This window comes from Phyllobates terribilis, unplaced genomic scaffold, assembly GCF_046119375.1.
Source record: "Phyllobates terribilis strain yellow unplaced genomic scaffold, ASM4611937v1 Scaffold_14__1_contigs__length_39327217, whole genome shotgun sequence".
NCBI classification, from domain to species: domain Eukaryota; kingdom Metazoa; phylum Chordata; class Amphibia; order Anura; family Dendrobatidae; genus Phyllobates; species Phyllobates terribilis.
This window is the reverse complement of record NW_027362774.1, coordinates 36,211,249-36,353,752: the sequence shown is the minus strand read 5'-3', so window position 1 is coordinate 36,353,752 and position 142,504 is coordinate 36,211,249. Positions and strand designations below refer to the sequence as shown.

At 54.7% G+C, this 142,504-nt stretch overlaps 2 protein-coding genes across 6 annotated transcripts; one reads left to right on the top strand and one right to left on the bottom strand.

Annotated features, from left to right (window-relative positions):
* The first annotated feature begins 15,734 nt into the window (after positions 1 to 15,734).
* Positions 15,735 to 33,695, top strand: ZDHHC7 (zDHHC palmitoyltransferase 7). Of its 4 annotated transcripts, none has more exons than XM_073659913.1 (8): positions 15,735 to 15,889; positions 20,650 to 20,731; positions 24,286 to 24,609; positions 27,353 to 27,477; positions 27,882 to 27,978; positions 30,748 to 30,829; positions 31,428 to 31,558; positions 31,901 to 33,695. In XM_073659913.1, exons 3-8 carry the CDS (start codon positions 24,304 to 24,306, stop codon positions 32,072 to 32,074), a joined length of 915 nt encoding a protein of 304 aa, XP_073516014.1. In that variant the 5' UTR covers positions 15,735 to 15,889; positions 20,650 to 20,731; positions 24,286 to 24,303; the 3' UTR covers positions 32,075 to 33,695. The 4 variants fall into 4 exon arrangements, with proteins under 4 accessions (XP_073516014.1, XP_073516017.1, XP_073516015.1 ...); XM_073659916.1 differs by having other exon boundaries at positions 15,762 to 15,917; XM_073659914.1 differs by having other exon boundaries at positions 15,763 to 15,884; positions 20,648 to 20,731.
* Positions 33,696 to 38,565: 4,870 nt separating this feature from the next.
* On the bottom strand, positions 38,566 to 138,549 carry LOC141175914 (hepatocyte nuclear factor 4-beta-like). Of its 2 annotated transcripts, none has more exons than XM_073659911.1 (10): positions 138,266 to 138,549; positions 119,109 to 119,280; positions 109,014 to 109,108; positions 94,755 to 94,861; positions 50,694 to 50,843; positions 48,886 to 48,973; positions 41,842 to 41,994; positions 41,498 to 41,734; positions 39,185 to 39,289; positions 38,566 to 39,094 (listed from the first exon to the last, which is right to left on the bottom strand). In XM_073659911.1, the coding sequence occupies exons 1-10, from the start codon at positions 138,378 to 138,380 to the stop codon at positions 38,997 to 38,999; spliced, it is 1,320 nt and encodes a 439-aa protein (XP_073516012.1). In that variant the 5' UTR covers positions 138,381 to 138,549; the 3' UTR covers positions 38,566 to 38,996. The 2 variants fall into 2 exon arrangements, with proteins under 2 accessions (XP_073516012.1, XP_073516013.1); XM_073659912.1 differs by lacking the exon at positions 138,266 to 138,549 and adding an exon at positions 123,595 to 123,661.
* Positions 138,550 to 142,504: the final 3,955 nt, after the last annotated feature.

The following is a 142,504-nucleotide window of genomic DNA, read 5'->3' as shown; positions in this document are numbered from 1 at the left end:
TCTCCTGTAGAGTGTAAGCTCTTATAGTCAGTGGGGTCCTCTTTCTCCTGCAGAGTGTAAGCTCTTATGGTCAGAGGGGTCCTCTCTCTCCTGTAGAGTGTAAGCTCTTATGGTCTGTGGGGTCCTCTCTCTCTCCTGTAGAGTGTAAGCTCTTATGGACAGTGGGGTCCTCTCTCTCTCCTGTAGAGTGTAAGCTCTTATGGTCTGTGGGGTCCTCTCTCTCTCTCCTGTAGAGTGTAAGCTCTTATCCTCAGCGGGGTCCTCTCCCTTCTGTAGAGTGTAAGCTCTTATGGTCAGTGGGGTCCTCTCTCTCTCCTGTAGAGTGTAAGCTCTTATGGTAAGTGGGGTCCTCTCTCTTCTGTAGAGTGTAAGCTCTTATGGTCAGTGGGGTACTCTCTCTCTCTCCTGTAGAGTGTAAGCTCTTATGGTCAGTGGGGTCCTCTCTCCCCTGTAGAGTGTAAGCTCTTATGGTCAGAGGGGTCCTCTCTCTCTCCTGTAGAGGGTAAGCTGTTATGGTCAGCGGAGTCCTCTCTCTCTCCGGTAGAGTGTAAGCTCTCATGGTCAGTGGGGTCCTCTCTCTCCTGTAGAGTGTAAGGTCTTATGGTCAGAGGGGTCCTCTCTCTCTCTCCTGTAGAGTGTAAGCTCTTATGGTCAGTGGGGTCCTCTCTCTCTCCTGTAGAGGGTAAGCTCTTATGGTCAGCGGGGTCCTCTCTCTCTCTCCGGTAGAGTGTAAGCACTTATGGTCAGTGGGGTACTCTCTCTCTCCTGTAGAGTGTAAGCTCTTATGGTCAGTGGGGTCCTCTCTCTCCTGTAGAGTGTAAGCTCTTATGGTCAGTGGGGTCCTCTCTCTCTCTCCTGTAGACGGTAAGCTCTTATGGTCAGCGGGGTCCTCTCTTTCTCTCCAGTAGAGAGTAAGCTCTTATGGTCAGTGGGGTCCTCTCTCTCTCCTGTAGAGTGTAAGCTCTTATGGTCAGTGGGGTCCTATCTCTCCTGTAGAGTGTAAGCTCTTATGGTCAGTGGGGTCCTCTCTCTCTCCTGTAGAGTGTAAGCTCTTATGGTCAGTGGGGTCCTAGCTCTCCTGTAGAGTGTAAGCTCTTATGGTCAGTGGGGTCCTCTCTCTATCCTGTAGAGTGTAAGCTCTTATGATCAGTGGGGTCCTCTCTCTCCTGTAGAGTGTAAGCTCTTATCGTCAGAGGGGTCCTCTCTCCTGCAGAGGGTAAGCTCTTATGGTCAGTGGGGTCCTCTTTCTCTCCTGTAGAGTGTCAGCTCTTATGGTCAGTGAGGATCTCTCTGTCTCCGGTAGAGTGTAAGCTCTTATGGTCAGTGGGGTCCTCTCTCTTACTCCTGTAGAGTGTAAGCTCTTATGGTCAGTGGGGTCCTCTCTCTCTCCTGTAGAGTGTAAGCTCTTATGGTCAGAGGGTTCCTCTCTCTCTCTCCTGTAGAGTGTAAGCTCTTATGGTCAGTGGGGTCCTCTCTCTCTCCTGTAGAGGGTAAGCTCTTATGGTCAGTGTGGTCCTCTCTCTCTCCTGTAGAGGGTAAGCTCTTATGGTCAGCGGAGTCCTCTCTCTCTCCGGTAGAGTGTAAGCTCTTATGGTCAGTGGGGTACTCTCTCTCTCCTGTAGAGTGTAAGCTCTTATGGTCAGTGGGGTCCTCTCTCTCCTGTAGAGTGTAAGCTCTTATGGTCAGTGGGGTCCTCTCTCTCTCCTGTAGACGGTAAACTCTTATGGTCAGCGGGGTCCTCTCTCTCTCTCCAGTAGAGGGTAAGCTCTTATGGTCAGTGGGGTCCTCTCTCTCTCCTGTAGAGTGTAAGCTCTTATGGTCAGAGGGGTCCTCTCTCTCTCCTGTAGAGTGTAAGCTCTTATGGTCAGAGGGCTCCTCCCTCTCTCCTTTAGAGTGTAAGCTCTTATGGTCAGTGGGGTCCTCTCTCTCCTGTAGAGTGTAAGCTCTTATGGTCAGTGGGGTCCTCTCTCTCCTGTAGAGTGTAAGCTCTTATAGTCAGAGGGGTCCTCTCTCTCTCCTGTAGAATGTAAGCTCTTATGGTCAGCAGGGTCCTCTCTCTCTCTCCTGTAGAGTGTAAGCTCTTATGGTCAGAGGGGTCCTCTCTCTCTCCTGTAGAATGTAAGCTCTTATGGTCAGTGGGGTCCTCTTTCTCTTCTGTAGAGTGTAAGCTCTTATGGTCAGAGGGGTCCTCTCGCTCTCCTGTAGAGTGTAAGCTCTTATAGTCAGTGGGGTCCTCTTTCTCCTGTAGAGTGTAAGCTCTTATGGTCAGAGGGGTCCTCTCTCTCCTGTAGAGTGTAAGCTCTTATGGTCTGTGGGGTCCTCTCTCTCTCTCCTGTAGAGTGTAAGCTCTTATGTACAGTGGGGTCCTCTCTCTCTCCTGTAGAGTGTAAGCTCTTATGGTCTGTGGGGTCCTCTCTCTCTCTCCTGTAGAGTGTAAGCTCTTATCCTCAGTGGGGTCCTCTCCCTTCTGTAGAGTGTAAGCTCTTATGGTCAGTGGAGTCCTCTCTCTCTCCTGTAGAGTGTAAGCTCTTATGGTAAGTGGGGTCCTCTCTCTTCTGTAGAGTGTAAGCTCTTATGGTCAGTGGGGTACTCTCTCTCTCTCCTGTAGAGTGTAAGCTCTTATGGTCAGTGGGGTCCTCTCACACCTGTAGAGTGTAAGCTCTTATGATCAGTGGGGTCCTCTCTCTCTCCTGTAGAGGGTAAGCTCTTATGGTCAGCGGGGTCCTCTCTCTCTCTCCGGTAGAGTGTAAGCTTTTATGGTCAGTGGTGTCCTCTCTCTCCGGTAAAGTGTAAGCTCTTATGGTCAGTGGGGTCCTCTTTCTCCTGTAGAGTGTAAGCTCTTATGGTCAGAGTGGTCCTCTCGCTCCTGTAGACTGTAAGCTCTTATGGTCAGTGGGGTCCTCTCTCTCCTGTAGAGTGTAAGCTCTTATGGTCAGTGGGGTCATCTCTCTCTCTCCTGTAGAGTGTAAGCTCTTATGGTCAGTGGGGTCCTCTTTCTCTCTCCTGTAGAGTGTAAGCTCTTATGGTCAGTGGGGTCCTCTTCCTCTCCCGTAGAGTGTAAGCTCTTATGGTCAGTGGCGTCCTCTCTCTCCGGTAGAGTGTAAGCTCTTATGGTCAGTGGGGTCCTCTCTCTCTCCTGTAGAGGGTAAGCTCTTATGGTCAGCGGGGTCCTCTCTCTCTCTCCGGTAGAGTGTAAGCTCTTATGGTCAGTGGGGTACTCTCTCTCTCCTGTAGAGGGTAAGCTCTTATGGTCAGTGGGGTCCTCTCTCTCCTGTAGAGTGTAAGCTCTTATGGTCAGTGGGGTCCTCTCTCTCTCCTGTAGACGGTAAGCTCTTATGGTCAGCGGGGTCCTCTCTCTCTCTCCAGTAGAGTGTAAGCTCTTATGGTCAGTGGGGTCCTCTATCTCTCCTGTAGAGTGTAAGCTCTTATGGTCAGTGGGGTCCTCTCTCTCCGGTAGAGTGTAAGCTCTTATGGTCAGAGGGGTCCTCTCTCTCTCCTGTAGAGTGTAAGCTCTTATGGTCAGAGGGCTCCTCCCTCTCTCCTGTAGAGTGTAAGCTCTTATGGTCAGTGGGGTCCTCTCTCTCCTGTAGAGTGTAAGCTCTTATGGTCAGTGGGGTCCTCTCTCTCCTGTAGAGTGTAAGCTCTTATAGTCAGAGGGGTCCTCTCTCTCTCCTGTAGAATGTAAGCTCTTATGGTCAGCAGGGTCCTCTCTCTCTCTCCTGTAGAGTGTAAGCTCTTATGGTCAGAGGGGTCCTCTCTCTCTCCTGTAGAATGTAAGCTCTTATGGTCAGTGGGGTCCTCTATCTCTCCTGTAGAGTGTAAGCTCTTATGGTCAGAGGGGTCCTCTCTCTCTCCTGTAGAGTGTAAGCTCTTATAGTCAGTGGGGTCCTCTTTCTACTGTACAGTGTAAGCTCTTATGGTCAGAGGGGTCCTCTCTCTCCTGTAGAGTGTAAGCTCTTATGGTCTGTGGGGTCCTCTCTCTCTCTCCTGTAGAGTGTAAGCTCTTATGGACAGTGGGGTCCTCTCTCTCTCCTGTAGAGTGTAAGCTCTTATGGTCTGTGGGGTCCTCTCTCTCTCTCCTGTAGAGTGTAAGCTCTTATCCTCAGTGGGGTCCTCTCCCTTCTGTAGAGTGTAAGCTCTTATGGTCAGTGGGGTCCTCTCTCTCTCCTGTAGAGTGTAAGCTCTTATGGTAAGTGGGGTCCTCTCTCTTATGTAGAGTGTAAGCTCTTATGGTCAGTGGGGTACTCTCTCTCTCTCCTGTAGAGTGTAAGCTCTTATGGTCAGTGGGGTCCTCTCACCCCTGTAGAGTGTAAGCTCTTATGATCAGTGGGGTCCTCTCTCTCTCCTGTAGAGGGTAAGCTCTTATGGTCAGCGGGGTCCTCTCTCTCTCTCCGGTAGAGTGTAAGCTCTTATGGTCAGTGGGGTCCTCTTTCTCCTGTAGAGTGTAAGCTCTTATGGTCAGAGTGGTCCTCTCGCTCTTGTAGAGTGTAAGCTCTTATGGTCAGTGGGGTCCTCTCTCTCCTGTAGAGTGTAAGCTCTTATGGTCAGTGGGGTCATCTCTCTCTCTCCTGTAGAGTGTAAGCTCTTATGGTCAGTGGGGTCCTCTTTCTCTCTCCCGTAGAGTGTAAGCTCTTATGGTCAGTGGCGTCCTCTCTCTCCGGTAGAGTGTAAGCTCTTATGGTCAGAGGGGTTCTCTCTCTCTCCTGTAGAGTGTAAGCTCTTATGGTCAGAGGGCTCCTCTCTCTCTCCTGTAGAGTGTAAGCTCTTATGGTCAGTGGGGTCCTCTCTCTCCTGTAGAGTGTAAGCTCTTATGGTCAGTGGGGTCCTCTCTCTCCTGTAGAGTGTAAGCTCTTATGGTCAGAGGGGTCCTCTCTCTCTCCTGTAGAATGTAAGCTCTTATGGTCAGCGGGGTCCTCTCTCTCTCCTGTAGAGTGTAAGCTCTTATGATCAGTGGGGTCCTCTCTCTCTCCTGTTGAGTGTAAGCTCTTATATTCAGTGGGGTCCTCTTTCTCTCCTGTAGAGTGTAAGCTCTTATGGTCAGAGGGGTCCTCTCTCTCTCCTGTAGAATGTAAGCTCTTATGGTCAGCGGGGTCCTCTCTCTCTCTTCTGTAGAGTGTAAGCTCTTATGGTCAGCGGGGTCCTCTCTCTCTCCTGTAGAGTGTAAGCTCTTATGATCAGTGGGGTCCTCTCTCTCTCCTGTTGAGTGTAAGCTCTTATGGTCAGTGGGGTCCTCTTTCTCTCCTGTAGAGTGTAGGCTCTTATGGTCAGTGGGGTCCTCTATCTCTCCTGTAGAGTGTAAGCTCTTATGGTCAGAGGGGTCCTCTCTCTCTCCTGTAGTGTGTAAGCTCTTATAGTCAGTGGGGTCCTCTCTCTCTCCTGTAGAGTGTAAGCTCTTATGGTCAGAGGGGTCCTCTCACTCCTGTAGAGTGTAAGCTCTTATGATCAGTGGGGTCCTCTCTCTCTCTCCTGTAGAGTGTAAGCTCTTATGGTCTGTGGGGTCCTCTCTCTCTTTCCTGTAGAGTGTAAGCTCTTATCTTCAGTGGGGTCCTCTTTCTCCTGTAGAATGTAAGCTCTTATGGTCAGTGGGGTACTCTCTCTCTCCTGTAGAGTGTAAGCTCTTATGGTCAGTGGGGTCCTCTATCTCCTGTAGAGTGTAAGCTCTTATGGTCAGTGGGGTCCTCTCTCTCTCCTGTAGACGGTAAGCTCTTATGGTCAGCGGGGTCCTCTCTCTCTCTCCAGTAGAGTGTAAGCTCTTATGGTCAGCGGGGTCCTCTCTCTCTCTCCTGTAGAGTGTAAGCTCTTATGGTCAGAGGGGTCCTCTATCTCTCCTGTAGAGTTTAAGCTCTTATGGTCAGAGGGGTCCTCTCTCTCTCCTGTAGAGTGTAAGCTCTTATGGTCAGAGGGGTCCTCTCCCTCTCCTGTAGAGTGTAAGCTCTTATGGTCAGAGGGGTCCTCTCCCTCTCCTGTAGAGTGTAAGCTCTTATGGTCAGCGGGGTCCTCTCTCTCTCTCCTGTAGAGTGTAAGCTCTTATGGTCAGAGGGGTCCTCTCTCTCTCCTGTAGAATGTAAGCTCTTATGGTTAGAGGGGTCCTCTATCTCTCCTGTAGAGTGTAAGCTCTTATGGTCAGAGGGGTCCTCTCTCTCTCCTGTAGAATGTAAGCTCTTATGGTCAGTGGGGTCCTCTATCTCTCCTGTAGAGTGTAAGCTCTTATGGTCAGAGGGGTCCTCTCTCTCTCCTGTAGAGTGTAAGCTCTTATAGTCAGTGGGGTCCTCTCTCTCTCCTGTAGAGTGTAAGCTCTTATGGTCAGAGGGGTCCTCTCACGCCTGTAGAGTGTAAGCTCTTATGGTCAGTGGGGTCCTCTCTCTCTCTCTCCTGTAGAGTGTAAGCTCTTATGGTCTGTGCTGTCCTCTGTCTCTCTCCTGTAGAGTGTAAGCTCTTATCGTCAGTGGGGTCCGCTCTCTCTCCTGTAGAGTGTAAGCTCATATGGTCAGTGGGGTCCTCTCTCTCTCCTGTAGAATGTAAGCTCTTATGGTCAGTGGGGTCCTCTCCCTTCTGTAGAGTGTAAGCTCTTATGGTCAGTGGGGTCCTCTCTCTCTCCTGTAGAGTGTAAGCTCTTATGGTCAGAGGGGTCCTCTCTCTCTCTCCTGTAGAGTGTAAGCTATTATGGTCAGTGGGGTCCTTTTTCTCCTGTAGAGCGTAAGCTCTTATGGTCAGTGGGGTCCTCTCGCTCCTGAAGAGTGTAAGCTCTTATGGTCAGTGGGGTCCTTTTTCTCCTGTAGAGCGTAAGCTCTTATGGTCTGTGGGGTCCTCTCTCTCTCTCCTGTAGAGTGTAAGCTCTTATCCTCAGTGGGGTCCTCTCCCTTCTGTAGATTGTAAGCTCTTATGGTCAGTGGGGTCCTCTCTCTCTCCTGTAGAGTGTAAGCTCTTATGGTAAGTGGGGTCCTCTCTCTTATGTAGAGTGTAAGCTCTTATGGTCAGTGGGGTACTCTCTCTCTCTCCTGTAGAGTGTAAGCTCTTATGGTCAGTGGGGTCCTCTCACCCCTGTAGAGTGTAAGCTCTTATGATCAGTGGGGTCCTCTCTCTCCTGTATTGGGTAAGCTCTTATGGTCAGCGGGGTCCTCTCTCTCTCTCCGGTAGAGTGTAAGCTCTTATGGTCAGTGGGGTCCTCTTTCTCCTGTAGAGTGTAAGCTCTTATGGTCAGAGTGGTCCTCTCGCTCTTGTAGAGTGTAAGCTCTTATGGTCAGTGGGGTCCTCTCTCTCCTGTAGAGTGTAAGCTCTTATGGTCAGTGGGGTCATCTCTCTCTCTCCTGTAGAGTGTAAGCTCTTATGGTCAGTGGGGTCCTCTTTCTCTCTCCCGTAGAGTGTAAGCTCTTATGGTCAGTGGCGTCCTCTCTCTCCGGTAGAGTGTAAGCTCTTATGGTCAGAGGGGTTCTCTCTCTCTCCTGTAGAGTGTAAGCTCTTATGGTCAGAGGGCTCCTCTCTCTCTCCTGTAGAGTGTAAGCTCTTATGGTCAGTGGGGTCCTCTCTCTCCTGTAGAGTGTAAGCTCTTATGGTCAGTGGGGTCCTCTCTCTCCTGTAGAGTGTAAGCTCTTATGGTCAGAGGGGTCCTCTCTCTCTCCTGTAGAATGTAAGCTCTTATGGTCAGCGGGGTCCTCTCTCTCTCTTCTGTAGAGTGTAAGCTCTTATGGTCAGCGGGGTCCTCTCTCTCTCCTGTAGAGTGTAAGCTCTTATGATCAGTGGGGTCCTCTCTCTCTCCTGTTGAGTGTAAGCTCTTATGGTCAGTGGGGTCCTCTTTCTCTCCTGTAGAGTGTAAGCTCTTATGATCAGTGGGGTCCTCTCTCTCTCCTGTAGAATGTAAGCTCTTATGGTCAGCGGGGTCCTCTCTCTCTCTTCTGTAGAGTGTAAGCTCTTATGGTCAGCGGGGTCCTCTCTCTCTCCTGTAGAGTGTAAGCTCTTATGATCAGTGGGGTCCTCTCTCTCTCCTGTTGAGTGTAAGCTCTTATGGTCAGTGGGGTCCTCTTTCTCTCCTGTAGAGTGTAGGCTCTTATGGTCAGTGGGGTCCTCTATCTCTCCTGTAGAGTGTAAGCTCTTATGGTCAGAGGGGTCCTCTCTCTCTCCTGTAGTGTGTAAGCTCTTATAGTCAGTGGGGTCCTCTCCCTCTCCTGTAGAGTGTAAGCTCTTATGGTCAGTGGGGTCCTCTCACTCCTGTAGAGTGTAAGCTCTTATGATCAGTGGGGTCCTCTCTCTCTCCTGTAGAGTGTAAGCTCTTATCTTCAGTGTGGTCCTCTTTCTCCTGTAGAGTGTAAGCTCTTATGGTCAGAGGGGTCCTCTATCTCTCCTGTAGAGTGTAAGCTCTTATGGTCAGAGGGGTCCTCTCTCTCTCCTGTAGAGTGTAAGCTCTTATGGTCAGAGGGGTCCTCTCCCTCTCCTGTAGAGTGTAAGCTCTTATGGTCAGAGGGGTCTTCTCTCTCTCTCTCTCTCCTGTAGAGTGTAAGCTCTTATGGTCAGAGGGGTCCTCTCCCTCTCCTGTAGAATGTAAGCTTTTATGGTCAGAGGGGTCCTCTCTCTCTCCTGTAGAATGTAAGCTCTTGTGGTCAGCGGGGTCTACTTCTAGTTGCACACGATATTGTGGCCGTTCTAATTCACTCCATGATTGACAATTTATTCAAAATTGCAGACAGGAAATATTTTTTACAAAATATCAAAACAGATGAAAAAAGGTTGTATGTGATATCTGTGCAACACAAAAATTGTTATAAAGATGTTACCAGACTTCACTGTGCCTGTAATGACGAGAATTACAATAATTGGTCATCTTTGTTTACCGCCTACCTGTCCTCTCCACAGTGCTGCACCGCCCTGCATCTCCTCCTCATCTCTACCACCTACCCATCCTCTCCACAGTGCTGCACCATCCTACATCTCCTCATCTATCTACCACCCTACCCTTCCTCTCCACAGTGCTGCCCCGCCCTACATCTCCTCCTCTTCTCTGTCTATCACCTACCTGTCCTCTCCACAGTGCTGCACCTCCCTACATCTCCTCTTCTCTGTCTATCACCTACCTGTCCACTCCATAGTGCTGCACTGCCCTACATCTCCTCCTCAACTTTGCCTACCACCCTACCCATCCCCTCCACAGTGCCACACCACCCTACATCTCCTCATCTATCTACCACCCTACCCATCCTCTCCACAGTGCTGCACCGCCCTACATCTCCTCATCTCTGTCTACCATCTACCAGTCCTTTCCACAGTGCTGCACCGTCCAACATCTCCCCCTCACCTCTGACTACCCCACTTCCCATCCTCTCCACAGTGCTGCACCACCCTACATCTGTCTACCATCCTCCCCGTCCTCTCCATAGTGCTGCACTGCCCTATATCTCCTTCTCATCAGTCTACCACCTACCCGTCCTCTCCACAGTGCTGAACTGCCCTATATCTCCTCCTCATCTCTGTCTACCACCTACCTGTCCTCTCCACAGTGCAGCACTGCCCTACATCTCCTCCTCATCTCTGTCTACCACCTACCTGTCCTCTCCACAGTGCAGCACTGCCCTACATCTCCTCCTCATCTCTATCTACCGCTTACCCGTCCTCTCCACAGTGCTGAACTGCCCTACATCTCCTCCTCATCTGTCTACCACCTACCTGTCCTCTCCACAGTGCTGCACAGCTCTCCATCTCCTCATCTCTGTGTATTACCTACCAGTCCTCTCCACAGTGCTGCACCACCCTACATCTCCTCCTCATCTCTACCACCTACCCGGCCTCTCCACAGTGCTGCACCGCCCTACATCTCCTCCTCATCTCTGTCTACCACCTACCCGACATGTCCACAGTGCTGCACTGCCCTACATCTCCTCTTCATCTCTACCCCCTACCCGTCCTCTCCACAGTGCTGCACCACCCTACATCTCATCCTCCTCTCTGTCTAGCACCTACCCATCCTCCCCACTGTACTGCAGCACTGCCCTACATCTCCTCCTCATCTGTCTACCACCTACCCGTCTTCTCCACAGTGCTGCACCATACTACATCTCCTCCTCATCTGTCTACCACCTACCCGTCCTCTCCACAGTGCCGCACTGCCCTACATCGTCTCCTCATCACTACCATCTACCTGTACATCTGTCTACCATCCTACCCATCCTCTCCATAGTGCTGCACTGCTCTACATCTCCTTCTCATCTGTCTACCACCTGCCAGTCCTCTACACAGTGCTGCACCACCGTGCACCTCCTTTTCATCTCTGTCTACCACCTACCCGTCCTCTCCAAAGTGCTGAACCGCCCCACAACTTCTCCTCATCTCTGTCCATCACACTACCTGTCCTCTCCACAGTGCTGCACTGCCCTACATTTCCTCATCTCTGCCTACCACCTACTGTCCTCTCCACAGTGCTGCACTGCCCTACATCTCCTCATCTTTTTCTACCTTCTACCCGTCCTTTCCACAGTGCTGCACCGTCCAACATATCCCCCTCACCTCTGACTACAACACTCCCCATCCTCTCCACAGTGCTGCACCGCCCTACAGCTGTCTACCATCCTCCACGTCCTCTCCATAGTGCTGCACTGCCCTATATCTCCTTCTCATCTGTCTACCACGTACCCGTCCTCTCCACAGTGCTGAACTGCCCTACATCTCCTCCTCATCTCTGTCTACCACCTACCTGTCCTCTCCACAGTGCTGCACTGCCCTACATCTCCTCCTCATCTCTGTCTACCACTTACCCGTCCTATCCACAGTGCTGCACTGCCCTCCATCTCCTCATCTCTGTGTATTACATACTAGTCCTCTCCACAGTGCTGCACCACCCTACATCTCCTCCTCATCTCTACCACCTACTCATCTTCTCCACAGTGCTGCACCGCCCTACATCTCCTCCTCAGCTCTATCTACCACCTACCCGACCTGTCCACAGTGCTGCACCGCCCTACATCTTCTCCTCATCTCTACCACATACCCGTCCTCTCCACAGTGCTGCACCACCCTACATCTCCTCCGCATCTCGGTTTACCACCTACCTGTCCTCTCCAAAGTGGTGCACTGTCCTACATCTCCTCCTTATCTCTGTCTACCACCTACCTGTCCTCTCTACAGTGCTGAACTGCCCTACATCTCCTCCTCATCTCTACCCCCTACCAGTGCTCTCCACAGTGCTGCACCGCCCTACATCTCCTCCTCATCTCTACTACCTACCCGTCCTCTCCACAGTGCCGCACCGCCCTACATCTCCTCCTCATCTGTCTACCACCTACCCGACCTGTCCACAGTGCAGCACCGCCCTACATCTCCTCCTGATCTCTACCACATACCCGTCCCCTCCACAGTGCTGCACCACCCACATGTCCTCATCTCTGTTTACCACCAACCTGTCCACTCCAAAGTGCTGCACTGCCCTACATCTCCTCATCTCTGTCTACCACCATATTCGTCCTCTCCACAGTGCTGCACTGCCCTACATCTCCTCCTCATCTCTACTACCTACCCGTCCTCTCCACAGTGCTGCACCATACTACATCTCCTCCTCATCTGTCTACTACCTACCCATCCTCTCCACAGTGCTGCACTGCCCTACATCTCCTCCTCATCTGTCTACCACCTACCCATCCTCTCCACAGTGCTGACTGCCCTACATCTCCTCCTCATCTGTCTACCACCTACCTGTCCTCTCCACAGTGCTGCACTGCCCTACATCTCCTCCTCATCTCAGTCTACCATCTACCCGTCCTCTCCACAGTGCTACACTGTCCTAACTCTCCTCTTCATCTCAGTCTACCACCTACCCGTCCTCTCCACAGTGCTACACTGTCCTACCTCTCCTCTTCATCTCTGTCTACCACCTACCCGTCCTCTCCACAGTGCTGCACTGCCCTACCTCTCCTCATCTCTATCTACCACCTATCCGTCCTCTCCACAGTGCTACACTGTCCTAACTCTCCTCTTCATCTCTGTCTACCACCTACCTGTCCTCTCCACAGTGCTGCACTGCCCTACATCTCCTCCTCATCTCTGTCTACCACCTACCCATCCTCTCCACAGTGCTGCACTGCCCTACATCTCCTCTTCATCTCTGTCTACCACCTACCCGTCTTCTCCACAGTGCTGCCCCACCCTACATCTCCTCCTCAACTCTATCTACCACCTATCCGACCTGTCCACAGTGCTGCACCGCCCTACATCTTCTCCTCATCTCTACCACATACCCGTCCTCTCCACAGTGCTGCACCACCCTACATCTCCTCCTCATCTCGGTTTACCACCTACCTGTCCTCTCCAAAGTGGTGCACTGTCCTACATCTCCTCCTTATCTCTGTCTACCACCTACCTGTCCTCTCTACAGTGCTGAACTGCCCTACATCTCCTCCTCATCTCTACCCCCTACCAGTCCTCTCCACAGTGCTGCACCGCCCTACATCTCCTCCTCATCTCTACCACCTACCCGACCTGTCCACAGTGCTGCACTGCCATACATCTCCTCATCTCTGTGTATTACCTACCTGTCCTCTCCACAATGCTGCACCACCCTACATCTCCTCATCTCTACCACCTACCCATCCTCTGCACAGTGCTGCACCACCCTACATCTCCTCCTCATCTCTACCACATACCCGTCCCCTCCACAGTGCTGCACCACCCACATGTCCTCATCTCTGTCTACCACCTACCTGTCCTCTCCACAGAGCTTCACCACCCTACATCTCCTCATCTCTGTTTACCACCTACCTGTCCTCTCCACAGTGCTGCACTGCCCTACATCTCCTCCTCATCTCTACCACCTACCCGTCCTCTCCACAGTGCTACACCATACTACATCTCCTCCTCATCTCTGTCTACTACCTACCCATCCTCTCCACAGTGCTGCACTGCCCTACATCTCCTCCTCATCTGTCTACCACCTACCCGTCCTCTCCACAGTGCTGACTGCCCTACATCTCCTCCTCATCTGTCTACCACCTACCTGTCCACTCCACAGTGCTGCACTGCCCTACATCTCCTCCTCATCTCTGTCTACCACCTACCCGTCCTCTCCACAGTGCTACACTGTCCTACCTCTCCTCTTCATCTCTGTCTACCACCTACCCGTCCTCTCCACAGTGCTGCACCACCCTACATCTCCTCTTCATCTCTGTCTACTACCTACCTGTCCTCTCCACAGTGCTACACTGTCCTACCTCTCCTCTTCATCTCTGTCTACCACCTACCCGTCCTCTCCACAGTGCTGCACCGCCCTACATCTCATCTCTGTCTACCACCTACCCATCCTCTCCACAGTGCTGCACCGCCCTACATCTCTTCCTTATCTGTTTACCACCTACCCGTCCTCTCCACAATGCTGCACTACCCTACATCTTCTCCTCATCTCTGTCTACCACCTACCCATCCTCTCCACAGTGCTGCACCGCCCTACATCTCATCTCTGTCTACCACCTACCCATCCTCTCCACAGTGCTGCACCGCCCTACATCTCTTCCTTATCTGTCTACCACCTACCCGTCCTCTCCACAATGCTGCACTACCCTACATCTTCTCCTCATCTGTCTACCACCTACCCATCCTCTCCACAGTGCTGCACTACCCTACATCTTCTCCTCATCTCTGTCTACCACCTACCCATCCTCTCCACAGTGCTGCACTACCCTACATCTTCTCCTCATCTCTGTCTACCACCTACCCATCCTCTCCACAGTGCTGCACTACCCTACATCTTCTCATCTCTGTCTACCACCTACCCGTCCTCTCCACAGTGCTGCACCGCCCTACATCTCATCTCTGTCTACCACCTACCCATCCTCTCCACAGTGCTGCACCGCCCTACATCTCTTCCTTATCTGTTTACCACCTACCCGTCCTCTCCACAATGCTGCACTGCCCTACATCTTCTCCTCATCTCTGTCTACCACCTACCCATCCTCTCCACAGTGCTGCACCGCCCTACATCTCATCTCTGTCTACCACCTACCCATCCTCTCCACAGTGCTGCACCGCCCTACATCTCTTCCTTATCTGTCTACCACCTACCCGTCCTCTCCACAATGCTGCACTACCCTACATCTTCTCATCTGTCTACCACCTACCCATCCTCTCCACAGTGCTGCACTACCCTACATCTTCTCCTCATCTCTGTCTACCACCTACCCATCCTCTCCACAGTGCTGCACTACCCTACATCTTCTCCTCATCTCTGTCTACCACCTACCCATCCTCTCCACAGTGCTGCACTACCCTACATCTTCTCCTCATCTCTGTCTACCACCTACCCGTCCTCTCCACAATGCTGCACTACCCTACATCTTCTCCTCATCTCTGTCTACCACCTACCCATCCTCTGCACAGTGCTGCACTACCCTACATCTCCTCCTCATCTGTCTCCCACCTACCCATCCTCTCCACAGTGCTGCACTACCCTACATCTTCTCCTCATCTCTGTCTACCACCTACCCATCCTCTCCACAGTGCTGCACTACCCTACATCTCCTCCTCATCTCTGTCTACCACCTACCCGTCCTCTCCACAGTGCTGCACTACCCTACATCTCCTCCTCATCTCTGTCTACCACCTACCCATCCTCTCCACAGTGCTGCACTACCCTACATCTTCTCCTCATCTCTGTCTACCACCTACCCGTCCTCTCCACAATGCTGCACTACCCTACATCTTCTCCTCATCTCTACCACCTACCCATCCTCTCCACAGTGCTGCACTACCCTACATCTTCTCCTCATCTCTGTCTACCACCTACCCATCCTCTGCACAGTGCTGCACCGCCCTACATCTCATCTCTGTCTACCACCTACCCATCCTCTCCACAGTGCTGCACCGCCCTACATCTTCTCCTCATCTCTGTCTACCACCTACCCGTCCTCTCCACAGTGCTGCACCGCCCTACATCTCCTCCTCATCTCTGTCTACCACCTACCCATCCTCTCCACAATGCTGCACTACCCTACATCTTCTCCTCATCTGTCTACCACCTACCCATCCTCTCCACAGTGCTGCACCGCCCTACATCTTCTCCTCATCTCTGTCTACCACCTACCCGTCCTCTCCACAGTGCTGCACCGCCCTACATCTTCTCCTCATCTCTGTCTACCACCTACCTGTCCTCTCCACAGTGCTGCACCGCCCTACATCTTTTATGAAGGCCTATCTCATGCTGTGTTGTGACTTCTTTCCTTTTTCCGCCATGTTCCCATGCACTCAGTGTCCCCGCACTCCCTGCGCTCTGGTACTTTCCTCTCTGTACACACCCTGGTGACGGCTCTTGCAGGTTTACATGTCGGAGCGGTTTCTGTGGATGTTTTGGTCTGTGCAGACGGGATCAGGCTGATATGTGATGGTTGCCCGGGGGCAGCTGTGGCAGGGGAGTCCGGCTGTCCTGGTAGATGATCTGAGGGTCTTCTGTGTAATTAGTCACTGGTAATAAAGCATGGTGCAGGTTACTTCTTTTCCTGAGGGTTATTGTGGCCTTTTGAGTTTATTCCCCCAGGTTTATCACCGTGTGCCACCGTAGTTGACTATAAACAGTAGCCATGTCTGTGTCCTGTGGTGATGGATAGAGGATCCTGCACCGTTCTGCCTCATACACTGTAATCATTACTTGTATGAAGTGGAGGAGAAACAACTTGCCACAACCAAGATGGCGGCCACATTCCCGCTCTTCCCTCTAGCAGTATGGCGTTACGTGTGAACTCTTCACCTTACGGAACGTGACATTACGCATGCGTTCTGGACGCTCTCCGAAATTTACCGAAATCCTCTTCAGCGTCTCCGGAAAGAGCCGATCCCACCGATCCCGGAAGTAGCAGCTGGGTCCTGTCAGAGGGAGACGGAGGGGCTGTGGCGGCCGAGGGACAATGGAGGAGAGCGGCGGCGGCAGGTGAGGAGGATGAGGAGAGCTTCGGCAGGTGAGGAGGGGGAGAGCGGTGGCAGGTGAGGAGGAGGATGAGGAGAGCTTCGGCAGGTGAGGAGGGGGAGAGCGGCGGCGGCGGCGGCAGGTGAGGAGGAGGAGAGCGGCGGCAGGTGAGGAGGAGGAGAGCGGCGGCAGGTGAGGAGGAGGAGAGCGGTGGCAGGTGAGGAGGAGGATGAGGAGAGCTTCGGCAGGTGAGGAGGGGGAGAGCGGCGGCAGGTGAGGAGGGGGAGAGCGGCGGCAGGTGAGGAGGAGGAGAGCGGCGGCAGGTGAGGAGGAGGAGAGCGGCGGCAGGTGAGAAGGAGGAGAGCGGCGGCAGGTGAGAAGGAGTAGGTGAGCGGCGGCAGGTGAGGAGGCGGATGAGGAGGGCGGTGGCAGGTGAGGAGGAGGGGGGAGAGCGGCGGCGACAGGTGAGGGTGAGGAGGAGGGGGAGAGCGGCGGTGGCAGGTGAGGAGGAGGGGGGAGAGCGGCGGTGACAGGTGAGGGTGAGGAGGAGGGGGAGAGCGGCGGTAGGAGAGCGAGAGCGGCGGCAGGTGAGGAAGGTGAGGAGGGGGAGACCGGCGGCGGCGGCAGGTGAGGAAGAGGAGAGCGGCGGCAGGTGAGAAGGAGTAGGTGAGCGGCGGCGGCAGGTGAGGAGGAGGAGTAGGTGAGCGGCGGCAGGTGAGGAGGCGGAAGAGGAGAGCGGCGGCAGGTGAGAAGGAGTAGGTGAGCGGCGGCGGCAGGTGAGGAGGAGGAGTAGGTGAGCGGCGGCAGGTGAGGAGGCGGAAGAGGAGAGCGGCGGCAGGTGAGAAGGAGTAGGTGAGCGGCGGCGGCAGGTGAGGAGGCGGAAGAGGAGAGCGGCGGCAGGTGAGAAGGAGTAGGTGAGCGGCGGCGGCAGGTGAGGAGGCGGATGAGGAGAGCGGTGGCAGGTGAGGAGGAGGTGGAAGAGGAGAGCGGCGGCAGGTGAGAAGGAGTAGGTGAGCGGCGGCAGCAGGTGAGGAGGCGGATGAGGAGTAGGTGAGGAGGTGGATGAGGAGGGCGGCGACAGGTGAGGGTGAGGAGGAGGGGGAGAGCAGCGGCAGGTGAGGAGGAGGAGAGCGGCGGCATTACCTGAGCAATGGGAGGGTGACAGCGCCGAGACCAGGAGATTATTGAGGAGGGGCACCGTGTATACCAACCCCAGGGGAGTGAGGGGCCAAGAGGCGCTGCAGCGTCTGACAGGTGCCAATGTTATGTCAGAGATACATACTTGAGAGCGGCCAGTGCAGACAGTGCGGCAATGTGATGGGACCTGCGTCCTCTTATCTGTACAGGAGAGTGAGCGGCAGAGTATGCAGGTGTGAACGAGGGCTGACGGAGGAGTCCGGCCCCCGCTGCGTGCACAGGACCGAGCACTGGACGTACCGGCATAGAGGCCGCCGTTATATGAGCGCGGTCTGCTCAGCGGTTACACCCGTATTTCCGGAGCACTCGGCGGCCAGATCTTGTCTGTATTTTCCTTCATGGCCGAATATTTGAGACGGACACAGATTTTGGTTTTCCCATTTTCCCCTTTCAGTGTTTTGTCTCTTTAGTCGCTGTTTCTATGGTTACTGATGACAATTATAAACATTCCGCACGTTGTTACGTTTTGTCAAACTGTACTATTCGGCCGCCCCTAAACAGCGCTCACAAGCGGAGCTGGCTGCAGAGGCCCCGACATACATGAAGACTTATTGTAAACCAGCTATGGTTACTGATGGTGCTGTGCAACCCTGGATGGAGTAGCGGATGGCTGGTGGACGGCCACCATGTCCCAACAAGGCTGCGAGGGTGGGGGCCGATCTCCTCAGATCAGCAGCTCTGGGGGCGATTCTGACATTCTGCACAGAAATCCTAGGAGAAACTGTCTAAACACTCACAAGGTTAATGGAGGAGAAATCCCAGAAGCTCCGATGTTACCTGGACCGCGGCCTGTTCGGAGGTTTCTGATGGAAAAGCTTCTGATCTCAGTGAATGTGACGTCTTAATGCCGCAGATCCCATAAATCACTGATCTCCGATCTTTACAACCTATAAGATGTTCGGACTCTTGTTCTGCAGAAGAATTTGCTGCATTTTGAGTTTTTTTTTTTTTTTTTTTTTAAGTTTTGAAATAAATCCTGATATCATTGGGAGATTTGTCCAATAAATGTGATTTATCCTGTAACGGGCGATGATCGGACATTATACGACTCCTCTGCATCCAGGAAAATCAGAGGACAATCACAGTTATCTACAACCCCTGGCAAAAATTATGGAATCACCGGGCTCGGAGGATGTTCATTCAGTTGTTTAATGTTGTTGAATAAAAAGCAGATGACAGACATGGCACAAAACTAAAGTCATTTCAAATGGCAACTTTAGGGCTTTAAGAAATACTAAAAGAAATCAAAATTAAAAATGTGGTACTCAGTAAGGGTAATTTATTTCAGACCAAGCAGAGGGAAAAAATTATGGAATCACTCAATTCTGAGGAAAAAATTCTGGAAACATGAAAAACAAACACACAAAAGAAGACTCCGATACATCACTAGTATTTTGTTGCACCACCTCTGGCTTTAATAACAGCTTGCAGTCTCTGAGGCATGGACTTAATGAGTGACAAACAGCACTCTTCATCAATCTGGCTCATACTTTCTCTGATTGCTGTTGCCAGATCAGCTTTGCAGGTTGGAGCTTTGTCATGGACCATTTTTTTCAACTTCCACCAAAGATTTTCAATTGGATTGATATCCGGACTATTTGCAGGCCATGACATTGACCTTGTGTCTTCTTTCAAGGAATGTTTTCACAGTTTTTGCTCTATGGCAGGATGCATTATCATCTTGAGAAATGATGTCATCATCCCCAAACATCCTTTCAATTGGTGGGATAAGAAAACTGTCCAAAATATCAATGTAAACTTGGGCATTTATTGAGGATGTAATGACAGCCGTCTCCCCAGTGCCTTTACCTGACATGCAGCCCCATATCATCAATGACTGTGGAGATTTGCATGTTCTCTTCATGCCGTCATCTTTATAAATCTCATTGGAACGGCACCAAACAAAAGTTCCCGCATCATCACCTTGCCCAATGCAGATTCGCGATTCATTACTGAATATGACTTTCATCCAGTCATCCACAGTCCACGATTGCTTTTCCTTAGCCCATTGTCACCTTGTTTTTTTCTGTTTAGGGGTTAATGATGGCTTATGTTTAGCTTTTCTGTATGTAAATCCCATTTCCTTTAGGCAGTTTCTTACAGTTCGGTCACAGACATTGACTCCAGTTTCCTCCTATTCGTTCCTCATTTGTTTTGTTGTGCATTTCCTGTTTTGGAGACATATTGCTTTAAGTTTCCGGTCTTGACTCTTTGATGTCTTCCTTGGTCTACCAGTATGTTTGCCTTTAACAACCTTCCCATGTTGTTTGTATTTGGTCCAGATTTTAGACACAGCTGACTGTGAACAACCAACATCTTTTGCAACATTGCGTGATGATTTACCTTCTTTTAAGAGTTTGATAATCCTCTCCTTTGTTTCCATTGACATCTCTCGTGTTGGAGCCATGATTCATGTCAGTCCACTTGGTGCAACAGCTCTCAAGGTGTGATCACTCCTTTTTAGATGCAGATCTAATTTGATGCAGGTGTTCGTTTTGGAAATGAAAATTTACAGGGTGATTCCATAATTTTTTCCTCAGAATTGAGTGATTCCATAATGTTTCCCTCTGCTTGGTCTGAAAAAAAATTACCCTTACTGAGTACCACATTTTTTATCTTGATTTCTTTTAGTATTTCTTAAAGCCATAAAGTTGCCATTTGAAATGACTTTAGTTTTGTGCCATGTCTGTGATTTGCTTTTTTTCAACAACATTAAACAACTGAATGAACATCCTCCGAGCCCGGTGATTCCATAATTTTTGCCAGGTGTTGTAGTAGTTTGGAACGCGGCGTTGGATTGTCCATACGAAAGAGGATGATGACTTGGGACTTGTATTTTGGTGGTGTTTCACATATTAGGGGTTGTAGCCCTTTAAATGATTTATTATAAGGCGGCAGTGCCAGAGGGGCCGCTCCTCGCTGACCCAGATGTGACGCAAGCACACAGGATGCTGCTCTGGATCCTCCACAGGTGACAGGTCGCTTGTCAATGGCAATCAGTGGCCTAAAGCAGAGTCCGGGAGAGCTGCGTAATGTGCACAGGGCTGTAGAAAAGATACTGCAGTAATAGAAGGGTTAATATATCAATGACCACAATACAAAGTGACTGAAGAAATGAGAAATGTAAATCCCATCGGCATCTGGCGGCCGCCCGCGGCCTCTCATGCCAGGGATGGCGCAGGTTGTCGTGACTCGGGGGACACCTTGTAATTCCCACTAGTGCGGCTCCCGGGCCATTGAATCCAGTCTCGACGCTGGAGCCTGACTACCTGCAGAGACCTGTCCCCCCGGTTCTTCTCACCCCGGGTGAACCGGCCCGGTTACATTCTGCAGAACCCGTCTGACGGCCGGTGACTCAGTGATTTCCTGAGCATTCCTATAATTAATCAGGACTCTGGTCTATAAATGTCGGATTATTTATACGTGTGAGGTCAGGGGACGCGTCCATGCAGTCCTGGCTCTGGCACTGCAGGCTTCAGGTGTGCTGCCATCGCTCGGGGATTACTGGGGTCCACCGCGCTCACCCACTGCACTGCCGCCCCCCTCCGGGAACCTCCTCACTTCTGTGTCTTTCTCTCTCTTTGCAGAACCCTCCAGACATGATCACACGTCGATCGCGGGGTCAGGAGCCGCATCCGATGTCTGCGTAGCGATTACCCGAGCCGTGAGGTGAGTCGCCGGATCTGTCACCACCATAGACATGAAGACTTTCTATAAAATCATAGAATCCTAGAATGTTCTCGTTGGAGGGACCTCCTGGGTCCTAGTGTCCATCCCCCCGGCTCAATGCAGGAGTCACTAGACCATCTCAGACAGATGTCTGTCCAGCCTCTGAAGACGTCCATTGAAGGAGACCTCACCACCTCTCGTGGCCGCCTGTTCCTCTCATTGATCTCCTCACTGTCATACAGTGTCTTCTAATATCTAATCTGTGTCTCATCCCATTCAGTTTCTTCCATTGCTTCTCGTCTTTCTTTGTGTAATAGAGAATAAAGATGATCCTTCTACAATGTGACAGCCCTTGACATATTTGTAGACAGCTATTAAGTCTCCTCTCAGTCTTCTCTTTTGCAGCTAAACATTCCCAGATCCTCTAACCGTTCCTGGTAGGACATAGTTTGCAGACCGGTCATCATCCTGGTCGCTCTTCTCTGAACTTGCTCCAGTTTTTTATGTCTTTTTTTAAAATGTGGCGTCCAGATCTGGACACAGTATCCAGATGAGGTCTGACCAAGGAGGAGTAGAGGAGGATAATTACTTCATGTGATCTAGACTCTATGCTTCTCCTAATACCTCCCAGAACTGGACACAGTATCCAGATGAGATCTGACCAAAGAGGAGTAGAGGAGATAATGACTTCACGTGATCTAGACTCGATGCTTCTCCTAATACCTCCCAGAACTGGACACAGTATCCAGATGAGGTCTGACCAAGGAGGAGTAGAGGGGGATAATTACTTCACGTGATCTAGACTCTGTGCTTCTCCTAATACCTCCCAGAACTGGACACAGTATCCAGATGAGGTCTAACCAAGGAGGAGTAGAGGGGATAATGACTTCACGTGATCTAGACTCTATGCTTCTCCGAATACCTCCCAGAACTGGGCACAGTATCCAGATGAGGTCTGACCAAGGAGGAGTAGAGGGGGATAATGACTTCACGTGATCTAGACTCTATGCTTCTCCTAATACCTCCCAGAACTGGACACAGTATCCAGATGAGGTCTGACCAAAGAGGAGTAGAGGGGATAATTACTTCACGTGATCTAGACTCTATGCTTCTCTTAATACCTCCCAGAACTGGACACAGTATCCAGATGAGGTCTGACCAAAGAGGAGTAGAGGGGATAATGACTTCACATGATCTAGACTCTATGCTTCTCCTAATACCTCCCAGAACTGGACACAGTATCCAGATGAGGTCTGACCAAGGAGGAGTAGAGGGGATAATGACTTCACGTGATCTAGACTTGATGCTTCTCTTCATACATCCCAGAACTGTGTTTGGCTTTTTGCTGCTGCATCACACTGTTGACTCCTGTACAGTCTGTGATCTATTACTATACCCAAGTCTTTTTCACACTTGCTGTTGCTTTGTTCTATTCCTCCCATTCTATAGATGTGATTATCTTTTTTCTTGCCCAGATGTAGTATCTTGCATTTCTCCCTATTTAATACCGTTCCATTAGTTGCTGCCCATTGGTCCAAGCTGATCTAGATCCTTCTGAATCCTTTCTCTGTCTTCTCTAGTATTAGCTATCCCTCCTCGCTTTGCATCGTCCCCACATGTGATTAGTTTACCTTCAGTTCCCTTATCTAGATCATTTATAAAAATGTAGAACAACACTGGGGCCAGGACAGAGCCTTGTGGTCCCCTCTGGAAACACTTTTCCAATTAGATGTGCCACCATTTACCACTTTTTGAGTACGATCACTGAGCCAGTTATGAATCCACCTAACCGTAGCCTTGTCAACCCCATTCAATAAGGATAGTATGAGATAATATATCAGATGCTTTGCTGAAGTCGAGATATACTATATCTACCGCATTTCCCTGATCCACCCAGTCAGTGATTCCATCATAGAAGGAAATTAGATGAGTCTAGTATGACTTGTTTGCTACAAACCCTTATTGGCTCTGGTTAATTACTGTATTATTATCCAAGTACGTACATACATGATGTTTAATAATCTTTCCTGGTATGGAAGTAAGGACTTCTTATAAAATGCTCCAGGATGGTGTCACAGCTGAGGCTTTCTCACAATGTATCCAGTCTAGATTCTCCTGATAGTTTCTTACATTGTATCAAGATTGTCTGCACTGGAAACATAGTAACGAACCCTCAGCAGAATGCGAGCTGGTCTGGATACGTGCAGGCATTGACAGCAAGCAGAGGTCTGGAGAAGTAGAAAAAATAACACCTGCCATCTATTAGAAAGTATCAGCAATACGCTGGCTATTAGGGGCACAGACTTCTAGAATTGGGGTCCTCGGCCCACCCTAAGGCCTCTTTCACATGTCCGGATATTTCCGGTACTGGAAAAAACAGTATCGGAGATATCAGTGTCTGATTGTATGATACTTGTGGCAACCATGCGCTGCATCAGAATCACACGTACCAGCGCCTGGGAATCAGCGGTACGGTTAGCTCTGTTCCCAGGCACCAGGTGCTGAAGGAATCTCTCATCATTGTCCCCTGCTTGCGCTGTGATCCTTTGCCAGCAGGGGACAATGATGAGCGTAGTATTCTGCTCCCGCTGTGTCCAAAACTTGTAAAAATAAGAATAAAATGTAAAAAATCCTTATACTCACCTGTCCTAAGTGTCTGCTGCTGTAATCCGTCTGACTGCTCACGCTGAGGAGCCAGGGAGAATGACTTGCTCCAGAGAGCGGCCCCGGAGCTGCGCTCAGTGAGTGACAAGACTTCTCAGTGAGCTCAGCATAGAGCAAGGGCCTGCTCGCTGCAGCAAGTCATTCTCCTTGGCGTGAGCAGTCAGATGGATTACAGCGGGTGACACATAAAACAGGCGAGTATAAGGATTTTTCTTTATTTTGCTGTTATTTTTACAGGTTTTGGACACAACCGGAGCAGAATACTACTCTCAACATTGTCCCCTGCTGCTGCCGATCACAGCTTCGGCAGGGGACAATGATGACAGATGGCTGCAGCACTTGGGAACAGCGCTAACTGTACCGCTCATTCCCCGATGTCATTAGTGTGCATGTGTGCGCGACGTTTTTCTAGCCCATGCGGCGTGCAAAAAAGAACATATCGGTGTGTTTTGCCCACGGACACAAGGTCTGTGGAAACTCGCTGACATGTGCACAGACCTGGGTCTACGTGTGTCAGTGTCTCCAGTACGTGTGGGAACGGACACCACACGTACCGGAAACACCGACGTCTGAAAGAGCCCTAAGGCTGGAGCTGAAGAGGTGAGTCCGTCACCCTCCAATGGCTGGTAACATGGAGTAATGTATTGTATGACCTGCCCTGAAATCTATTGCTCCCTGTTATCAGCCAGTTTGCAGAGCAGCTCCCTGCCCCCTCTTACTACTCTTTATCTCACCTTACAAGGTTGTCGGTCGCTGACTTTAGGGTCATTGCCCCCTCCATTCCTCTGCACACGCGGACCTTGGAGCCTGTAAAGTCTCTGCTCCGCGGTGCAGCGCTGCGCTCCGGCTGTCTCTGCGCGTCATGTGACCTGTTGTCTCTTCTTCCTCAGGACACGTTTCTGTCAGACATGCAGGCGTCGGCGCATCGCTTCCGAGACGTGGAGCACCATCCTCTGCTGAGTGACAGCGATGGCTACAACCCCTCCCCCGCGGAGGCCGAGCTGGCGGACCGGCTGTGGTTCATACGGGACGGCTGCGGCATGGTCTGCGCCGTCATCACATGGATGCTGGTCTTCTATGCGGACTTTGTGGTCACTTTTGTTATGCTGCTCCCCTCCAGAGACTTTTGGTATTCAGTCATTAATGGGACCATGTTCAACTGCTTAGCGGTGCTGGCGCTGACCTCCCACCTGAGAACAATGCTGACCGACCCGGTAAGTGCCAGCGCCACCGCCGCCTGAGCTACCGCATAGTGTACGTAAGAAATCCGGGGCTTACAGCGCAATTATACACCCAACATGTCCAGACACCGCCATCCGGGTCACACGAAGAAGAAAAGTCACAATGTAAACTACTACCCAGGACAAGAACACAACTGATGTAATACTGCCCCCTGTGTACAAGAATATAACTACTATAATACTGCTCCTATGTACAAGAATATAACTACTATAATACTGCCCCCTATGTACAAGAATAGAACTACTATAATACTGCCCCTATGTACAAGAATATAACTACTATAATACTGCCCCCTATGTACAAGAATATAACTACTATAATACTGCTCCTATGTACAAGAATATAACTACTATAATACTGCTCCTATGTACAAGAATATAACTCCTATAATACTGCCCTCTATGTACAAGAATATAACTACTATAATACTGCTCCCTATGTACAAGAATATAACTACTATAATACTGCTCCCTATGTACAAGAATATAACTACTATAATACTGCCCCCTATGTACAAGAATAGAACTACTATAATACTGCCCCCTATGTACAAGAATAGAACTACTATAATACTGCCCCCTATGTACAAGAATAGAACGACTATAATACTGCCCCCTATGTACAAGAATAGAACGACTATAATACTGCCCCCTATGTACAAGAATAGAACGACTATAATACTGCCCCCTATGTACAAGAATAGAACGACTATAATACTGCCCCCTATGTACAAGAATAGAACGACTATAATACTGCCCCCTATGTACAAGAATAGAACGACTATAATACTGCCCCCTATGTACAAGAATAGAACGACTATAATACTGCCCCCTATGTACAAGAATAGAACCACTATAATACTGCCCCCTATGTACAAGAATAGAACCACTATAATACTGCCCCCTATGTACAAGAATAGAACTACTATAATACTGCCCCCTATGTACAAGAATAGAACGACTATAATACTGCCCCCTATGTACAAGAATAGAACGACTATAATACTGCCCCCTATGTACAAGAATAGAACGACTATAATACTGCCCCCTATGTACAAGAATAGAACTACTATAATACTGCCCCCTATGTACAAGAATAGAACTACTATAATACTGCCCCCTATGTACAAGAATAGAACTACTATAATACTGCCCCCTATGTACAAGAATAGAACTACTATAATACTGCCCCTATGTACAAGAATAGAACTACTATAATACTGCCCCTATGTACAAGAATAGAACTACTATAATACTGCCCCTATGTACAAGAATAGAACTACTATAATACTGCCCCTATGTACAAGAATAGAACTACTATAATACTGCCCCCTATGTACAAGAATAGAACTACTATAATACTGCCCCCTATGTACAGGAATATAACTACTATAATACTGCCCCCTATGTACAAGAATATAACTACTATAATACTGCCCCCTATGTACAAGAATATAACTACTATAATACTGCCCCCTATGTACAGGAATATAACTACTATAATACTGCCCCCTATGTACAGGAATATAACTACTATAATACTGCCCCCTATGTACAGGAATATAACTACTATAATACTGCCCCCTATGTACAGGAATATAACTACTATAATACTGCCCCCTATGTACAAGAATATAACTACTATAATACTGCCCCCTATGTACAAGAATAGAACTACTATAATACTGCCCCCTATGTACAAGAATAGAACTACTATAATACTGCCCCCTATGTACAAGAATAGAACTACTATAATACTGCCCCCTATGTACAAGAATAGAACTACTATAATACTGCCCCCTATGTACAAGAATAGAACTACTATAATACTGCCCCCTATGTACAAGAATAGAACTACTATAATACTGCCCCCTATGTACAAGAATAGAACTACTATAATACTGCCCCCTATGTACAAGAATAGAACTACTATAATACTGCCCCCTATGTACAAGAATAGAACTACTATAATACTGCCCCCTATGTACAAGAATAGAACTACTATAATACTGCCCCCTATGTACAAGAATAGAACTACTATAATACTGCCCCCTATGTACAAGAATAGAACTACTATAATACTGCTCCTATGTACAAGAATATAACCGCTATAATACTGCCCCCCTATGTACAAGAATATAACCACTATAATACTGCTTCTATGTACAAGAATATAACTGCTATAATACTGCTCCTATGTACAAGAATATAACTACTATAATACTGCTCCCCATGTACAAGAATATAACTACTATAATACAGCCCCTATGTACAAGAATATAACTACTATAATACTGCTCCCCATGTACAAGAATATAACTACTATATCATTATTTGCTTTCCTTGTTTTCTGTTCTGTGTTCTGCACGGAGAACTCGTCTACTGTGTTGCGGTGGAGTTGATATCCAAAATGTTCAACGGTCCAGTGGGGCTGTTTTTTTTTCAGTACTGTGTGGGCTCATTGTGAGGTGTTTTCGATTTCTGGTGGTCGACGTTCTCTGTGTCTGGTGGGCTCGTTGTGCGGCATCCTCGGTGTCTGGTGGGCTTGTTCTTTCTCTTGGTTTCGGCGGGCTCGTTGGCCCATGGATTCGGTGTCGGGTGGGCTCGTTCTCTGTCCGGTGGTTTCGGGATCGGGTGGGCTCGTTCTCTGTCCGGTGGTTTCGGTGTGTCCACTCTCCGCTGATCAGTTGCTTTTGTTTTTTCTGGTTGACATCAGGGTGCGGTGCCCAAAGGAAACGCCACAAAGGAATACATGGAGAGTTTACAGCTGAAGCCCGGAGAGGTCATATACAAGTGTCCGAAGTGCTGCAGCATCAAACCTGAACGCGCCCACCACTGCAGGTAAGCCTGGAAAGTGCGTCCTCCAGTCACATCCAAAGCTGCATTCACAGCTCTCTGACTTTCTAGCTGGGAATTGTCAGCACGTAATCATTCATCCTGCAGCTCAATCACAGTCCATGTTTTGTTGTGAAATGATGCAGCTCTGGAGGTGTCTGGAGGATAAGACACGATGTAACAGCAGAATAGTGAGTGCAGCTCTGGAGGATGAGACTCAAGTCTTTACTGTATTACTTTGTGTCATGTGTAGAGTGCAGCGTTGTGGGATTGTGACTACTCCTTGTGGAAGGCATGGTTTTCCTGCTGGGGGTAGTAGTACACCGTTTTGTGAGATGACACACTTTATACCTTATTCGGGGCTGTGAGCGGTGCGGACCCTCTTACCTCTTGTTTCTCTGTCCTGTCAGTATCTGTAAGCGATGTATCCGGAAGATGGACCACCACTGCCCGTGGGTCAATAACTGCGTCGGGGAGAAGAACCAGAGATTCTTTGTGCTCTTCACAGTGAGTCCAAGATCAGCGTCTGTGTAACCCAGGGAGAGTGTCAGCTCCTGGGGTCAGGGATGATGGGAGTAGTGATACATTGTGTGATAGGAGATTACATTCTGGGAGTCAGGGATGATGGGAGTAGTGATACATTGTGTGATAGGAGATTAGATTGTGAGCTCCGGGGTCAGGGATGATGGGAGTAGTGATACATTGTGTGATAGGAGATTAGATTGTGAGCTCCAGGGTCAGGGATGATGGGAGTAGTGATACATTGTGTGATAGGAGATTAGATTGTGAGCTCTGGGGTCAGGGATGATGGGAGTAGTGATACATTGTGTGATAGTAGATTAGATTTTGAGCTCTGGGGTCAGGGATGATGGGAGTAGTGATACATTGTGTGATAGGAGATTAGATTGTGAGCTCTGGGGTCAGGGATGATGGGAGTAGTGATACATTGTGTGATAGGAGATTAGATTGTGAGCTCCGGGGTCAGGGATGATGGAAGTAGTGATACATTGTGTGATAGAAGATTAGATTGTGAGCTCTGGGGTCAGGGATGATGGGAGTAGTGATACATTGTGTGCTCGGAGATTAGATTGTGAGCTCTGGGGTCAGGGATGATGGGAGTAGTGATACATTGTGTGATAGGAGATTAGATTGTGAGCTCTGGGGTCAGGGATGATGGGAGTAGTGATACATTGTGTGATAGGAGATTAGATTATGAGCTCTGGGGTCAGGGATGATGGGAGTAGTGATACATTGTGTGATAGGAGATTAGATTGTGAGCTCTGGGGTCAGGGATGATGGGAGTAGTGATACATTGTGTGATAGGAGATTAGATTGTGAGCTCCGGGGTCAGGGATGATGGAAGTAGTGATACATTGTGTGATAGGAGATTAGATTGTGAGCTCTGGGGTCAGGGATGATGGGAGTAGTGATACATTGTGTGCTAGGAGATTAGATTGTGAGCTCTGGGGTCAGGGATGATGGTAGTAGTGATACATTGTGTGATAGGAGATTAGAATGTGAGCTCCGGGGTCAGGGATGATGGGAGTAGTGATACATTGTGTGATAGGAGATTAGATTGTGAGCTCTGGGGTCAGGGATGATGGGAGTAGTGATACACTGTGTGATAGGAGATTAGATTGTGAGCTCTGGGGTCAGGGATGAAGGGAGTAGTGATACATTGTGTGATAGGAGATTAGATTGTGAGCTCCGGGGTCAGGGATGATGGGAGTAGTGATACATTGTGTGATAGGAGATTAGATTCTGGGGGTCAGGGATGATGGGAGTAGTGATACATTGTGTGATAGGAGATTAGATTGTGAGCTCTGGGGTCAGGGATGATGGGAGTAGTGATACATTGTGTGATAGGAGATTAGATTATGAGCTCTGGGGTCAGGGATGATGGGAGTAGTGATACATTGTGTGATAGGAGATTAGATTGTGAGCTCTGGGGTCAGGGATGATGGGAGTAGTGATACATTGTGTGATAGGAGATTAGATTGTGAGCTCTGGGGTCAGGGATGATGGGAGTAGTGATACATTGTGTGATAGGAGATTAGATTGTGAGCTCCGGGGTCAGGGATGATGGAAGTAGTGATACATTGTGTGATAGGAGATTAGATTGTGAGCTCTGGGGTCAGGGATGATGGGAGTAGTGATACATTGTGTGATAGGAGATTAGATTGTGAGCTCTGGGGTCAGGGATGATGGGAGTAGTGATACATTGTGTGATAGGAGATTAGATTGTGAGCTCCAGGGTCAGGGATGATGGGAGTAGTGATACATTGTGTGATAGGAGATTAGATTGTGAGCTCTGGGGTCAGGGATGATGGGAGTAGTGATACATTGTGTGATAGGAGATTAGAATGTGAGCTCCGGGGTCAGGGATGATGGGAGTAGTGATACATTGTGTGATAGGAGATTAGATTGTGAGCTCTGTGGTCAGGGATGATGGGAGTAGTGATACACTGTGTGATAGGAGATTAGATTGTGAGCTCTGGGGTCAGGGATGATGGGAGTAGTGATATATTGTGTGATAGGAGATTAGATTGTGAGCTCTGGGGTCAGGGATGATGGGAGTAGTGATACATTGTGTGATAGGAGATTAGATTGTGAGCTCTGTGGTCAGGGATGATGGGAGTAGTGATACACTGTGTGATAGGAGATTAGATTGTGAGCTCTGGGGTCAGGGATGATGGGAGTAGTGATACACTGTGTGATAGGAGATTAGATTGTGAGCTCTGTGGTCAGGGATGATGGGAGTAGTGATACACTGTGTGATAGGAGATTAGATTGTGAGCTCCGGGGTCAGGGATGAAGGGAGTAGTGATACATTGTGTGATAGGAGATTAGATTGTGAGCTCCGGGGTCAGGGATGATGGGAGTAGTGATACATTGTGTGATAGGAGATTAGATTCTGGGGGTCAGGGATGATGGGAGTAGTGATACATTGTGTGATAGGAGATTAGATTCTGGGGGTCAGGGCTACAGTAATATTGTAATGAGTACCCCATGCACTTGGTCACTTTATACCCCGTGTCCGGCGGAGGGTGGTGTCAGGGGATGTTGTAGGGGATGGAGTTAGATCCGCGGGGAAAGCTGTGGGGGGATGGAGTGAGGTCAGTGTTAGATCCTGAGGGGTATAGAGGAATGGAGTGAGGTTGGCTGTGGATTCTGCTGGGGATAGTGGGATGCAGCGCGGTCAGCGGGGGATGCTACGGGAGGATGCAGCGCGGTCGGCGGGGGGTATTGGTTCATGGTTGGCTCTTCTCTCCGCAGATGTACATCGCTCTCATCTCCCTCCACTCTCTCGTCCTCTGCGGCTTCCAGCTCTTCACCTGTGTCCGGGGGCAGTGGACAGGTGAGACCCCCGACCTCCCCTTGTTTCTCCCTTCAGCCTCGGTGTTCGCTCCTCACCACATATAAGATCTCTGATTTACATGAAGCCTTAGAGGGAACCTGAGATCAGGATTTACCCCCAGGAGGGGCATCTACTCCTGCACAGGGGGGTGTCGGTCGCACCGCTCTGGCTGTGCCCCCCGCGCTGCAGCAATGATTGACAGCGTCTCGGAGGAGCCAATGCCCGTCACCAGGGTCCATTACACACACAATTAGGGATCATTAAAGGTAAAGCGCCTCCAATACCTACTGGGGGTAAATGCTGCTGTCAGGTTCCTTTTATAAATGCACTTAATCTATTTTTTTTTTCCTTCTTTTGCTTTCACTGACACATTGTAACGATCCTGATTTCTGCAGCTCCTGAGGCTAAAACCTGCTCTGACTCCGTGTATATTGGGGGGGGGCCCTTGTATCTCTCCAGTTGCTTCCCAGGCCCCCGTGTATATTGGGGGACCCCTTGTATCTCACCGATGCTCTCCAGGCCCCCTTGTATATTGGGGGGGCCAGGCCACAGTTTCCTCCTGGCTGTGAGTAACCCTGCGCCGTTTCTTGCCCCGCAGACTGCAGCTCATTCTCGCCCCCGGTCACCGTCATCCTCATGATCTTCCTCTGCCTGGAGGGCCTCCTCTTCCTCACCTTCACCGCTGTCATGTTCGGGACCCAGATCCACTCGATATGCAACGATGAGACGGTACGTGACCCCCCACCCCACTGTCCCCCAACCCGCCCTCTTGCTCTGTGTCCCCACCCCCAATACAGAGGGCCGGTCAGGAGCCTGGGAAAGCTGGATGACGGCCAGTATCCCCCACAGCTCCCATATCTGGTGTCACCCGGCTTTCCCAGGCTCCTGCATGTCTGTGGTGTGTAGGGACAGGGAGTGTGTCCGGGCAGGGTTACTCTCTGGGGAGGTCACGGGACGACCTTTAGTGACCCTGTTCCGGCTCACAGCAGAGGTGGTCTCCCAGCTTTCCCGGAGTCATGAATGGCTAAGTGTTGTCGGTAACTATGTTGCTCGTTTCTTTCTTGCTGGCAGGAAATCGAGCGGCTGAAGAGCGAGAAGCCAACGTGGGAGCGGCGGCTGCGCTGGGACGGGATGAGGTCCGTGTTCGGGGGGCAGCCATCTTTCCTGTGGATTAACCCCTTTGCCGGTCTCCACGCCAGACGTTTCCTGAGAGCACGGAAAGGCGGCACCGAGTTCTCAGTCTGAATTGTCCCTGATTCTCCCGCAATCATGGAGTTTGTATTTATGGGACGGCGCAGGAATCGTCTGCACAAAACCCAATCAATGACCAAAAAGACAAATCCGCAGCGACTTCGGCCATTGTTGGTTTTATTAACGAAGACACTTTAGTGCTATAAACGGCGTCTCCCGCTGCGTGCGGAGCTGCGGGGGCGGCACAGGGGTCTTTTATTCTGCTACAGGGTCCGGATTCTTGTGGTCTGTTTTTGTTTTTTTTTAGTTCTTGTCTAAAGATTTTTTATGGATGAGATTTGTGTAGAAGGTTTTATCTCTGGATAACGGGAGCCGAGGGTCCGCGGGGAAGCAGTCAGCATGCAGGGCCTGCTCCACGTGTGCATGGCGGCCGCCGGAGGTTCGGGCCTCGCTCCACAGTCACCTCGGCTCATGCATTCCTCTCTCCGTCCTCCCCCGGGTGGAGTCCAGTCATTCAGGCAGCGTCATCATATTAACGGTCACATCCAGAGCTGCATTCACAATTCTGCTTTATCAGCTCTTCTACTCCAGTCACACTCAAAGCTGCAGTCACAACACAGCTAGCCGACAGTCCTCTGAAGTGTCAGCTTTATGATGGGACACTACAACTCCCATCATGCAGCGCCCTAGCTTAATTTCCCAGGCAGTAGTAATACAGGTACCACAATGCAGTGGAGCAGGTTCTGCACAGACACCGAACAAGCGGAGGGTGACGTCCTGCTCCCATGGAGGCTGCAACCGGTCAGACATGCCCAGTGTGAGGGAGAGCGGCCAGGTAGAGAGCGCCCCCCTCAGTCAGGCAGGAAGCCCCTCTAAATTGTTCATCTGCATCAGTCTGAGTGCTAATAGGAGGCCAGCAGAGCTGTGAATGCAGCTCTGGATGTGACTGGAGTACAATGCACAGTGTTACGTGATGTGTAATAGGGGGGCTGGACGAGCAGTACTGGGGGCTTCGTGCACAGTAAAGGGACAGGATTAGTAGTGTGGGCGCTGCCCCTGCAGTGCAGTACGGGGGCTGGCTGTGCATTGCTGTATTGGGGCCAGTACGGGGGGCTAGCTATGCTGTGCAGTATGGGGGGGCCTGGCTGTGCAGTACAGGATGCTGGTTGTGCAGTACGGTGGGGCTAGCTATGCTGTGCAGTAGAGGGGCCTGGCTGTGCACTACTGTATTGGAGCCAGTACGGGGGGGCTAGCTATGCTGTGCAGTAGAGGAGCCTGGCTGTGCATTGCTGTATTGGAGCCAGTACGGGGGGCTAGCTATGCTGTGCAGTAGAAGGGCCTGACTGTGCATTGCTGTATGGGGGGGGGCCTGGCTGTGCAGTACGGGGTGCGGCTGTATAGCACTGGTTTGCTGAGGTCTAAGCTGTGGCCCGGGTAGTCAATGACTCGGATGAGCGGCCTTGAGCAGAGCAGTCACCGCTTCTCCTGCTTCCGTGGTCATGTAAGACACTAAGGTCCCGGCACGAACAAATCCTCGGGCGCCGGCTGCCGTCATTCCCCCATCATTGTAAATCCGTCATCCCGGGATCGCCGTTCTGACGTATGGAGCTGTGGATGATGGGAGTTCTCTTATGCACTGATTTGTGAAATAAAGTATTGAACTCGTTTCCCTGTAGATGGCGCTCTCTCCGTGGTGAAGGTGGTGGCTGCAGACGGGCGGGGGAGTTAGTTTAGTGTTCTCTCTGCAGCCGTCGTCTTGGATTTATCCCGTCCCGGCCTCCCGTCCAGCAATTACCTCAGAAATGTCTCCAGGTGAAGTTCCATCTCTAGATGAGAATTTCTCTGACTTTACCACAGACTTTAATACAGGAAAGTCTTAAAGTGTAACCAAACTCTGAAAAAGTTATAAAACTTCTGAGAGTTTTCGTGTGTTGCAGTCAGTGTTCACACAGTGGAGCGTCACCTGCTGGAATCACTGATCAAAGACACTAAAGGGTATGAAAAGTTTTTTAGAAGTTTATTTGCCCCTTTAAACTTTTAAAGAGCTACAACTACCTGATATTCCCAGGTGCCCGATCCTTCCAGCTTCAGTTGCCTGTGTCGGCAGCGACCAGAGCAGCGTGTGACGGGCCGTCTGCTCACAGCTATACGAAAGCCAGCCCCCTTCTGTCTATACCTCCGCCATACTAGATGAGGGGGCTTTGCTATTAAAGTGAGCAGTCAGCCCCCTTCTGTCTATACATTGGTGATGATGGAGTAGGGAGCCAGCTCCCTTCTGTTTATACATTGGCTGTGATTTTAAGAGGGGGTTGTCTTAGCCAGCCCCCTTCTGATCACTGCCGGCTGGAGACGTTTCCTCTATGCCTCCTCTTGGGCTGGAGATCGGCCGTCTGTGATAAGTGATGTCTTATATATTGTAAGGATTGGGGGGGGGGCAGGACGACCCTTTAATAATAGGAAATGTTTTCATCTATATCCAAAACTGAAAACTCCAGACCCAATGCTTTTCACAGCTAAGGGTTTGTTGCAATGTATCAGTCCAGGAATGGAGGACTGGAATGTTCACATACACTGACAGCAAGCGGAGATCTGGAGTCTTTTATTCTACTTATTAATGTGACATTTAGGAATCGGACACAAGAGCTTGCACTCTAATAGACCTCCTCCTAAGGATCTGCTGCCCGGACCACTACTCCCATCCTCCTCCTAATCAGGGTGTAGTGCGTGCTGGGACGGTCGGTCCCATGTGTCGGCGCGGGATTATCGGCATTAAGAGATTTAACGCCTGGAAGGTTTTAGTCGTCTTCGTCCTCCACAAGTTCATCTGCAGGGAAAGGGTTAACCCTCCCGGTGCCGGAGCCGCCCCGCGTACTGACAGCTGCTGCAGAACCCAAAGAGCCCAACTACAGGGCAGAGGAAACCCTCCAATACTCTGCTTCGTGTCAGAGACCCCCAAAGCACGAGATGCCCCCTCACAGCTGAGGGTTTGTTGCAATTTATTTAATGTATACAATCATAGCACTGAGGACGGGATGGCAGCTGACATGTACCGGAGCGGAGTACGGTGAGGAGAACCTCATGTATAACACCACCAAAGGTAAGGAAGTGACCGGCGGTATCTCATCTCTGCTGGTTAGATACATCCTAGTGCACAGCGTATCTAACTTCTGTCCGTCATCCCTCCAGGTCTAATAATGTGGAGACACCAAGAGAGAGAGACGTCTGCACCGGTGAGTGATACATCCCGATACCAAGTGTATCCAACCAGTATCATAGCGCTTATACCTGTAGGGGGCAGTATTATAGTAGTTATATTCTTATACATAGGGAGCAGTGTTATAGCAGTTATATTCTTGTACATAGGGGCAGTATTATAGTAGTTATATTCTTGTACATAGGGGGCAGTATTATAGTAGTTATATTCTTGTACATAGGAGCAGTATTATAGTAGTTATATTCTTGTACATAGGAGCAGTATTATAGTAGTTATATTCTTGTACATAGGGAGCAGTATTATAGTAGTTATATTCTTGTACATAGGGGGCAGTATTATAGTAGTTATATTCTTGTACATAGGAGCAGTATTATAGTAGTTATATTCTTGTACATAGGGGGCAGTATTATAGTAGTTATATTCTTGTACATAGGAGCAGTATTATAGTAGTTATATTCTTATACATAGGGAGCAGTGTTATAGCAGTTATATTCTTGTACATAGGGGCAGTATTATAGTAGTTATATTCTTGTACATAGGGGGCAGTATTATAGTAGTTATATTCTTGTACATAGGAGCAGTATTATAGTAGTTATATTCTTGTACATAGGAGCAGTATTATAGTAGTTATATTCTTGTACATAGGGAGCAGTATTATAGTAGTTATATTCTTGTACATAGGGAGCAGTATTATAGTAGTTATATTCTTGTACATAGGAGCAGTATTATAGTAGTTATATTCTTATACATAGGGAGCAGTATTATAGTAGTTATATTCTTGTACATAGGAGCAGTATTATAGTAGTTATATTCTTGTACATAGGGAGCAGTATTATAGTAGTTATATTCTTGTACATAGGGAGCAGTATTATAGTAGTTATATTCTTGTACATAGCAGGCAGTATTATAGTAGTTATATTCTTGTACATAGGAGCAGTATTATAGTAGTTATACTCTTGTACATAGGAGCAGTATTATAGTAGTTATATTCTTGTACATAGGGGCAGTATTATAGTAGTTATATTCTTGTACATAGGGGCAGTATTATAGTAGTTATATTCTTGTACATAGGGGCAGTATTATAGTAGTTATATTCTTGTACATAGGAGCAGTATTATAGTAGTTATATTCTTGTACATAGGGGCAGTATTATAGTAGTTATACTCTTGTACATAGGAGCAGTATTATAGTAGTTATATTCTTGTACATAGGAGCAGTATTATAGTAGTTATATTCTTGTACATAGGGGCAGTATTATAGTAGTTATATTCTTGTACATAGGAGCAGTATTATAGTAGTTATATTCTTGTACATAGGGGCAGTATTATAGTAGTTATATTCTTGTACATAGGGGGCAGTATTATAGTAGTTATATTCTTGTACATAGCAGGCAGTATTATAGTAGTTATATTCTTGTACATAGGAGCAGTATTATAGTAGTTATATTCTTGTACATAGGAGCAGTATTATAGTAGTTATATTCTTGTACATAGGAGCAGTATTATAGTAGTTATATTCTTGTACATAGGGGCAGTATTATAGTAGTTATATTCTTGTACATAGGGGCAGTATTATAGTAGTTATATTCTTGTACATAGGAGCAGTATTATAGTAGTTATATTCTTGTACATAGGGGCAGTATTATAGTAGTTATATTCTTGTACATAGGGGGCAGTATTATAGTAGTTATATTCTTGTACATAGGGGCAGTATTATAGTAGTTATATTCTTGTACATAGGGGACAGTATTATAGTAGTTATATTCTTGTACATAGGAGCAGTATTATAGTAGTTATATTCTTGTACATAGGAGCAGTATTATAGTAGTTATATTCTTGTACATAGGAGCAGTATTATAGTAGTTATACTCTTGTACATAGGAGCAGTATTATAGTACTTATATTCTTGTACATAGGGGCTGTATTATAGTAGTTATATTCTTGTACATAGGAAGCAGTATTATAGTAGTTATATTCTTGTACATAGGAGCAGTATTATAGTAGTTATACTCTTGTACATAGGAGCAGTATTATAGTAGTTATATTCTTGTACATAGGGGCAGTATTATAGTAGTTATATTCTTGGACATAGGGGGCAGTATTATAGTAGTTATATTCTTGGACATAGGGGGCAGTATTATAGTAGTTATATTCTTGTACATAGGAGCAGTATTATAGCAGTTATATTCTTGTACATAGGAGCAGTATTATAGTAGTTATATTCTTGTACATAGGGGGCAGTATTATAGTAGTTATATTCTTGTACATAGGGGGCAGTATTATAGTAGTTATATTCTTGTACATAGGGGGCCAGTATTATAGTAGTTATATTCTTGTACATAGGAGCAGTATTATAGTAGTTATATTCTTGTACATAGGGGGCAGTATTATAGTAGTTATATTCTTGTACATAGGAGCAGTATTATAGTAGTTATATTCTTGTACATAGGGGGCAGTATTATAGTAGTTATATTCTTGTACATAGGAGCAGTATTATAGTAGTTATATTCTTGTACATAGGAGCAGTATTATAGTAGTTATATTCTTGTACATAGGAGCAGTATTATAGTAGTTATATTCTTGTATATAGGAGCAGTATTATAGGAGTTATATTCTTGTACATAGGGGGTAGTATTATAGTAGTTATATTCTTGTATATAGGAGCAGTATTATAGGAGTTATATTCTTGTACATAGGAGCAGTATTATAGTAGTTATATTCTTGTATATAGGAGCAGTATTATAGTAGTTATATTCTTGTACATAGGGGGCAGTATTATAGTAGTTATTTTCTTGTACATAGGGACAGTATTATAGTAGTTATATTCTTGTACATAGGGGACAGTATTATAGTAGTTATATTCTTGTACATAGGGGGCAGTATTATAGTAGTTATATTCTTGTACATAGGGGCAGTATTATAGTAGTTATATTCTTGTACATAGGAGCAGTATTATAGTAGTTATATTCTTGTACATAGGAAGCAGTATTATAGTAGTTATATTCTTGTACATAGGGGGCTGTATTATAGTAGTTATATTCTTGTACATAGGGGGCAGTATTATAGTAGTTATATTCTTGTACATAGGGGCAGTATTATAGTAGTTATATTCTTGTACATAGGGGGTAGTATTATAGTAGATATATTCTTGTACATAGGGGCAGTATTATAGTAGATATATTGTACATAGGGGCAGTATTATAGTAGTTATATTCTTGTACATAGGGGCAGTATTATAGTAGTTATATTCTTGTATCTAGGAGCAGTATTATAGCAGTTATATTCCTGTACCTAGGGGGCAGTATTATAATGGTTATAGAGTCGAGCATTCATTTCTTTCTGTGAATGTATTTAATGCAGACAGACTTGTATGTTGCAGGTTTATTCCTCGGGGTGTCGGTATTTAGTCATCAGTGCGTTTCTGCGGTCGTTCACGTGTTTCCGTCGTTCTTCTGTGATGTTTGGGCGGTTTGTCCTGATGTCAGTACTTTGCTTTTCTTCAGGTTGTGGATTATCGGGTCCAGTGCTCGTTGCAGACGGTGAGTAATGAAATCCGCCATCGCGCCGGCTCCAATCAGGAATGTGGTGATTTTCCGGTGGGATCGTGGTGATTTTCCGGTGGGATCGGGCCGATTCCAGTGTATTCACAGTTCACATTTCGGATGCGACTCCCATCATCCTCCGTTACGACTTTCAGGTCACTCTTCCTTTCCATAGAACATAGATTAACCCATTCCCTCCCTGGATATGACTGCTCCACATCCTATAAGATCTCTTTCTTGGCGATGACGGTGCGGTGCAGGACTGGAATGGCGCCCCTGGTGGTGGTGGATGGAGATGGCAGTGACGGATCAGAAGATTCTGTGGAGGAATAAAACAGGATATTATAAAGGGGAGGACTGAATCGCAGTGTGCGTCAGATATATGTGGGACTGCCATGTACAGACTCACCTGAGGGCAGGTCCTGGGGGCCAAGGGTGTGAGCGGGCAGGAGCTCCAGGCTGAGACTCGAGGGGGCTGCGTGCAGGTAATGATGGCCGCCATCTGCCCCCGACCCTGTAACAGAAATTCAGGAGTTATACCCACAGGACAGCAGATGGCGAGGCCTGACCCCCTGTGGTGACACCACATAACCAGCAGGTGGCGCAGGTGCGTCCCTATAAAGGAGGGAGTATAATATAATCCACAGCGGACGGAGCAGCCACCTCCTGCACCGGACGCCACAACTGCAACACTAACCGGAGGCCATATGGACACTTGTATGTACTTAACGGGAAGGTTCACCTGGATTATTATTATTATAGCATGTCAGGGAGATATTGAGGAATATTGAAAGTCTGTCATAGATATTGACCATTTCTCCCTCATTCCCCAGCACAAAGCCCCAATTAACACAGCCATGAGTAAGCGCTTACACAAACAAATGCCAGCCAAGAGGTGCCACCAAGCTACCTAGAATGCCAGCATCTTGTCCCTGAAAGACACAGGGGCAATTAGTGGATTGCATTAATAACTGTTGGAGCTTGCTTCCCGCGCTTCAAAGAAGAAATCTGTAGACATGCCGACTCCGATATGAAATATTGTGAGTTCTATACATCCGGCAATAACAGGACCTATATTTTTAGGGGCAGAATCAGCCCAGGAATGCATTCATAGTTCTCCATGGCTTTAAGCAGAATCAGGGAGCTGTAGCATAAACACCCCAGAATAGCAGACTGCAGATATGCGATGTGTGGTCTCTAAATGAAGGTAAAATCATAACGGAAAAAATGGCGTAGTTTGCAAGCTTCTGCGATTAACGATCGATGAGTTATTGCAGAAGTTAGCGTTTTTAATAAAAATGTGCAGGCTGGAGACCGGCCCACATGATGTCACCACAAGGGATGTGTGGCCAGATCCCCCCTTAGGTATAAGAGAACCCATGGAGAATAGAGGCGCACTCATTGCCAGGGGGGGTATAAGGATTATAAGCAGCGGGTCGTGTTAGATAGCGCTCAAATCGACTGGGGAAGCCCCTCTTCCACCTATATTGAATCGTTTGAGCGATCGCATAGTGTAAGTTATCTTCTTTTATCCTGTTTATTTTATGTAACTGCTTATGTATTGTAATGTCTCCTTTGTAACATCCTTGTATATATTTTTCCTAAACACTGCCTCCCTTTTGGATTAAATATGAAATTTAATAGTTCTGTTTCTTTTGTTCTGTAATCGTTCCCTCCCCCGCCGCCATATATGCTACCAAAACGCAGGCGTCCTGCCAGGCCTGTATTATATTTCAAATCTGGATGGTGGTAACAGAGAATAATAAGAATCGGGCTATCGTGAAGCTGACAGTGACCATACGGGGGGTGTACACATATTCCACGCTTTGGAATCTGGAGGTGTAACGCCATATGCTCACTGGTCGCTTGCTTTCTAAGGAGTGAGTGGTCTGGATCGTGTGCTTGCTATTCCGGACGAAATACTGACCGCGTTTCGGCAACTGTGAGATATTGCGTGATCTCCCCGGTGTCGTCCCTGTGGTGATCCCTGACATAGCAGTATATCAGATAAAATTTAACTTTTATTTCTAGATTTTTAAAATACTAAAGTGCAAGTGCTCAAAGAAACGCAAAACTTATAAACACAGAAAGAGTGACCCACTCCCTCTAATTTTTATATAGCGCCAACATATTCTGCAGCGCTTTATATGTAGCTTAATGCGTTAACGTGCCCATATGTTGCCAAGTGGCTGTAAACAAAAAGTTGCATAATTATCCAACTGTTCTACCAGGGCAAATGATGAGACCTGGCAAAAGATGCCCGTAGGTAATCCCTAAATTATTCAGAGCCTATGGGACTTAGTAACCGGTTCGGGATAGATTTATGATGCTCTCAAAAGTGGAGACGAAATAAAATTGGCAAGAATAAATATTACCAAATGCAGCTTATAGTGTAGTTGGGGACCTTCCCTTACGTCCCCTGTCATGGTATAATTTATCTACTCAAGATTAGACCCGTTCAGCAGGTGGATAGGGATATTGCCCACACACTTTGCCAGATCCTGATGGTGTACTGATGGTGGTTCTGGTTTCTGGTAATGTATTCCTGTACTGATGTTCGTTTTGGTTATGTATTCATGTTCTGAATAGGCACCAGCCCTTATATTACTGATAATGCAATGTATACCAGATACGGGTCAGTAAGAGCTGGGCGCTGCCTGCAGTTGTTACAATGTATCACCCCAGTATTGTGTGGTGTCAGGAGCCCCCAGTGAGTCGTTACCTCCCAGTAACATTTCCTGCAGCAGGCTGTCGATCCGCGCCATCCCAAACAACTTGGCGAATTGCACCTGCTCGATCATCTGCCAGGTGATGCTCTGCAGCGGGGGCAGGAGCAGGAGGAGGTCACTGAAGCGCCCCCTGGAGTCGTACTGCCGGTCGTTGATGTAATCCTCTAGGTTCACCTGCACCTGGAACCGCATGTTCTTCACTTTACTGGAGTCGCTGAGCCCCTTACAGTCTATGGAGAGACGAGGCAGCCATCAGAGACACGAGCAGCGGATTCTGTTCCTGCAGGTCATGTGACCTTTGCACAGGTTTGGCCCCTCCCCTATTCGGGTCACTTACCGGGATCAAAAAATATAATGGCCTTCAGGCAGGCGTACTCGTTATCATCGATCTGGATCTCCCGCAGAGGCTTCACCAGCTCGTCCAGGATCCTCACCGCCACGCGGGCGATTTCCAGCTCGGGACACTGCATGGGAATAATGAAGTCGTTACCTGCAGGGAGCAAGAGAAAGGCGAAGAATCATGGAGGAGCGGGTCACAGGACACCATTACACCCGTCATACATGGAGAAACTGGGAGGAACAGGAAAAGCAGCAATACAGGAAGAGGAAAAACTGCAGGGAAAAGAGGAAACAGGAGTTTATAAAGCTCCGCAATAAAGGAACAGAAAAAGCCGTGCAGGAAGCTGCAGCGGCGCAGGAGCAGGAAAATCTGTGCAGCGGTGAAGGAAACATGAAAAGCTAGGTAGGAAAGAAAGCCGAGGTGTAGGAAAAAGATGAGCTGTGCAGGAAAAGCAGCTTTGCAGGAGGAGGAAATGCTGTGCAGGAAAAGCAGCTTTGCAGGAGGAGGAAATGCTGTGCAGGAAAAGCAGCTTTGCAGGAGGAGGAAATGCTGTGCAGGAAAAGCAGCAGTGCAGGAGGAGGAAATGCTGTGCAGGAAAAGCAGCTTTGCAGGAGGGGGAAATGCTGTTCAGGAAAAGCTGCATTGCAGGAGGAGGAAATGCTGAGCAGGGATAGGAAATGCTGTTTAGGAAAAGCAATTTTGCAGCAGGAGGAAATGTTGTGCAGTAAAAGCAGCATTGCAGGAGGAGGAAATGCTGTGCAGGGATAGGAAATGCTGTTTAGGAAAAGCAGCTTTGCAGGAGGAGGAAATGCTGTGCAGAAAAAGCAGCAATGCAGGAGGAGGAAATGCTGTGCAGGAAAAGCAGCTTTGCAGGAGGAGGAAATGCTGTGCAGGAGGAGGAAATGCTGTGCAGGAAAAGAAGCATTGCAGGAGGAGGAAATGCTGTGCAGGAAAAGCAGCAGTGCAGGAGAAGGAAATGCTGTGCAGGAAAAGCAGCTTTGCAGGAGGAGGAAATGCTGTGCAGGAAAAGCAGCTTTGCAGGAGGAGGAAATGCTGTGCAGAAAAAGCAGCATTGCAGGAGGAGGAAATGTTGTGCAGGAAAAGAAGCATTGCAGGAGGAGGAAATGCTGTGCAGGAAAAGCAGCAGAGGAAATGCTGTGCAGGAAAAGCAGCAGTGCAGCAGGAGGAAATGCTGTGCAGGAAAAGCAGCAGTGCAGCAGGAGGAAATGCTGTGCAGGAAAAGCAGCAGTGCAGGAGGAGGAAATGCTGTGCAGGAAAAGCAGCTTTGCAGGAGGAGGAAATGCTGTGCAGGAAAAGCAGCTTTGCAGGAGGAGGAAATGCTGTGCAGGAATAAGAAATGCTGTGCAGGAAAAGCAGCTTTGCAGGAGGGGGAAATGCTGTTCAGGAAAAGCAGCAGTGCAGCAGGAGGAAATGCTGTGCAGGGATAGGAAATGCTGTTTAGGTAAAGCAGCTTTCAGGAGGAGGAAATGCTGTGCAGAAAAAGCAGCATTGCAGGAGGAGGAAATGCTGTGCAGGAAAAGCAGCAGTGCAGGAGGAGGAAATGTGCAGGAAAAGCAGCAGTGCAGGAGGAGGAAATGTACAGGAAAAGAAGCAGTGCAGGAGGAGGAAATGTGCAGGAAAAGCAGCAGTGCAGGAGGAGGAAATGCTCTGCAGGAATAGGAAATGCTCTGCAGGAATAGGAAATGCTCTGCAGGAAAAGCAGTATTGCAGGAGGGGGAAATGCTGTGCAGGAAAAGCAGCATTGCAGCAGGAGGAAATGCTGTGTAGGGATAGGATATGCTGTGCAGGAAAAGCAGCATTGCAGGAGGAGGAAATGTACATGAAAAGAAGCATTGCAGGAGGAGGAAATGCTGTGCAGGAAAAGCAGCATTGCAGCAGGAGGAAGAAATGCTGTGCAGGGATAGGATATGCTGTGCAGGAAAAGCAGCATTGCAGGAGGAGGAAATGTACATGAAAAGAAGCATTGCAGGAGGAGGAAATGCTGTGCAGGAAAAGCAGCAGTGCGGGAGGAGGAAATGCTGTGCAGTAAAAGCAGCTTTGCAGGAGGAGGAAATGCTGTGCAGGAAAAGCAGCTTTGCAGGAGGAGGAAATGCTGTGCAGGAAAAGCAGCAGTGCAGGAGGAGGAAATGCTGTGTAGGAAAAGCAGCAGTGCAGGAGTAGGAAATGCTGTGCAGGAAAAGAAGCTTTGCAGGAGGAGGAAATGCTGTGCAGGAAAAGCAGCAGTGCAGCAGGAGGAAATGCTGTGCAGTAAAAGCAGCATTGCAGGAGGAGGAAATGCTGTGCAGGGATAGGAAATGCTGTTTAGGTAAAGCAGCGTTGCAGGAGGAGGAAATGCTGTGCAGAAAAAGCAGCATTGCAGGAGGAGGAAATGCTGTGCAGGAAAAGCAGCAGTGCAGGAGGAGGAAATGCTGTGCAGGAAAAGCAGCAGTGCAGGAGGAGGAAATGTGCAGGAAAAGCAGCAGTGCAGGAGGAGGAAATGTGCAGGAAAAGAAGCAGTGCAGGAGGAGGAAATGTGCAGGAAAAGCAGCAGTGCAGGAGGAGGAAATGCTATGCAGGAATAGGAAATGCTGTGCAGGAAAAGCAGCATTGCAGGAGGGGGAAATGCTGTTCAGGAAAAGCAGCATTGCAGCAGGAGGAAATGCTGTGCAGGAAAAGGAGCTTTGCAGGAGGAGGAAATGCTGTGCAGGAAAAGCAGCTTTGCAGGAGGAGGAAATGCTGTGCAGGAAAAGCAGCATTGCAGGAGGAGGAAATGCTGTGCAGGAAAAGCAGCATTGCAGGAGGAGGAAATGCTGTGTAGGAAAAGCAGCATTGCAGGAGGAGGAAATGCTGTGCAGGAAAAGCAGCAGTGCAGGAGGAGGAAATGCTGTGCAGGAAAAGCAGCTTTGCATGAGGAGGAAATGCTGTGCAGGAAAAGCAGCTTTGCAGGAATAGGAAATGCTGTGCAGGAATAGGAAATGCTGTGCAGGAAAAGCAGCATTGCAGGAGGGGGAAATGCTGTTCAGGAAAAGCAGCAGTGCAGCAGGAGGAAATGCTGTGCAGGAAAAGCAGCATTGCGGGAGGAAGAAATGCTGTGCAGGGATAGGAAATGCTGTTTAGTAAAAGCAGCTTTGCAGGAGGAGGAAATGCTGTGCAGGAATAGAAAATGCTGTGCAGGAAAAGCAGCATTGCAGGAGGAGGAAATGTGCAGGAAAAGCAGCTTTGCAGGAGGAGGAAATGCTGTGCAGGAAAAGCAGCTTTGCAGGAGGAGGAAATGCTGTGCAGGAAAAGCAGCTTTGCAGGAGGAGGAAATGCTGTGCAGGAAAAGCAGCTTTGCAGGAGGAGGAAATGCTGTGCAGGAGGAGGAAATGCTGTGCAGGAAAAGCAGCTTTGCAGGAGGAGGAAATGCTGTGTAGGAAAAGCAGCAGTGCAGGAGGAGGAAACGCTGTGCAGGAAAAGCAGCAGTGCAGGAGGAGGAAATGCTGTGCAGGAAAAGCAGCAGTGCAGCAGGAGGATATGCTGTGCAGTAAAAGCAGCATTGCAGGAGTAGGAAATGCTGTGCAGGAAAAGAAGCTTTGCAGGAGGAGGAAATGCTGTGCATGGATAGGAAATGCTGTGCAGCAAAAGCAGCATTGCAGGAGGAGGAAATGCTGTGCAGGAAAAGCAGCAGTGCAGGAGGAGGAAATGCTGTGCAGGAAAAGCAGCAGTGCAGCAGGAGGAAATGCTGTGCAGTAAAAGCAGCATTGCAGGAGGAGGAAATGCTGTGCAGGGATAGGAAATGCTGTTTAGGTAAAGCAGCTTTGCAGGAGGAGGAAATGCTGTGCAGAAAAAGCAGCATTGCAGGAGGAGGAAATGCTGTGCAGGAAAAGCAGCAGTGCAGGAGGAGGAAATGTGCAGGAAAAGCAGCAGTGCAGGAGGAGGAAATGTGCAGGAAAAGAAGCAGTGCAGGAGGAGGAAATGTGCAGGAAAAGCAGCAGTGCAGGAATAGGAAATGCTGTGCAGGAATAGGAAATGCTGTGCAGGAAAAGCAGCATTGCAGGAGGGGGAAATGCTGTTCAGGAAAAGCAGCATTGCAGCAGGAGGAAATGCTGTGCAGGAAAAGGAGCTTTACAGGAGGAGGAAATGCTGTGCAGGAAAAGCAGCTTTGCAGGAGGAGGAAATGCTGTGCAGGAAAAGCAGCATTGCAGGAGGAGGAAATGCTGTGTAGGAAAAGCAGCTTTGCAGGAGGAGGAAATGCTGTGTAGGAAAAGCAGCAGTGCAGCAGGAGGAAATGCTGTGCAGGAAAAGAAGCATTGCAGGAGGAGGAAATGCTGTGCAGGAAAAGCAGCTTTGCAGGAGGAGGAAATGCTGTGCAGGAAAAGCAGCTTTGCAGGAGGAGGAAATGCTGTGCAGGAAAAGCAGCTTTGCAGGAGGAGGAAATGCTGTGCAGGAAAAGCAGCATTGCAGGAGGAGGAAATGCTGTGTAGGAAAAGCAGCAGTGCAGCAGGAGGAAATGCTGTGCAGGAAAAGAAGCATTGCAGGAGGAGGAAATGCTGTGCAGGAAAAGCAGCAGTGCAGGAGGAGGAAATGCTGTGCAGGAAAAGCAGCTTTGCATGAGGAGGAAATGCTGTGCAGGAAAAGCAGCTTTGCAGGAATAGGAAATGCTGTGCAGGAATAGGAAATGCTGTGCAGGAAAAGCAGCATTGCAGGAGGGGGAAATGCTGTTCAGGAAAAGCAGCAGTGCAGGAGGAGGAAATGCTGTGCAGGAAAAGCAGCTTTGCATGAGGAGGAAATGCTGTGCAGGAAAAGCAGCTTTGCATGAGGAGGAAATGCTGTGCAGGAAAAGCAGCTTTGCAGGAATAGGAAATGCTGTGCAGGAATAGGAAATGCTGTGCAGGAATAGGAAATGCTGTGCAGGAAAAGCAGCATTGCAGGAGGAAGAAATGCTGTGCAGGGATAGGAAATGCTGTTTAGGAAAAGCAGCTTTGCAGGAGGAGGAAATGCTGTGCAGGAATAGAAAATGCTGTGCAGGAAAAGCAGCATTGCAGGAGGAGGAAATGTGCAGGAAAAGCAGCAGTGCAGGAGGAGGAAATGTGCAGGAAAAGCAGCAGTGCAGGAGGAGGAAATGCTGTGCAGGAAAAGCAGCTTTGCAGGAGGAGGAAATGCTGTGCAGGAAAAGCAGCTTTGCAGGAGGAGGAAATGCTGTGCAGGAAAAGCAGCAGTGCAGGAGTAGGAAATGCTTTGCAGGAGGAGGAAATGCTGTGCATGGATAGGAAATGCTGTGCAGCAAAAGCAGCTTTGCAGGAGGAGGAAATGCTGTGCAGGAAAAGCAGCAGTGCAGGAGGAGGAGGAAATGCTGTGTAGGAAAAGCAGCTTTGCAGGAGGAGGAAATGCTGTGTAGGAAAAGCAGCAGTGCAGCAGGAGGAAATGCTGTGCAGGAAAAGAAGCATTGCAGGAGGAGGAAATGCTGTGCAGGAAAAGCAGCTTTGCAGGAGGAGGAAATGCTGTGCAGGAAAAGCAGCTTTGCAGGAGGAGGAAATGCTGTGCAGGAAAAGCAGCATTGCAGGAGGAGGAAATGCTGTGCAGGAAAAGAAGCATTGCAGGAGGAGGAAATGCTGTGCAGGAAAAGCAGCAGTGCAGGAGGAGGAAATGCTGTGCAGGAAAAGCAGCTTTGCATGAGGAGGAAATGCTGTGCAGGAAAAGCAGCAGTGCAGCAGGAGGAAATGCTGTGCAGGAAAAGAAGCATTGCAGGAGGAGGAAATGCTGTGCAGGAAAAGCAGCAGTGCAGGAGGAGGAAATGCTGTGCAGGAAAAGCAGCTTTGCATGAGGAGGAAATGCTGTGCAGGAAAAGCAGCTTTGCAGGAATAGGAAATGCTGTGCAGGAATAGGAAATGCTGTGCAGGAATAGGAAATGCTGTGCAGGAAAAGCAGCATTGCAGGAGGGGGAAATGCTGTTCAGGAAAAGCAGCAGTGCAGGAGGAGGAAATGCTGTGCAGGAAAAGCAGCTTTGCATGAGGAGGAAATGCTGTGCAGGAAAAGCAGCAGTGCAGGAGGAGGAAATGATGTGCAGGAGGAGGAAATGCTGTGCAGGAAAAGCAGCTTTGCAGGAATAGGAAATGCTGTGCAGGAATAGGAAATGCTGTGCAGGAAAAGCAGCATTGCAGGAGGGGGAAATGCTGTTCAGGAAAAGCAGCAGTGCAGCAGGAGGAAATGCTGTGCAGGAAAAGCAGCATTGCAGGAGGAAGAAATGCTGTGCAGGGATAGGAAATGCTGTTTAGGAAAAGCAGCTTTGCAGGAGGAGGAAATGCTGTGCAGGAATAGAAAATGCTGTGCAGGAAAAGCAGCATTGCAGGAGGAGGAAATGTGCAGGAAAAGCAGCAGTGCAGGAGGAGGAAATGCTGTGCAGGAAAAGCAGCTTTGCAGGAGGAGGAAATGCTGTGCAGGAAAAGCAGCTTTGCAGGAGGAGGAAATGCTGTGCAGGAAAAGCAGCAGTGCAGGAGTAGGAAATGCTGTGCAGGAAAAGAAGCTTTGCAGGAGGAGGAAATGCTGTGCAGGAAAAGCAGCAGTGCAGGAGGAGGAGGAAATGCTGTGCAGTGAAGGGCAGCGGTGAATCAGCTTTAAAGGTGTTGCAGGAAAAAGCAGTGTTAAAAAAAAACTCAGTTAAAGTGGTGCAGAAAAAGGAAAGAGTGATGCTGATAAAGCAGCAGAAAAAATCTGCAATAAAGGAACCAGAAAAGCTGTGCAGAAAAAAAGAGCAGCGGTGCAGGAACAGTAAAGAAAGAAAAAGCAGGAAAAATTATTCCCAAAAAAGTAGCGGTGCAGGAAAGCTGGATCGGGGTGATTTTTTTATGTTGGGGGGTGCCTCATGTTTTGGGCTTTGACCCCCGACTTTCCATGAACCCTAAAAACCCTTTTTCAATGGCCCAAAATAGTGTAAGCTTTCTCGCACTTTTTTTTTTTCATTATTTTTGCCCTTTGGAAACAGTTCTTAGCATTAGAATCGTGGCGTCGGCAGCGGAGCAGCTGCAGATCTGTCATTCAGAGGAGCTGGGACCTGAGACTCACCCAGAAGCAGGAAATCTTTGTAGGGGAGCGAGCGCTTGGCAACACCCAGCAGGAGATGAGCGCCAGCGTGTGCCCGCAACAGCGCCACCTGGGGGGAGACAGCAGAAGGGGCAGGTGAGAATTCACCGCACAGTGTGATGTCATCAGTACCATGCTGCACAAATCGCTTTATTTTATCGGTTGATGATCTTCACCATTTTAGCTGCCAGTTAATTCCTTGGGCACCAGAAGGTGTCAGTTCAGCACCATTCATGGGCATGTAAAAGTTTGGGCGCCCCTGGTCAAAATTACTATTATTGTGAACAGTTAAGCAAGTTGGAGATGAAATGACCTAAAAGGCCTAAAGTTAAAGATGACACATTTCCTTTGTTTTATGGGCGAAATAATTATATATAGTCATTTATTTTCATCTAAAAAAGTCACAAAAAGCAAAATGGGCCGATGCAAAAGTTTGGGCACCCTTGGAGATTTGTGTGCTCAGATAACTTTGACCAAGGCTTCAGACATTAATTAGCCTGTTAGGGTTATGGCTTGGTCACTATCATCGTTAGGAAAGACCGGTGATGCCAATTTCCAGCTTTATAAAACCCAGCCTCCTCTAACCTTGTGCCAAAACCAGCAGCCATGGGGTCTGCCGAGCACTGACAATGGTGGAGGCCACAAAGCAGGAGAAGCCATAAGAAGATAGCAAAGAAGTCGCCCTTTCCTCAGTTCAAAATGTAATTAAGGAATGGCAGTTACCAGGAACAGTGGAGGTCAAGATAAGGTCTGGAAGACCAAGCAAAATGTCAGTGTGAGCTGCTCGTAGGATTGCTAGATAGGTAAATCAGAACCCTCGCTTGACTGCAAAAGACCTTCAGAAAGATGTAGCAGACTCTGGAGTTGTGGTACATTGTTCTCCTGTTCAGAGACACCGGCACAAATATGTCCTTCATGGAAGAGTCATCAGACGAAAACCTCTCCTGCATCCTCACCATAAAATTCAGCGTCAGAAGTAGCAAAAGAACATCGAAACAAGCCTGATGCATCCTGGAAACAAGTCCTGTGGACCGATGAGGTAAAATAGAACTATTTGGCCACAATGATCACAGTTATGTGTGGAGAAAAAGGGCACAGAATTTCAGGAAAAGAACATCCCGCCAACCATTAAGCATGGGGGAGGATCAATCATGCTTTGGGGTTCTGTTGCAGCCAATAGCACGGGGAACATTTTACGGGTAGAGGGAAGAATGGATTCAATGAAATTTCAACAAATTCTTGATGCAAACATAACACCATCTGTAAAAAAGCTGAAGGTGAAAAGAGGATTCTACGAATGGATAATGATCCTAAACACTCGTCACAATCCACAATAGATGACCTCAAAAGGAGCAAGCTGAAGGTTTTACAATGGCCCCCACAGTCCCCTGATCTGAACATCATTGAAAATCTCTGACCTCAAAATAGCAGACGATGCAAGACGCCCCAGGAATCTCCCAGAACTGGAGGAATTCTCCAAGGAAGAACGGAGGAAAATCCCTCAAACAAGAAGTGAAAGACTCTTATCCGGCTACAAAAAGCATTTACAAGCTGTGATACCTGCAAAAGGGGGCGCTACTAGGTACTGACCATGCAGGGGGCACAAACTTCTGCATCGGCCCATTTTCCTTATTGTTATTTTTAAAATGTAAAATATAAAAAAATATATATACTTTTTTTTTGCCTAAAACACAAAGGACTTCATGCCACTGTATTGATGCCCGACGTCCTGTGGGCACAGAGCCCCATCTACAGGACGCTCGGTGATGGCCGCTGTCAGTCCGTGTTACCTGGTCGTCCAGGGGGAGCTCGCAGAACGCAGGGATGTACTTGGCCCACTCGACCAGCAGGAGGAGCTGCTGCTTCATGGATTCGCACACGTCGCTGATGGTGGCGATTTTCTTCATGGAGATGTCGCTCATGGGACTGAGGCAGGAGAGCTGGAGACGGGAGGGCGGCAGAGCCGACAGAGGGTGAGAGGCTCAGCAAATCCACTACATCTAATCAGCCCCTTAAAATGGCGAAAAACTGCAAAACCATCAAGTGAGACCAGCCCCGAACCACAAGGAGCGAAAACCAGATATACACTTGTACTGCTACCAGGTGAGCCATCCCTCAGGGACCACCAGGTGGCGCTACCTGCAGTGCAGCTCCTCGTCCTGAGCCTGATATATACTTATACTACTGCCCATACTGGCACCTGCCCGGTGAGCCATCCCTCGGGGACCACCAGGGGGCGCTACCTGCGGTGCAGCTCCTCGCCCGAAGCCTGATATATATTTATATTACTGCCCCGCTAGCACCTGCCCGGTGAGCCATCCCTCGGGGACCACCAGGGGGCGCTACCTACAGTGCAGCTCCTCGCCTGGGGCCTGATATATGTTATACTACTGCCCTGCTAGCACTTGCCCGGTGAGCCATCCCTCTGGGACCACCAGGTGGCGCTACCTGCGGTGCTGCTCCTCGCCCGGAGCCTGATATATACTTATACTACTGCCCCGCTAGCACCTGCCCAGTGAGCCATCTCTCGGGGACCACCAGGTGGCGCTACCTGCGGTGCCGCTTCTCTCCCGGAGCCTGATATATACTTATACTATTGCCCCGCTAGCACCTGCCCGGTGAACCATCCCTCGGGGACCACCAGGTGGCGCTACCTGCGGTGCAGCTCCTCGCCCGGAGCCTGATATATACTTATACTACTGCCCCGCTAGCACCTGCCCGGTGAGCCATCCCTCGGGGACCACCAGGGGGCGCTACCTGCGGTGCAGCTCCTCGCCCGAAGCCTGATATATATTTATACTACTGCCCCGCTAGCACCTGCCCGGTGAGCCATCCCTCAGGGACCACCAGGTTGCGCTACTGGCGGTGCAGCTTCTCGCCCGGAGCCTGATATATACATATACTACTGCCCTGCTAGCACCTGCCCGGTTAGCCATCTCTCGGGGACCACCAGGTGGCGCTACCTGTGATGCAGCTCCTCGCCCGGAGCCTGATATATACTTATACTACTGACCTGCTAGCAACTGCCCGGTGAGCCATCCCTCGGGGACCACCAGGTGGCGCTACCTGCGGTGCAGCGCCTCGCCCGGAGCCTGATATATACTTATACTACTGCCCCGCTAGCACCTGCCCGGTGAGCCATCCCTCGGGGACCACCAGGTGGCGCTACCTGCGGTGCAGCTCCTCGCCCGAAGCCTGATATATATTTATACTACTGCCCTGCTAGCACCTGCCCGGTGAGCCATCCCTCGGGGACCACCAGGTGGCGCTACCTGCGGTGCAGCTCCTCGCCCGAAGCCTGATATATATTTATACTACTGCCCCGCTAGCACCTGCCCGGTGAGCCATCCCTCAGGGACCACCAGGTGGCGCTACCTGCGGTGCAGCTCCTCGCCCGAAGCCTGATATATATTTATACTACTGCCCCGCTAGCACCTGCCCGGTGAGCCATCCCTCGGGGACCACCAGGGGGCGCTACCTGCGGCGCAGCTCCTCGCCCGGGGCCTGATATATACTTATACTACTGCCCTGCTAGCACTTGCCCGGTGAGCCATCCCTCTGGGACCACCAGGTTGCGCTACCTGCGGTGCAGCTCCTCACCCGGATCCTGATATATACATATACTACTGCCCCGCTAGCACCTGCCCGGTGAGCCATCTCTCGGGGACCACCAGGTGGCGCTACCTGCGATGCAGCTCCTCACCCGGATCCTGATATATACTTATACTACTGCCCTGCTAGCAACTGCCCGGTGAGCCATCCCTCGGGGACCACCAGGTGGCGCTACCTGCGGTGCAGCTCCTCGCCCGGAGCCTAATATATACTTATACTACTGCCCCGTGAGCCATCCCTCTGGGACCACCAGGTGGCGCTACCTGCGGTGCTGCTCCTCGCCTGGGGCCTGATATATACTTATACTACTGCCCCGCTAGCACCTGCCCGGTGAGCCATCCCTCGGGGACCACCAGGTGGCGCTGTGCTACTCCTCGCCCGGGGCCTGATATATACTTATACTACTGCCCCGCTAGCACCTGCCCAGTGAGCCATCCCTCGGGGACCACCAGCTGGCGCTACCTGCGGTGCAGCTCCTCGCCCGGAGCCTGATATATACTTATACTACTGCCCCGCTAGCACCTGCCCGGTGAGCCATCCCTCGGGGACCACCAGGTGGCGCTACCTGCGGTGCAGCTCCTCGCCTGGAGCCTGATATATACTTATACTACTGCCCCGCTAGCACCTGCCCAGTGAGCCATCCCTCGGGGACCACCAGGTGGCGCTACCTGCGGTGCAGCTCCTCGCCCGGAGCCTGATATATACTTATACTACTGCCCCGCTAGCACCTGCCCAGTGAGCCATCCCTCGGGGACCACCAGATGGCGCTACCTGCGGTGCAGCTCCTCGCCCAGAGCCTGATATATACTTATACTACTGCCCCGCTAGCACCTGCCCGGTGAACCAACCCTCGGGAGCCACCAGGGGGCGCTACCTGCGGTGCTGCTTCTCGCCCGGAGCCTGATATATACTTATACTACTGCCCCGCTATCACCTGCCCGGTGAGCCATCCCTCTGGGACCACCAGGTGGCGCTACCTGTGGTGCTGCTCCTCGCCTGGGGCCTGATATATACTTATACTACTTCCCCGCTAGCACCTGCCTGGTGACCCATCCCTCAGGGACCACCAGGTGGCGCTACCTGCGGTGCCGCTTCTCGCCCGGAGCCTGATATATACTTATACTACTGCCCCGCTAGCACCTGCCCGGTGAGCCATCCCTCGGGGACCACCAGGTGGCGCTACCTGCGGTGCAGCTCTTCGCCCGGGGCCTGATATATACTTATACTACTGCCCCGCTAGCACCTGCCCGGTGAGCCATCCCTCGGGGACCACCAGGTGGCGCTACCTGCATTGCAGCTCCTCGCCCTGAGCCTGATATATACTTATACTACTGCCCCGCTAGCACCTGCCCGGTGAGCCATCCCTCTGGGACCACCAGGTGGCGCTACCTGCATTGCAGCTCCTCGCCCTGAGCCTGATATATACTTATACTACTGCCCCGCTAACACCTGCCCGGTGAGCCATCCCTCGGGAACCACCAGGTGGCGCTGTGCTGCTCCTCGCCCGGGGCCTGATATATACTTATATTACTGCCCCGCTAGCACCTGCCCGGTGAGCCATCTCTCGGGAACCACCAGGTGGCGCTGTGCTGCTCCTCGCCCGGGGCCTGATATATACTTATATTACTGCCCCGCTAGCACCTGCCCGGTGAGCCATCCCTCTGGGACCACCAGGTGGCGCTACCTGCGGCGCTGCTCCTCGCCCGGGGCCTGATATATACTTATACTACTGCCCACACTGGCACCTGCCCGGTGAGCCATCCCTCGGGAACCACCAGGAGGCGCTACCTGCGGTGCAGCTTCTCGCCCGGAGCCTGATATATACTTATACTACTGCCCCGCTAGCACCTGCCCGGTGAGCCATCTCTCGGGGGCCACCAGGGGGCGCTACCTGCGGTGCAACTTCTCGCCCGGGGCCTGATATGTTATACTACTGCCCACACTGGCACCTGCCCGGTGAGCCATCCCTCTGGGACCACCAGGTGGCGCTACCTGAGGTGCAGCTCCTCGCCCGGAGCCTGATATATACTTATACTACTGCCCCGCTAGCACCTGCCCGGTGAGCCATCCCTCGGGAACCACCAGGTGGCGCTACCTGTGCTGCAGCTCCTCGCCCGGAGCCTGATATATACTTATACTACTGCCCACACTGGCACCTGCCCGGTGAGCCATCCCTCTGGGACCACCAGGTGCGCTACCTGCGGTGCAGCTCCTCGCCCGGCGCCTGATATATACTTATACTACTGCCCTGGTGAGCCATCTCTCGGGGACCACCAGGTGGCGCTGTGCAGCTCCTTGCCCGGGGCCTGATATATACTTATACTACTGCCCCGCTAGCACCTGCCCGGTAAGCCATCTCTCTGGGACCACCAGGTGGCGCTACCTGCGGTGCAGCGCCTCGCCCGGGGCCTGATATATACTTATACTACTGCCCATACTGGCACCTGCCCGGTGAGCCATCCCTCGGGGACCACCAGGTGGCGCTACCTGCGGTGCAGCTCCTCGCCCGGAGCCTAATATATAATTATACTACTGCCCCGCTAGCACCTGCCCGGTGAACCATCCCTCTGGGACCACCAGGTGGCGCTACCTGCGGTGCAGCTCCTCGCCCGGAGCCTAATATACTTATACTACTGCCCCGCTAGCAGCTGCCCGGTGAGCCATCCCTCGAGGACCACCAGGTGGCGCTACCTGCGGTGCTGCTCCTCGCCCGGAGCCTGATATATACTTATACTACTGCCCCGCTAGCACCTGCCCGGTGAGCCATCTCTCGGGGACCACCTGGTGGCGCTGTGCTGCTCTTTGCCCGGGGCCTGATATATACTTATACTACTGCCCCGCTAGCACGTGCCCGGTGAGCCATCTCTCTGGGACCACTAGGTGGCGCTACCTGCGGTGCTGCTCCTCGCCCGGGGCTTGATATATACTTATACTACTGCCCACACTGGCACCTGCCCGGTGAGCCATCCCTCGGGGACCACCAGGTGGCGCTACCTGCGGTGCTGCTCCTCGCCCGGAGCCTGATATATACTTATACTACTGCCCCGCTAGCACCTGCCCGGTGAGCCATCCCTCGGGAACCACCAGGTGGCGCTACCTGCGGTGCTTCTCCTCGCCCGGGGCCTGATATATACTTATGCTACTGCCCCGCTAGCACCTGCCCGGTGAGCCATCCCTCGGGGACCACCAGGTGGCGCTACCTGCGGTGCAGCTTCTCTCCCGGGGCCTGATATATACTTATACTACTGCCCCGCTAGCACCTGCCTGGTGAGCCATCCCTCGGGGACCACCAGGTGGCGCTACCTGTGGTGCAGCTTCTCTCCCGGGGCCATATATATGCTTATACTACTGCCCCGCTAGCACCTGCCCAGTGTGCCATCCCTCGGGGACCACCAGGTGGCGCTACCTGCGGTGCTGCTCCTCGCCCGGAGCCTGATATATACTTATACTACTGCCCCGCTAGCACCTGCCCAGTGAGCCATCCCTCGGGGACCACCAGGTGGCGCTACCTGCGGTGCAGCTCCTCGCCCGGAGCCTGATATATACTTATACTACTGCCCCGCTAGCACCTGCCCGGTGAGCCATCTCTCTGGGACCACCAGGTGGCGCTACCTGCGGTGCAGCTCCTCGCCAGGAGCCTGATATATACTTATACTACTGCCCCGCTAGCACCTGACCGGTGAGCCATCCCTCTGGGACCACCAGGTGGCGCTACCTGCGGTACAGCTCCTCGCCCGGGGCCTGATATATGTTATACTACTGCCCCGCTAGCACTTGCCCGGTGAGCCATCCCTCTGGGACCACCAGGTGGCGCTACCTGCGGTGCAGCTCCTCGCCCGGAGCCTGATATATACTTATACTACTGCCCCGCTAGCACCTGCCCGGTGAGCCATCTCTCGGGGACCACCAGGTGGCGCTGTGCTGCTCCTTGCCCGGGGCCTGATATATACTTATACTACTGCCCCGCTAGCACCTGCCCGGTGAGCCATCCCTCGGAAACCACCAGGTGGCGCTACCTGCGGTGCTGCTCCTAGCCTGGGGCCTGATATATACTTATACTACTGCCCCGCTAGCACCTGCCCGGTGAGCCATCCCTCGGGGACCACCAGGTGGCGCTACCTGCGGTGCAGCTTCTCTCCCGGGGCCATATATATGCTTATACTACTGCCCCGCTAGCACCTGCCCAGTGTGCCATCCCTCGGGGACCACCAGGTGGCGCTACCTGCGGTGCTGCTCCTCGCCCGGAGCCTAATATATACTTATACTACTGCCCCGCTTGCACCTGCCCAGTGAGCCATCCCTCGGGGGCCACAAGGTGGCGCTACCTGCGGTGCTGCTCCTCGCCCGGAGCCTGATATATACTTATACTACTGCCCCGCTAGCACCTGCCCGGTGAGCCATCTCTCGGGGGCCACCAGGGGGCGCTACCTGCGGTGCAACTTCTCGCCCGGGGCCTGATATGTTATACTACTGCCCACACTGGCACCTGCCCGGTGAGCCATCCCTCTGGGACCACCAGGTGGCGCTACATGAGGTGCAGCTCCTCGCCCGGAGCCTGATATATACTTATACTACTGCCCCGCTAGCACCTGCCCGGTGAGCCATCCCTCGGGAACCACCAGGTGGCGCTACCTGTGCTGCAGCTCCTCGCCCGGAGCCTGATATATACTTATACTACTGCCCACACTGGCACCTGCCCGGTGAGCCATCCCTCTGGGACCACCAGGTGGCGCTACCTGCGGTGCAGCTCCTCGCCCGGCGCCTGATATATACTTATACTACTGCCCTGGTGAGCCATCTCTCGGGGACCACCAGGTGGCGCTGTGCAGCTCCTTGCCCGGGGCCTGATATATACTTATACTACTGCCCCGCTAGCACCTGCCCGGTAAGCCATCTCTCTGGGACCACCAGGTGGCGCTACCTGCGGTGCTGCTCCTCGCCCGGGGCCTGATATATACTTATACTACTGCCCATACTGGCACCTGCCCGGTGAGCCATCCCTCGGGGACCACCAGGTTGCGCTACCTGCGGTGCAGCTCCTCGCCCGGAGCCTAATATACTTATACTACTGCCCCGCTAGCAGCTGCCCGGTGAGCCATCCCTCGGGGACCACCAGGTGGCGCTACCTGCGGTGCTGCTCCTCGCCCGGAGCCTGATATATACTTATACTACTGCCCCGCTAGCACCTGCCCGGTGAGCCATCTCTCGGGGACCACCTGGTGGCGCTGTGCTGCTCTTTGCCCGGGGCCTGATATATACTTATACTACTGCCCCGCTAGCACGTGCCCGGTGAGCCATCTCTCTGGGACCACTAGGTGGCGCTACCTGCGGTGCTGCTCCTCGCCCGGGGCTTGATATATACTTATACTACTGCCCCGCTAGCACCTGCCCGGTGAGCCATCCCTCGGGGACCGCCAGGTGGCGCTACCTGCGGTGCTGCTCCTCGCCCGGAGCCTGATATATACTTATACTACTGCCCCGCTAGCACCTGCCCGGTGAGCCATCCCTCGGGAACCACCAGGTGGTGCTACCTGCGGTGCTTCTCCTCGCCCGGGGCCTGATATATACTTATGCTACTGCCCCGCTAGCACCTGCCCGGTGAGCCATCCCTCGGGGACCACCAGGTGGCGCTACCTGCGGTGCAGCTTCTCTCCCGGGGCCTGATATATACTTATACTACTGCCCCGCTAGCACCTGCCTGGTGAGCCATCCCTCGGGGACCACCAGGTGGCGCTACCTGTGGTGCAGCTTCTCTCCCGGGGCCATATATATGCTTATACTACTGCCCCGCTAGCACCTGCCCAGTGTGCCATCCCTCGGGGACCACCAGGTGGCGCTACCTGCGGTGCTGCTCCTCGCCCGGAGCCTGATATATACTTATACTACTGCCCCGCTAGCACCTGCCCAGTGAGCCATCCCTCGGGGACCACCAGGTGGCGCTACCTGCGGTGCAGCTCCTCGCCCGGAGCCTGATATATACTTATACTACTGCCCCGCTAGCACCTGCCCGGTGAGCCATCTCTCTGGGACCACCAGGTGGCGCTACCTGCGGTGCAGCTTCTCGCCAGGAGCCTGATATATACTTATACTACTGCCCCGCTAGCACCTGACCGGTGAGCCATCCCTCTGGGACCACCAGGTGGCGCTACCTGCGGTACAGCTCCTCGCCCGGGGCCTGATATATGTTATACTACTGCCCCGCTAGCACTTGCCCGGTGAGCCATCCCTCTGGGACCACCAGGTGGCGCTACCTGCGGTGCAGCTCCTCGCCCGGAGCCTGATATATACTTATACTACTGCCCCGCTAGCACCTGCCCGGTGAGCCATCTCTCGGGGACCACCAGGTGGCGCTGTGCTGCTCCTTGCCCGGGGCCTGATATATACTTATACTACTGCCCCGCTAGCACCTGCCCGGTGAGCCATCCCTCGGAAACCACCAGGTGGCGCTACCTGCGGTGCTGCTCCTAGCCTGGGGCCTGATATATACTTATACTACTGCCCCGCTAGCACCTGCCCGGTGAGCCATCCCTCGGGGACCACCAGGTGGCGCTACCTGCGGTGCAGCTTCTCTCCCGGGGCCATATATATGCTTATACTACTGCCCCGCTAGCACCTGCCCAGTGTGCCATCCCTCGGGGACCACCAGGTGGCGCTACCTGCGGTGCTGCTCCTCGCCCGGAGCCTAATATATACTTATACTACTGCCCCGCTTGCACCTGCCCAGTGAGCCATCCCTCGGGGGCCACAAGGTGGCGCTACCTGTGGTGCTGCTCCTCGCCCGGAGCCTGATATATACTTATACTACTGTCCCGCTAGCACCTGCCCGGTGAGCCATCCCTCGGGGACCACCAGGTGGCGCTACCTGCGGTGCAGCTCCTCGCCCGGGGCCTGATATATACTTATACTACTGCCCCGCTAGCACCTGTCCGGTGAGCCATCCCTCTGGGACCACCAGGTGGCGCTACCTGCGGTGCAGCTTCTCTCCCGGGGCCATATATATGCTTATACTACTGCCCCGCTAGCACCTGCCCGGTGAGCCATCCCTCGGGGGCCACCAGGGGACGCTACCTGCGGTGCAGCTTCTCGCCCGGAGCCTGATATATACTTATACTACTGCCCCGCTAGCACCTGCCCAGTGAGCCATCCCTCGGGGACCACCAGGTGACGCTACCTGCGGTGCAGCTCCTCGCCCGGGCCTGATATATGTTATACTACTGCCCTGCTAGCACTTGCCCGGTGAGCCATCCCTCTGGGACCACCAGGTGGCGCTACCTGTGGTGCAGCTCCTCGCCCGGAGCCTGATATATACTTATACTATTGCCCCGATAGCACCTGCCCGGTGAGCCATCCCTCGGGGACCACCAGGTTGCGCTACCTGCGGTGCAGCTCCTCGCCCGGGGCCTGATATATACTTATACTACTGCCCACACTGGCACCTGCCCGGTGAGCCATCCCTCGGAAACCACCAGGTGGCGCTACCTGCGGTGCAGCTTCTCTCTCGGGGCCTGATATATACTTATACTACTGCCCCGCTAGCACCTGCCCGGTGAGCCATCTCTCTAGGACCACCAGGTGGCGCTATCTGCGGTGCAGCTCCTCGCCCGGAGCCTGATATATACTTATACTACTGCCCCGCTAGCACTTGCCCGGTGAGCCATCCCTCTGGGACCACCAGGTGGCGCTACCTGCGGTGCAGCTCCTCGCCCGGAGCCTGATATATACTTATACTACTGCCCCGCTAGCACCTGCCCAGTGAGCCATCTCTCGGGGACCACCAGGTGGCGCTACCTGCGGTGCCGCTTCTCGCCCGGGGCCTGATATATACTTATACTACTGCCCCGCTAGCACCTGCCCGGTGAGCCATCTCTCTGGGACCACCAGGTGGCGCTACCTGCGGTGAAGCTTCTCGCCCGGAGCCTGATATATACTTATAATACTGCCCTGCTAGCACCTGCCCGGTGAGCCATCCCTCGGGGACCACCAGGTGGCGCTACCTGCGGTGCAGCTCCTCGCCCGGGGCCTGATATGTTATACTACTGCCCCGCTAGCACCTGCCCAGTGAGCCATCCCTCTGGGACCACCAGGTGGCGCTACCTGCGGTGCAGCTCCTCGCCCGGAGCCTGATATATACTTATACTACTGCCCCGCTAGCACTTGCCCGGTGAGCCATCCCTCTGGGACCACCAGGTGGCGCTACCTGCGGTGCAGCTTCTCGCCCGGAGCCTGATATATACTTATACTACTGCCCTGCTAGCACCTGCCCGGTGAGCCATCCCTCGGGGACCACCAGGTGGCGCTACCTGCGGTGCAGCTCCTCGCCCGGGGCCTGATATGTTATACTACTGCCCCGCTAGCACCTGCCCAGTGAGCCATCCCTCTGGGACCACCAGGTGGCGCTACCTGCGGTGCAGCTCCTCGCCCGGGGCCTGATATATACTTATACTACTGCCCCGCTAGCACCTGCCCGGTGAGCCATCCCTCGGGGACCACCAGGGGGCGCTACCTGCGGTGCAGCTCCTCGCCCGGAGCCTGATATATACTTATACTACTGCCCCGCGAGCACCTGCCCGGTGAGCCATCCCTCGGGGACCACCAGGTGGCGCTACCTGCGGTGCTGCTCCTCGCCCAGGGCCTGATATATACTTATACTACTGCCCCGCTAGCACCTGCCCGGTGAGCCATCTCTCTAGGATCACCAGGTGGCGCTACCTGCGGTGCTGCTCCTCGCCCGGAGCCTGATATATACTTATACTACTGCCCCGCTAGCACTTGCCCGGTGAGCCATCCCTCTGGGACCACCAGGTGGCGCTACCTGCGGTGCAGCTCCTCGCCCGGGGCCTGATAAATACTTATACTCCTGCGCCGCTCGCACCTGCCCGGTGAACCATCTCTCGGGGACCAACAGGTGGCGCTACCTGCGGTGCTGCTCCTTGCCCGGGGCCTGATATATACTTATACTACTGCCCCGCTAGCACCTGCCCGGTGAGCCATCCCTCGGGAACCACCAGGTGGCGCTACCTGCGGTGCAGCTCCTCGCCCGGAGCCTGATATATACTTATACTACTGCCCTGCTAGCACCTGCCCGGTGAGCCATCTCTCGGGGACCACCAGGTGGCGCTGTGCAGCTCCTTGCCCGGGGCCTGATATATACTTATACTACTGCCCCGCTAGCACCTGCCCGGTAAGCCATCTCTCTGGGACCACCAGGTGGCGCTACCTGCGGTGCTGCTCCTCGCCCGGGGCCTGATATATACTTATACTACTGCCCATACTGGCACCTGCCCGGTGAGCCATCCCTCGGGGACCACCAGGTGGCGCTACCTGCGGTGCAGCTCCTCGCCCGGAGCCTGATATATAATTATACTACTGCCCCGCTAGCACCTGCCCGGTGAACCATCCCTCTGGGACCACCAGGTGGCGCTACCTGCGGTGCAGCTCCTCGCCCGGAGCCTAATATATACTTATACTACTGCCCCGCTAGCAGCTGCCCGGTGAGCCATCCCTCGGGGACCACCAGGTGGCGCTACCTGCGGTGCTGCTCCTCGCCCGGAGCCTGATATATACTTATACTACTGCCCCGCTAGCACCTGCCCGGTGAGCCATCTCTCGGGGACCACCTGGTGGCGCTGTGCTGCTCTTTGCCCGGGGCCTGATATATACTTATACTACTGCCCCGCTAGCACGTGCCCGGTGAGCCATCTCTCTGGGACCACTAGGTGGCGCTACCTGCGGTGCTGCTCCTCGCCCGGGGATTGATATATACTTATACTACTGCCCACACTGGCACCTGCCCGGTGAGCCATCCCTCGGGGACCACCAGGTGGCGCTACCTGCGGTGCTGCTCCTCGCCCGGAGCCTGATATATACTTATACTACTGCCCCGCTAGCATCTGCCCGGTGAGTCATCTCTCGGGGACCACCAGGTGGCGCTGTGCTACTCCTTGCCCGGGTCCTGATATATACTTATACTACTGCCCCGCTAGCACCTGCCCGGTGAGCCATCCCTCGGGAACCACCAGGTGGCGCTACCTGCGGTGCTGCTCCTCGCCCGGGGCCTGATATATACTTATGCTACTGCCCCGCTAGCACCTGCCCGGTGAGCCATCCCTCGGGGACCACCAGTTGGCGCTACCTGCGGTGCAGCTTCTCTCCCGGGTCCTGATATATACTTATACTACTGCCCCGCTAGCACCTGCCCGGTGAGCCATCCCTCGGGAACCACCAGGTGGCGCTACCTGCGGTGCTGCTCCTCGCTCGGGGCCTGATATATACTTATGCTACTGCCCCGCTAGCACCTGCCCGGTGAGCCATCCCTCGGGGACCACCAGGTGGCGCTACCTGTGGTGCAGCTTCTCTCCCGGGGCCATATATATGCTTATACTACTGCCCCGCTAGCACCTGCCCAGTGTGCCATCCCTCGGGGACCACCAGGTGGCGCTACCTGCGGTGCTGCTCCTTGCCCGGAGCCTGATATATACTTATACTACTGCCCCGCTAGCACCTGACCGGTGAGCCATCCCTCTGGGACCACCAGGTGGCGCTACATGCGGTACAGCTCCTCGCCCGGGGCCTGATATATGTTATACTACTGCCCCGCTAGCACTTGCCCGGTGAGCCATCCCTCTGGGACCACCAGGTGGCGCTACCTGCGGTGCAGCTCCTCGCCCGGAGCCTGATATATACTTATACTACTGCCCCGCTAGCACCTGCCCGGTGAACCATCCCTCTGGGACCACCAGGTGGCGCTACCTGCGGTGCAGCTCCTCGCCCGGAGCCTAATATATACTTATACTACTGCCCCGCTAGCAGCTGCCCGGTGAGCCATCCCTCGGGGACCACCAGGTGGCGCTACCTGCGGTGCTGCTCCTCGCCCGGAGCCTGATATATACTTATACTACTGCCCCGCTAGCACCTGCCCGGTGAGCCATCTCTCGGGGACCACCTGGTGGCGCTGTGCTGCTCTTTGCCCGGGGCCTGATATATACTTATACTACTGCCCCGCTAGCACGTGCCCGGTGAGCCATCTCTCTGGGACCACTAGGTGGCGCTACCTGCGGTGCTGCTCCTCGCCCGGGGATTGATATATACTTATACTACTGCCCACACTGGCACCTGCCCGGTGAGCCATCCCTCGGGGACCACCAGGTGGCGCTACCTGCGGTGCTGCTCCTCGCCCGGAGCCTGATATATACTTATACTACTGCCCCGCTAGCACCTGCCCGGTGAGCCATCTCTCGGGGACCACCAGGTGGCGCTGTGCTACTCCTTGCCCGGGTCCTGATATATACTTATACTACTGCCCCGCTAGCACCTGCCCGGTGAGCCATCCCTCGGGAACCACCAGGTGGCGCTACCTGCGGTGCTGCTCCTCGCCCGGGGCCTGATATATACTTATGCTACTGCCCCGCTAGCACCTGCCCGGTGAGCCATCCCTCGGGGACCACCAGGTGGCGCTACCTGCGGTGCAGCTTCTCTCCCGGGGCCTGATATATACTTATACTACTGCCCCGCTAGCACCTGCCTGGTGAGCCATCCCTCGGGGACCACCAGGTGGCGCTACCTGTGGTGCAGCTTCTCTCCCGGGGCCATATATATGCTTATACTACTGCCCCGCTAGCACCTGCCCAGTGTGCCATCCCTCGGGGACCACCAGGTGGCGCTACCTGCGGTGCTGCTCCTTGGCCGGAGCCTGATATATACTTATACTACTGCCCCGCTAGCACCTGCCCAGTGAGCCATCCCTCGGGGACCACCAGGTGGCGCTACCTGCGGTGCAGCTCCTCGCCCGGAGCCTGATATATACTTATACTACTGCCCCGCTAGCACCTGCCCGGTGAGCCATCCCTCTGGGACCACCAGGTTGCGCTACCTGCGGTGCAGCTTCTCGCCAGGAGCCTGATATATACTTATACTACTGCCCCGCTAGCACTTGCCCGGTGAGCCATCCCTCTGGGACCACCAGGTGGCGCTACCTACGGTGCAGCTCCTCGCCCGGAGCCTGATATATACTTATACTACTGCCCCGCTAGCACTTGCCCGGTGAGCCATCCCTCTGGGACCACCAGGTGGCGCTACCTACGGTGCAGCTCCTCGCCCGGGGCCTGATATATACTTATACTACTGCCCCGCTAGCACCTGCCCGGTGAGCCATCCCTCGGAAACCACCAGGTGGCGCTACCTGCGGTGCTGCTCCTAGCCTGGGGCCTGATATATACTTATACTACTGCCCCGCTAGCACCTGCCCGGTGAGCCATCCCTCGGAAACCACCAGGTGGCGCTACCTGCGGTGCTGCTCCTAGCCTGGGGCCTGATATATACTTATACTACTGCCCCGCTAGCACCTGCCCGGTGAGCCATCCCTCGGAAACCACCAGGTGGCGCTACATGCGGTGCTGCTCCTAGCCTGGGGCCTGATATATACTTATACTACTGCCCCGCTAGCACCTGCCCAGTGTGCCATCCCTCGGGGACCACCAGGTGGCGCTACCTGCGGTGCTGCTCCTCGCCCGGAGCCTGATATATACTTATACTACTGCCCCGCTAGCACCTGCCCAGTGAGCCATCCCTCGGGGACCACCAGGTGGCGCTACCTGCGGTGCAGCTCCTCGCCCGGAGCCTGATATATACTTATACTACTGCCCCGCTAGCACCTGCCCGGTGAGCCATCCCTCGGAAACCACCAGGTGGGGCTACCTGCGGTGCTGCTTCTCTCTTGGGGCCTGATATATACTTATACTACTGCCCCGCTAGCACCTGCCCGGTGAGCCATCTCTCTGGGACCACCAGGTGGCGCTACCTGCGGTGCAGCTTCTCGCCAGGAGCCTGATATATACTTATACTACTGCCCCGCTAGCACCTGCCCGGTGAGCCATCCCTCGGAAACCACCAGGTGGCGCTACCTGCGGTGCTGCTCCTCGCCCGGAGCCTGATATATACTTATACTACTGCCCCGCTAGCACCTGCCCAGTGAGCCATCCCTCGGGGACCACCAGGTGGCGCTACCTGCGGTGCAGCTCCTCGCCCGGAGCCTGATATATACTTATACTACTGCCCCGCTAGCACCTGCCCGGTGAGCCATCCCTCGGGGACCACCAGGTGGCGCTACCTGCGGTGCAGCTCCTCGCCCGGAGCCTGATATATACTTATACTACTGCCCCGCTAGCACCTGCCCGGTGAGCCATCCCTCGGGGACCACCAGGTGGCGCTGTGCTGCTCCTTGCCCGGGGCCTGATATATACTTATACTACTGCCCCGCTAGCACCTGCCCGGTGAGCCATCCCTCGGAAACCACCAGGTGGCGCTACCAGCGGTGCTGCTCCTAGCCTGGGGCCTGATATATACTTATACTACTGCCCCGCTAGCACCTGCCCGGTGAGCCATCCCTCGGGGACCACCAGGTGGCGCTACCTGCGGTGCAGCTTCTCTCCCGGGGCCTGATATATACTTATACTACTGCCCCGCTAGCACCTGCCTGGTGAGCCATCCCTCGGGGACCACCAGGTGGCGCTACCTGCGGTGCAGCTTCTCTCCCGGGGCCATATATATGCTTATACTACTGCCCCGCTAGCACCTGCCCAGTGTGCCATCCCTCGGGGACCACCAGGTGGCGCTACCTGCGGTGCAGCTCCTCGCCCGGAGCCTAATATATACTTATACTACTGTCCCGCTAGCACCTGCCCGGTGAGCCATCCCTCGGGGACCACCAGGTGGCGCTACCTGCGGTGCAGCTCCTCGCCCGGGGCCTGGTATATGTTATACTACTGCCCCGCTAGCACTTGCCCGGTGAGCCATCCCTCTGGGACCACCAGGTGGCGCTACCTGCGGTGCAGCTTCTCTCTCGGGGCCTGATATATACTTATACTACTGCCCCGCTAGCACCTGTCCGGTGAGCCATCCCTCTGGGACCACCAGGTGGCGCTACCTGCGGTGCAGCTTCTCTCCCGGGGCCATATATATGCTTATACTACTGCCCCGCTAGCACCTGCCCGGTGAGCCATCCCTCGGGGGCCACCAGGGGACGCTACCTGCGGTGCAGCTCCTCGCCCGGAGCCTGATATATACTTATACTACTGCCCCGCTAGCACCTGCCCAGTGAGCCATCCCTCGGGGACCACCAGGTGGCGCTACCTGCGGTGCAGCTCCTCGCCCGGGGCCTGATATATACTTATACTATTGCCCCGATAGCACCTGCCCGGTGAGCCATCTCTCTGGGAGCACCAGGTGGCGCTACCTGCGGTGCTGCTCCTCGCCTTGGGCCTGATATATACTTATACTACTGCCCACACTGGCACCTGCCCGGTGAGCCATCCCTCGGAAACCACCAGGTGGCGCTACCTGCGGTGCAGCTTCTCTCTCGGGGCCTGATATATACTTATACTACTGCCCCGCTAGCACCTGCCCGGTGAGCCATCTCTCTAGGACCACCAGGTGGCGCTATCTGCGGTGCAGCTCCTCGCCCGGAGCCTGATATATACTTATACTACTGCCCCGCTAGCACTTGCCCGGTGAGCTATCCCTCTGGGACCACCAGGTGGCGCTACCTGCGGTGCAGCTCCTCGCCCGGAGCCTGATATATACTTATACTACTGCCACGCTAGCACCTGCCTGGTGAGCCATCCCTCGGGGACCACCAGGTGGCGCTACCTGCGGTGCTGCTCCTCGCCCGGGGCCTGATATATACTTATACTACTGCCCCGCTAGCACCTGCCCGGTGAGCCATCCCTCGGGGACCACCAGGTGGCGCTACCTGCGGTGCAACTTCTCGCCCGGGGCCTGATATATACTTATACTACTGCCCCGCTAGCACCTGCCTGGTGAGCCATCCCTCGGGGACCACCAGGTGGCGCTACCTGCAGTGCAGCTCCTCGCCCTGAGCCTGATATATACTTATACTACTGCCCCGCTAGCACCTGCCCGGTGAGCCATCCCTCGGGGACCACCAGGGGGCGCTACCTGCAGTGCAGCTCCTCGCCCTGAGCCTGATATATACTTATACTACTGCCCCGCTAGCACCTGCCCGGTGAGCCATCCCTCGGGAACCACCAGGTGGCGCTGTGCTGCTCCTCGCCCGGGGCCTGATATATACTTATACTACTGCCCCGCTAGCACCTGCCCGGTGAGCCATCCCTCTGGGACCACCAGGTGGCGCTACCTGCGGTGCTGCTCCTCGCCCGGGGCCTGATATATACTTATACTACTGCCCCGCTAGCACCTGCCCGGTGAGCCATCCCTCGGGAACCACCAGGTGGCGCTGTGCTGCTCCTCGCCCGGGGCCTGATATATACTTATACTACTGCCCCGCTAGCACCTGCCCGGTGAGCCATCTCTCTGGGACCACCAGGTGGCGCTCCCTGCGGTGCTGCTCCTCGCCCGGGGCCTGATATATACTTATACTACTGCCCACACTGGCACCTGCCCGGTGAGCCATCCCTCGGGAATCACCAGGTGGCGCTACCTGCGGTGCAGCTTCTCGCCCGGAGCCTGATATATACTTATACTACTGCCCCGCTAGCACCTGCCCGGTGAGCCATCCCTCGGGGACCACTAGGTGGCGCTACCTGCGGTGCAGCTTCTCGCCCGGAGCCTGATATATACTTATACTACTGCCCCGCTAGCACCTGCCCGGTGAGCCATCTCTCTGGGACCACCAGGTGGCGCTCCCTGCGGTGCAGCTCCTCGCCCGGAGCCTGATATATACTTATACTACTGCCCCGCTAGCACCTGCCCGGTGAGCCATCTCTCTGGGACCACCAGGTGGCGCTACCTGCGGTGCAGCTTCTCTCCCGGAGCCTGATATATACTTATACTACTGCCCCGCTAGCACCTGCCCGGTGAGCCATCTCTCTGGGACCACCAGGTGGCGCTACCTGCGGTGCAGCGTCTCGCCCGGAGCCTGATATATACTTATACTACTGCCCCGCTAGCACCTGCCCGGTGAGCCATCTCTCTGGGACCACCAGGTGGCGCTACCTGCGGTGCAGCGTCTCGCCCGGAGCCTGATATATACTTATACTACTGTCCCGCTAGCACCTGACCGGTGAGCCATCCCTCGGAGACCACCAGGTGGCGCTACCTGCTGTGCTGCTCCTCGCCCGGGGCCTGATATATACTTATGCTATTGCACCGCTGTCACCTGCCCGGTGAGCCATCCCTCGGGGACCACCAGGTGGCGCTACCTGCGGTGCAGCTTCTCGCCCGGGGCCTGATATATACTTATACTACAGCCCCGCTAGCACCTGCCCAGTGAGCCATCCCTCTGGGACCACCAGGTGGCGCTACCTGCGGTGCAGCTTCTCGCCCGGAGCCTGATATATACTTATACTACTGCCCCGCTAGCACCTGCCCGGTGAGCCATCCCTCGGGGGCCACCAGGGGGCGCTACCTGCGGTGCAGCTTCTCTCCTGGGGCCTGATATATACTTATACTACTGCCCCGCTAGCACCTGCCCGGTGAGCCATCCCTCGGGGGCCACCAGGGGGCGCTACCTGCGGTGCAGCTTCTCTCCTAGGGCCTGATATATACTTATACTACTGCCCCGCTAGCACCTGCCCGGTGAGCCATCCCTCTGGGACCACCAGGTGGCGCTACCTGCGGTGCAGCTTCTCGCCCGGAGCCTGATATATACTTATACTACTGCCCCGCTAGCACCTGCCCGGTGAGCCATCCCTCAGGGACCACCAGATGGCGCTACCTGCGGTGGAGCTCCTCGCCCAGGGCCTGATATATACTTGTACTACTGCCCCGCTAGCACCTGCCCGGTGAGCCATCCCTCGGGGACCACCAGGTGGCGCTACCTGTGATGCAGCTCCTCGCCCGGAGCCTGATATATACTTATACTACTGCCCTGCTAGCACCTGCCCGATGAGCTATCCCTCTGGGACCACCAGGTGGCGCTACCTGTGATGCAGCTCCTCGCCCGGAGCCTGATATATACTTATACTACTGCCCCGCTAGCACCTGCCCGGTGAGCCATCCCTCAGGGACCACCAGATGGCGCTACCTGCGGTGCTGCTCCTCGCCCAGGGCCTGATATATACTTGTACTACTGCCCCGCTAGCACCTGCCCGGTGAGCCATCCCTCGGGGACCACCATGTGGCGCTACCTGCGGTGCTGCTCCTCGCCCAGGGCCTGATATATACTTATACAATTGCCCTGCTAGCACCTGCCCGATGAGCTATCCCTCTGGGACAACCAGGTGGCGCTACATGCGGTGCTGCTCCTCGCCCATGGGCCTGATATATACTTATACTACTGCCCCGCTAGCACCTGCCCGGTGAGCCATCCCTCGGGGACCACCAGGTGGCGCTACCTGCGGTGCAGCTTCTCGCCCGGAGCCTGATATATACTTATACTACTGCCCCGCTAGCACCTGCCCGGTGAGCCATCCCTCGGGGACCACCAGATGGCGCTACCTGCGGTGCAGCTTCTCGCCCGGAGCCTGATATATACTTGTACTACTGCCCCGCTAGCACCTGCCCGGTGAGCCATCCCTCGGGGACCACCAGGTGGCGCTACCTGCGGTGCAGCTCCTCGCCTGGGGCCTGATATATACTTATACTACTGCCCCGCTAGCACCTGCCCGGTGAGCCATCCCTCGGGGACCACCAGGTGGCGCTACCAGCAGTGCTGCTCCTCGCCCGGGACCTGATATATACTTGTACTATTGCCCCGCTAGCACCTGCCCTGTGAGCCATCCCTCTGGGACCACCAGGTGGCGCTACCTGCAGTGCAGCTCCTCGCCCGGAGCCTGATATATACTTATACTACTGCCCCGCTAGTACTTGCCCGGTGAGCCATCCCTCTGGGACCACCAGGTGGCGCTACCTGCGGTGCAGCTTCTCGCCCGGAGCCTGATATATACTTATACTACTGCCCCGCTAGCACCTGCCCGGTGAGCCATCCCTCGGGGACCACTAGGTGGCGCTACCTGCGGTGCAGCTTCTCGCCCGGAGCCTGATATATACTTATACTACTGCCCCGCTAGCACCTGCCCGGTGAGCCATCCCTCGGGGACCACCAGGTGGCGCTACCTGCGGTGCAGCTTCTCTCCCGGAGCCTGATATATACTTATACTACTGCCACGCTAGCACCTGCCCGGTGAGCCATCCCTCGGGGACCACCAGGTGGCGCTACCTGTGGTGCTGCTCCTCGCCCGGGGCCTGATATATACTTATACTACTGCCCCGCTAGCACCTGCCCGGTGAGCCATCCCTCTGGGACCACCAGGTGGCGCTACCTGCGGTGCTGCTCCTCACTTAGGGCCTGATATATACTTATACTACTGCCCCGCTAGCACCTGCCCTGTGAGCCATCCCTCAGGGACCACCAGGTGGCGCTACCTACAGTGCAGCTCCTCGCCCGGAGCCTGATATATACTTATACTACTGCCCCGCTAGCACCTGCCCTGTGAGCCATCCCTCAGGGACCACCAGGTGGCGCTGCCTGCGGTGCAGCTACTCGCCCGGAGCATCATATATACTTATACTACTGCCCGGTGAGCCATCCCTCTGGGACCACCAGGTGGCGCTACCCGCGGTGCAGCTCCTCGCCCGGAGCCTGATATATACTTATACTACTGCCCCGCTAGCACCTGCCTGGTGAGCCATCCCTCGGGGACCACCAGGTGGCGCTACCCGCGGTGCAGCTTCTCGCCCGGAGCCTGATATATACTTATACTACTGCCCCGCTAGCACCTGCCCGGTGAGCCATCCCTCAGGAACCACCAGGTGGCGCTACCTGTGGTGCAGCTCCTCACCCGGAGCCTGATATATACTTATACTACTGCCCCGCTAGCACCTGCCCGGTGAGCCATCCCTCTGGGACCACCAGGTGGCGCTACCTGCGGTGCTGCTCCTCGCCCAGGGCCTGATATATACTTATACTACTGCCCCGCTAGCACCTGCCCGGTGAGCCATCCCTCAGGAACCACCAGGTGGCGCTACCTGTGGTGCAGCTCCTCACCCGGAGCCTGATATATACTTATACTACTGCCCCGCTAGCACCTGCCCGGTGAGCCATCCCTCGGGGACCACCAGGTGGCGCTACCTGCGGTGCCGCTTCTCGCCCAGGGCCTGATATATACTTATACTACTGCCCCGCTAGCACCTGCCTGGTGAGCCATCCCTCGGGGACCACCAGGTGGCGCTACCTGCGGTGCAGATCCTCGCCCGGAGCCTGATATATACTTATACTACTGCCCAGATAGCACCTGCCCGGTGAGCCATCCCTCGGGGACCACCAGGTGGCGCTACCTGCGGTGCAGCTCCTCGCCCGAGGCCTGATATATACTTATACTACTGCCCGGTTAGCCATCCCTCTGGGACCACCAGGTGGCGCTACCTGCGGTGCCGCTTCTCGCTCGGGGCCTGGTATATATTTATACTACTGCCCCGCTAGCTCCTGCCCGGTGAGCCATCCCTCGGGGACCACCAGGTGGCGCTACCTGCGGTGCTGCTCCTCGCCCAGGGCCTGATATATACATATACTACTGCCCCGCTAGCACTTGCCCGGTGAGTCATCCCTCGGGGACCACCAGGTGGCGCTACCTGCGGTGCAGCTCCTCGCCCGGGGCCTGATATATACTTATACTACTGCCCCGCTAGCACCTGCCCGGTGAGCCATCCCTCGGGGACCACCAGATGGCGCTACCTGCGGTGCAGCTCCTCGCCCGGAGCCTGATATATACTTATACTACTGCCCCGTTAGCACCTGCCCGGTGAGCCATCCCTCGGGGACCACCACGTGGCGCTACCTGCGGTGCTGCTTCTCGCCCGAGGCCTGATATATACTTATACTACTGCCCCGCTAGCACCTGCCCGGTGAGCCATCCCTCGGGAACCACCAGGTGGCGCTACCTGCAGTGCAGCTCCTCGCCCGGAGCCTGATATATACTTATACTACTGCCCCGCTAGCACCTGCCCGGTGAGCCATCCCTCGGGGACCACCAGGAGGCGCTACCTGCGGTGCTGCTCCTCGCCCGGGGCCTGATATATACTTATACTACTGCCCCGCTAGCACCTGCCCGGTGAGCCATCCCTCGGGGACCACCAGGTGGCGCTACCTGCAGTGCAGCTCCTCGCCCGGAGCCTGATATATACTTATACTACTGCCCCGCTAGCACCTGCCCGATGAGCCATCCCTGAGGGACCACCAGGTGGCGCTACCCGCGGTGCAGCTCCTCGCCCGGAGCCTGATATATACTTATACTACTGCCCCGCTAGCACTTGCCCGGTGAGCCATCCCTGAGGGACCACCAGGTGGCGCTACCCGCGGTGCAGCTCCTCGCCCGGAGCCTGATATATACTTATACTACTGCCCCGCTAGCACCTGCCCTGTGAGCCATCCCTCGGGGACCACCAGGTGGCGCTACCTGCGGTGCCGCTTCTCGCCCAGGGCCTGATATATACTTATACTACTGCCCCGCTAGCACCTGCCTGGTGAGCCATCCCTCGGGGACCACCAGGTGGCGCTACCTGCGGTGCAGCTCCTCGCCCGGAGCCTGATATATACTTATACTACTGCTCCGCTAGCACCTGCCCGGTGAGCCATCCCTCAGGAACCACCAGGTGGCGCTACCTGTGGTGCAGCTCCTCGCCCGGAGCCTGATATATACTTATACTACTGCCCCGCTAGCACCTGCCCGGTGAGCCATCCCTCTGGGACCACTAGGTGGCGCTACCTGCGGTGCTGCTCCTTGCCCAGGGCCTGATATATACTTATACTACTGCCCCGCTAGCACCTGCCCGGTGAGCCATCCCTCTGGGACCACCAGGTGGCGCTACCTGCGGTGCAGCTCCTCGCCCGGAGCCTGATATATACTTATACTACTGCCCCACTAGCACCTGCCCGGTGAGCCATCCCTCGGGGACCACCAGGGGGCGCTACCTGCGGTGCAGCTCCTCGCCCGGAGCCTGATATATACTTATACTACTACCCCGCTAGCACCTGCCCGGTGAGCCATCCCTCGGGGACCACCAGGTGGCGCTACCTGCGGTGCAGCTCCTCGCTCGGGGCCTGATATATACTTATACTACTGCCCCGCTAGCACCTGCCCGGTGAGCCATCCCTCGGGAACCACCAGGTGGCGCTACCTGTGGTGCAGCTCCTCGCCCGGAGCCTGATATATACTTATACTACTGCCCCGCTAGCACCTGCCCGGTTAGCCATTTCTCTGGGACCACCAGATGGCGCTACCTGCGGTGCTGCTTCTCGCTCGGGGCCTGATATATACTTATACCACTGCCCCGCTAGCACTTGCCCGGTGAGCCATCCCTCGGGGACCACCAGGTGGCGCTACCTGCGGTGCAGCTCCTCGCCCGAGGCCTGATATATACTTATACTACTGCCCCGCTAGCACCTGCCCGGTGAGCCATCCCTCGGGAACCACCAGGTGGCGCTACCTGCGGTGCAGCTTCTCGCCCGGAGCCTGATATATACTTATACTACTGCCCCGCTAGCACCTGCCCGGTGAGCCATCCCTCGGGGACCACTAGGTGGCGCTACCTGCGGTGCAGCTTCTCGCCCGGAGCCTGATATATACTTATACTACTGCCCCGCTAGCACCTGCCCGGTGAGCCATCCCTCGGGGACCACCAGGTGGCGCTACCTGCGGTGCAGCTTCTCTCCCGGAGCCTGATATATACTTATACTACTGCCACGCTAGCACCTGCCCGGTGAGCCATCCCTCGGGGACCACCAGGTGGCGCTACCTGTGGTGCTGCTCCTCGCCCGGGGCCTGATATATACTTATACTACTGCCCCGCTAGCACCTGCCCGGTGAGCCATCCCTCTGGGACCACCAGGTGGCGCTACCTGCGGTGCTGCTCCTCACTTAGGGCCTGATATATACTTATACTACTGCCCCGCTAGCACCTGCCCTGTGAGCCATCCCTCAGGGACCACCAGGTGGCGCTACCTACAGTGCAGCTCCTCGCCCGGAGCCTGATATATACTTATACTACTGCCCCGCTAGCACCTGCCCTGTGAGCCATCCCTCGGGAACCACCAGGTGGCGCTGCCTGCGGTGCAGCTACTCGCCCGGAGCATCATATATACTTATACTACTGCCCGGTGAGCCATCCCTCTGGGACCACCAGGTGGCGCTACCCGCGGTGCAGCTCCTCGCCCGGAGCCTGATATATACTTATACTACTGCCCCGCTAGCACCTGCCTGGTGAGCCATCCCTCGGGGACCACCAGGTGGCGCTACCCGCGGTGCAGCTTCTCGCCCGGAGCCTGATATATACTTATACTACTGCCCCGCTAGCACCTGCCCGGTGAGCCATCCCTCAGGAACCACCAGGTGGCGCTACCTGTGGTGCAGCTCCTCACCCGGAGCCTGATATATACTTATACTACTGCCCCGCTAGCACCTGCCCGGTGAGCCATCCCTCTGGGACCACCAGGTGGCGCTACCTGCGGTGCTGCTCCTCGCCCAGGGCCTGATATATACTTATACTACTGCCCCGCTAGCACCTGCCCGGTGAGCCATCCCTCGGGGACCACCAGGTGGCGCTACCTGCGGTGCCGCTTCTCGCCCAGGGCCTGATATATACTTATACTACTGCCCCGCTAGCACCTGCCTGGTGAGCCATCCCTCGGGGACCACCAGGTGGCGCTACCTGCGGTGCAGATCCTCGCCCGGAGCCTGATATATACTTATACTACTGCCCGGTTAGCCATCCCTCTGGGACCACCAGGTGGCGCTACCTGCGGTGCCGCTTCTCGCTCGGGGCCTGGTATATATTTATACTACTGCCCCGCTAGCTCCTTCCCGGTGAGCCATCCCTCGGGGACCACCAGGTGGCGCTACCTGCGGTGCTGCTCCTCGCCCAGGGCCTGATATATACATATACTACTGCCCCGCTAGCACTTGCCCGGTGAGTCATCCCTCGGGGACCACCAGGTGGCGCTACCTGCGGTGCAGCTCCTCGCCCGGGGCCTGATATATACTTATACTACTGCCCCGCTAGCACCTGCCCGGTGAGCCATCCCTCGGGGACCACCAGATGGCGCTACCTGCGGTGCAGCTCCTCGCCCGGAGCCTGATATATACTTATACTACTGCCCCGCTAGCACCTGCCCGGTGAGCCATCCCTCGGGGACCACCAGGAGGCGCTACCTGCGGTGCTGCTCCTCGCCCGGGGCCTGATATATACTTATACTACTGCCCCGCTAGCACCTGCCCGGTGAGCCATCCCTCGGGGACCACCAGGTGGCGCTACCTGCAGTGCAGCTCCTCGCCCGGAGCCTGATATATACTTATACTACTGCCCCGCTAGCACCTGCCCGATGAGCCATCCCTGAGGGACCACCAGGTGGCGCTACCCGCGGTGCAGCTCCTCGCCCGGAGCCTGATATATACTTATACTACTGCCCCGCTAGCACCTGCCTGGTGAGCCATCCCTCGGGGACCACCAGGGGGCGCTACCTGCGGTGCAGCTCCTCGCCCGGAGCCTGATATATACTTATACTACTGCTCCGCTAGCACCTGCCTGGTGAGCCATCCCTCAGGAACCACCAGGTGGCGCTACCTGTGGTGCAGCTCCTCGCCCGGAGCCTGATATATACTTATACTACTGCCCCGCTAGCACCTGCCCGGTGAGCCATCCCTCTGGGACCACTAGGTGGCGCTACCTGCGGTGCTGCTCCTTGCCCAGGGCCTGATATATACTTATACTACTGCCCCGCTAGCACCTGCCCGGTGAGCCATCCCTCTGGGACCACCAGGTGGCGCTACCTGCGGTGCAGCTCCTCGCCCGGAGCCTGATATATACTTATACTACTGCCCCACTAGCACCTGCCCGGTGAGCCATCCCTCGGGGACCACCAGGGGGCGCTACCTGCGGTGCAGCTCCTCGCCCGGAGCCTGATATATACTTATACTACTACCCCGCTAGCACCTGCCCGGTGAGCCATCCCTCGGGGACCACCAGGTGGCGCTACCTGCGGTGCAGCTCCTCGCTCGGGGCCTGATATATACTTATACTACTGCCCCGCTAGCACCTGCCCGGTGAGCCATCCCTCGGGAACCACCAGGTGGCGCTACCTGTGGTGCAGCTCCTCGCCCGGAGCCTGATATATACTTATACTACTGCCCCGCTAGCACCTGCCCGGTTAGCCATTTCTCTGGGACCACCAGATGGCGCTACCTGCGGTGCTGCTTCTCGCTCGGGGCCTGATATATACTTATACCACTGCCCCGCTAGCACTTGCCCGGTGAGCCATCCCTCGGGGACCACCAGGTGGCGCTACCTGCGGTGCAGCTCCTCGCCCGAGGCCTGATATATACTTATACTACTGCCCCGCTAGCACCTGCCCGGTGAGCCATCCCTCGGGAACCACCAGGTGGCGCTACCTGCGGTGCAGCTCCTCTCCCGAGGCCTGATATATACTTATACTACTGCCCCGCTAGCACTTGCCCGGTGAGCCATCCCTCTGGGACCACCAGGTGGCGCTACCTGCGGTGCAGCTCCTCGCCCGGAGCCTGATATATACTTATACTACTGCCCCGTTAGCACCTGCCCGGTGAGCCATCCCTCGGGGGCCACCAGGGGGCGCTACCTGCGGTGCAGCTTCTCGCCCGGAGCCTGATATATACTTATACTACTGCCCCGCTAGCACCTGCCCGGTGAGCCATCCCTCGGGGACCACCAGGAGGCGCTACCTGCGGTGCAGCTCCTCGCCCGGAGCCTGATAAATACTTATACTACTGCCCCGCTAGCACCTGCCCGGTGAGCCATCCCTCGGGGACCACCAGGTGGCGCTACCTGCAGTGCCGCTTCTCGCCCGGAGCCTGATATATACTTATACTACTGCCCCGCTAGCACTTGCCCGGTGAGCCATCCCTCGGGGACCACCAGGTGGCGCTACCTGCGGTGCAGCTTCTCTCCCGGGGCCATATATATGCTTATACTACTGCCCCGCTAGTACTTGCCCGGTGAGCTATCCCTCGGGGACCACCAGGTGGCGCTACCTGCGGTGCAGCTCCTCGCCCGGAGCCTGATATATACTTATACTACTGCCCCGCTAGCACTTGCCCGGTGAGCCATCCCTCGGGGACCACCAGTTGGAGCTACCTGCGGTGCTGCTTCTCGCCCGGAGCCTGATATATACTTATACTACTGCCCCGCTAGCACCTGCCCGGTGACCCATCCCTCGGGGACCACTAGGTGGCGCTACCTGCGGTGCAGCTTCTCGCCCGGAGCCTGATATATACTTATACTACTGCCCCGCTAGCACCTGCCCGGTGAGCCATCCCTCGGGGACCACCAGGTGGCGCTACCTGCGGTGCAGCTTCTCTCCCGGAGCCTGATATATACTTATACTACTGCCACGCTAGCACCTGCCCGGTGAGCCATCCCTCGGGGACCACCAGGTGGCGCTACCTGTGGTGCTGCTCCTCGCCCGGGGTCTGATATATACTTATACTACTGCCCCGCTAGCACCTGCCCGGTGAGCCATCCCTCTGGGACCACCAGGTGGCGCTACCTGCGGTGCTGCTCCTCACTTAGGGCCTGATATATACTTATACTACTGCCCCGCTAGCACCTGCCCTGTGAGCCATCCCTCAGGGACCACCAGGTGGCGCTACCTACAGTGCAGCTCCTCGCCCGGAGCCTGATATATACTTATACTACTGCCCCGCTAGCACCTGCCCTGTGAGCCATCCCTCTGGGACCACCAGGTGGCGCTGCCTGCGGTGCAGCTACTCGCCCGGAGCATCATATATACTTATACTACTGCCCGGTGAGCCATCTCTCGGGGACCACCAGGTGGCGCTACCTGCAGTGCCGCTTCTCGCCCGGAGCCTGATATATACTTATACTACTGCCCCGCTAGCACCTGCCCGATGAGCCATCCCTCTGGGACCACCAGGTGGCGCTACCCGCGGTGCAGCTCCTAGCCCGGAGCCTGATATATACTTATACTACTGCCCCGCTAGCACCTGCCCGGTGAGCCATCCCTCAGGAACCACCAGGTGGCGCTACCTGTGGTGCAGCTCCTCGCCCGGAGCCTGATATATACTTATACTACTGCCCCGCTAGCACCTGCCCGGTGAGCCATCCCTCTGGGACCACCAGGTGGCGCTACCTGCGGTGCTGCTCCTCGCCCAGGGCCTGATATATACTTATACTACTGCCCCGCTAGCACCTGCCCGATGAGCCATCCCTCGGGGACCACCAGGTGGCGCTACCTGCGGTGCCGCTTCTCGCCCAGGGCCTGATATATACTTATACTACTGCCCCGCTAGCACCTGCCTGGTGAGCCATCCCTCGGGGACCACCAGGTGGCGCTACCTGCGGTGCAGATCCTCGCCCGGAGCCTGATATATACTTATACTACTGCCCCGCTAGCACCTGCCCGGTGAGCCATCCCTCGGGGACCACCAGGTGGCGCTACCTGCGGTGCAGCTCCTCGCCCGAGGCCTGATATATACTTATACTACTGCCCCGCTAGCACCTGCCCGGTGAGCCATCACTCGGGACCACCAGGTGGCGCTACCTGCGGTGCTGCTCCTCGCCCAGGGCCTGATATATACATATACTACTGCCCCGCTAGCACTTGCCCGGTGAGTCATCCCTCGGGGACCACCAGGTGGCGCTACCTGCGGTGCAGCTCCTCGCCCGGGGCCTGATATATACTTATACTACTGCCCCGCTAGCACCTGCCCGGTGAGCCATCCCTCGGGGACCACCAGATGGCGCTACCTGCGGTGCAGCTCCTCGCCCGGAGCCTGATATATACTTATACTACTGCCCCGTTAGCACCTGCCCGGTGAGCCATCCCTCGGGGACCACCACGTGGCGCTACCTGCGGTGCTGCTTCTCGCCCGAGGCCTGATATATACTTATACTACTGCCCCGCTAGCACCTGCCCGGTGAGCCATCCCTCGGGAACCACCAGGTGGCGCTACCTGCGGTGCAGCTCCTCGCCCGGAGCCTGATATATACTTATACTACTGCCCCGCTAGCACCTGCCCGGTGAGCCATCCCTCGGGGACCACCAGGAGGCGCTACCTGCGGTGCTGCTCCTCGCCCGGGGCCTGATATATACTTATACTACTGCCCCGCTAGCACCTGCCCGGTGAGCCATCCCTCGGGGACCACCAGGTGGCGCTACCTGCAGTGCAGCTCCTCGCCCGGAGCCTGATATATACTTATACTACTGCCCCGCTAGCACCTGCCCGATGAGCCATCCCTGAGGGACCACCAGGTGGCGCTACCCGCGGTGCAGCTCCTCGACCGGAGCCTGATATATACTTATACTACTGCCCCGCTAGCACCTGCCCTGTGAGCCATCCCTCGGGGACCACCAGGTGGCGCTACCTGCGGTGCCGCTTCTCGCCCAGGGCCTGATATATACTTATACTACTGCCCCGCTAGCACCTGCCTGGTGAGCCATCCCTCGGGGACCACCAGGTGGCGCTACCTGCGGTGCAGCTCCTCGCCCGGAGCCTGATATATACTTATACTACTGCCCCGCTAGCACCTGCCCGGTGAGCCATCCCTCAGGAACCACCAGGTGGCGCTACCTGCGGTGCTGCTCCTTGCCCAGGGCCTGATATATACTTATACTACTGCCCCGCTAGCACCTGCCCGGTGAGCCATCCCTCGGGGACCACCAGGTGGCGCTACCTGCAGTGCAGCTTCTCTCCTGGGGCCTGATATATACTTATACTACTGCCCCGCTGTCACCTGCCCGGTGAGCCATCCCTCTGGGACCACCAGGTGGCGCTACCTGCGGTGCTGCTCCTCGCCCGGGGCCTGATATATACTTATACTACTGCCCCGCTAGCACCTGCCCGGTGAGCCATCCCTCGGGGACCACCAGGTGGCGCTACCTGCAGTGCAGCTTCTCTCCTGGGGCCTGATATATACTTATACTACTGCCCCGCTGTCACCTGCCCGGTGAGCCATCCCTCTGGGACCACCAGGTGGCGCTACCTGCGGTGCTGCTCCTCGCCCGGGGCCTGATATATACTTATACTACTGCCCCGCTGTCACCTGCCTGGTGAGCCATCCCTCGGGGACCACCAGGTGGCGCTACCTGTGGTGCAGCTCCTCGCCCGGAGCCTGATATATACTTATACTACTGCCCCGCTAGCACCTGACCAGTGAGCCATCCCTCGGGGACCACCATGTGGCGCTACCTGCGGTGCAGCTCCTCGCCCGGAGCCTGATATATACTTATACTACTGCCCCGCTAGCACCTGACCAGTGAGCCATCCCTCGGGGACCACCATGTGGCGCTACCTGCGGTGCAGCTCCTCGCCCGGAGCCTGATATATACTTATACTACTGCCCCGCTAGCACCTGACCAGTGAGCCATCCCTCGGGGACCACCATGTGGCGCTACCTGCGGTGCAGCTCCTCGCCCGAGGCCTGATATATACTTATACTACTGCCCCGCTAGCACCTGACCAGTGAGCCATCCCTCGGGGACCACCAGGTGGCGATACCTGCGGTGCAGCTCCTCGCCCGGAGCCTGATATATACTTATACTACTGCCCCGTTAGCAGCTGCCCGGTGAGCCATCCCTCGGGGACCACCAGGTGGCGCTACCTGCGGTGCAGCTCCTCGCCCGAGGCCTGATATATACTTATACTACTGCCCCGCTAGCACCTGCCCGGTGAGCCATCCCTCGGGAACCACCAGGTGGCGCTACCTGCGGTGCAGCTCCTCGCCCGGAGCCTGATATATACTTATACTACTGCCCCGTTAGCACCTGCCCGGTGAGCCATCCCTCGGGGACCACCAGGTGGCGCTACCTGCGGTGCAGCTCCTCTCCCGAGGCCTGATATATACTTATACTACTGCCCCGCTAGCACTTGCCCGGTGAGCCATCCCTCGGGGACCACCAGGTGGAGCTACTTGCAGTGCAGCTCCTCGCCCGAGGCCTGATATATACTTATACTACTGCCCCGCTAGCACCTGCCCGGTGAGCCATCCCTCGGGGACCACCAGATGGCTCTACCTGCGGTGCAGCTCCTCGCCCGGAGCCTGATATATACTTATACTACTGCCCCGTTAGCACCTGCCCGGTGAGCCATCCCTCGGGGGCCACCAGGGGGCGCTACCTGCGGTGCAGCTTCTCGCCCGGAGCCTGATATATACTTATACTACTGCCCCGCTAGCACCTGCCCGGTGAGCCATCCCTCGGGGACCACCAGGAGGCGCTACCTGCGGTGCAGCTCCTCGCCCGGAGCCTGATAAATACTTATACTACTGCCCCGCTAGCACCTGCCCGGTGAGCCATCCCTCGGGGACCACCAGATGGCGCTACCTGCGGTGCAGCTCCTCGCCCGGAGCCTGATATATACTTATACTACTGCCCCGCTAGCACCTGCCCGGTGAGCCATCCCTCGGGGACCACCAGGAGGCGCTACCTGCGGTGCTGCTCCTCGCCCGGGGCCTGATATATACTTATACTACTGCCCCGCTAGCACCTGCCCGGTGAGCCATCCCTCGGGGACCACCAGGTGGCGCTACCTGCAGTGCAGCTCCTCGCCCGGAGCCTGATATATACTTATACTACTGCCCCGCTAGCACCTGCCCGATGAGCCATCCCTGAGGGACCACCAGGTGGCGCTACCCGCGGTGCAGCTCCTCGCCCGGAGCCTGATATATACTTATACTACTGCCCCGCTAGCACCTGCCTGGTGAGCCATCCCTCGGGGACCACCAGGGGGCGCTACCTGCGGTGCAGCTCCTCGCCCGGAGCCTGATATATACTTATACTACTGCTCCGCTAGCACCTGCCTGGTGAGCCATCCCTCAGGAACCACCAGGTGGCGCTACCTGTGGTGCAGCTCCTCGCCCGGAGCCTGATATATACTTATACTACTGCCCCGCTAGCACCTGCCCGGTGAGCCATCCCTCTGGGACCACTAGGTGGCGCTACCTGCGGTGCTGCTCCTTGCCCAGGGCCTGATATATACTTATACTACTGCCCCGCTAGCACCTGCCCGGTGAGCCATCCCTCTGGGACCACCAGGTGGCGCTACCTGCGGTGCAGCTCCTCGCCCGGAGCCTGATATATACTTATACTACTGCCCCACTAGCACCTGCCCGGTGAGCCATCCCTCGGGGACCACCAGGGGGCGCTACCTGCGGTGCAGCTCCTCGCCCGGAGCCTGATATATACTTATACTACTACCCCGCTAGCACCTGCCCGGTGAGCCATCCCTCGGGGACCACCAGGTGGCGCTACCTGCGGTGCAGCTCCTCGCTCGGGGCCTGATATATACTTATACTACTGCCCCGCTAGCACCTGCCCGGTGAGCCATCCCTCGGGAACCACCAGGTGGCGCTACCTGTGGTGCAGCTCCTCGCCCGGAGCCTGATATATACTTATACTACTGCCCCGCTAGCACCTGCCCGGTTAGCCATTTCTCTGGGACCACCAGATGGCGCTACCTGCGGTGCTGCTTCTCGCTCGGGGCCTGATATATACTTATACCACTGCCCCGCTAGCACTTGCCCGGTGAGCCATCCCTCGGGGACCACCAGGTGGCGCTACCTGCGGTGCAGCTCCTCGCCCGAGGCCTGATATATACTTATACTACTGCCCCGCTAGCACCTGCCCGGTGAGCCATCCCTCGGGAACCACCAGGTGGCGCTACCTGCGGTGCAGCTCCTCTCCCGAGGCCTGATATATACTTATACTACTGCCCCGCTAGCACTTGCCCGGTGAGCCATCCCTCTGGGACCACCAGGTGGCGCTACCTGCGGTGCAGCTCCTCGCCCGGAGCCTGATATATACTTATACTACTGCCCCGTTAGCACCTGCCCGGTGAGCCATCCCTCGGGGGCCACCAGGGGGCGCTACCTGCAGTGCAGCTTCTCGCCCGGAGCCTGATATATACTTATACTACTGCCCCGCTAGCACCTGCCCGGTGAGCCATCCCTCGGGGACCACCAGGAGGCGCTACCTGCGGTGCAGCTCCTCGCCCGGAGCCTGATAAATACTTATACTACTGCCCCGCTAGCACCTGCCCGGTGAGCCATCCCTCGGGGACCACCAGGTGGCGCTACCTGCAGTGCCGCTTCTCGCCCGGAGCCTGATATATACTTATACTACTGCCCCGCTAGCACTTGCCCGGTGAGCCATCCCTCGGGGACCACCAGGTGGCGCTACCTGCGGTGCAGCTTCTCTCCCGGGGCCATATATATGCTTATACTACTGCCCCGCTAGTACTTGCCCGGTGAGCTATCCCTCGGGGACCACCAGGTGGCGCTACCTGCGGTGCAGCTCCTCGCCCGGAGCCTGATATATACTTATACTACTGCCCCGCTAGCACTTGCCCGGTGAGCCATCCCTCGGGGACCACCAGTTGGAGCTACCTGCGGTGCTGCTTCTCGCCCGGAGCCTGATATATACTTATACTACTGCCCCGCTAGCACCTGCCCGGTGACCCATCCCTCGGGGACCACTAGGTGGCGCTACCTGCGGTGCAGCTTCTCGCCCGGAGCCTGATATATACTTATACTACTGCCCCGCTAGCACCTGCCCGGTGAGCCATCCCTCGGGGACCACCAGGTGGCGCTACCTGCGGTGCAGCTTCTCTCCCGGAGCCTGATATATACTTATACTACTGCCACGCTAGCACCTGCCCGGTGAGCCATCCCTCGGGGACCACCAGGTGGCGCTACCTGTGGTGCTGCTCCTCGCCCGGGGTCTGATATATACTTATACTACTGCCCCGCTAGCACCTGCCCGGTGAGCCATCCCTCTGGGACCACCAGGTGGCGCTACCTGCGGTGCTGCTCCTCACTTAGGGCCTGATATATACTTATACTACTGCCCCGCTAGCACCTGCCCTGTGAGCCATCCCTCAGGGACCACCAGGTGGCGCTACCTACAGTGCAGCTCCTCGCCCGGAGCCTGATATATACTTATACTACTGCCCCGCTAGCACCTGCCCTGTGAGCCATCCCTCTGGGACCACCAGGTGGCGCTGCCTGCGGTGCAGCTACTCGCCCGGAGCATCATATATACTTATACTACTGCCCGGTGAGCCATCTCTCGGGGACCACCAGGTGGCGCTACCTGCAGTGCCGCTTCTCGCCCGGAGCCTGATATATACTTATACTACTGCCCCGCTAGCACCTGCCCGATGAGCCATCCCTCTGGGACCACCAGGTGGCGCTACCCGCGGTGCAGCTCCTAGCCCGGAGCCTGATATATACTTATACTACTGCCCCGCTAGCACCTGCCCGGTGAGCCATCCCTCAGGAACCACCAGGTGGCGCTACCTGTGGTGCAGCTCCTCGCCCGGAGCCTGATATATACTTATACTACTGCCCCGCTAGCACCTGCCCGGTGAGCCATCCCTCTGGGACCACCAGGTGGCGCTACCTGCGGTGCTGCTCCTCGCCCAGGGCCTGATATATACTTATACTACTGCCCCGCTAGCACCTGCCCGATGAGCCATCCCTCGGGGACCACCAGGTGGCGCTACCTGCGGTGCCGCTTCTCGCCCAGGGCCTGATATATACTTATACTACTGCCCCGCTAGCACCTGCCTGGTGAGCCATCCCTCGGGGACCACCAGGTGGCGCTACCTGCGGTGCAGATCCTCGCCCGGAGCCTGATATATACTTATACTACTGCCCCGCTAGCACCTGCCCGGTGAGCCATCCCTCGGGGACCACCAGGTGGCGCTACCTGCGGTGCAGCTCCTCGCCCGAGGCCTGATATATACTTATACTACTGCCCCGCTAGCACCTGCCCGGTGAGCCATCACTCGGGACCACCAGGTGGCGCTACCTGCGGTGCTGCTCCTCGCCCAGGGCCTGATATATACATATACTACTGCCCCGCTAGCACTTGCCCGGTGAGTCATCCCTCGGGGACCACCAGGTGGCGCTACCTGCGGTGCAGCTCCTCGCCCGGGGCCTGATATATACTTATACTACTGCCCCGCTAGCACCTGCCCGGTGAGCCATCCCTCGGGGACCACCAGATGGCGCTACCTGCGGTGCAGCTCCTCGCCCGGAGCCTGATATATACTTATACTACTGCCCCGTTAGCACCTGCCCGGTGAGCCATCCCTCGGGGACCACCACGTGGCGCTACCTGCGGTGCTGCTTCTCGCCCGAGGCCTGATATATACTTATACTACTGCCCCGCTAGCACCTGCCCGGTGAGCCATCCCTCGGGAACCACCAGGTGGCGCTACCTGCGGTGCAGCTCCTCGCCCGGAGCCTGATATATACTTATACTACTGCCCCGCTAGCACCTGCCCGGTGAGCCATCCCTCGGGGACCACCAGGAGGCGCTACCTGCGGTGCTGCTCCTCGCCCGGGGCCTGATATATACTTATACTACTGCCCCGCTAGCACCTGCCCGGTGAGCCATCCCTCGGGGACCACCAGGTGGCGCTACCTGCAGTGCAGCTCCTCGCCCGGAGCCTGATATATACTTATACTACTGCCCCGCTAGCACCTGCCCGATGAGCCATCCCTGAGGGACCACCAGGTGGCGCTACCCGCGGTGCAGCTCCTCGACCGGAGCCTGATATATACTTATACTACTGCCCCGCTAGCACCTGCCCTGTGAGCCATCCCTCGGGGACCACCAGGTGGCGCTACCTGCGGTGCCGCTTCTCGCCCAGGGCCTGATATATACTTATACTACTGCCCCGCTAGCACCTGCCTGGTGAGCCATCCCTCGGGGACCACCAGGTGGCGCTACCTGCGGTGCAGCTCCTCGCCCGGAGCCTGATATATACTTATACTACTGCCCCGCTAGCACCTGCCCGGTGAGCCATCCCTCAGGAACCACCAGGTGGCGCTACCTGCGGTGCTGCTCCTTGCCCAGGGCCTGATATATACTTATACTACTGCCCCGCTAGCACCTGCCCGGTGAGCCATCCCTCGGGGACCACCAGGTGGCGCTACCTGCAGTGCAGCTTCTCTCCTGGGGCCTGATATATACTTATACTACTGCCCCGCTGTCACCTGCCCGGTGAGCCATCCCTCTGGGACCACCAGGTGGCGCTACCTGCGGTGCTGCTCCTCGCCCGGGGCCTGATATATACTTATACTACTGCCCCGCTAGCACCTGCCCGGTGAGCCATCCCTCGGGGACCACCAGGTGGCGCTACCTGCAGTGCAGCTTCTCTCCTGGGGCCTGATATATACTTATACTACTGCCCCGCTGTCACCTGCCCGGTGAGCCATCCCTCTGGGACCACCAGGTGGCGCTACCTGCGGTGCTGCTCCTCGCCCGGGGCCTGATATATACTTATACTACTGCCCCGCTGTCACCTGCCTGGTGAGCCATCCCTCGGGGACCACCAGGTGGCGCTACCTGTGGTGCAGCTCCTCGCCCGGAGCCTGATATATACTTATACTACTGCCCCGCTAGCACCTGACCAGTGAGCCATCCCTCGGGGACCACCATGTGGCGCTACCTGCGGTGCAGCTCCTCGCCCGGAGCCTGATATATACTTATACTACTGCCCCGCTAGCACCTGACCAGTGAGCCATCCCTCGGGGACCACCATGTGGCGCTACCTGCGGTGCAGCTCCTCGCCCGGAGCCTGATATATACTTATACTACTGCCCCGCTAGCACCTGACCAGTGAGCCATCCCTCGGGGACCACCATGTGGCGCTACCTGCGGTGCAGCTCCTCGCCCGAGGCCTGATATATACTTATACTACTGCCCCGCTAGCACCTGACCAGTGAGCCATCCCTCGGGGACCACCAGGTGGCGATACCTGCGGTGCAGCTCCTCGCCCGGAGCCTGATATATACTTATACTACTGCCCCGTTAGCAGCTGCCCGGTGAGCCATCCCTCGGGGACCACCAGGTGGCGCTACCTGCGGTGCAGCTCCTCGCCCGAGGCCTGATATATACTTATACTACTGCCCCGCTAGCACCTGCCCGGTGAGCCATCCCTCGGGAACCACCAGGTGGCGCTACCTGCGGTGCAGCTCCTCGCCCGGAGCCTGATATATACTTATACTACTGCCCCGTTAGCACCTGCCCGGTGAGCCATCCCTCGGGGACCACCAGGTGGCGCTACCTGCGGTGCAGCTCCTCTCCCGAGGCCTGATATATACTTATACTACTGCCCCGCTAGCACTTGCCCGGTGAGCCATCCCTCGGGGACCACCAGGTGGAGCTACTTGCAGTGCAGCTCCTCGCCCGAGGCCTGATATATACTTATACTACTGCCCCGCTAGCACCTGCCCGGTGAGCCATCCCTCGGGGACCACCAGATGGCTCTACCTGCGGTGCAGCTCCTCGCCCGGAGCCTGATATATACTTATACTACTGCCCCGTTAGCACCTGCCCGGTGAGCCATCCCTCGGGGGCCACCAGGGGGCGCTACCTGCGGTGCAGCTTCTCGCCCGGAGCCTGATATATACTTATACTACTGCCCCGCTAGCACCTGCCCGGTGAGCCATCCCTCGGGGACCACCAGGAGGCGCTACCTGCGGTGCAGCTCCTCGCCCGGAGCCTGATAAATACTTATACTACTGCCCCGCTAGCACTTGCCCGGTGAGCCATCCCTCGGGGACCACCAGGTGGCGCTACCTGCGGTGCAGCTTCTCTCCCGGGGCCATATATATGCTTATACTACTGCCCCGCTAGTACTTGCCCGGTGAGCTATCCCTCGGGGACCACCAGGTGGCGCTACCTGCGGTGCAGCTCCTCGCCCGGAGCCTGATATATACTTATACTACTGCCCCGCTAGCACCTGCCCGGTGAGCCATCCCTCGGGAACCACCAGGTGGCGCTACCTGTGGTGCAGCTCCTCACCCGGAGCCTGATATATACTTATACTACTGCCCCGCTAGCACTTGCCCGGTGAGCCATCCCTCGGGGACCACCAGTTGGAGCTACTTGCAGTGCAGCTAATCGCCCGGAGCCTGATATATACTTATACTACTGCCCCGCTAGCACCTGCCCGGTGAGCCATCCCTCGGGGACCACCAGGTGGCTCTACCTGCGGTGCAGCTTCTCGCCCGGAGCCTGATATATACTTATACTACTGCCCCGCTAGCACTTGCCCGGTGAGCCATCCCTCGGGGACCACCAGTTGGAGCTACCTGCGGTGCAGCTTCTCGCCCGGAGCCTGATATATACTTATACTACTGCCCCGCTAGCACCTGCCCGGTGACCCATCCCTCGGGGACCACTAGGTGGCGCTACCTGCGGTGCAGCTTCTCGCCCGGAGCCTGATATATACTTATACTACTGCCCCGCTAGCACCTGCCCGGTGAGCCATCCCTCGGGGACCACCAGGTGGCGCTACCTGCGGTGCAGCTTCTCTCCCGGAGCCTGATATATACTTATACTACTGCCACGCTAGCACCTGCCCGGTGAGCCATCCCTCGGGGACCACCAGGTGGCGCTACCTGTGGTGCTGCTCCTCGCCCGGGGCCTGATATATACTTATACTACTGCCCCGCTAGCACCTGCCCTGTGAGCCATCCCTCAGGGACCACCAGGTGGCGCTGCCTGCGGTGCAGCTACTCGCCCGGAGCATCATATATACTTATACTACTGCCCGGTGAGCCATCTCTCGGGGACCACCAGGTGGCGCTACCTGCAGTGCCGCTTCTCGCCCGGAGCCTGATATATACTTATACTACTGCCCCGCTAGCACCTGCCCGATGAGCCATCCCTCTGGGACCACCAGGTGGCGCTACCCGCGGTGCAGCTCCTAGCCCGGAGCCTGATATATACTTATACTACTGCCCCGCTAGCACCTGCCCGGTGAGCCATCCCTCAGGAACCACCAGGTGGCGCTACCTGTGGTGCAGCTCCTCGCCCGGAGCCTGATATATACTTATACTACTGCCCCGCTAGCACCTGCCCGGTGAGCCATCCCTCTGGGACCACCAGGTGGCGCTACCTGCGGTGCTGCTTCTCGCCCAGGGCCTGATATATACTTATACTACTGCCCCGCTAGCACCTGCCTGGTGAGCCATCCCTCGGGGACCACCAGGTGGCGCTACCTGCGGTGCAGCTCCTCGCCCGGAGCCTGATATATACTTATACTACTGCCCCGTTAGCACCTGCCCGGTGAGCCATCCCTCGGGGACCACCACGTGGCGCTACCTGCGGTGCTGCTTCTCGCCCGAGGCCTGATATATACTTATACTACTGCCCCGCTAGCACCTGCCCGGTGAGCCATCCCTCGGGAACCACCAGGTGGCGCTACCTGCGGTGCAGCTCCTCGCCCGGAGCCTGATATATACTTATACTACTGCCCCGCTAGCACCTGCCCGATGAGCCATCCCTCGGGGACCACCAGGAGGCGCTACCTGCGGTGCTGCTCCTCGCCCGGGGCCTGATATATACTTATACTACTGCCCCGCTAGCACCTGCCCGGTGAGCCATCCCTCGGGGACCACCAGGTGGCGCTACCTGCAGTGCAGCTCCTCGCCCGGAGCCTGATATATACTTATACTACTGCCCCGCTAGCACCTGCCCGATGAGCCATCCCTGAGGGACCACCAGGTGGCGCTACCCGCGGTGCAGCTCCTCGACCGGAGCCTGATATATACTTATACTACTGCCCCGCTATCACCTGCCCTGTGAGCCATCCCTCGGGGACCACCAGGTGGCGCTACCTGCGGTGCCGCTTCTCGCCCAGGGCCTGATATATACTTATACTACTGCCCCGCTAGCACCTGCCTGGTGAGCCATCCCTCGGGGACCACCAGGTGGCGCTACCTGCGGTGCAGCTCCTCGCCCGGAGCCTGATATATACTTATACTACTGCCCCGCTAGCACCTGCCCGGTGAGCCATCCCTCAGGAACCACCAGGTGGCGCTACCTGCGGTGCTGCTCCTTGCCCAGGGCCTGATATATACTTATACTACTGCCCCGCTAGCACCTGCCCGGTGAGCCATCCCTCGGGGACCACCAGGTGGCGCTACCTGCAGTGCAGCTTCTCTCCTGGGGCCTGATATATACTTATACTACTGCCCCGCTGTCACCTGCCCGGTGAGCCATCCCTCTGGGACCACCAGGTGGCGCTACCTGCGGTGCTGCTCCTCGCCCGGGGCCTGATATATACTTATACTACTGCCCCGCTAGCACCTGCCCGGTGAGCCATCCCTCGGGGACCACCAGGTGGCGCTACCTGCAGTGCAGCTTCTCTCCTGGGGCCTGATATATACTTATACTACTGCCCCGCTGTCACCTGCCCGGTGAGCCATCCCTCTGGGACCACCAGGTGGCGCTACCTGCAGTGCTGCTCCTCGCCCGGGGCCTGATATATACTTATACTACTGCCCCGCTGTCACCTGCCTGGTGAGCCATCCCTCGGGGACCACCAGGTGGCGCTACCTGTGGTGCAGCTCCTCGCCCGGAGCCTGATAAATACTTATACTACTGCCCCGCTAGCACCTGACCAGTGAGCCATCCCTCGGGGACCACCATGTGGCGCTACCTGCGGTGCAGCTCCTCGCCCGGAGCCTGATATATACTTATACTACTGCCCCGCTAGCACCTGACCAGTGAGCCATCCCTCGGGGACCACCATGTGGCGCTACCTGCGGTGCAGCTCCTCGCCCGGAGCCTGATTTATACTTATACTACTGCCCCGCTAGCACCTGACCAGTGAGCCATCCCTCGGGGACCACCATGTGGCGCTACCTGCGGTGCAGCTCCTCGCCCGGAGCCTGATATATACTTATACTACTGCCCCGCTAGCACTTGACCAGTGAGCCATCCCTCGGGGACCACCATGTGGCGCTACCTGCGGTGCAGCTCCTCGCCCGAGGCCTGATATATACTTATACTACTGCCCCGCTAGCACCTGACCAGTGAGCCATCCCTCGGGGACCACCAGGTGGCGATACCTGCGGTGCAGCTCCTCGCCCGGAGCCTGATATATACTTATACTACTGCCCCGTTAGCAGCTGCCCGGTGAGCCATCCCTCGGGGACCACCAGGTGGCGCTACCTGCGGTGCAGCTCCTCTCCCGAGGCCTGATATATACTTATACTACTGCCCCGCTAGCACTTGCCCGGTGAGCCATCCCTCGGGGACCACCAGGTGGAGCTACTTGCAGTGCAGCTCCTCGCCCGAGGCCTGATATATACTTATACTACTGCACCGTTAGCACCTGCCCGGTGAGCCATCCCTCGGGGGCCACCAGGGGGCGCTACCTGCGGTGCAGCTTCTCGCCCGGAGCCTGATATATACTTATACTACTGCCCCGCTAGCACCTGCCCGGTGAGCCATCCCTCGGGGACCACCAGGAGGCGCTACCTGCGGTGCAGCTCCTCGCCCGGAGCCTGATAAATACTTATACTACTGCCCCGCTAGCACCTGCCCGGTGAGCCATCCCTCGGGGACCACCAGGTGGCGCTACCTGCAGTGCCGCTTCTCGCCCGGAGCCTGATATATACTTATACTACTGCCCCGCTAGCACTTGCCCGGTGAGCCATCCCTCGGGGACCACCAGGTGGCGCTACCTGCGGTGCAGCTTCTCTCCCGGGGCCATATATATGCTTATACTACTGCCCCGCTAGTACTTGCCCGGTGAGCTATCCCTCGGGGACCACCAGGTGGCGCTACCTGCGGTGCAGCTCCTCGCCCGGAGCCTGATATATACTTATACTACTGCCCCGTTAGCACCTGCCCGGTGAGCCATCCCTCGGGGACCACCAGGTGGCGCTACCTGCGGTGCAGCTCCTCGCCCGAGGCCTGATATATACTTATACTACTGCCCCGCTATCACCTGCCCGGTGAGCCATCCCTCGGGAACCACCAGGTGGCGCTACCTGTGGTGCAGCTCCTCGCCCGGAGCCTGATATATACTTATACTACTGCCCCGCTAGCACTTGCCCGGTGAGCCATCCCTCGGGGACCACCAGTTGGAGCTACTTGCAGTGCAGCTTCTCGCCCGGAGCCTGATATATACTTATACTACTGCCCCGCTAGCACCTGCCCGGTGAGCCATCCCTCGGGGACCACTAGGTGGCGCTACCTGCGGTGCAGCTTCTCGCCCGGAGCCTGATATATACTTATACTACTGCCCCGCTAGCACTTGCCCGGTGAGCCATCCCTCGGGGACCACCAGATGGCTCTACCTGCGGTGCAGCTCCTCGCCCGGAGCCTGATATATACTTATACTACTGCCCCGTTAGCACCTGCCCGGTGAGCCATCCCTCGGGGGCCACCAGGGGGCGCTACCTGCGGTGCAGCTTCTCGCCCGGAGCCTGATATATACTTATACTACTGCCCCGCTAGCACCTGCCCGGTGAGCCATCCCTCGGGGACCACCAGGAGGCGCTACCTGCGGTGCAGCTCCTCGCCCGGAGCCTGATAAATACTTATACTACTGCCCCGCTAGCACTTGCCCGGTGAGCCATCCCTCGGGGACCACCAGTTGGAGCTACCTGCGGTGCAGCTTCTCGCCCGGAGCCTGATATATACTTATACTACTGCCCCGCTAGCACCTGCCCGGTGACCCATCCCTCGGGGACCACTAGGTGGCGCTACCTGCGGTGCAGCTTCTCGCCCGGAGCCTGATATATACTTATACTACTGCCCCGCTAGCACCTGCCCGGTGAGCCATCCCTCGGGGACCACCAGGTGGCGCTACCTGCGGTGCTGCTTCTCGCCCGAGGCCTGATATATACTTATACTACTGCCCCGCTAGCACCTGCCCGGTGAGCCATCCCTCGGGAACCACCAGGTGGCGCTACCTGCGGTGCAGCTCCTCGCCCGGAGCCTGATATATACTTATACTACTGCCCCGCTAGCACCTGCCCGGTGAGCCATCCCTCGGGGACCACCAGGAGGCGCTACCTGCGGTGCTGCTCCTCGCCCGGGGCCTGATATATACTTATACTACTGCCCCGCTAGCACCTGCCCGGTGAGCCATCCCTCGGGGACCACCAGGTGGCGCTACCTGCAGTGCAGCTCCTCGCCCGGAGCCTGATATATACTTATACTACTGCCCCGCTAGCACCTGCCCGATGAGCCATCCCTGAGGGACCACCAGGTGGCGCTACCCGCGGTGCAGCTCCTCGACCGGAGCCTGATATATACTTATACTACTGCCCCGCTAGCACCTGCCCTGTGAGCCATCCCTCGGGGACCACCAGGTGGCGCTACCTGCGGTGCCGCTTCTCGCCCAGGGCCTGATATATACTTATACTACTGCCCCGCTAGCACCTGCCTGGTGAGCCATCCCTCGGGGACCACCAGGTGGCGCTACCTGCGGTGCAGCTCCTCGCCCGGAGCCTGATATATACTTATACTACTGCCCCGCTAGCACCTGCCCGGTGAGCCATCCCTCAGGAACCACCAGGTGGCGCTACCTGCGGTGCTGCTCCTTGCCCAGGGCCTGATATATACTTATACTACTGCCCCGCTAGCACCTGCCCGGTGAGCCATCCCTCGGGGACCACCAGGTGGCGCTACCTGCAGTGCAGCTTCTCTCCTGGGGCCTGATATATACTTATACTACTGCCCCGCTGTCACCTGCCCGGTGAGCCATCCCTCTGGGACCACCAGGTGGCGCTACCTGCGGTGCTGCTCCTCGCCCGGGGCCTGATATATACTTATACTACTGCCCCGCTGTCACCTGCCTGGTGAGCCATCCCTCGGGGACCACCAGGTGGCGCTACCTGTGGTGCAGCTCCTCGCCCGGAGCCTGATATATACTTATACTACTGCCCCGCTAGCACCTGACCAGTGAGCCATCCCTCGGGGACCACCATGTGGCGCTACCTGCGGTGCAGCTCCTCGCCCGGAGCCTGATATATACTTATACTACTGCCCCGCTAGCACCTGACCAGTGAGCCATCCCTCGGGGACCACCATGTGGCGCTACCTGCGGTGCAGCTCCTCGCCCGAGGCCTGATATATACTTATACTACTGCCCCGCTAGCACCTGACCAGTGAGCCATCCCTCGGGGACCACCAGGTGGCGATACCTGCGGTGCAGCTCCTCGCCCGGAGCCTGATATATACTTATACTACTGCCCCGCTATCACCTGCCCGTTGAGCCATCCCTCGGGGACCACCAGGTGGCGCTACCTGCGGTGCAGCTCCTCGCCCGGAGCCGCGTTTCTTACATTCGGGTCATTTTCCGTTCCCCTCTTATAATTTGGCAGCAGATTGAAGTCGCTCGTTCCTGACACTGCGCCCATTAACGGCACCAGAACAGCGCGCCTCTATTAACCCCTACACCCCGTGATGGACGGGAGCCGTTTAACCCTTTCCCCCTCCCGCCGTCGGTTCCGGGGCCCACCTGCTGCGTCATGGCCTCCGCCTGGGTCAGCACGCTGATGGACAGGGAGCCGTTGTCCTCGAAGCTGCTCCTCCTCGTACTGATCCGATCCCGCTCGTTCTGCACGGCTGAAACAACAGCAAATGTAAGCGACGTCCGGAGCCCCCCTGATCTCCGGAGATGGGGGCGAGCGGTGCACAGAGGGCGGCTCCACCGCCAGCAGACTGAGGGTCCTGGTCAGCGCCTCTGCTGCCGGCAGTGAATAGAAACATCCAGCAATGAGTCCTAACTTAATGTGCTTTTAGTATCAGACCGGCGGGGGTCCGACGCCCCAACAGCCGGCACCAGCTAGCTCCCCCGTCCTTTCTGTGTTCATGTCTGGTATTGCAGCTCAGCCCTGTGTAGGACAGAGGGAGCGCCGCTGATCTCGTGCCCCATCACCGTCATTCCGGCTTCTAGAAAAGCCGGGTGCAATGTAGCTATTGTGCTTATTAGTAATGATACAATGTCTGATAACGGAAATAGCGGTGTATCAATTTAGAAAGTAACTTTTAATCAGAAATTTATAAAATGAAGGTGCAAGTGCTGACAGACTGACACAAATACAAGAAGAGTGATCCCCTCATACATGTCACCCCCAATATCCCGACATCAAGTGCTCAGATGAAGACAGCAAATCGTAGTATTAGAGTCTTCCCAAAATTATCCCTCCTTCATGGTTATGATACTTAATTTGCACAGATAAACCAATGGGCAGGGAACAGACCCGGCTACTTAATAACCCTACAACATATCCCCAGTTTAAATAGACATGGGAGAAAGGAAGGGAATATATCCAAGAAAATGGAACGATCTCACGCACAACTCTAGAGACTTCTATTAATCATTCTCAATTGAGGCGAGCATCATCTTTAAACGAACCACCCCGACGAGTTTCTTCAAATTGAGTCTTCAGGGGGAACAGGTTTCCATTCAGGGGCAAAAGTTTCCCCTAGTTTGCGCTGCTACAGCACATGAGAGGGTCCCTCTTTAAGTATCGAGCGCTGCACATGGATTGGTTACAGCGTATCACATGCCGCCATCCCCAAACCTGCGCTAAAGCCACTTCCTCCTATGTGGAACGCTGCCTGACACGCACGCGTCATTTCCGGAGGTGTGACTATGACGCACTTCCGGATTTCAGGAGGTGTGACTATGACGCACTTCCGGATTTCAGGAGGTGTGACTATGACGCACTTCTGGATTTCAGGAGGTGTGACTATGACGCACTTCCGGATTTCAGGAGGTGTGACTATGACGCACTTCCGGATTTCAGGAGGTGTGACTATGACACACTTCCGGATTTCAGGGGGTGTGACTATGACGCACTTCCGGATTTCAGGAGGTGTGACTATGACGCGCTTCCGGATTTCAGGAGGTGTGACTATGACGCACTTCCGGATTTCAGGAGGTGTGACTATGACGCACTTCCGGATTTCAGGAGGTGTGACTATGACGCACTTCCGGATTTCAGGAGGTGTGACTATGACGCACTTCCGGATTTGCGTGGAACACATTCAATGCGCTCCAAGAAGTGCTCGTCGCATCCAGGTGTGCGGCAATGGGCCCAAATAGAAGCGCTCCGGTCCATCGCCATCACACTACCCCTATTGACAGGGAGACCAGCAGTCCATATGGACATGTGCATTCCCCCATAGCCCATACGGACATGTGCATTCCCCCATAGCCCATACGGACATGTGCATTCCCCCATAGCCCATACGGACATGTGCATTCCCCCATAGCCCATACGGACATGTGCATTCCCCCATAGCCCATACGGGGCATCTTATGAAATCGGAAAATTTTGAAAATTTTGCAATTTTCAAAATTTTTATTTTTATGCCCTTAAATCAGAGAGATACAGTACAGACCAAAAGTTTGGACACACCTTCTCATTTAAAGGTTTTTCGGTATTTTCATGACTATGAAAATTGTACATTCACACTGAAGGCAACAAAACTATGAATTACCACATGTGGAATTATATACTTAACAAAAAAGTGTGAAACAACTGAAAATATGTCTTATATTCTAGGTTCTTCACAGTAGCCACCTTTTGCTTTGACGACTGCTTTGCACACTCTTGGCATTCTCTTGATGAGCTTCAAGAGGTAGTCACCGGAAATGGTCTTCCAACAATCTTGAAGGAGTTCCCAGAGATCCCAGAGATGCTCAGCACTTGTTGGCCCTTTTGGCTTCACTCTGCGGTCCAGCTCACCCCAAACCATCTCGATTGGGTTCAGGTCTGGTGACTGTGGAGGCCAGGTCATCTGGCGTAGCCCCCCATCACTCTCCTTCTTGGTCAAATAGCCCTTACACAGCCTGGAGGTGTTTGGGGTCATTGTCCTGTTGAAAAATAAATGATGGTCCAACTAAACGCAAACCGGATGGAATAGCATGTGACGCACCCCTGGTCCTGTGTCGCGCAGCGTTGCGCACGCGGAGCTTACCCGGAGCCGGATCTGTTGAGGGTTGTAGTCTCGTGGCGGTGACCCGGTCCGTGCCCAGGGAGTCAGACTAAGTGGCGCTGTATTAGCGGTAGATGTTGTACGACTACGCCACCCGTTGAATGCAGCGAAGGAGCTGCCGCTGCAGGGCAGACCGCTGAGGCCGGTGGTAGGATTGTGCAGTGTGATAGTATCACCCCCAACGGGAGGGGTATGGCCTCAGGGCAGCCGACGTGGATGATGGGGGTAGCAGGAACCACTCGGAGACGGTACGGTGTAGTTCAGGGTCTTTACTGGTGACAAAGATAGACCCTCCCGGAGTACTGGCTAGCGATTGGGGCCTGGTCAGTCCTTGAGCAGATGGGATCTCCCCTGGCCAGGCGGAGTTGTAGGCCTCCCAAACTAACTGTACTCTTCTGGCTACCTTGCTAGAGGCGGGTATAAGTAGCCCACGTCCCTGAGTGTACCGTGTGGTGCTCACCCGTATGGCCGGTGACTCGGGGCCTTCTAGTAGCTTCCGCTCCACGACGGCGGTGCTGGTCCCACGCGTGTGACCGTGCCTTCGGGTTTCTTGGCCAGAGGACCTGAAATCCCCTGCCGGTCGGTTTCTGCTGCTGGATAGGAGTTAGTCCCCACAGCCTCGGACTCCGGGTCCGGTGATAGCTTCTCAGTCAGGGCGAGCTCTGCAGCTGCCAGCCCCTGACTCTTTGTAGTACTGCTCCCACAGAGCTCCTGTTGTTTCTTCCTATGCTGCTTCTCTTCTCTGTCTCTACTTCTTCTCTACTCACTAACCCTGCCTCAGCCCTAGGTTTATATAGGGGAAGTTCTTCCCCTCCCAGGACTGGGCAGGAGGTGTGGCATGCACAGGATCCCTGACCAAGAGACCTCCCACCTGCTCTCAGACATAACATTGCCGTTACTGTGGAAACCAGACCCCTGGGGTGCCACATTCCCCCCTAGTGAAATTTAGTACTCCGGGACTAAACATATTTTTAGAAAAACATAACAAGGTATTAACAATAATAATACAATAAGAAAAACACATAAAGATGGTTACGGCGTGTCCGCAACCGGGTGCAGTCTTTGAAGAAAAGCAAGGTGTCCATTTCACCAAAACAGGGAGACGTAACCAGGTAGGGGTCTGTCCTGCCCCGAGTCCTTAACAGTCTTTAGTCCATTCCTAGGTTACGCTCCAACCATGTACAAGGATTCCCGGTAAATCCACCAAGGACTCCTATAAACAACTAGAAACACATAATTATACACAAGCAACAAGAAAAACAGGTAACCACAAATAAAACAATTTATACACTTCAAATCCTCCAACGTGCGGGTAACTGGCCTCTAGTGGCCCTAGTGGACCTACGGAGCTGACTGTCTAGCCCTGAACTACAGGGTATAGGAGCTGTCAAGGGTAAACTGGGCAGCTGTCTACCGGCTCTTTGTCTCACTAGGGGTACGGCAGGCTCACTATAAGCAGAGGGTTGATCCTCCTGTTCTGCTTGTGTGGAGTCTTCTGCCTCCTGGACCGGCTGCTCTTCCAGCTCTACCTGTTGCTCCGTAGGCACTTGGGATGCTGGTTGGAGGAACGTGAGGACGGGTACCACAACTGCACCATTGACTTGAGTCCAGGACCGAGGGAAGTCTCCGAGCACAGTACTAACCATATCTTCCCTTTCCTCTACGGGTCGATGGTCTTCTTGTTCCTCTTCAGGGTTCCGTAGCTGTTCAGGACACTTCTTCAGGTGATCCCGGGATACAATGGCTATGGTCTCCCCTCCGTCTTTACTGATGGTACAGACTTTCGGGTTCTCGTGGCTTGAGGGCAGTACGGTGTACGGGTCCTTCTCCCACTGGTCGTCCAACTTGTGGAGCCGTCTCTTCCTCTTCAAGACCTGCTCTCCGGGTACCAGGGGAACAGCGGGAGCATACTGGTTGTAAGTTTTCTCTTGTCTTTCCCTAGCCTGACAGAGACTTCGCTCCACGCTCTCCTGTACTCTCCGGTACTGCTGCTGCCTCTCTGTGTCCCAGTCTGCTTCTGGTGAAGTGTCCTCGGGTGTCAGGACTCCCATTTCCAGGTCAACAGGTAACTTACCAGGTCTCGCCCTCATTAGGTAAGCCGGGGTACAGTTGGTGGAACCTACCGGGATGTGGTTGTATAGGTCCACTAGATCGGGCAGCTTCTCAGGCCACAAACTGCGTTCTTCCAGGGGCAAAGTTTTCAGGAGATCCATTACCACCTGGTTCATTTTCTCACAAAGTCCATTAGTTTGCGGATGATAGGGTGTCGTCCTTATCTTCCGGCAGCCATACAGATTGCAGAATTCCTGGAAGACCTCCGCTTCAAAGGCAGGTCCCTGGTCCGTCAGCACTTGGTCCGGGTACCCGTGTGGACGGCAGAAGTGCTGCTGGAAGGCAGCTAGCTGCTGTTTGAGCCGTTAAGTCCTTAACGGGGACGACAACCAAGAACCGGGAGTAATGATCCACAATGGTTAACGCGTAGACGTAGCCACTTCTGCTTGGGGTCAGTTTTACATGATCCAAGGCTACCAGTTCCAACGGCTGCCGGGTGACGATGGACTGCAGGGGAGTCTTCTGACTGGCACGGTCCTTCCTTCTTAGGTTGCACGGGCCACAGTCTCTGCACCACCTCTCGATGGTTCCCCTCATGCCTACCCAGTGGAACCGCCCACGCAGCAGGAACTCCAGCTTCTTCCATCCGAAGTGTCCAGCCCCGTCGTGGTATGCCTCCATCACCATGGCTGCGTCTCTCCGTGGCACCACTACTTGCCAGATTAGTTCATGCGTCTGGGAGTTAACCATTCTGCGGCACAACTTCCCCTTGTAAAGGAACAGTCGACTCTTCTCAGCCCACAGTTGCTTGGCTTCCTCCGGAGCGTCTGGGTCAAGGCGAGCCTCTGGCCGAGTCAGCATCTCCTTTACCAGCCGGACGGCAGGGTCACTGTCTTGCGTTTCCTCCCAGTTGTAGTGAGGCAAGGGGTTAAACGTAGCGGCTTGCTTACTCCTTATCCGATGGGAATACTGGATAGTCCCATGACGGTGGAACGCGGGGAGTTCGACTTCTTCCAGTCCCTCTGGATCTTCTCCTACGTCCGGTAGGTTTGGCATCCTGGACAGGGCGTCCGCGTTGGTATTGGAGCGTCCTGCCCGGTATTTGATTGTGAACTCGTAGTTGGACAGACGGGCCATCCATCTCTGCTCTAGGGCACCGAGTCTTGCCGTGTCCAGGTGTGTCAACGGGTTGTTATCCGTGTACACGGTGAACCGGGAAGAAGCGAGGTAGTGCTTAAAGCGTTCGGTGACTGCCCACACCACTGCCAGGAACTCTAGCTTAAATGAGCTGTAATTCTCAGGGTTTCTTTCGGTGGGTCGCAGTTTTCGGCTAGCGTAAGCGATTACTCGTTCTTTCCCCTGCTGGATCTGGGACAGCACGGCTCCTAGCCCGATGTTACTTGCGTCGGTGTAGAGGATAAAGGGCTGGCTGTAATCAGGGTATGCCAGGATTTCATCCCCCGTGAGGGCCATCTTCAGCTGGCGGAAGGACTCTTCTTCTAACTTCTCCCATTTGAAGGGCGGCTTCTGGTTCTTGGCCTTCCGGGACTGGCCTATCAGGAGGTCCTGCATAGGAGCTGCCTTTTTGGTGAAACCGGGGATGAATCTGCGGTAATAGCCTACCAACCCGAGGAACTGCCGCACTTCCTTTACACTGGAGGGACTTGGCCATTCCTTAATTGCGGTGATCTTATCAGGGTCGGGAGCCACTCCGTCAGCGCTCACCACGTGTCCCAGGTACTGCACCTTTGGTTTCAAGAGGTGACACTTGGAGGGTTTTACCTTTAAGCCGTAGCTTGCCAGAGCTTCGAACACTTCCGCCAGGTGTTTCAGGTGGTCCTCATAAGTCTTGGAATATACGATGACATCGTCCAGGTACAACAGGACCGTCTCGAAGTTTCTGTGGCCCAGACAGCACTCCATTAATCGTTGGAAGGTTCCCGGTGCGTTGCAGAGTCCGAACGGCATGCAGGTAAACTCGCTAAGTCCCATCGGGGTGGTGAATGCGGTCTTCTCCCGGTCCGCCTCTGCTACAGGAACCTGCCAGTATCCGCTAGTGAGATCCAAGGTAGAGAAGAAGTTAGCAGATCTTAAAGCAGCCAAAGACTCCTCTATTCTTGGTAAGGGGTACGCATCCTTGTGTGTGATACGGTTAATTTTCCGGTAATCTACACACATCCTCATGGTGTTGTCTTTCTTTTTGACTAAGACTAGTGGAGCTGCCCAGGGGCTACAGCTATCCCTGATCACCCCAGCCTCCTTCATGTCCCTAAGCATCCCCTTGGCGTGTTGGTAGTGTGCAGGGGGTACGGGTCGATACCTCTCTTTTATGGGAAGATGGTCTCCCGTGGGGATGTGGTGTTCTACCCCCTTGACTCGCCCGAAGTCTAACGGGTGTTTACTAAACACTCTCTCGTACTCTTGAACCACCCGATAGACTCCCTGTTTCTGGTGTGAGGGAGTGGAGTCAGTACCCAAATGTAGTTGCTGACACCAGTCCTCCATTGTTTCCTTAGAGCCGTTACCTTCCTCCGGGGAAGATGGAGGCAAGGGTTCTACGGACTGTATGGAATTTTGATTGATGGTATACAATTTGGCTAGCGTGGCATACCGGGGCAGGTACACTTCCCTCTTCCCGATATTTATTATGCGAACGGGCACCCTCCCATGGCGTACATTGACCACCCCCCGTGCTGTCAAAATGGTGGGCCTACTGTCTGAGTAAACTGGTTCTACCATTGCCTGGTAATCTCTACCTCTCAGACCAATAGCTGCCCGGCACCAAATCATCATTTCACTTTTTGGGGGCATGGCAATAGGGAAAGGGTCACACATTCTTATGCTACCAATCTCACCGCCGGAGAGTTCCACCTGTTGCCGTCGCATCAGTGCCCGGATCTCTTTCTGGAGCACTCGCTGCTGGCCGGAGCTGGCGTTCTTGGCAACCTGCTGTAAAAGGAAAATCACCTCTGCAAGACAATTTTCAATTACATTAGTTCCTAGAGTTATCTTTGGGTGACTCTCGTGTTTGTCAATGTCTACAATGATCAGTCCCTGTGCTGCCAGTTCGACTCTACCGATTTTAATGGTCACCTCTTTAAATCCAATCTGTGGCACGGGCTGACCATTGCTGGCGATGATACTCAAGTCGTCGTCAGGGTAGCGGGTAATATCCGAGTCATTCCAGTACTGCTTGAAGAGCACGTACGGGATAGTGGTGACCTGTGACCCGGTGTCCAGTAGGGCACTCATAGGAATGCCATCCAGTACCACGGGTAAGACTGGACGTCCTCCCACATATTTGTCGCGCCAGTTCGATGGGCCTGGTGATCTTTTTCCTGGGGGTTGGCCCTCTACCCCAGGTTGTGCCAGTTTAAAGGACAGTACCTTGCCATATGTCCGGGTTGATTGCAGCGGCGGCAGATGGGTTGTCCGTCCTCGTTGTATCGGTCGCTGGGTCTTCCTCTGGCCGGTGGGGTCCTCCTTGGTCGACGCCACGGGATGTCCTCTGGTCCGGATGCCAGCTGGATCTTCCCTGGAGTGGAAACCTGTAAAGACTGCACAGTTCGGGTTAGCGCAGCAACGCTTTTAGCTAGCTCTTGGACCTGATGGTGCAGGTCTGGAGCCGGGTCATTGTTCAAAGCCTGCGCATCAGCTCCCACAGGCCCTGCCGACAAGGGCGCCGCCTCCTGGTGGTAAGTGGTAGTGGGGCGTCTGTGGGTCACAACGCCACCTGGTGCTGGTTCTCGGAGCACCCGGATGGCTCTGTCCTTGAACTGTGCAAATCCCAGATGAGGGTCCTGTAAGGCCATTGCCCGCAACTGGGTTCGGTGGGCATTGCAATATAAACCCTCTATAAATTGTTCAGTCAACAGCCTGTCCTCGTCTCCCACGCCGTCAGGGTCGGTCTGCTTAATGGCTCTCAGGGCCTCTTGTAGGTTCAGGGCATAGTCCCTTATACTCTCATGTGCCCGCTGTTTGCACCCGTAGAATCTAAGCTTGATCTCGGCTGAGGTGCGGGTATCAAAGGTGTCCCTCAGCCGGGTTAGTATCTCTGCGACAGTCCTCCTCCCAGGTGGCCAGGACTTTACCTCCCTTTGGGCTGCCCCGGTTAATTGGGCCACCAGGATGCTCACTTTTTGCTCCTCTGTGAGGGGATACACCTGGAAGAGGCTATCCAGCTTTTCTCTAAAGTCATGCAGGGTATGTGACTCCCCTGAGTACTGGGGTAGCCAGGCTGCCCCCGGGATATAGGGCATGGTGAAAGGCATGACCGCAACAGCGGTGGCGCTGGCGGGGGTTGAAGCGGTGAAGCTCTCCTCCGTATCCGACATCCTCCTCCCCCCTAGTGGACCGTGGCCTACCTTGCGATGATCCTCTTCCGTAGGCCGCGGCTCCGCAGTGGATCGTCAGGGTTGAGGACCTTCCGTCGCGCTCCTGTGACGTCAGCGTCTGCTGGGCTCCTTCCAGGACCTTACGCGACGTCTGGACGTGAGGCGGGGCTTCAGTTCTCGCGCGCTTTTGGAGTCCACGCCCCTCTTCTTCCCGCGCGGCGTCTTCAAGATGGCGTCCAACGGCGGGAAAACTCCACGGAAGGCGGGAAGAAGGCTGAAAATGGCGCCGGATGGCGGGAATCTTCACCGATGGCGGGAAGAAGGCTGAAGATGGCGCCGGATGGCGGGAATCTTCACCACTGGTAAGTTTGAACAGTCTTTTTCAGGCACGCAGTACCCGGTGGTTGCGGGCACGAAATCCTGCCAACTACGCCAAAAGTTGACGCACCCCTGGGCCTGTGTCGCGCAGCGTTGCGCACGCGGGAGCTTACCCGGAGCCGGATCTGTTGAGGGTTGTAGTCTCGTGGCGGTGACCTGGTCCGTGCCCAGGGAGTCAGACTAAGTGGCGCTGTATTAGCGGTAGATGTTGTACGACTACGCCACCCGTTGAGTACAGCTAAGGAGCTGCTGCTGCAGGGCAGACCGCTGAGGCCGGTGGTAGGATTGTGCAGTGTGATAGTATCACCCCCAACGGGAGGGGTATGGCCTCAGGGCAGCCGACGTGGATGATGGGGGTAGCAGGAACCACTCGGAGACGGTACGGTGTAGTTCAGGGTCTTTACTGGTGACAAAGATAGACCCTCCCGGAGTACTGGCTAGCGATTGGGGCCTGGTCAGTCCTTGAGCAGATGGGATCTCCCCTGGCCAGGCGGAGTTGTAGGCCTCCCAAACTAACTGTACTCTTCTGGCTACCTTGCTAGAGGCGGGTATAAGTAGCCCACGTCCCTGAGTGTACCGTGTGGTGCTCACCCGTATGGCCGGTGACTCGGGGCCTTCTAGTAGCTTCCGCTCCACGACGGCGGTGCTGGTCCCACGCGTGTGACCGTGCCTTCGGGTTTCTTGGCCAGAGGACCTGAAATCCCCTGCCGGTCGGTTTCTGCTGCTGGATAGGAGTTAGTCCCCACAGCCTCGGACTCCGGGTCCGGTGATAGCTTCTCAGTCAGGGCGAGCTCTGCAGCTGCCAGCCCCTGACTCCTTGTAGCACTGCTCCCACTGAGCTCCTGATGTTTCTTCCTATGCTGCTTCTCTTCTCTGTCTCTACTTCTTCTCTACTCACTAACCCTGCCTCAGCCCTAGGTTTATATAGGGGAAGTTCTTCCCCTCCCAGGACTGGGCAGGAGGTGTGGCATGCATAGGATCCCTGACCAGGAGACCTCCCACCTGCTCTCAGACATAACATTGCCGTTACTGTGGAAACCAGACCCCTGGGGTGCCACACATGCCGCTGCAAGATGCTGTGGTAGCCATGCTGGTTCAGTATGCCTTCAATTTTGAATAAATGCCCAACAGTGTCACCAGCAAAGCCCCCCCACACCATCACACCTCCTCCTCCATGCTTCACGGTGGGAACCAGGCATGTAGAGTCCATCCGTTCACCTTTTCTGCGTCGCACAAAGACACGGTGGTTGGAACCAAAGATCTCAAATATGGACTCACCAGACCAAAGCACAGATTTCCACTGGTCTAATGTCCATTCCTTGTGTTCTTTAGCCCAAACAAGTCTCTTCTGCTTGTTGCCTGTCCTTAGCAGTGGTTTCCTAGCAGCTATTTTACCATGAAGGCCTTCTGCACAAAGTCTCCTCTTAACAGTTGTTGTAGAGATGTGCCTGCTGCTAGAACTCTGTGTGGCATTGACCTGGTCTCTAATCTGAGCTGCTGTTAACCTGCGATTTCTGAGGCTGGTGACTCGGATAAACTTATCCTCAGAAGCAGAGGTGACTCTTGGTCTTCCTTTCCTGGGGCGGTCCTCATGTGAGCCAGTTTCTTTGTAGCTCTTGATGGTTTTTGCAACTGCACTTGGGGACACTTTCAAAGTTTTCCCAATTTTTCGGACTGACTGACCTTCATTTCTTAAAGTAATGATGGCCACTCGTTTTTCTTTACTTAGCTGCTTTTTTCTTGCCATAATACAAATTCTAACAGTCTATTCAGTAGGACTATCAGCTGTGTATCCACCAGACTTCTGCACAACACAACTGATGGTCCCAACCCCATTTATAAGGCAAGAAATCCCACTTATTAAACCTGACAGGGCACACCTGTGAAGTGAAAAACATTTCCGGTGACTACCTCTTGAAGCTCATCAAGAGAGTGCCAAGAGTGTGCAAAGCCGTCATCAAAGCAAAAGGGGGCTACTGTGAAGACCCTAGAATATAAGACATATTTTCAGTTGTTTCACACTTTTTTGTTAAGTATATAATTCCACATGTGGTAATTCATAGTTTTGATGCCTTCAGTGTGAATGTACAATTTTCATAGTCAGGAAAATACAGAAAAATCTTTAAATGAGGTGTGTCCAAACTTTTGGTCTGTACTGTACGTCACACAAAATAGTTAATAAATAACATTTCCCACATGTCTACTTTACATCAGCACAATTTTGGAACCAACATTTTTTTTTTGTTAGGGAGCTATAAGGGTTAAAAGTTGACCAGCGATTTCTCATTTTTCCAACAATTTACAAAACCATTTTTTTAGGGACCACATCACATTTGAAGTCACTTTGAGGGGTCTATATGACAGAGAATACCCAAAAGTGACACCATTCTAAAAACTGCACCCCTCAAGGTGCTCAAAACCACATTCAAGAACTTTATTAACCCTTCAGGTGCTTCACAGGAATTTTTGGAATGTGGAAGAAAAAAATGAACATTTAACTTTTTTCACAAAAATGTTACTTTAGACCCAATTTTTTTTATTTTCGCAGCAGTAGCAGGAAAAAATGGACCCTAAAATTTATTGTACAGTTTCTCCTGAGTAAGCAGATACCCCACATGTGGGGGAAAACCACTGTTTGGGCGCACGGCAGGGCTCGGAAGGGAGGGAGCGCCATTTGACTTTTTGAATGTATAATTTGCTTGAATAATTAGCGGACGCCATGTTGCGTTTGGAGAGCTCCTGTGTGCCTAAACAGTGGAAACCCCCCACAAGTGACACCATTTTGGAAACTAGACCCCTCAAGGATTTTATCAAGGGGTATAGTGAACATTTTGAACCCAGAGGTACGACACAGAATTTGATAACATTAGGTCATCATACTGAATAAGATGTCATTAGTCTTGAGCGCAAGTGCTCGCTCCTTGAGTTTGCATCGGGTACTCAGGTATGCACCATGGATCGTGGGTGCTGGAGTGACATGCTCGAGTCCCCGCCCACAAGTTTCACGGTTATTAGACACCCAAAAAAACATGCGGGGATCTCTCGTGCATGGCAGGCAATCCCCGAGAGGTTTTTTTGGCCACGAAGCATATGGGGCGGAGACTCTATCACCCGCGATACATGGTGCATACCCGAGCACCCGGTGCAAACTCAAGTAGCGAGCACTCAACACTAGTCGCCATATTGTCATCTTTTTTTTTTTTTTACTTTTGAAAAAAAAAACAAAAAAACAACTCTAACATTATCACAACCCCAGCCCTAGAGTTTATTTTTGACGCCGTTCCTCGTGCGGTATAAGTGATTAGACGACTTTATTCTTCGGGTCGGTGTGATTACAGCAATGCCAGAATCATATGGGGTTTTTATGACTGACAGCTGTCACACACTAAAAGAAGCATTTTTTGTAAAATCTAGTTTTTGCATCGCCCTATTTTGAGAGCTATAATTTTTCCATATTTTGGCCGACAGTGTCATGTGACGGCTTGTTTTTTGCGGGATGAGTTGACGTTGTTATTGGTGCCATTTTCAGGCACGTGACATTTTTTGATCGCTTTCTATTCCTATTTGTGGGAGACAGAATAAACAAAAACCAACAATTCAGGAATTGTTTTTTTTTTTTTTTTAATTTTATTCTACTCCGCGTGTGGTAAAATTAATCAGGCCGCTTTATTCTTTGGATCAGTACGTTTACAGCGGTACCACATTTATATCGTTTTTCTATGTTTTGGCGCTTTTACACAATAAAAGCAATTTTATAGAAAAAACATTTTTTTGCATCGCTTTATTCTGAGAGCTATATCTTTTTTTTTTAATTTTTCGGCTGATGGAGCTGTATGGCGGCTTGTTTTTTGCGGGATGAGGTGACGTTTTCAGCGGTACCATTTTTATTTATATTTGTCTTTTTGATCGCGTGTTATTCCATTTTTTGTTTGGCGGTATAGTGATAAAGCATTGTTTTTTGCTTCGTTTTTTTTTAATTATTTTTTTTTACCGTGTTCACTGAAGGGGTTAACTAGTGGGACAGTTTTATAGGTCGGGTCGTTACGGACGCGGCGATACCAAATAGGTGTACTTTTATTGTTTGTCTGTTTTTTTTTTTTCATAATATTTATTGATGGGTGGGTACATTATATTTTTATTTTTGGTGGATTATTTTTTTTTTTTTTTTTTATATTTTTACAATTTTTTTTTTTTTTTTTTCACTTAAAGTTTTTTTACTTTTTTTACTTTGTCCCACTCTGGGACTTTCACTTTTTTTATTCTGATCACCTGTATAGCACAGGGATGGCGCACCATCCCTGTGCCATGCAGGCTGTCAGCGCTGCACAGGGAGAAGATAGTTTGGTCGTGCACTGTGCATGACCAAAAAAATCTTCCTGCTGTCTGGTGACCCGGATGTTATCATGACGACATCGGGGCGTCATGGCAACACCCGGGAAGCCGCGGCAGACATCGCTGGAGGCCGGAAGAGGAGGTGAGTATTGCGATCACCTCCCCTTGCCCCCGCAATGCTGCGATCGACTTCCCGCACATAGCCCCGGGTGTCAGCTGCGCCCGCACAGCCTGTGTGTATCTGCCACTGACCTCCATGTTATTCAGCATTAAGGCAATATGGTCATTGCGGTGTATCAGCAGAGGCTTGTTGTGCAGTGACCACTGATTCCTGCTAGTAGGACTATGCTAGTTACACTCTCCTGCATTGTGGAGAGGTCGGGCGACCATTGAATGCATGGAAGGTCATCTGAGCACTTGATGTCGGGATATTGGGGGTGACATGTATGAGGGGATCACTCTTCTTGTATTTGTGTCAGTCTGTCAGCACTTGCACCTTCATTTTATACATTTCTGATTAGTTACTTTTTAAATAGATACACCGCTATTTCAGTTAGAAAAACCGGGTGACAACCAGTATATGGGTCATCAGAGCGGATGTCCGACATGGAGGGGCCCTGCAGCCGCCCGGGGGCCACACTCCGGCCCGTTGAGGTCATGTTACTCCTACAAACCTTCCTTCTTCATTCCGGCTCGGAAACATTTCCGCAGACGACAATAACGGCACTGATTCCTCTTATCCTTGTCCACCACACACTGTCTGCTGAACCTGTGGGAAGAGAGCGCAGCGTCACCCACCACAGGGGCCAAGACCCGGCGCCGCCACGGGGGCCTGAGCTACGACGCCGCCACGGGGGCCTGAGCTACCGCGCCGCCACGGGGGCCTGAGCTACCGCACCGCCACGAGGGCCTGAGCTACCGCACCGCCACGAGGGGGGGGCAAGATACTGCACTGCCCCGCGATACCGCGCCGCCCTGGGGGCCGACATATGGTGCTGCCCAGGGCCCTCTTGTGCACTTCGTGTAAAATATTGCTGATGAGCAAACGGACCATGAAAAACAAATGGCATTTCCTGCTCGTCCAGGTCGTGATGAACCCGAATGTGGGCGAGGGGCTGCGGACCGAGGAGCCGTGTGAATGCGGGCGAGGGGCTGAGAGCCGAGGAGCCATGTGAATGCGGGCGAGGGGCTGCGAGCCAATGAGCCGTGTGAATGCGGGCGAGGGGCTGAGAGCCGAGGAGCCGTGTGAATGCGGACGAGGGGCTGCGGACCGAGGAGCCGTGTGAATGCGGGCGAGGGGCTGCGGACCGAGGAGCCGTGTGAATGCGGGCGAGGGGCTGAGAGCCGAGGAGCCGTGTGAATGCGGGCGAGGGGCTGAGAGCCGAGGAGCCATGTGAATGCGGGCGAGGGGCTGAGAGCCGAGGAGCCGTGTGAATGCGGGCGAGGGGCTGAGAGCTGAGGAGCCGTGTGAATGCGGGCGAGGGGCTGCGAGCCGAGGAGCCGTGTGAATGCGGGCGAGGGGCTGCGAGCCGAGGAGCCGTGTGAATGCGGGCGAGGGGCTGCGAGCCGAGGAGCCGTGTGAATGCGGGCGAGGGGCTGCGAGCCGAGGAGCCGTGCGAATGCGGGCGAGGGGCTGCGAGCCGAGGAGCCGTGCGAATGCGGGCGAGGGGCTGCGAGCCGAGGAGCCGTGTGAATGCGAGCGAAGGGCTGAGAGCAGAGGAGCCGTGTGAATGCGAGCGAAGGGCTGCGAGCAGAGGAGCCGTGTGAATGCGGGCGAGGGGCTGCGAGCCGAGGAGCCGTGCGAATGCGGGCGAGGGGCTGCGAGCAGAGGAGCCGTGTGAATGCGGGCGAGGGGCTGAGAGCTGAGGAGCCGTGTGAATGCGGGCGAAGGGCTGAGAGCTGAGGAGCCGTGTGAATGCGGGCGAGGGGCTGAGAGCCGAGGAGCCGTGCGAATGCGGGCGAGGGGCTGCGAGCAGAGGAGCCGTGTGAATGCGGGCGAAGGGCTGAGAGCAGAGGAGCCGTGTGAATGCGGGCGAGGGGCTGAGAGCTGAGGAGCCGTGTGAATGCGGGCGAGGGGCTGAGAGCTGAGGAGCCGTGTGAATGCGGGCGAGGGGCTGAGAGCTGAGGAGCCGTGTGAATGCGGGCGAGGGGCTGCGAGCCGAGGAGCAGTGTGAATGCGGGCGAAGGGCTGAGAGCAGAGGAGCCGTGTGAATGCGGGCGAGGGGCCGAGAGCAGAGAAGCCGTGTGAATGCGGACGAGGGGCCGAGAGCAGAGGAGCCGTGTGAATGCGGACGAGGGGCCGAGAGCAGAGGAGCCGTGTGAATGCGGACGAGGGGCTGAGAGCAGAGGAGCCGTGTGAATGCGGACGAGGGGCCGAGAGCAGAGGAGCCGTGTGAATGCGGACGGGGGGCCGAGAGCAGAGGAGCCGTGTGAATGCGGACGGGGGGCCGAGAGCAGAGGAGCCGTGTGAATGCGGACGGGGGGCCGAGAGCAGAGGAGCCGTGTGAATGCGGACGGGGGGCCGAGAGCAGAGGAGCCGTGTGAATGCGGACGAGGGGCCGAGAGCAGAGGAGCCGTGTGAATGCGGGCGAGGGGCCGCGAGCAGAGGAGCCGTGTGAATGCGGACGAGGGGCCGAGAGCAGAGGAGCCGTGTGAATGCGGACGAGGGGCCGAGAGCAGAGGAGCCGTGTGAATGCGGGCGAAGGGCTGAGAGCAGAGGAGCCGTGTGAATGCGGACGAGGGGCCGAGAGCAGAGGAGCCGTGTGAATGCGGGCGAGGGGCCGCGAGCAGAGGAGCCGTGTGAATGCGGACGAGGGGCCGAGAGCAGAGGAGCCGTGTGAATGCGGACGAGGGGCCGAGAGCAGAGGAGCTGTGTGAATGCGGACGAGGGGCCGAGAGCTGAGGAGCAGTGTGAATGCGGACGAGGGGCCGAGAGCAGAGGAGCCGTGTGAATGCGGACGAGGGGGCTGCGAGCCGAGGAGCCGTGTGAATGCGGACGAGGGGGCTGCGAGCCGAGGAGCCGTGTGAATGCGGACGAGGGGGCTGAGAGCAGAGGAGCCGTGTGAATGCGGACGAGGGGCTGAGAGCAGAGGAGCCGTGTGAATGCGGGCGAGGGGCTGAGAGCTGAGGAGCAGTGTGAATGTGGGCGAAGGGCTGAGCGCAGAAGAGCCGTGTGAATGCGGACGAGGGGCCGAGAGCAGAGGAGCCGTGTGAATGCGGGCGAGGGGCCGCGAGCAGAGGAGCCGTGTGAATGCGGACGAGGGGCCGAGAGCAGAGGAGCCGTGTGAATGCGGACGAGGGGCCGAGAGCAGAGGAGCCGTGTGAATGCGGGCGAGGGGCTGAGAGCAGAGGAGCCGTGTGAATGCGGACGAGGGGCTGAGAGCAGAGGAGCCGTGTGAATGCGGACGAGGGGCCGAGAGCAGAGGAGCCGTGTGAATGCGGGCGAGGGGCCGCGAGCAGAGGAGCCGTGTGAATGCGGACGAGGGGCCGCGAGCAGAGGAGCCGTGTGAATGCGGACGAGGGGGCTGCGAGCCGAGGAGCCGTGTGAATGCGGACGAGGGGGCTGAGAGCAGAGGAGCCGTGTGAATGCGGACGAGGGGCTGAGAACAGAGGAGCCGTGTGAATGCGGGCGAGGGGCTGAGAGCTGAGGAGCAGTGTGAATGCGGACGAGGGGCTGAGAGCAGAGGAGCAGTGTGAATGCGGACGAGGGGCTGAGAGCAGAGGAGCCGTGTGAATGCGGACGAGGGGCTGCGAGCCGAGGAGCAGTGTGAATGCGGGCGAGGGGCTGAGAACAGAGGAGCCGTGTGAATGCGGGCGAGGGGCTGAGAGCTGAGGAGCAGTGTGAATGCGGACGAGGGGCTGAGAGCAGAGGAGCCGTGTGAATGCGGACGAGGGGCTGAGAGCAGAGGAGCCGTGTGAATGCGGACGAGGGGCTGCGAGCCGAGGAGCAGTGTGAATGCGGGCGAGGGGCTGAGAGCCGAGGAGCAGTGTGAATGCGGGCGAAGGGCTGAGAGCAGAGGAGCAGTGTGAATGCGGGCGAGGGGCTGAGAGCAGAGGAGCCGTGTGAATGCGGGCGAGGGGCTGCGAACCGAGGAGCAGTGTGAATGCGGGCGAAGGGCTGAGAGCAGAGGAGCAGTGTGAATGCGGGCGAAGGGCTGAGAGCAGAGGAGCCGTGTGAATGCGGGCGAGGGGCTGAGAACAGAGGAGCCGTGTGAATGCGGGCGAGGGGCTGAGAGCTGAGGAGCAGTGTGAATGCGGACGAGGGGCTGAGAGCAGAGGAGCCGTGTGAATGCGGACGAGGGGCCGAGAGCAGAGGAGCCGTGTGAATGCGGACGAGGGGCCGAGAGCAGAGGAGCTGTGTGAATGCGGACGAGGGGCCGAGAGCTGAGGAGCAGTGTGAATGCGGACGAGGGGCCGAGAGCAGAGGAGCCGTGTGAATGCGGACGAGGGGGCTGCGAGCCGAGGAGCCGTGTGAATGCGGACGAGGGGGCTGCGAGCCGAGGAGCCGTGTGAATGCGGACGAGGGGGCTGAGAGCAGAGGAGCCGTGTGAATGCGGACGAGGGGCTGAGAGCAGAGGAGCCGTGTGAATGCGGGCGAGGGGCTGAGAGCTGAGGAGCAGTGTGAATGTGGGCGAAGGGCTGAGCGCAGAAGAGCCGTGTGAATGCGGACGAGGGGCCGAGAGCAGAGGAGCCGTGTGAATGCGGGCGAGGGGCCGCGAGCAGAGGAGCCGTGTGAATGCGGACGAGGGGCCGAGAGCAGAGGAGCCGTGTGAATGCGGACGAGGGGCCGAGAGCAGAGGAGCCGTGTGAATGCGGGCGAGGGGCTGAGAGCAGAGGAGCCGTGTGAATGCGGACGAGGGGCTGAGAGCAGAGGAGCCGTGTGAATGCGGACGAGGGGCCGAGAGCAGAGGAGCCGTGTGAATGCGGGCGAGGGGCCGCGAGCAGAGGAGCCGTGTGAATGCGGACGAGGGGCCGCGAGCAGAGGAGCCGTGTGAATGCGGACGAGGGGGCTGCGAGCCGAGGAGCCGTGTGAATGCGGACGAGGGGGCTGAGAGCAGAGGAGCCGTGTGAATGCGGACGAGGGGCTGAGAACAGAGGAGCCGTGTGAATGCGGGCGAGGGGCTGAGAGCTGAGGAGCAGTGTGAATGCGGACGAGGGGCTGAGAGCAGAGGAGCAGTGTGAATGCGGACGAGGGGCTGAGAGCAGAGGAGCCGTGTGAATGCGGACGAGGGGCTGCGAGCCGAGGAGCAGTGTGAATGCGGGCGAGGGGCTGAGAACAGAGGAGCCGTGTGAATGCGGGCGAGGGGCTGAGAGCTGAGGAGCAGTGTGAATGCGGACGAGGGGCTGAGAGCAGAGGAGCCGTGTGAATGCGGACGAGGGGCTGAGAGCAGAGGAGCCGTGTGAATGCGGACGAGGGGCTGCGAGCCGAGGAGCAGTGTGAATGCGGGCGAGGGGCTGAGAGCCGAGGAGCAGTGTGAATGCGGGCGAAGGGCTGAGAGCAGAGGAGCAGTGTGAATGCGGGCGAGGGGCTGAGAGCAGAGGAGCCGTGTGAATGCGGGCGAGGGGCTGCGAACCGAGGAGCAGTGTGAATGCGGGCGAAGGGCTGAGAGCAGAGGAGCAGTGTGAATGCGGGCGAAGGGCTGAGAGCAGAGGAGCCGTGTGAATGCGGACGAGGGGCTGAGAGCAGAGGAGCCGTGTGAATGCGGGCGAGGGGCTGAGCGCAGAGGAGCCGTGTGAATGCGGACGAGGGGCTGAGAGCAGAGGAGCCGTGTGAATGCAGAGGAGCAGTGTGAATGCGGGCGAGGGGCTGCGAGCCGAGGAGCAGTGTGAATGCGGGCGAAGGGCTGAGAGCAGAGGAGCCGTGTGAATGCGGGCGAAGGGCTGAGAGCAGAGGAGCCGTGTGAATGCGGACGAAGGGCTGAGAGCCGAGGAGCAGTGTGAATGCGGACGAGGGGCCGAGAGCAGAGGAGCCGTGTGAATGCGGACGAGGGGCTGAGAGCAGAGGAGCAGTGTGAATGCGGGCGAGGGGCTGAGAGCCGAGGAGCAGTGTGAATGCGGACGAGGGGCCGAGAGCAGAGGAGCCGTGTGAATGCGGACGAGGGGCTGAGAGCAGAGGAGCCGTGTGAATGCGGACGAAGGGCTGAGAGCCGAGGAGCAGTGTGAATGCGGACGAGGGGCCGAGAGCAGAGGAGCCGTGTGAATGCGGACGAGGGGCTGAGAGCCGAGGAGCAGTGTGAATGCGGGCGAAGGGCTGAGAGCAGAGGAGCCGTGTGAATGCGGACGAAGGGCTGAGAGCCGAGGAGCAGTGTGAATGCGGACGAGGGGCCGAGAGCAGAGGAGCCGTGTGAATGCGGACGAGGGGCTGAGAGCAGAGGAGCCGTGTGAATGCGGACGAGGGGCTGAGCGCAGAGGAGCCGTGTGAATGCGGACGAGGGGCTGAGAGCAGAGGAGCAGTGTGAATGCGGGCGAAGGGCTGAGAGCAGAGGAGCCGTGTGAATGCGGACGAGGGGCTGAGAGCAGAGGAGCCGTGTGAATGCGGGCGAGGGGCTGAGCGCAGAGGAGCCGTGTGAATGCGGACGAGGGGCTGAGAGCAGAGGAGCCGTGTGAATGCAGAGGAGCAGTGTGAATGCGGGCGAGGGGCTGCGAGCCGAGGAGCAGTGTGAATGCGGGCGAAGGGCTGAGAGCAGAGGAGCCGTGTGAATGCGGGCGAAGGGCTGAGAGCAGAGGAGCCGTGTGAATGCGGGCGAAGGGCTGAGAGCAGAGGAGCCGTGTAAATGCGGGCGAAGGGCTGAGAGCAGAGGAGCCGTGTGAATGCGGGCGAAGGGCTGAGAGCAGAGGAGCCGTGTGAATGCGGACGAGGGGCTGAGAGCAGAGGAGCCGTGTGAATGCGGACGAAGGGCTGAGAGCAGAGGAGCCGTGTGAATGCGGGCGAGGGGCTGAGCGCAGAGGAGCCGTGTGAATGCGGACGAGGGGCTGAGAGCAGAGGAGCCGTGTGAATGCGGGCGAGGGGCTGAGAGCAGAGGAGCCGTGTGAATGCGGACGAAGGGCTGAGAGCAGAGGAGCCGTGTGAATGCGGGCGAGGGGCTGAGAGCAGAGGAGCCGTGTGAATGCGGGCGAAGGGCTGAGCGCAGAGGAGCCGTGTGAATGCGGGCGAAGGGCTGAGCGCAGAGGAGCCGTGTGAATGCGGGCGAGGGGCTGAGAGCAGAGGAGCCGTGTGAATGCGGGCGAAGGGCTGAGAGCAGAGGAGCCGTGTGAATGCGGACGAGGGGCTGAGCGCAGAGGAGCAGTGTGAATGCGGACGAGGGGCTGCGAGCCGAGGAGCCGTGTGAATGCGGGCGAGGGGCTGAGAGCAGAGGAGCCGTGTGAATGCGGACGAAGGGCTGAGAGCAGAGGAGCCGTGTGAATGCGGGCGAGGGGCTGAGAGCAGAGGAGCCGTGTGAATGCGGACGAAGGGCTGAGCGCAGAGGAGCCGTGTGAATGCGGACGAGGGGCTGAGAGCAGAGGAGCCGTGTGAATGCGGGCGAAGGGCTGAGCGCAGAGGAGCCGTGTGAATGCGGACGAGGGGCTGAGAGCAGAGGAGCCGTGTGAATGCGGACGAAGGGCTGAGAGCAGAGGAGCCGTGTGAATGCGGGCGAAGGGCTGAGCGCAGAGGAGCTGTGTGAATGCGGACGAGGGGCTGCGAGCCGAGGAGCCGTGTGAATGCGGGCGAGGGGCTGAGAGCAGAGGAGCCGTGTGAATGCGGACGAAGGGCTGAGAGCAGAGGAGCCGTGTGAATGCGGGCGAAGGGCTGAGCGCAGAGGAGCCGTGTGAATGCGGACGAGGGGCTGCGAGCAGAGGAGCCGTGTGAATGCGGGCGAGGGGCTGAGCGCAGAGGAGCAGTGTGAATGCGGGCGAGGGGCTGAGAGCAGAGGAGCCGTGTGAATGCGGGCGAAGGGCTGAGAGCAGAGGAGCCGTGTGAATGCCGGCGAAGGGCTGAGCGCAGAGGAGCCGTGTGAATGCGGACGAGGGGGCTGAGCGCAGAGGAGCCGTGTGAATGCGGACGAGGGGCCGAGAGCAGAGGAGCCGTGTGAATGCGGGCGAGGGGCCGAGAGCAGAGGAGCAGTGTGAATGCGGACGAGGGGCTGCGAGCAGAGGAGCCGTGTGAATGCGGGCGAAGGGCTGAGAGCAGAGGAGCCGTGTGAATGCGGGCGAAGGGCTGAGCGCAGAGGAGCCGTGTGAATGCGGACGAGGGGTCTGCGAGCCGAGGAGCAGTGTGAATGCGGGCGAAGGGCTGAGCGCAGAGGAGCCGTGTGAATGCGGACGAGGGGGCTGAGCGCAGAGGAGCCGTGTGAATGCGGGCGAAAGGGCTGAGAGCAGAGGAGCCGTGTGAATGCGGGCGAAGGGCTGAGCACAGAGGAGCCGTGTGAATGCGGACGAGGGGCTGCGAGCCGAGGAGCAGTGTGAATGCGGGCGAAGGGCTGAGAGCAGAGGAGCAGTGTGAATGCGGGCGAAGGGCCGAGAGCAGAGGAGCCGTGTGAATGCGGACGAGGGGGCTGCGAGCCGAGGAGCAGTGTGAATGCGGGCGAAGGGCTGAGAGCAGAGGAGCAGTGTGAATGCGGGCGAAGGGCTGAGAGCAGAGGAGCCGTGTGAATGCGGACGAGGGGCTGCGAGCCGAGGAGCCGTGTGAATGCAGAGGAGCAGTGTGAATGCGGACGAGGGGCTGAGAGCAGAGGAGCCGTGTGAATGCAGAGGAGCCGTGTGAATGCGGACGAGGGGCTGAGAGCAGAGGAGCCGTGTGAATGCAGAGGAGCAGTGTGAATGCGGGCGAAGGGCTGAGAGCAGAGGAGCCGTGTGAATGCGGGCGAAGGGCTGAGCGCAGAGGAGCCGTGTGAATGCGGACGAGGGGGCTGAGAGCAGAGGAGCAGTGTGAATGCGGACGAGGGGCTGAGAGCAGAGGAGCAGTGTGAATGCGGACGAGGGGCTGAGAGCAGAGGAGCAGTGTGAATGCGGGCGAAGGGCTGAGAGCAGAGGAGCAGTGTGAATGCGGACGAGGGGCTGAGAGCCGAGGAGCAGTGTGAATGCGGACGAGGGGCTGAGAGCAGAGGAGCAGTGTGAATGCGGACGAGGGGCTGAGAGCAGAGGAGCAGTGTGAATGCGGGCGAAGGGCTGAGAGCAGAGGAGCCGTGTGAATGCGGACGAGGGGGCTGCGAGCCGAGGAGCAGTGTGAATGCGGGCGAAGGGCTGAGAGCAGAGGAGCCGTGTGAATGCGGGCGAGGGGCTGAGAGCAGAGGAGCCGTGTGAATGCGGACGAGGGGCTGAGAGCAGAGGAGCCGTGTGAATGCGGACGAGGGGCCGAGAGCAGAGGAGCCGTGTGAATGCGGACGAGGGGGCTGCGAGCCGAGAAGCAGTGTGAATGCGGGCGAAGGGCTGAGAGCAGAGGAGCAGTGTGAATGCGGACGAGGGGCCGAGAGCAGAGGAGCCGTGTGAATGCGGACGAGGGGCCGAGAGCAGAGGAGCCGTGTGAATGCGGACGAGGGGCCGAGAGCAGAGGAGCCGTGTGAATGCGGACGAGGGGGCTGCGAGCCGAGGAGCAGTGTGAATGCGGGCGAAGGGCTGAGAGCAGAGGAGCAGTGTGAATGCGGGCGAAGGGCTGAGAGCAGAGGAGCAGTGTGAATGCGGACGAGGGGCTGAGAGCAGAGGAGCCGTGTGAATGCGGACGAGGGGCCGAGAGCAGAGGAGCCGTGTGAATGCGGACGAGGGGCCGAGAGCAGAGGAGCCGTGTGAATGCGGACGAGGGGGCTGCGAGCCGAGGAGCAGTGTGAATGCGGGCGAAGGGCTGAGAGCAGAGGAGCAGTGTGAATGCGGACGAGGGGCTGAGAGCAGAGGAGCTGTGTGAATGCGGGCGAGGGGGCTGCGAGCCGAGGAGCAGTGTGAATGCGGGCGAAGGGCTGAGAGCAGAGGAGCAGTGTGAATGCGGACGAGGGGCCGAGAGCAGAGGAGCTGTGTGAATGCGGACGAGGGGCTGAGAGCAGAGGAGCTGTGTGAATGCGGGCGAGGGGCCGAGAGCAGAGGAGCTGTGTGAATGCGGGCGAGGGGCTGAGCGCAGAGGAGCAGTGTGAATGCGGACGAGGGGCTGAGAGCAGAGGAGCCGTGTGAATGCGGGCGAGGGGCTGAGCGCAGAGGAGCAGTGTGAATGCGGGCGAGGGGCTGAGCGCAGAGGAGCAGTGTGAATGCGGCCCTATACGCTGCTCACGGGGAGTAAATCCACAGTTTCCCGCACTGCAGGGAATTAGCCCATGCATTCATACTTCTCACAGCTGAGGGTTTGTTACATTGTATCCACAATTCTCTGTGCTGATAGTTTGGTACAATGTATCAGTTTCCTATCACAGGTGTTCTAGACTGGATACAACTGTCACAAACCCTCTGCTGTGAGACTTACGGAGGGCAGGACGGGATTTCAGTGACGATGTTCCAGGGTTTTATTGGAATTTTTTCTTCTGGGAATAAAAACGAGAAACAATTTCCACTTCTGCCCCCAGAGGCCGCGGATCTACGGGGAGGACCTGGAAACAGGGCGGCACGGCACTGAACATGGGGGAGAAGAAGTGTCCACAGCAGCACAGAGGATCACAGGAGATAAATGTGCCAATCTTGTGGGCGGTCACAGTACACAGCTCTCAGCAGCACAGAGTGTTTCAGGAGAGGCAGCTGGTTTAGTGGGATGTCTCAGACTGAGGATGACGGTGCAGCACAGAGTATTTCAGCAATGGTGGCAGTGAGGACATTACCTGCAGGCGTACATATGATTCTTGCGGACGCTTCTTCGGAAGAACCCCTTGCAGCCGTCACAGCTGGACGCCCCGTAGTGCTTCCCCGTCGCTCGGTCTCCACAAATCGCGCACAAGGAGCCCACGCCGTTGCTGAGGGGCCCCGGGCTCCCCGACTCCACCGCTATTATCTCTGCAGGAGAGAACAGACAGCGTTACGTGTCGTGTGCGGGATCAGCGGCGCCATGATCAGCGGCGCCATGATCAGCGGCGGAGGGGATTGTGCATTTCCCCCACGCTGCCCCCAGTCGTCCGTGCAGAATGGGAGTTGTAGTTGTGCTGGAGATGGATATTATACCTTGTTCTACCTGCTGATCCGTCAGTAATGGAGCAGCTCGCCATGTAATACAACACAGCGCCCCCCAGAGGACAGAGCACTGAAGAACCAAGCAGTGGCAGACACCAGAGAGTGAAAGCACCCTAATCTACGGGACGGGTGACGAGTGCCGGTGACATCTCACGGCCACAGAGGAGGGCGTTCTCACACCATGAAGATCAGCCCGTTCACTGACTGCCAGCAGAGATATTACCGCAGCCGGCCCTTTAACCAGAAGAAGCCTGGAAATAAGGAGGCGCAGGGCATTGCGTCTGTCTGCGACCCGCCATCTCCGGGAGAAATCTGCACTTTATGGCGCCATTAAAATCCAACACCATAAATATAACTAATGGCCTCAAAGGTCGCAGGAGACGTCGGCGCCCACAGGAGGAGAGGGCGAGAAACCGCTGCACCCCTAACAGAGGAAAGGGGCCCGCCGCACCCGGTAACAGAGGAAAGGGGCCCGCCGCACCCAGTAACAGAGGAAAGGGGCCCCGCCGCACCCGGTAACAGAGGAAAGGGGCCCCGCCGCACCCGGTAACAGAGGAAAGGGGCCCCGCCGCACCCGGTAACAGAGGAAAGGGACCCCGCCGCACCCGGTAACAGAGGAAAGGGGCCTCACCACACCCGGTAACAGAGGAAAGAAGCCCCGCCGCACCCAGTAACAGAGGAAAGGGGCCCGCCGCACCCGGTAACAGAGGAAAGGGTCCCGCCGCACCCGGTAACAGAGGAAAGGGGCCTCACCACACCCGGTAACAGAGGAAAGGGGCCCCGCCGCACCCGGTAACAGAGGAAAGGGGCCTGCCGCACCCGGTAACAGAGGAAAGGGGCCCCGCCGCACCCGGTAACAGAGGAAAGGGGCCCGCCGCACCCGATAACAGAGGAAAGGGGCCCCGCCGCACCCGGTAACAGAGGAAAGGGGCCCGCCGCACCCGGTAACAGAGGAAAGGGGCCCCGCCGCACCCGGTAACAGAGGAAAGGGGCCCCGCCGCACCCCGTACAGAGGAAAGGGGCCCCACCACACCCGGTAACAGAGGAAAGGGGCCCCACCACACCCGGTAACAGAGGAAAGGGGCTCCGCCACACCCGGTAACAGAGGAAAGGGGCCCGCCGCACCCCGATACAGAGGGAAGGGGCCCCAGTCCGTTCCACACAATCCGTAGGAAAGGGGTCCCACCGCACCCGGTAACAGAGGAAAGTGGCCCCGCCGCACCCGATAACAGAGGAAAGTGGCCCCGCCGCACCCGATAACAAAGGAAATGGGCCCCGCCGCACCCGGTAACAGAGGAAAGGGGCCCCTCCGCACCCGGTAACAGAGGAAAGGGGCCCCGCCGCACCCGGTAACAGAGGAAAGGGGCCCCGCCGCACCCCGTACAGAGGAAAGGGGCCCGCCGCACCCGGTAACAGAGGAAAGGGGCCTCACCACACCCGGTAACAGAGGAAAGGGGCCTCACCACACCCGGTAACAGAGGAAAGGGGCCCCGCCGCACCCGGTAACAGAGGAAAGGGGCCCCGCCGCACCCGGTAACAGAGGAAAGGGGCCCGCCGCACCCGATAACAAAGGAAATGGGCCCCGCCGCACCCGATAACAAAGGAAATGGGCCCCTCCGCACCCGGTAACAGAGGAAAGGGGCCCCGCCGCACCCGGTAACAGAGGAAAGGGGCCCCGCCGCACCCGGTAACAGAGGAAAGGGGCCCCGCCGCACCCGGTAACAGAGGAAAGGGGCCCCGCCGCACCCGGTAACAGAGGAAAGGGGCCCCGCCGCACCCGGTAACAGAGGAAAGGGGCCTGCCGCACCCGGTAACAGAGGAAAGGGGCTCCGCCGCACCCGGTAACAGAGGAAAGGGGCTCCGCCGCACCCGGTAACAGAGGAAAGGGGCCCCGCCGCACCCGGTAACAGAGGAAAGGGGCCCCGCCGCACCCGGTAACAGAGGAAAGGGGCCCCGCCGCACCCGGTAACAGAGGAAAGGGGCCCCGCCGCACCCGGTAACAGAGGAAAGGGGCCCCGCCGCACCCGGTAACAGAGGAAAGGGGCCCCGCCGCACCCGGTAACAGAGGAAAGGGGCCCCGCCGCACCCCGTACAGAGGAAAGGGGCCCCGCCACACCCGGTAACAGAGGAAAGGGGCCCCGCCGCACCCGGTAACAGAGGAAAGGGGCCCACCGCACCCGGTAACAGAGGAAAGGGGCCCCGCCGCACCCGGTAACAGAGGAAAGGGGCCCCGCCGCACCCCGTACAGAGGAAAGGGGCCCCTCCACACCCGGTAACAGAGGAAAGGGGCCCCACCACACCCGGTAACAGAGGAAAGGGGCTCCGCCACACCCGGTAACAGAGGAAAGGGGCCCGCCGCACCCCTATACAGAGGAAAGGGGCCCACCGCACCCGGTAACAGAGGAAAGGGGCTCCGCCACACCCGGTAACAGAGGAAAGGGGCCCGCCGCACCCCTATACAGAGGGAAGGGGCCCCAGTCCGTTCCACACAATCCGTAGGAAAGGGGTCCCACCGCACCCGGTAACAGAGGAAAGTGGCCCCGCCGCACCCGATAACAGAGGAAAGTGGCCCCGCCGCACCCGATAACAAAGGAAATGGGGCCCCGCCGCACCCGGTAACAGAGGAAAGGGGCCCCTCCGCACCCGGTAACAGAGGAAAGGGGCCCCTCCGCACCCGGTAACAGAGGAAAGGGGCCCCGCCGCACCCGATAACAAAGGAAATGGGCTCCGCCGCACCCGGTAACAGAGGAAAGGGGCCCCGCCGCACCCGGTAACAGAGGAAAGGGGCCCCGCCGCACCCGGTAACAGAGGAAAGGGGCCCCGCCGCACCCGGTAACAGAGGAAAGGGGCCCCGCCGCACCCGGTAACAGAGGAAAGGGGCCCACCGCACCCGGTAACAGAGGAAAGGGGCCCCGCCGCACCCGGTAACAGAGGAAAGGGGCCCCGCCGCACCCCGTACAGAGGAAAGGGGCCCCGCCACACCCGGTAACAGAGGAAAGGGGCCCCGCCGCACCCGGTAACAGAGGAAAGGGGCCCCGCCGCACCCGGTAACAGAGGAAAGGGGCCCACCGCACCCGGTAACAGAGGAAAGGGGCCCCGCCGCACCCGGTAACAGAGGAAAGGGGCCCCGCCGCACCCCGTACAGAGGAAAGGGGCCCCACCACACCCGGTAACAGAGGAAAGGGGCCCCACCACACCCGGTAACAGAGGAAAGGGGCTCCGCCACACCCGGTAACAGAGGAAAGGGGCCCGCCGCACCCCTATACAGAGGAAAGGGGCCCACCGCACCCGGTAACAGAGGAAAGGTGCTCCGCCACACCCGGTAACAGAGGAAAGGGGCCCGCCGCACCCCTATACAGAGGGAAGGGGCCCCAGTCCGTTCCACACAATCCGTAGGAAAGGGGTCCCACCGCACCCGGTAACAGAGGAAAGTGGCCCCGCCGCACCCGATAACAGAGGAAAGTGGCCCCGCCGCACCCGATAACAAAGGAAATGGGCCCCGCCGCACCCGGTAACAGAGGAAAGGGGCCCCTCCGCACCCGGTAACAGAGGAAAGGGGCCCCTCCGCACCCGGTAACAGAGGAAAGGGGCCCCGCCGCACCCGATAACAAAGGAAATGGGCCCCGCCGCACCCGGTAACAGAGGAAAGGGGCCCCTCCGCACCCGGTAACAGAGGAAAGGGGCCCCTCCGCACCCGGTAACAGAGGAAAGGGGCCCCGCCGCACCCGGTAACAGAGGAAAGGGGCCCCGCCGCACCCGGTAACAGAGGAAAGGGGCCCCGCCGCACCCCGTACAGAGGAAAGGGGCCCCGCCGCACCCGGTAAGAGGAAAGGGGCCCCGCCGCACCCGGTAACAGAGGAAAGGGGCCCCGCCGCACCCGGTAACAGAGGAAAGGTACTCCTATACAGAGTGAAGAGGCCCCAGGCCGTTCCACACAATCCAGAGGAAAGGGGTCCCGTCCCCGCAGGACCCCTGTCGTCTGTACTCACAGATCTCTCGTGTGAATGAGCCCCACTAGGAGGAATGGTGCTGATGACCCCAGACCTCTCTGATGACCCCTGACCTGTCTTCACTGCAGAGAATGTGCAAACCAGAACATAAATGTGGCGGCCGGGGGGTCTATCAGCCTTGTGCTCTTACTTGAGCCATTTTCTGCTCGTATCTCCGCCGTCCGGCGACATTTCTCACACATCTGATATTCTCCACACGAGACGACCGCAAAAACCGTAACTGATTAACTCCAACCGCAAATAATACAAAGTAACGTGACCCCGCAGCGGCGAGAAGACAGCGCGCCCCCCGCACCCTCCGCCGCTATCTGTCATGTATTTACTCACATTACACAACGCGCTGCTGTCCTGGACATCTGCCATCTATAGGGGGCGCTATCCATACAGAGTTATAGACAGGGCGGGGTCCGACCGCTGAGACCCCACTAAGAATAGGAGCACCAGAACCCCCCTCTAGTGATCAGCAACCCCATCACCTGGGACACCGCGACTATCTGATGTCAGAAAATGTACAATAAGCGCCACAATGTCATCATTTACTTTGGGTTTCACTCAGTGAAAGACTCGTTACTGATGACTGATCCTCTGTATACAGGGAGCTCCCCCTAGTGGGGACTGCAGACAGACTCTTATCATGTATCTCTGTATACAGGGAGCTCCCCCTAGTGGTGGCTGCTGACAGAATCTTATCATGTACCTCTGTATACAGGGAGCTCCCCCTAGTGGTGGCTGCAGACTGGATCTTATCATGTATCTCTGTATACAGGGACCCCCCCCCCCTAGTGGTGGCTGCAGACAGAATCTTATCATGTATCTCTGTATACAGGGAGCTCCCCCTAGTGGTGGCTGCAGACAGGATCTTATCATGTATCTCTGTATACAGGGAGCTCCCCCTAGTGGTGGCTGCAGACAGGATCTTATCATGTTATCATCTTATCATCCAATTGGAAGAGTGTTTCCAGTGGGGCACCACAAGGCTCTGTCCTTGCCCAGTGTTGTTCAACATTTTTATAAATGATCTAGATAAGGGAGCTGAAGGTAAACTAATCATACCTGCAGGTTATGTAAAGCTAGGAGGGATAGCTAATACTAGAGAAGACTGAGAAAGGATTCAGAAGGATCTAGATAAGCTTGGACAATGAGCAGCGACTAATAAAATGATATTTAACAGGGTGAAATGCAAGATCCTACATCTGGGCAAGAAAAAAGAAAATCACATCTACAGAATGGGAGGAAAAGAACAAAGCAACAGCAAGTATGAAAAAGACTTGGGTATACTAATAGCTCACAGACTGTACAGGAGTCAACAGTGTGATGCGGCAGCAAAAAAGGCAAACACAGTTCTGGGATGTATGAAGAGAAGCATCGAGTCTAGATCACGTGAAGTCATTATCCCCTCTACTCCTCCTTGGTCAGACCTCATCTGGATACTGTGTCCAGTTCTGGGAGGTATTAGGAGAAGCATAGAGTCTAGATCAAGTGAAGTCATTATCCCCTCTACTCCTCCTTGGTCAGACCTCATCTGGATACTGTGTCCAGTTCTGGGAGGTATTAGGAGAAGCATAGAGTCTAGATCAAGTGAAGTCATTATCCCCTCTACTCCTCCTTGGTCAGACCTCATCTGGATACTGTGTCCAGTTCTGGGAGGTATTAGGAGAAGCATAGAGTCTAGATCACGTGAAGTAATTATCTCCTCTACTCCTCCTTGGTCAGACCTCATCTGGATACTGTGTCCAGTTCTGGGAGGTATTAGGAGAAGCATAGAGTCTAGATCACGTGAAGTCATTATCCCCTCTACTCCTCCTTGGTCAGACCTCATCTGGATACTGTGCCCAGTTCTGGGAGGTATTAGGAGAAGCATAGAGTCTAGATCACGTGAAGTAATTATCCCCTCTACTCCTCCTTGGTCAGACCTCATCTGGATACTGTGTCCAGTTCTGGGAGGTATTAGGAGAAGCATAGAGTCTAGATCACATGAAGTAATTATCCCTCTACTCCTCCTTGGTCAGTCCTCATCTGGATACTGTGTCCAGTTCTGGGAGGTATTAGGAGAAGCATAGAGTCTAGATCACATGAAGTAATTATCCCTCTACTCCTCCTTGGTCAGACCTCATCTGGATACTGTGTCCAGTTCTGGGAGGTATTAGGAGAAGCATAGAGTCTAGATCACATGAAGTAATTATCCCTCTACTCCTCCTTGGTCAGACCTCATCTGGATACTGTGTCCAGTTCTGGGAGGTATTAGGAGAAGCATAGAGTCTAGATCACGTGAAGTAATTATCCCCTCTACTCCTCCTTGGTCAGATCTCATCTGGATACTGTGTCCAGTTCTGGGAGGTATTAGGAGAAGCATAGAGTCTAGATCACGTGAAGTAATTATCCCCTCTACTCCTCCTTGGTCAGACCTCATCTGGATACTGTGTCCAGTTCTGGGAGGTATTAGGAGAAGCATAGAGTCTAGATCACGTGAAGTCATTATCCCCTCTACTCCTCCTTGGTCAGATCTCATCTGGATACTGTGTCCAGTTCTGGGAGGTATTAAGAGAAGCATAGAGTCTAGATCACGTGAAGTCATTGTCCCTCTACTCCTCCTTGGTCAGATCTCATCTAGATACTGTGTCCAGTTCTGGGAGGTATTAGGAGAAGCATAGAGTCTAGATCACGTGAAGTAATTATCCCCTCTACTCCTCCTTGGTCAGACCTCATCTAGATACTGTGTCCAGTTCTGGGAGGTATTAGGAGAAGCATAGAGTCTAGATCACGTGAAGTCATTATCCCCTCTACTCCTCCTTGGCCAGATCTCATCTGGATACTGTGTCCAGTTCTGGGAGGTATTAGGAGAAGCATAGAGTCTAGATCACGTGAAGTAATTATCCCCTCTACTCCTCCTTGGTCAGACCTCATCTGGATACTGTGTCCAGTTCTGGGAGGTATTAGGAGAAGCATAGAGTCTAGATCACGTGAAGTAATTATCCTCCTCTACTCCTCCTTGGTCAGACCTCATCTGGATACTGTGTCCAGTTCTGGGAGGTATTAGGAGAAGCATAGAGTCTAGATCACGTGAAGTAATTATCCTCCTCTACTCCTCCTTGGTCAGACCTCATCTGGATACGGTGTCCAGTTCTGGGAGGTATTAGGAGAAGCATAGAGTCTAGATCACGTGAAGTCATTATCCCCCTCTACTCCTCCTTGGTCAGACCTCATCTGGATACTGTGTCCAGTTCTGGGAGGTATTAGGAGAAGCATAGAGTCTAGATCACGTGAAGTAATTATCCCCTCTACTCCTCCTTGGTCAGACCTCATCTGGATACTGTGTCCAGTTCTGGGAGGTATTAGGAGAAGCATAGAGTCTAGATCACGTGAAGTAATTATCCCCTCTACTCCTCCTTAGTCAGACCTCATCTGGATACTGTGTCCAGTTCTGGGAGGTATTAGGAGAAGCATAGAGTCTAGATCACGTGAAGTAATTATCCCCCTTTACTCCTCCTTGGTCAGACCTCATCTGGATACTGTGTCCAGTTCTGGGAGGTATTAGGAGAAGCATAGAGTCTAGATCACTTGTAGTCATTATCCTCCTCTACTCCTCCTTGGTCAGACCTCATCTGGATACTGCGTCCAGTTCTGGGAGGTATAAGGAGAAGCATAGAGTCTAGATCACGTGAAGTCATTATCCCCTCTACTCCTCCTTGGTCAGACCTCATCTGGATACTGTGTCCAGTTCTGGGAGGTATTAGGAGAAGCATAGAGTCTAGATCACGTGAAGTAATTATCCCCTCTACTCCTCCTTGGTCAGATCTCATCTGGATACTGTGTCCAGTTCTGGGAGGTATTAGGAGAAGCATAGAGTCTAGATCAAGTGAAGTCATTATCCCCTCTACTCCTCCTTGGTCAGACCTCATCTGGATACTGTGTCCAGTTCTGGGAGGTATTAGGAGAAGCATAGAGTCTAGATCACGTGAAGTAATTATCTCCTCTACTCCTCCTTGGTCAGACCTCATCTGGATACTGTGTCCAGTTCTGGGAGGTATTAGGAGAAGCATAGAGTCTAGATCACGTGAAGTCATTAGCCCCTCTACTCCTCCTTGGTCAGACCTCATCTGGATACTGTGTCCAGTTCTGGGAGGTATTAGGAGAAGCATAGAGTCTAGATCACGTGAAGTAATTATCCCCTCTACTCCTCCTTGGTCAGACCTCATCTGGATACTGTGTCCAGTTCTGGGAGGTATTAGGAGAAGCATAGAGTCTAGATCACGTGAAGTCATTATCCCCTCTACTCCTCCTTGGTCAGATCTCATCTGGATACTGTGTCCAGTTCTGGGAGGTATTAGGAGAAGCATAGAGTCTAGATCACGTGAAGTCATTGTCCCTCTACTCCTCCTTGGTCAGATCTCATCTAGATACTGTGTCCAGTTCTGGGAGGTATTAGGAGAAGCATAGAGTCTAGATCACGTGAAGTAATTATCCCCTCTACTCCTCCTTGGTCAGACCTCATCTAGATACTGTGTCCAGTTCTGGGAGGTATTAGGAGAAGCATAGAGTCTAGATCACGTGAAGTCATTATCCCCTCTACTCCTCCTTGGTCAGATCTCATCTGGATACTGTGTCCAGTTCTGGGAGGTATTAGGAGAAGCATAGAGTCTAGATCACGTGAAGTAATTATCCCCTCTACTCCTCCTTGGTCAGACCTCATCTGGATACTGTGTCCAGTTCTGGGAGGTATTAGGAGAAGCATAGAGTCTAGATCACGTGAAGTAATTATCCTCCTCTACTCCTCCTTGGTCAGACCTCATCTGGATACTGTGTCCAGTTCTGGGAGGTATTAGGAGAAGCATAGAGTCTAGATCACGTGAAGTCATTATCCCCCTCTACTCCTCCTTGGTCAGACCTCATCTGGATACTGTGTCCAGTTCTGGGAGGTATTAGGAGAAGCATAGAGTCTAGATCACGTGAAGTCATTATCCTTCTCTACTCCTCCTTGGTCAGACCTCATCTGGATACTGTGTCCAGTTCTGGGAGGTATTAGGAGAAGCATAGAGTCTAGATCACGTGAAGTCATTATCCTTCTCTACTCCTCCTTGGTCAGACCTCATCTGGATACTGTGTCCAGTTCTGGGAGGTATTAGGAGAAGCATAGAGTCTAGATCACGTGAAGTCATTATCCCCTCTACTCCTCCTTGGTCAGACCTCATCTGGATACTGTGTCCAGTTCTGGGAGGTATTAGGAGAAGCATAGAGTCTAGATCATGTGAAGTCATTATCCCCTCTACTCCTCCTTGGTCAGACCTCATCTGGATACTGTGTCCAGTTCTGGGAGGTATTAGGAGAAGCATAGAGTCTAGATCACGTGAAGTCATTATCCCCTCTACTCCTCCTTGGTCAGACCTCATCTGGATACTGTGTCCAGTTCTGGGAGGTATTAGGAGAAGCATAGAGTCTAGATCACGTGAAGTCATTATCCTCCTCTACTCCTCCTTGGTCAGACCTCATCTGGATACTGTGTCCAGTTCTGGGAGGTATTAGGAGAAGCATAGAGTCTAGATCACGTGAAGTAATTATCCCCTCTACTCCTCCTTGGTCAGACCTCATCTGGATACTGTGTCCAGTTCTGGGAGGTATTAGGAGAAGCATAGAGTCTAGATCACGTGAAGTAATTATCCCCCTTTACTCCTCCTTGGTCAGACCTCATCTGGATACTGTGTCCAGTTCTGGGAGGTATTAGGAGAAGCATAGAGTCTAGATCACTTGTAGTCATTATCCTCCTCTACTCCTCCTTGGTCAGACCTCATCTGGATACTGCGTCCAGTTCTGGGAGGTATTAGGAGAAGCATAGAGTCTAGATCACGTGAAGTCATTATCCCCTCTACTCCTCCTTGGTCAGACCTCATCTGGATACTGTGTCCAGTTCTGGGAGGTATTAGGAGAAGCATAGAGTCTAGATCACGTGAAGTCATTATCCCCTCTACTCCTCCTTGGTCAGACCTCATCTGGATACTGTGTCCAGTTCTGGGAGGTATTAGGAGAAGCATAGAGTCTAGATCACGTGAAGTAATTATCCCCTCTACTCCTCCTTGGTCAGATCTCATCTGGATACTGTGTCCAGTTCTGGGAGGTATTAGGAGAAGCATAGAGTCTAGATCAAGTGAAGTCATTATCCCCTCTACTCCTCCTTGGTCAGACCTCATCTGGATACTGTGTCCAGTTCTGGGAGGTATTAGGAGAAGCATAGAGTCTAGATCACGTGAAGTCATTATCCCCTCTACTCCTCCTTGGTCAGACCTCATCTGGATACTGTGTCCAGTTCTGGGAGGTATTAGGAGAAGCATAGAGTCTAGATCAAGTGAAGTCATTATCCCCTCTACTCCTCCTTGGTCAGACCTCATCTGGATACTGTGCCCAGTTCTGGGAGGTATTAGGAGAAGCATAGAGTCTAGATCACGTGAAGTAATTATCCCCTCTACTCCTCCTTGGTCAGACCTCATCTGGATACTGTGTCCAGTTCTGGGAGGTATTAGGAGAAGCATAGAGTCTAGATCACATGAAGTAATTATCCCTCTACTCCTCCTTGGTCAGTCCTCATCTGGATACTGTGTCCAGTTCTGGGAGGTATTAGGAGAAGCATAGAGTCTAGATCACATGAAGTAATTATCCCTCTACTCCTCCTTGGTCAGACCTCATCTGGATACTGTGTCCAGTTCTGGGAGGTATTAGGAGAAGCATAGAGTCTAGATCACATGAAGTAATTATCCCTCTACTCCTCCTTGGTCAGACCTCATCTGGATACTGTGTCCAGTTCTGGGAGGTATTAGGAGAAGCATAGAGTCTAGATCACGTGAAGTCATTGTCCCTCTACTCCTCCTTGGTCAGATCTCATCTAGATACTGTGTCCAGTTCTGGGAGGTATTAGGAGAAGCATAGAGTCTAGATCACGTGAAGTAATTATCCCCTCTACTCCTCCTTGGTCAGACCTCATCTAGATACTGTGTCCAGTTCTGGGAGGTATTAGGAGAAGCATAGAGTCTAGATCACGTGAAGTCATTATCCCCTCTACTCCTCCTTGGTCAGATCTCATCTGGATACTGTGTCCAGTTCTGGGAGGTATTAGGAGAAGCATAGAGTCTAGATCACGTGAAGTAATTATCCCCTCTACTCCTCCTTGGTCAGACCTCATCTGGATACTGTGTCCAGTTCTGGGAGGTATTAGGAGAAGCATAGAGTCTAGATCACGTGAAGTAATTATCCTCCTCTACTCCTCCTTGGTCAGACCTCATCTGGATACTGTGTCCAGTTCTTCGAGGTATTAGGAGAAGCATAGAGTCTAGATCACGTGAAGTCATTATCCCCCTCTACTCCTCCTTGGTCAGACCTCATCTGGATACTGTGTCCAGTTCTGGGAGGTATTAGGAGAAGCATAGAGTCTAGATCACGTGAAGTCATTATCCTTCTCTACTCCTCCTTGGTCAGACCTCATCTGGATACTGTGTCCAGTTCTGGGAGGTATTAGGAGAAGCATAGAGTCTAGATCACGTGAAGTCATTATCCCCTCTACTCCTCCTTGGTCAGACCTCATCTGGATACTGTGTCCAGTTCTGGGAGGTATTAGGAGAAGCATAGAGTCTAGATCACGTGAAGTCATTATCCCCTCTACTCCTCCTTGGTCAGACCTCATCTGGATACTGTGTCCAGTTCTGGGAGGTATTAGGAGAAGCATAGAGTCTAGATCACGTGAAGTCATTATCCTCCTCTACTCCTCCTTGGTCAGACCTCATCTGGATACTGTGTCCAGTTCTGGGAGGTATTAGGAGAAGCATAGAGTCTAGATCACGTGAAGTAATTATCCCCCTTTACTCCTCCTTGGTCAGACCTCATCTGGATACTGTGTCCAGTTCTGGGAGGTATTAGGAGAAGCATAGAGTCTAGATCACTTGTAGTCATTATCCTCCTCTACTCCTCCTTGGTCAGACCTCATCTGGATACTGCGTCCAGTTCTGGGAGGTATTAGGAGAAGCATAGAGTCTAGATCACGTGAAGTCATTATCCCCTCTACTCCTCCTTGGTCAGACCTCATCTGGATACTGTGTCCAGTTCTGGGAGGTATTAGGAGAAGCATAGAGTCTAGATCACGTGAAGTAATTATCCCCTCTACTCCTCCTTGGTCAGATCTCATCTGGATACTGTGTCCAGTTCTGGGAGGTATTAGGAGAAGCATAGAGTCTAGATCACGTGAAGTAATTATCCTCCTCTACTCCTCCTTGGTCAGACCTCATCTGGTACTGTGTCCAGTTCTGGGAGGTATTAGGAGAAGCATAGAGTCTAGATCACGTGAAGTAATTATCCTCCTCTACTCCTCCTTGGTCAGACCTCACCTGGATACTGTGTCCAGTTCTGGGAGGTATTAGGAGAAGCATAGAGTCTAGATCACGTGAAGTCATTATCCCCCTCTACTCCTCCTTGGTCAGACCTCATCTGGATACTGTGTCCAGTTCTGGGAGGTATTAGGAGAAGCATAGAGTCTAGATCACGTGAAGTCATTATCCTTCTTTACTCCTCCTTGGTCAGACCTCATCTGGATACTGTGTCCAGTTCTGGGAGGTATTAGGAGAAGCATAGAGTCTAGATCACGTGAAGTAATTATCCCCTCTACTCCTCCTTGGTCAGACCTCATCTGGATACCGTGTCCAGTTCTGGGAGGTATTAACAGAAGCATCGAGTCTAGATCACGTGAAGTCATTATCCCCTCTACTCCTCCTTGGTCAGATCTCATCTGGATACTGTGTCCAGTTCTGGGAGGTATTAGGAGAAGCATAGAGTCTAGATCACGTGAAGTCATTATCCCCTCTACTCCTCCTTGGTCAGACCTCCTCTGGATACTGTGTCCAGTTCTGGGAGGTATTAGGAGAAGCATCGAGTCTAGATCATGTGAAGTAATTATCCCCTCTACTCCTCCTTGGTCAGACCTCATCTGGATACTGTGTCCAGTTCTGGGAGGTATTAGGAGAAGCATAGAGTCTAGATCACGTGAAGTTATTATCCTCCTCTACTCCTCCTTGGTCAGACCTCACCTGGATACCGTGTCCAGTTCTGGGAGGTATTAGGAGAAGCATAGAGTCTAGATCACGTGAAGTCATTATCCCCTCTACTCCTCCTTGGTCAGACCTCATCTGGATACTGTGCCCAGTTCTGGGAGGTATTAGGAGAAGCATAGAGTCTAGATCACGTGAAGTCATTATCCCCTCTATTCCTCCTTGGTCAGACCTCATCTGGATACAGTGTCCAGTTCTGGGAGGTATTAGGAGAAGCATAGAGTCTAGATCACGTGAAGTTATTATCCTCCTCTACTCCTCCTTGGTCAGACCTCACCTGGATACCGTGTCCAGTTCTGGGAGGTATTAGGAGAAGCATAGAGTCTAGATCACGTGAAGTCATTATCCCCTCTACTCCTCCTTGGTCAGACCTCATCTGGATACTGTGCCCAGTTCTGGGAGGTATTAGGAGAAGCATAGAGTCTAGATCACGTGAAGTCATTATCCCCTCTATTCCTCCTTGGTCAGATCTCATCTGGATACTGTGTCCAGTTCTGGGAGGTATTAGGAGAAGCATAGAGTCTAGATCACGTGAAGTAATTATCCCCCTCTACTCCTCCTTGGTTAGACCTCATCTGGATACTGTGTCCAGTTCTGGGAGGTATTAGGAGAAGCATAGAGTCTAGATCACGTGAAATAATTATCCCCCTCTACTCCTCCTTGGTCAGACCTCATCTGGATACTGTGTCCAGTTCTGGGAGGTATTAGGAGAAGCATAGAGTCTAGATCACGTGAAGTCATTATCCCCTCTACTCCTCTTTGGTCAGACCTCATCTGGATACTGTGTCCAGTTCTGGGAGGTATTAGGAGAAGCATAGAGTCTAGATCATGTGAAGTCATTATCCCCTCTACTCCTCTTTGGTCAGACCTCATCTGGATACTGTGTCCAGTTCTGGGAGGTATTAGGAGAAGCATACAGTCTAGATCACGTGAAGTCATTATCGGTCTTTACTCCTCTTTGGTCAGACCTCATCTGGATACTGTGTCCAGTTCTGGGCGCCACATTTTAAAAAAGACATCGACAAACTGGAGCAAGTTCAGAGAAGAGCGACCAGAATGGTGACTGGTCTGCAAACCATGTCCTACGAGGAACGGTTAGAGGATCTGGGAATGTTTAGCTGCAAAAGAGAAGACTGTGAGGAGACTTAATAGCTGTCTACAAATATCTGAAGGGCTGTCACATTGTAGAGGGATCAGCTTTAATCTCATTTGCACATGGAAACACAAGAAGCAATGGGATGAAACTGAAAGGGAGAAGATACAGATTAGATATTGATCACCCTCACTGTCAAAGTTTTCTAATGAATGGAGCAGGCGGCAACGAGAGGTGGTGAGTTCTCATTCAATGGACGTCTTCAAACAGAGGCTGGACAGACATGTCTGACATGGTTTAGTGACTCCTGCATTGAGCCGGGGGTTGGATACTAGGACCCTGGAGGTCTCTTCCAACTCTAACATTCTACTATTCTAGGATTCTATGTATCTCTGCATACAGGGAGCTCCCCCTAGTGGTGGCTGCAGGGAGAATCTTATCATGTATCTCTGTATACAGGGAGCTCCCCCTAGTGGAGGCTGCAGACAGGATCTTATCATGTATCTCTGTATACAGGGAACTCCCCCTAGTGGTGGCTGCAGACAGAATCTTATCATGTATCTCTGTATACAGAGAGCTCCACCTAGTGGTGGCTGCAGACAGAATCTTATCATGTATCTCTGTATACAGGGAGCTCCCCCTAGTGGTGGCTGCAGACCGGATCTTATCATGTATCTCTGTATACAGGGAGCTCCCCTAGTGGTGGCTGCAGACAGGATCTTATCATGTATCTCTGTAGACAGGGAGCTCCACCTAGTGGTGTTGTCGGGCAGTAACATATTAATACATATCAGTTCCAAATTACATTTTTTTGGATTTAACATTTTAAGTTGCTGATAACATGTTGGCGCAGACTTCTATTTTCTGCCGGTATGAGGCAATATTATTATTTCAAATATCTCACATCCCTGGTATATTATTTGGTCAATCCAGATAGTTCTCACACGTTCCCCTAAGAGGGCTTGTTCACAAATCTGGAAAAATGATATTCTGTATTTGGCAAAAAGAAGAAAATCAATAGGAGACATTTAACCCCTGGCGGTCCTCAAATGGATGTTTTATGTGTGTGTCACTAGATACAACGTATTTCTGCTGAATTCCATTACTTGTCGGCTTGGATGTAGTGTTGGGGCATATTAATCAGTATAACCGTAGTCTGCCACCCACACGCTCCGGTTTTCTTCTTGGTTGTCCTCGCCCCGGTTGTTTTCTCCTCACCCCGGATGTCCTCGCCCCGGTTCTTTTCTCCTCGGTTGTCCTCGCCCCGGTTCTTTTCTCCTTGGTTGTCCTCGCCCCAGTTCTTTTCTCTTCGGTTCTGTTCTCCTCGGTTGTCCTCGCCCCGGTTCTTTTCTCCTCGGTTGTCCTCGCCCCCGTTCTTTTCTCCTCGGTTGTCCTTGCCCCGGTTCTTTTCTCCTCGGTTGTCCTCGCCCCAGTTCTTTTCTCTTCGGTTCTGTTCTCCTCGGTTGTCCTCGCCCCGGTTCTTTTCTCCTCGGTTGTCCTCGCCCCGGTTCTTTTCTCTTCGGTTCTTTTTTCCTCGGTTGTCCTCGCCCCGGTTCTTTTCTCTTCGGTTCTTTCGCTTCGGTTCTTTTCTCCTCGGTTGTCCTTGCCCCGGTTCTTTTCTCTTCAGTTCTTTTCGTCTCGGTTGTCCTCACCCCGGTACTTTTCTCCTTGGTTGTCCTCGCCCCGGTACTTTTCTCCTTGGTTGTCCTTGCCCCGGTTCTTTTATCCTTGGTTGTCCTTGCCCCGGTTCTTTTATCCTTGGTTGTCCTCGCCCCGGTTCTTTTCTCCTTGGTTGTCCATGCCCCGGTTCTTTTCTCTTTGGTTCTTTTCTCCTCCTCGGTTCTTTTTTCCTCGGTTGTCCTCGCCCCGGTTTTTTTCTCCTCACCCCAGATGTCCTCGCCCCGGTTCTTTTCTCCTCGGTTGTCCTCGCCCCGGTTCTTTTCTCTTTGGTTCTTTTCTCCTCCTCGGTTCTTTTTTCCTCCGTTGTCCTCGCCCCGGTTCTTTTCTCTTTGGTTCTTTTCTCCTCCTCGATTCTTTTTTCCTCGGTTGTCCTCGCCCCGGTTCTTTTCTCTTTTGTTCTTTTCTCCTCCTTGGTTCTTTTTTCCTCCATTGTCCTCGCCCCGGTTCTTTTCTCCTCCTCGATTCTTTTTTCCTCGGTTGTCCTCGCCACAGTTCTTTTCTCCTCGGTTGTCCTCACCTCGGTTCTTTTCTCCTCGGTTCTTTTTTCCTTGGTTGTCCTCGCCCCGGTTCTTTTCTCCTTGGCTGTCCTCGCCCCGGTTCTTTTCTCCTTGGCTGTCCTCGCCCCGGTTCTTTTCTCTTTGGTTCTTTTCTCCTCCTCGGTTCTTTTCTCCTTGGTTGTCCTCACCTCGGTTCTTTTCTCCTCGGTTCTTTTTTCCTTGGTTGTCCTCGCCCCGGTTCTTTTCTCCTCGGTTGTCCTCGCCTCGGTTCTTTTCTCTTTGGTTCTTTTCTCCTCCTTGGTTCTTTTCTCCTCGGTTGTCCTCGCCCCGGTTCTTTTCTCTTTGGTTCTTTTCTCCTCCTCGGTTCTTTTTTCCTCCGTTGTCCTCGCCCCGGTTCTTTTCTCTTTGGTTCTTTTCTCCTCCTCGGTTCTTTTCTCCTCGGTTGTCCTCGCCCCGGTTCTTTTCTCTTTGGTTCTTTTCTCCTCCTCGATTCTTTTTTCCTCGGTTGTCCTCGCCACAGTTCTTTTCTCTTCGGTTCTTTTCTCCTCGGTTGTCCTCACCTCGGTTCTTTTCTCCTCGGTTCTTTTTTCCTTGGTTGTCCTCGCCCCGGTTCTTTTCTCCTTGGCTGTCCTCGCCCCGGTTCTTTTCTCTTTGGTTCTTTTCTCCTTGGTTGTCCTCACCTCGGTTCTTTTCTCCTCGGTTCTTTTTTCCTTGGTTGTCCTCGCCCCGGTTCTTTTCTCCTTGGCTGTCCTCGTCCCGGTTCTTTTCTCCTCCTCAGTTCTTTTCTCTTTGGTTCTTTTCTCCTCCTCAGTTTTTTTCTCCTTGGTTGTCCTCGCCCAGGTTCTTTTCTCCTCCTCGGTTCTTTTCTCCTCCTCGGTTGTCCTCGCCAGGAACAGTTCTTTTGAAGTTCACCAGGTATCTTTGTCCCGCCACACTTTATTAGTCTGAAAATAATCTTTCCTTTCCTCCTGGTCCAGTTCAGCCCCACAGACGCTGTCATCCTTCTCCATTGTGTTATTGCAGCCTTATTTTAGATCTCTGTGGATTGTAAGGAGAGTGACCATACTGGACACAGAGAACACAAAAAGAAATACTCTGAGCAGATCCTGATTACGATTTACTTCTCCACAGCAACGTTATAACATTATACTTACAGGATACACAGGTAAAACCCGCTAATCAGGTAAAACCTCAACCAACAGGTTTCGCCTCTTTGGGCTTTCTCAGGGTCCATGGCTTTTCTCTAAAATAAAGCGGTTATAAGGTGCTTGGGAAGAATGATTGCAGCTGGACGCTGACCTCTTCTGAACCAAAGGACCCTCCATAGAAGCAGATTGGAGACCTGTTCCCGAGGACGAGGGGTGAGAACAACCGGGGAGTGAACACACAGAGTCTGGTGATACTTCTTCATACGCCCCATATTGGATTCATGCCGATGTATTCTGTGCTTCCTCAGGGGCCCATTTTCAGTTTTTCTTTTTATTCTCTACAAATATTAATGTCATTTTGTGGATAAACAGAAATACATCTGAAATTAAAGGTTTCATAGATTGTGACACAACACGTCGTCTATGTGACAGTCGTCAGCTGGGAGAAAAAAAATCGCAAAAGTGTGTATGATGCACCTAACGGGAAACTGTCACCTGCTGCTGCCCAAACCCTGGACAGCAGGACTCGGATCCTGGTGCACGATGGCCGAGGACTATGGGGAGAGATGTGACTAATCCGGTGCCACCCTCGGCCGTCCTCTCCCACTACAGGTGATTAACAGGAATGTACATAGGGAGCGACCTGTCAATCACCCGGAGGGGGCTGGGAGGAGCCGGACTAGTCACAAGAAAAACTGATGACACTTTGATGAGAATCCGATCAAACTGCTGACGGATCTGAGACTGTTTTTTGCGCATGTTAAACATCCCTGAGGTGTGAACATGGCCTTAGAAAACCTGATAGATGTGACCTGTAGGAGGCGTCTTGTGGTCGCCGTGTATCGGGGTCTTGTATGACCGGCGGATTCCTATTTATCGCCTCTGTCGCAGGCGGATGCGTTACTGCAGATAAGAAGCGAGATCTCCGCCATGAAGATTTACCATGGAATTAACTCACAATTCGATATCAAGAAGCAGAAGGACCACGTGTCTGAACAGTCGCCAATACTCCGCTGTCCGCACACAAACCACAGAGACAAGAAGCCAGTCTATGGCTCTCGTAGGTAATACGGAGGTTGGGGTCCGGCTGCTGAACACCCCCCCGAGACATGAATGAACCAAACCAGACCCTAGTGAAGTCCGCAGGAGAGCAAGAAGTCTCTGTGAGCCGAGCAATGATGGCCGAGCGCACAATAATAAAGATCTGCTTATATTTGGCTGTCGTGGGGGACTATACATCCCAGCATGCCCCGTCCAGGCCTGATCGCGGCCAGTCCCTGCGATAACGGACCTTTGCTCTCACCTGCATTAGTCGGCAGCACCCGGATGCTGTCGAATTCCAGCATGGTGTACGTGGAGTCCAGGGTCTCGGAGTAATCTGGTAATTCCATGTCCATAATTCCGTCACAAAGCTTCATTATTGGGATCTGTCAACAGGAGCAGGTCACAGGCGCCCGCGGCCCGGCTGCCAATCACCCGCGTCGCCCCCTCCTCACCCGAGCAAAGTTACAGAAAATCAATGCTCAGAACTGCGGTGACAGGAGGCGGCGCAGCAGCCGGAGTCACATGTCAATCACAGGGAGATAAGCCTTCACCAATCACTGTCACTCACCTGCACCGGGACATTTACTGACGGATCACGTCACCATCGTCACCATCGTCAGACGGAGCCGGGAGACTCGCTGAGGGCACCAAACTCCTCCGCGTCTCACAGCTGACGCTCTGTTACAGTGTGCCAGCGCAGACAATCCAGCAGCAACAACCTCTCTCCAGTCCTGATGCTTTTGTTACAATGTATCAGTCTGGAGTCCACTGCACAGAGATTGTCTAGGCTGGATACAACTGTAACAAACCCTCAGCTGTGGGGTTTTCAGCCGCCATCATCGGAGCCAGAAAAGATTTAGAAAATGTTGAGTTTATTAAAAGCTGCAGAACATCTCACTCACTGCTCTGTGATGTTAGAAGCAAGCTACTGCTCTCTGTTATCATCCACGGAATGTAACAAGGTTCACGGCTACAGGACACACTGTGACGTTACAGAGGCCCCCCCCCCCTCCGAGCCGGTGAGCGAAGGGTTAAAGCCTTTGTCCGGATTTTCCTCCGATTATCAGCCCTCAAATATAATCGGAGAAATTGTGTAATAAGATTGCGCCTCGTAGCGAGTCTTCATCAGATAAGGAGGAGCGAGATACCGCGGCCTCGGACTCTGCCCTGCGCGGGCGATCGCCAGGTCACATGACCACTATGCCGCACTACCAAGTGTTCTATGGCCCAGCTGTGGACTCGTTACAATGTATCAGTGCGGATGGCACAGCACAGCATGGGCTAGTCTGGAGACAACTGTAACAAATCCTCAGCTCAGTGACAGGACTAAGGATGCAAGCTCTGATTGGCGCCATTCACTGACAGCAAGCAGAGATCATTAAAATAGTGAGGGCCACAGAAGTAGGAAGTCAGAGCTCCTCTGCGCCTCTCGGGACTTTCTGGCTCCTCTGCGCCTCTCGGGACTTTCTGGCTCCTCTGCGCCTCTCGGGACTTCTGGCTCCTCTGCGCCTCTCGGGACTTCTGGCTCCTCTGCGCCTCTCGGGACTTCTGGCTCCTCTGCGCCTCTCGGGACTTTCTGGCTCCTCTGCGCCTCTCGGGACTTCTGGCTCCTCTGCGCCTCTCGGGACTTCTGGCTCCTCTGCGCCTCTCGGGACTTCTGGCTCCTCTGCGCCTCTCGGGACTTCTGGCTCCTCTGCGCCTCTCGGGACTTCTGGCTCCTCTGCGCCTCTCGGGACTTTCTGGCTCCTCTGCGCCTCTCGGGACTTTCTGGCTCCTCTGCGCCTCTCGGGACTTTCTGGCTCCTCTGCGCCTCTCGGGACTTTCTGGCTCCTCTGCGCCGCTCGGGACTTCTGGCTCCTCTGCGCCGCTCGGGACTTCTGGCTCCTCTGCGCCGCTCCGGACTTCTGGCTCCTCTGCGCCGCTCGGGACTTCTGGCTCCTCTGCGCCTCTCGGGACTTCTGGCTCCTCTGCGCCGCTCGGGACTTCTGGCTCCTCTGCGCCGCTCCGGACTTCTGGCTTAGTTCAGCTCATGGGTTTTCCACTATTTAGTCTTGTACTCCAGTCACATCCAGAGCTGCAATCACCTGTGAGCAGAGCACTAATCGCAGGCGGGAGCCTCGTATCTGTGTGCCGCCATTACCCCAGCAGCACATTGGCTGCGACCTTCAGGCGCTGGCGCCGGCCCAGAACCTCCTTCCAATGTCTTGGAAGAGTCATCTTCCTCAGCGCAGATCCAGATGACAGATTCTCTGGGGACTCCAGCGCTCATCCCATAGAGCGCTGCAGGAGGAGCTGTGAGAGTGCGCCATATACCGGACAGTGAGGAGAGCGGCGCCGGGCGAGACATCAGCGGTCCTGCCCAATATACAGCACAGACTACACCGTTATACAGACACACAGTAACTAATACTGCTGTCTGACTGCATCCTTAATCTCAAGAATTCACATCCTGATTGGTGGAAGGATTTAGGAATTACAGCTTTGTAATATGAAGCTGCCTCTTATTAAAGGGACCTGAAATAATTAGACAATTATTTCAAAAGCTCTTTAATGGGCTTCATGGGCTTTTCCCTCTTTAATCCATCATCAATTGAGCAGGTAAAAGGTCTGGAGCTGATTCCAGGTGTGGCATTTGCATGTCAGAGCTGTTGCTGTGAACCCACAACATGCGGTCAGAGGAGCTCTCAATGGAAGAGAAACTGACCATCATAAGGCTGAAAAAAAGTAGTTCACCAGAGACAGCAGAAATGTTAGGCGAGGCCAAATCCACAGTTTGTACATTGTGTAAAAACACAGCGCCCTGGTGAGCTGGGAACTCAAAAAGAGCTGGATGTCCATGGAAGACAACAGTGGTGGATGAGCGCAGAATCGTTCCCATGATGAAGAAAAACCCTTTCAAAACATACTGGTTAAAGACAAAAGGCCGAAACAGCCACAAACAATCGAGAACTGAAGTCACCGCTGTAAAGGCAACAAATCCCTCACATCGGAGGAGACCAGCGATGGTGACGGCCATGACCTCCAGACTTCAGACCATCATTGCTGCACAGCCTCACACCGGAAGAGACCAGCAATGGTGATGGCCATGGCCTCCAGACTTCAGGCCATCATTGCTGCAAAGCCTCACACCGGAGGAGACCAGCGATGGTGATGGCCATGACCTCCAGACTTCAGGCCGTCATTGCTGCACAGCCTCACACTGGAAGAGACCAGCGATGGTGATGGCCATGACCTCCAGACTTCAGGCCGTCATTGCTGCACAGCCTCACACTGGAGGAGACCAGCGATGGTGACGGCCATGGCCTCCAGACTTCTGGCCATCATTGCTACAAAGTCTCACACCGGAGGAGACCAGCGATGGTGACGGCCATGGCCTCCAGACTTCAGGCCATCATTGCTGCAAAGCCTCACACCGGAGGAGACCAGCGATGGTGATGTCAATGCCCTACAGACTTCAGGCCATCATTGCTGCACAGCCTCACACCGGAAGAGACCAGCGATGGTGAAGGCCATGACCTCCAGACTTCAGGCCATCATTGCTGCACAGCCTCACACCGGAGGAGACCAGCGATGGTGATATCCATGGCCTCCAGACTTCAGGCCATCATTGCTACAAAGTCTCACACCGGAGGAGACCAGTGATGGTGACGTCCATGGCCTCCAGACCTCAGGCCATCATTGCTGCACAGCCTCACACCGGAAGAGACCAGCGATGGTGATATCCATGGCCTCCAGACTTCAGGCCATCATTGCTACAAAGTCTCACACCGGAGGAGACAAGCGATGGTGATGTCAATGCCCTCCAGACTTCAGGCCGTCATTGCTGCAAAGCCTCACACAGGAGGAGACCAGCGATGGTGACAGCCATGGCCTCCAGACTTCAGGCCGTCATTGCTGTAAAGCCTCACACCAGAGGAGACCAGCGATGGTGACGTCTATGGTCTCCAGATTTCAGGCCATCATTGCTACAAAGCCTCACACCAGAGGAGACCAGCGATGGTAACGTCTATGGTCTCCAGATTTCAGGCCATCATTGCTACAAAGTCTCACACCGGAGGAGACCAGCGATGGTGACGTCTATGGTCTCCAGATTTCAGGCCATCATTGCTACAAAGCCTCACACCGGAGGAGACCAGCGATGGTGACGTCCATGGCCTCCAGACTTCAGGCCGTCATTGCTACAAAGTCTCACACCGGAGGAGACCAGTGATGGTGATGTCCATGGCCTCCAGACTTCAGGCCATCATTGCTACAAAGTCTCACACCGGAGGAGACCAGTGATGGTGACGTCCATGGCCTCCAGACCTCAGGCCATCATTGCTGCACAGCCTCACACCGGAAGAGACTAGCGATGGTGATGGCCATGACCTCCAGACTTCAGGCCATCATTGCTACAAAGCCTCACACCGGAGGAGACTAGCGATGGTGATATCCATGGCCTCCAGACTTCAGGCCATCATTGCTGCAAAGCCTCACACCGGAAGAGACCAGCGATGGT

Excerpts from the sequence above, each read along its gene's own strand:
- LOC141175914 (XM_073659911.1), bottom strand. The coding sequence starts at position 138,380 with ATGAAGCTTTGTGACGGAATTATGGACATGGAATTACCAGATTACTCC. Across the intron at positions 119,281-138,265 it reads GGTGCTGCCGACTAATGCAG|AGATAATAGCGGTGGAGTCG; the intron begins GTGAGAGCAAAG and ends TCTCTCCTGCAG. Across the intron at positions 50,844-94,754 it reads CGGAGGCCATGACGCAGCAG|CTCTCCTGCCTCAGTCCCAT; the intron begins GTGGGCCCCGGA and ends TCCCGTCTCCAG.
- ZDHHC7 (XM_073659913.1), top strand. The coding sequence starts at position 24,304 with ATGCAGGCGTCGGCGCATCGCTTCCGAGACGTGGAGCACCATCCTCTG. Across the intron at positions 24,610-27,352 it reads GAACAATGCTGACCGACCCG|GGTGCGGTGCCCAAAGGAAA; the intron begins GTAAGTGCCAGC and ends GGTTGACATCAG. Across the intron at positions 27,478-27,881 it reads GAACGCGCCCACCACTGCAG|TATCTGTAAGCGATGTATCC; the intron begins GTAAGCCTGGAA and ends CTGTCCTGTCAG.